The sequence below is a fragment of the Daucus carota genome, chromosome 7 (genome assembly GCF_001625215.2).
Source record: "Daucus carota subsp. sativus chromosome 7, DH1 v3.0, whole genome shotgun sequence".
Lineage (NCBI taxonomy): Eukaryota > Viridiplantae > Streptophyta > Magnoliopsida > Apiales > Apiaceae > Daucus > Daucus carota.
The window spans coordinates 10,975,960-11,120,138 of record NC_030387.2 but is presented as its reverse complement, the minus strand read 5'-3'; the positions used below and the strand labels follow the sequence as shown (position 1 = coordinate 11,120,138).

Genomic DNA, 144,179 nt, shown 5'->3' with positions numbered 1-144,179 from the left:
TTACACTAATTCGATTCTTACTAAAATGCTAATGAACACTTTTTCTCTTTACGGATTCGGATACGGATAATATCCGCTTTTTCTCGGATACGAAAAATAACCGCTTTTTCTCGGATACGGTGGCGGATTTTTCAGACGGATTCGGATTTTTCGGATTTTTTTGACAGCCCTATCTTAAAAATCAAATACAATATCAGCTATATTTTCCATCACTTCTCGTCCAGTGTTCTTCACAACGTTTTTCCTGCATTTAAGAAAGTTCACATTTGTTGTTAATCACTTTCTCCTTTTCCGTTAACATGTTTGTTTCGATATTATATTAGTTCACAGTTTATTCCTGATTAATTGATTTAACAATTAAATCCTTCGAGATAAATATTTTGATTTTAAATATAAAACATATATTTATTTAAATGAGATAAACTTTCATTATATATTATTGTTATGTGGTATAGAGTCCAGGATTATTTCACCAAATTATCACTTACATATTTATACATTTACCTGAGGAATGTAGGTGAAATAAACTTCTACTTCAAAGAAAATCTTTTCAGATCTTAATAGGACTGTCTCTAATTTTTTCTGCAATAAAGAATTAGTGTCAAATATCTTATAATTATTTGTATCTAGAAAAATTAATGTATACTATTATTAAATAAGTGTGGCATGTGTTACCAGCGGACCAAGCGGTGTGATTTTTGATGATTCAGTTAAACGGATTGATCGGTTTATCACAAAGGCTTGTAATTAGAAATGAAGATTCATGAATAATACTAAAAAATAAAGTATTATCATTTTGTCTCCATTAAGTGCACAATTTCACATAGTTAAATTAAAATATAAACTTTAGTTTAAAAAAATTGCATAAACTTGAATCAATTGAAGAGTAGTGTCAAAATTTATTTAAAAACTGCTTCAACAATAGTTCAAAAGGAATGAAAATAATAAAAAATGCAGCCGTCTGATAAACTAAAAGAGTAAAAGTTGTAAACAACAATCCGACAAATATAAATTAAAACAAATAATATATTTATATAGATATAAATATTATACATATATATAATATCAAATATATATGTGTGTGTGTGTGTGTGTCTATATATATATATATATATATATATATATATATATATATATATATATATATATGTCAACATTCCAGAGAGGGACTCCCTATATGGAGTTACATAGTGCGCCACTATAAATCATCAATTTTATTATAAATTCTGTATAGGATACATATAATACGTGATTCTAATATAGAATACTATAAAATAAATCTATTTTAAGTAATTTAACACTTAAAATTTGATTAAAAAAAGTGTATTTTCGAAACTGATTCTACAACAGAATAATTCTGGATGATTATTATTCTGTTATAGAATCATGTTGAGATATTGTATAATTTTAGATGATCTTTGGAATTAAAAAAATTGTATAACTTCGTTTTCGGTTTAATAATCAAAATTTGCAATTATATTTCACAAAAAATATAATAAAAAATATATTATTAATATGTTTATAATAGTGTGCTACGTAACTCCATATAAGAGGGTATGCTATGGAGTGCTACCCATACATATAAATATATATATGTATATATATATATATATATATATATATATATATATATATATATGGTTCGGTTTTATAACGGGTTGGTTTCATATAAAACCAAAATCAACCCACAAATCACGGTTTTTTAAATTAGTCAAACTGAAACCGTAAATCTCATTTTGATTTCGATCAGGTTAATATCAGATTGATTTACGCGGATTTTGCGGTTTATGCCCGGTATCAAAGATTCATTGAGATCATACTTAATCAACCACAATTAATTTTAATCTATCTACATTAGGCCTGACAATTTGACACGTAACACGCTAACACGAAACGAAACGACACGAAAAAAATGGATACGGGTTTTGATTTTCGATACACGAAACACGAAAGTACACGAACACGAAATTACACGATAGATTTCGTGTCGGATATGGGTTTTCATTTGGGGTACACGAAATACACGAAAGTACACGAAATATTTGTAGATTATATTTATTATATATATGTAATGATATATTAAATATATAATTGAGTATAAAGTATATATTTATATGTATGTGTGGATATATATTGTAGATACATTAACAAATTTATAAAGAATTGTATACAAGTATAATATATATCATTCACATTAATAAATTTATAAAGGAAAATATATATTAAATCTCTTTTTTGATTAAAAAATATATTAATATTTTTATATATAATATACACGAAAAGTACACGAAATATACACGAAACGATTCGAAACGGATACGGGTTTCAAATTAGGTACACGAAATTAATAACGGACGAATACGGGTTTCACCTTCGAGTACACGAAACACGAAAATACACGAAACGAAAGTATACGAAACGAAACGATTGCCACCTCTAATCTACATACATCCAGTAAACTATCACTGACACAACTGATCTGAGTCATGAATTCATGATGTCTGCTTTTACATAGATATGAATGCCGCGTGTCATTTCCTACATGCATTCTCTTTCTTTACCGAAGTAGTGACATAGCCCACTCGCAAAAACCAAAAAAAAAAAGTTACAATAATACAGTAGCAACAATACAAGTGTTGTGTAGCTTAAATTATACTCCCTCTGTACCCTTTGTTTGTTTACATTGCGGGATGGGGGCTCGGCACGCATTCTAATACTCTCGTAAAATGTATCTGGATATATTATTTTGAACTTTTTTTTTCTTCTCAATAATAATTTGATGTTTAAATTTTTATACAAAAAAGTACTCCCTCCGTCCCCCTGAGTTGTATACATTGGGGGACGGGGACGCGACACGGACTTTAATGCTCCCGTAAAGTATAGTTCTATAACTTATTTTTAAGATTTTTCTTTTCTGAATAAAAGTATGAATGTTCTATTTTTATTCAGAAAAAGAAAATTTTAAAAATAAGTTACAGAACTATATTTTATAAGAGCATTGAAGTGCGTGTCGAGCAGTGAAAAAGAAACGTATACTATTAAATGGGACAGAGGGAGTAACATTTTAAAAATAAGTTATAGTATTATGTTTTATATACGCCTTAAAATTCGTGTCGAGCAGTGCGAAAAAACCGTAAAGAAATGAGAGGTAGAGGGAATAATAAATTTATTTATTTTCTTTTTTCAATTTAAAATAACACCAAACATTACTCGAAAATCCAAAACACACCCACTACACGACTCTTTTCTTACAGTTGGACGTAAATTATTCTTCTGAATTTTAGCTCTGTTTAGGTACATAAACTCTAGATGTATGTTGGAGTTGTGTAATATGCTGTGTCACTCACACGCTTGGGATGTGGCCTTAATTTTTGTGAGTTACTTGTACTTTATTTGTTTGTTCAACTGCTAATTCGGCTTCATGATTAAACAATCATTTCTCAGTTGATTATTGTTGTGTAAGTATATTATATATAGACACACAGAACACAGCTTATTTGTGTTTATTAGTTCATTTTTATAGAGTTTAAGTAGTTTCTTTGGAGTTCTTCTACTGGGGAAGGTGTTTCTGCAAAAGGGTCATCTTTGATCAATATAATTCAGAGTGAAAATGGGTTCTTCTGGGCTTTGAGGCATTTTAAGATGGATCTGGAAGGTGGGCCTCAGTTGAATCTTGCTAAGGTATGATGAATATTTGTTAGCTTGCGTTTTTATGTTTTTTCAAGAAAGCCCATGTGATTTTCTTGATTTTTGGTTATGTGTATGTGTATGTTGCAGAAAGAATCATGGAGGACTGTACTTATATTGGCTTATCAGAGTTTGGGTGTTGTATATGGGGATTTGAGTACTTCCCCTTTGTATGTATACAAGAGTACATTTGACGAGGACATTGAACATTCAGAATCCAATGAAGAGATTTATGGAGTGTTGTCTTTTGTGTTTTGGACTCTTACATTAGTTCCTCTGCTTAAATATGTGTTTATTGTACTTAGAGCTGATGATAATGGTGAAGGAGGGACGTTTGCTCTGTATTCATTGCTGTGTAGACATGCCAGGGTGAGTTCATTGCCTAATTGTCAGTTGGCAGACGAGGATTTATCATCTTACAAGAAAGAACCCTCTGTCCCTGACCTGAATGACTCGAATAAAATTGGGTCAAGACTTAAGTCTACTTTGGAGAGGTATAAGGTTTTGCAGAGATTTTTGCTTGTATTAGCTTTGGTGGGAGCTTGTATGGTGATTGGTGATGGAATTCTCACACCTGCTCTTTCTGGTATGTAATTGAGTTTTATTATTGTTTTAATTTTTTTGTATATTGTGTTTTTTTGGACTTTTGGTGTTTGTTAGATACTAAACTGGTTAACTACTTGTGACCAAATTTCTGTAGTATTTTCTGCTGTGTCCGGCGTGGAGTTGGCTATGTCCAAAGAACATCACAAATGTAAGTTTCTTTGTCTTTTAAATACAAGTAACATGCATCTGATTTCCACCATTGTGTTTATTTTGTTGTTGGTACTTCCGGCAAAAAGTATATTCTCATTTTTAAACTTTGTGAAGTTTTTAATTAGATGATAATTTCTTTCAACATATTAATAGTACTAACGAAGGTCTAGCACAAAGAGATGTGCTTGCTGCATCATAAATCACTTGCCATTAACTACCTTAATTTATAGGGTAAGTGTTGCGATGATGGTGCGATCAGTGAGTAGAATACATATAGGAATGTGTTGTTAAACCCAATGCTTTCTATATGCTCTAACCACTTTTTTGCTAGTGGTATCATATATGGATTTCCGTATCTCCATGGTACAATGCAGTGGATTTCTGAATGTTAACAAACTTGTATTTAGAACTCAGTAATCTGGCAGGCAGTGGGTTTCGCGGAGTCGACAGATTGCTGTTTTGGTACCTAAAGGTCACTCTTGTCAACTCACACCCTTATCCCCCCATTAAACCATTCTTCTCAACTTTATGCAAATTATTGTTCATCTAACAATAGTACTATAAATCTTGAATTGGAGATTAGATACTGGACCTACATATTACTAAGTCATAATATTAATATTGACTTTTGTTTAATGAGCTTTACCAAGTCATATATGATACAGAGATACAGATTGCCACTAGAGTGGACCAAATAGAGTATAGACGAAAGGATTCTTTTGTTTTGTTACGTATTACTCCATAAACTTAACCCTAATATACCAAGTCGTAACTTTTGTTACAAATAGATCACTGACTTCTTCTGTTATACAAGCTTCACCAAGTAATATACTTAGAGATGCAATTCACAATTTGAGTGGACCATATAGACGAATGGCTTCATTTAGTTCTTTTAAATATAACTCCATAACTTCAGTCTCTTATATAATGAATGTTAAAAAGAATAAATTTTTATATATCTTGTTGAGTAAGAAGAACAATCCTTTGAAATTTTCTCTTGAAGCATGGTTTCATGTTTACAAGGTAGTGCTAATCAATGTATATTCTCTCAGCCATCTTAAATGCTGTACCTGAATAAGTGTTTTATTGCAGATGTAGAACTTCCAGTTGCATGTGTCATTTTGATTTGCTTGTTTGCCCTTCAACATTATGGCACCAACCGGGTGGGATTCTTGTTTGCACCTGTTGTCATTACATGGCTTTTGTGCATCAGTACTATTGGTTTATATAACATCATTCACTGGAATCCCCATATCTACAAAGCGCTCTCTCCACATTACATGTATGTATTTCTGAAAAAAACTCAAGGAGGAGGATGGATGTCCTTAGGAGGGATCTTGTTGTGCATAACAGGCAGGTGCACTATTATGCGTTGTTCATTAGTTCTGATTTTAGCACATGCCTATTGGTCTTTACTTATTTATTATTGCTGCACTCTTTCAGGTTCAGAAGCTATGTTTGCTGACTTGGGGCACTTCTCACAATTGTCGATACAGGTATCAATTTTGGTCTCACTTTATGTAGTTTCGTTTCAACTTCCTATAATCCATCTAGTATATAAATCCTTAAAGCAAATTACATTATCCCGATTTCAATGATGAAATAGTACCTATATACCAATTTCATATGTAAATCCTACTTTACTTCTGGTGGTGATTGGCCATAACAAATATTACTCACTTGATGCACCATAGTTATTTAACTTCTCGTAATAGGTTTCCGTGACGATTTCATATGAAGCAACAGGCTTTTCACATGATTTTCGAATTTGCAGATTGCTTTCACAACTGTCGTTTATCCTTCTTTGATCCTTGCATATATGGGCCAAGCTGCTTATCTCTCTCAGCATCATGTAATGGAAAATGACTATCGTATTGGATTTTACGTTTCTGTTCCTGGTAGGTTATTACCGACTTGTTTTCTATGTTGAAGCATGAAAAAAAAGGTTAACTCATTACTTACCACACAAAAAAATTGTTATTCAGAGAAGTTGAGATGGCCAGTATTGGTGATTGCCATACTTGCTGCTGTAGTTGGAAGCCAAGCAATTATTACTGGAACATTTTCGATTATTAAACAATGCTCTTCACTTGGATGCTTTCCTAGAGTCAAAATAATTCACACTTCCTCGAAGATTCATGGCCAGATTTACATACCTGAGGTCAACTGGATTTTAATGATCTTATGCTTGGCAGTTTTAATTGGTTTCAGAGACACAAAACGCCTGGGTAACGCTTCAGGTGTGACAGTAAGAAAATCATTGTTTCAGTGGCGCATAAATGATTTGCTACTCTTCAGAAATGAAAGATGGTCAATTCAGAAATTTCTTAATATTTGTGTCACATATACCGGTTTTTATAATCAATCCTGAAGTGGTACTCTTTTTCTTTTGATCGTCTGAGTGCAGGTTTGGCTGTCATTACTGTCATGCTGGTGACAACCTGCTTAATGTCGCTAGTTATTGTGTTGTGCTGGCACCGGAGCGTATTTCTGGCAATTTGCTTTGTAGTCTTCTTTGGAACAATTGAAGCCCTGTACTTCTCTGCTTCTCTCATCAAATTTCTCGAAGGAGCTTGGGTTCCTATTGCCCTTGCACTTATTTTCATGATAATCATGTATGTGTGGCATTTCGGTACCGTCAAAAAGTACGAGTTTGATTTCCAAAACAAGGTCTCTGTTGACTGGTTGCTCAGCTTGAGTCCTAGCCTTGGTATAGTGCGAGTCCGTGGCATTGGTCTTATTCACACAGAACTTGTGTCGGGAATCCCAGCAATTTTCTCCCATTTTGTCACCAACCTTCCAGCCTTCCACCAGGTTCTTATTTTCCTGTGCGTGAAGTCTGTCCCAGTGCCACATGTTAATCATGAAGAAAGGTTTCTGGTGGGACATATAGGCCCGAAACAGTATAGGATATACAGATGCATTGTGAGATATGGTTATCGTGATGCTCACAAGGATGATGTAGCATTTGAGAATGATCTTGTATGTAGTATAGCTGAATTCATAAGGACTAGAAAGAAAGAATCCAACGGGGTGAATGGTAACCTGGCAAACAATGATGAGAAAATGTCGGTCGTTGGAACACCTTCAACTCATTTAGACGGTGTACAAATGTGCGAGGACAATCTTGACGAGCCGAAAATAGTTAGCACATCACAGCATGTCGATCTAGTGTCAGCAAAGTTGATGAAGCCTCGAAAAAGGGTAAGATTTGTGGTACCAGAGAACCCGAAAATCGAAAGGGAGACAGAAGAGGAATTGCAAGACCTGATGGAAGCTAGAGAAGCGGGGGTGGCGTATATTCTCGGGCACTCGTATGTGAAAGCAAAGCAAGGATCCAGCTTCATGAAAAAGCTTGTAATAAACTTTGGTTATGAGTTTCTGAGAAGAAACTCTAGAGGACCTACTCTTGCATTAAGTATACCTCAAGCATCTACGTTAGAAGTTGGAATGGTGTATCATATATAATGTTGAATATGAGATGATACAATAATGTATTATTGCATGTTCACTTTTTGGAACTTCAGTATTATGAATATAGATCAAAAGCATTACCACTGTAACTATTTTAGCAACTTAGTTTCCAGTATATATACTTCTGACATTTCATCTATATATTTGGAATAAGTCGAGCATTCATATATTTAATAAGATTTGAAATCTCAAATTTTCTAATACGTAATATACAAGATTCGATCGGTCCCAGGTTAACATAAGGGGTTGAATACGTCAATATCAAATTCGTCAATTTAATTTGATTTTCGGAATATTCGTTTTGTTCGTCCTTAGTCATACTTAAATACCAAGTTCGGAGTAATTATCGAATCGATATTAACCTCGAGGTGCTATATCCAACACGTAAGTCGGCTCAAGAAAACGACACACGAATTACAGACTCGCTCAACTAAACTATTGATCTATCTTGCTAAGCTTGGGCAAGTGTTTGTGAGTTGTAACGCACAATACCTGTGTGTTATTTATAGACTTTCATGTTTAACTATAGTTAGTTGGCACGTATGTCTTTAAGTCTTCTTCACTGGGAGTATCAACATACATTTCCCTGGCGTCAAGGATGGGTTAGTGTATGCTTTTGGCTGTCATATACATTACTGGTATTGGAGCCATATGATCTTGCCTTTGACATAATTTTATCATCTATACATAGGAGATATATGTTTGACGCCATGTGTTTTTGACTTGGTGCCGGAGGAAGTTTGCACCTGACACCTCTTACAACTCAGACACTGCGAGGGATGTCAGGTCCTTAGGACTTGGCCAGATCTTCACTTGTGTGAGGCGCTAGGTCCATCTACCTTAGCCAATTTCTACCATTCTTCATCTCGCACCCTTATCCATAAATATATACATTCTTCTAGAGATGTTCAAAAAATCCGAAATCTCAAATCCGATTTGATCCGATCTGGAAAAAAATCTGAAAAATCCGATCCGAAAAAAACCCGGTCTGGCCCGGCCCGGCCCGAGGGCCTAAAACAGGCCTAATATTTTCAAAAAAACCCGGATAAAATCCGGATTTTTGAAAAATCCGGGCTTTTTATAACTAAACCGGGCCTAGTATTTTTGGAAAAGCCCGGCCCGGCCCGGCCCGATTTTTAAAAAAGCCCGGCCCGATCTGGTTTGAAAAAAATCCGGATTTTTTTGGCCCGGTCTGGATCTGGCCCGAACAGATCTTTTGTGCATCTCTACATTCTTCTGGCGCCAGGTACTATTACTTTGTTAATTTTCTAAATAATAAGCACTTAATCCCACATATGTATATATAGGCTCATGATCAAATAGAAACCACTTTTAAAATAAAAACTAGAAACCAATACAAGTTAGTGATATCCTCAGTACAATTTAGTGATATTCTCTTTACGATTTAGTGATATGTGTTGCACGAATTAGTGAAAACTTGCGGAAACTGCCCAGAATTTCTGAATCTGTTCTAGTTGCCGATTCAGGTGGTGGTTGCGGTGGTGGAGATAATGGAGGTGAAGGTGGAGATGGAGGTGGTGGACATGGAAGGAGCCTTTAGCTTTGTCCGGCAGATTTTTGGCAAAGATCTGGAATTTAAATCGACATTAAGCTAGATATACGGTATTGTAGGTGAGGAAGACCGAGGTGGAGGTGAGGACGAAGGTGCAGGTGGAGGTGGAGGTGGGGGTGGAATGGAAGGGGCGGTGGAGGTCGGAGGGGGGTTGGATTTGGTGGTGATATAAATAATGGAGGCCGACATGGAGGTGGTGGCTATGGAGGTGGAGAGAGTAGCAGAGACTTGGCAGGGGTGGTAGGGTGAAGCTGCCGGAAGTGGGGTGGAGGGTTGGTGGGTTGGAGAAGAAGAAGGAGAAAGTGGGGTTGTTTGAGAATTTAGTGATATTCTCTTAGAAATTTAGTGATAGTTTCTAGTTTCTAGAATAAGGAGGTTTCTATTGGAGTAAAACTCTGTATATATAAATACATATAACTAAATACAGTATTTTCATGATGTTTTTTGATTTGTCTCTTGAATAAAAGCTGTCAATCCCTGCAATATTCTGAAAACTTAATTTGACGTGGACCAATTGACCAGATTAATTCTTTGTTCGATAAATACGATAAACAGTTCAACACGTGTTGACGTTTAGTGCACTGGTCTGATTCACAAACGACTAACACTCATTCTAAACTTCACATTGTCCTTGATAAATATCTTGATCATTCTATTCCGGGTTAAACATGCTTCAAATACTAATTATGAATAATCAGTGTGAGGACACTAGAATCCACCGGCACTTAATACTGAAACCGTAGACAACTTTTGATTCCTGAAACATTTTAAACTTTATTATTCACTCAGGCCTGAACATATTAATGAAGTTCTTCCTGTGACATGTGATGATGTGAATGATCAGGTTTGCTTGGTTGTCTGATTCTGTATCCACCTGATCTACATTCTGTAGATTCATGTGTAATAATTATTTATTATTTCATGTCTTGATTATAGTGTTGAGTTATCGCTATTGCAAGTTACGTTATATTATACTTTACAGATTCAAATGTGTAATATACACATTCATACAAGATTAATCTCTATGAGATTCTAACTAACTCATTTTTGAGAGAATACTCATAACCTGATTGTATTGCAAAAATGATCTCAAATTCTGTGCATCACATATACTTCTATATATATACATGGAACTTCCTCCTTTAACTAACCTAACAGAATTATTAAATGTAATGACTAACATACCCTCATTCTGTTATATAATTACTTATTATGTACATTCCTCTATCTTGATAGATGACTTAATCCCAATACCCCCGTCAAATTGCATGGGGAGAACAAGTTCAACACACCCAATTTTCCAAATATGTACCGAAGACGATTAGCTAATAAGGCTTTAGTCAGAAGGTCAGCTAATTGCAGAAGATTTGAAATGTATGATGGAAGAACAGAACCAGTGCGAACCACATCACAGATAAAGTGGTAGTCAAGTTCTATATGCTTCATACGTTCATGTAGTATGAGATTCTATGCTAACTAGGGATGTGCACGGGGGCAATTCGGGATCGAGGAATACTATCCCTCCCTCCCCCGATCTCCGAATTCGATACCGATCATTGAACCCATCCCGAACCCCGAACGGGGATTTTTCCTCCCCAATTCCTACCCCGAACGGGGAGCGTGGATCCCCATGGGGTTTTGGGGATTTCTTTAATAAATAAATTATAATAAATTCCCTGAATCACTGACCCGAAGAGGGCGAGGATCAGATTGGAGTTGAGCGCGGGGTGAATGCCCATCCTTAATGCTAAATGGATAGCAGAATTTTTATCACATAGTGGAGAAATTGGCTTCCTGATTGGAATTTTTAGTTTATGTAAGAGATTACATATCCACGTTTGACGTTCCCTCACAGATGGCATTTTCCATAGATCGATACTTAGCTTCAGCTGAAGATCGAGCCACAATATTTTAACGTTTGCATTTCTAGGAGATTAAATATTTACCAAGTAAAACACAATATCAGGAACTGGATCACCGAGTTAATGGACAAGATGCCCAATCTGCATCACAGAATATTTGCAAATCAAGTGTGTTGTCTTCACAGAGGATGAGACCTTGGCCTGGTGCATTCTTGATACACCGAAGAAGTTTAAGAACTACTTTCCAACGAATGTCAGTAGGACAAGCCATAAACTGACTTAGAATATGAACTAAGTATGATATATCAGGTCGTGTAATGGTAAGTTAAATGACTTGCCCCATAATTCTTATATAATGTGTGCATCAGCCAATGGGATACCAGTTGTAGCTATTAAATGATGCCGAGCTTCCATAGTACTAGAACTAGGTGTTGCACTAAGTAATCAAGTGGATGAAAGGAGGTTTAAAGCATACTTTTGTGATAAAGATAGATTCCAAAGTTAGATCTTGAAATATCAATGCCCAGAAAGTAATTAACATGCCTTAAATCTTAAGTTGAAACTTACATGAGATGACATCGTTGACTTGAGAAATCTGAGTTGTACTAGATCCTGTTAAGATTATATCATCAATATACATGAGAAAAATTGTGATGTGAGAGTATGTATGAAAATGAAAGAGGGAAGTGGTCACTTTTAGATTGGATAAATCCAAACTTTAAGACAACATGAGAGAATTTAGTGAACCACTCTCGAGGAGCCTTCCGCAATCCGTATAAAGACTTTATTAGTTTACACTGGTTTAGCATTAGTCCTAGTAAAGTGAAAATGATCTAGCACACCTAGAGGGAGATCAACAATATACAGTTTTTCATGTAGTTCACTATGAAGAAATGAATTATTAATATCTAACTGATTGACATGCAAGTTCTGAACAACAACTAAAGATAAAATTAATCGAACTGTGGTCATTTTTGCCATTGGTGCGAAGGTCTGAAAATAATCAAGACCAGGAGTTTTTGTGAATCCCTTTGCAACCAAGCACGCTTTATACCGATCAAGAGTCCCATCAGATTTGTATTTGACTTCAAAAGCCATTTGAAACCAACTGTTGACTTACCATGTGGAAGAGAAGTGATTGGCTAGGTATTATTAGCTTCTAAAGCATTTAGTTCCAGTTGCGTTGCTTTCCACCAAAGTGGATCTTAGATAGCTTGATGAAAAACTTGAGTTCTGGAATAGCAGTGTTGTTTGCTTTGAAGGATTGATACTTATGAGTGAATCTAGAGAACTTATCAATAAATGTAATGGTAGCAGCTATAGGATGAGTACATGTGTTGTTGACCTCGGAATATTTAACCTGAGCAGGGAGACCTACATAATCAGCATAGTTAGTTGGTAGTGTTCTGGTTCTTGTAGGTTTGGTAGGTCTGGTAGGCTTTGGAGGTGAAGGGACTGACAGAGATGATGGAGCAATTGTTGGACGACAAAATATACATATATCAATTTCTATAACTATAAAAGTTTCAAAAGAAATTAATTAATAGATGAAATATTAGTAATTTAATTAAATAATATATTAAGAAAATGACCATTTTTATATTTTTTGTAAATCTTGCCACATCATATTAACAGTCGTTGTTTTGGTCTTATATATATATGAATCTATTAAGTGAATATTATTTTTATATATCTATCACATATATCCGACTCGTGTATATGTTATTAGGTATTATTTTTAATTCTATGCATATAGATGGCTCTTTTGAAAAAATCATTTTACTTAGACATATTTTGTCAATAAATGCAATCAATTTTATATTTGTACTTTAGTTATGAGATTTTGAATATATAATATTATATCTAGATCTACATATATAATCAAATTCTAAGATAATATTCAGCAATAGTCGTCTGGCTACACGATAAGTGAATTTCACCTATTTTGGTGATATGTATTATTCTCGAACATATCCATTCAAGATCAACCATCTACATGATGTGTATCAACCTCATGTACTATTTGCGCAACCGTGTCTTTGTAAGACATCGTTGTCTCAAACTGGGACAAAACAAAATTTTCATTCAATTTTTTTAAGGAAACGTGAGCCTCTAAAATTTAATTTTATGATACATAACGATGATAGTGCATTAAATCATATTTTAAGCCATCAGATTCATTCATAAGTATTTTGATACATTAATCTATATAAATATGATTATTTAATACCACGATCCTAAATTGTATACTCATATATTATAAATTTATTTTTTATTTGTTAATTATAAATAATTTAAGCAGTTATGTAAATATTGTGTCATCTTTTTCTTACAATAAGTTGACTTATAAAAAAGTACTAATACAATAATGATCCCGTAAATATTACTTTCTGATACACATATAAGAGTAGCACATAGAGGCATCATATCTGTCTACAAATATTTTTATTATATTATTATTCTAGCACTGATATGTGATAACTTATTTTTTAATTCAATTTTAGCAATAAATTAATAAACAATCTAACAACTATATAAATTTATTACAGTCTGAAATCGAAAAATTCATATTTTATATATATCTTTAAAAAACCTAAAGCATGTTGTTTTAGAAATGTTTTTTGATTCTTAATCAAATCATTTTTATGGTACCGAAATTGTTTCTAAATAGAGAAATTAGTCTGCATATCATATATAAATTTATATCATTGGATGATATATTTTACAGTAATAAATAAAAAATAAAATCATTATTAAAAAATTATAGGAATTAAGTCTCTATAATAAAACATCAAAATTTTTTTATTTACGCGATACATACATATTATGTAAATGATATTAAAACATTAATGACAAGTTGATAAAAATGGAAGTTAACGGCGCACTCATTGTTCGATTCTATTAAACTACAACTTTTTCACAAATATTAAACATGAGGATAAATTTCTCTTTCAATTAAATAAAATTTCTCATGATATTATTTGATAAATTTGTCCAATGCTGGGCTATTATTATACGAATGATATTAAAACATAAATGACAAGTTTGTGCAATAGCAAGAAAAATGTGAGTGTACTTAGTTTCGGTTCCTGTCAGTCTTTTTATGATAATAAAATGTCTCATGATTTTATTTGCTCAACATGAAACTTGTTTTTTTAATTCAATTTTAGCAATAAATTAATAAACAATCTAACAACTATATAAATTTATTACAGTCTGATATCGAAAAATTCATATTTTATATATATCTTTAAAAAACCTAAAGCATGTTGTTTTAGAAATGTTTTTTGATTCTTAATCAAATCACTTTTATGGTACCGAAATTGTTTCTAAATAGAGAAATTAGTCTGCATATCATATATAAATTTATATCATTGGATGATATATTTTACAGTAATAAATAAAAAATAAAATCATTATCAAAAATTGATAGTAATTAAGTCTCTATAATAAAACATCAAAATTTTTTTATTTACGCGATACATACATATTATGTAAATGATATTAAAACATTAATGACAAGTTGATAAAAATGGAAGTTAACGGCGCACTCATTGTTCGATTCTATTAAACTACAACTTTTTCACAAATATTAAACATGAGGATAAATTTCTCTTTCAATTAAATAAAATTTCTCATGATATTATTTGATAAATTTGTCCAATGCTGGGCTATTATTATGCGAATGATATTAAAACATAAATGACAAGTTTGTGCAATAGCAAGAAAAATGTGAGTGTACTTAGTTTCGGTTCCTGCCAGTCTTTTTATGATAATAAAATGTCTCATGATTTTATTTGCTCAACATGACCCATGTTGGGTTATTATTAATAGAATAGAAGATTAAACACATTTAATCGAGATATAATATTATGTTTTAAACTATAAATTCAAGAATTTAAATTATTTTGCTCATAAGGAAGATTATTCCATTAGTAGAAAGAAATCGAAGATACAATATCCGGAACAAAACCATTTCCTTCATTCAAAAAATTACATCACCTTACCAAAAATAAGCAAGTACTCCGAAAAATTAGACAAAATCACCTTGAATTCCTGAAAAGATAATCTACCAAAAAAGACCTCGTTAAAATCCTATAAGAGTAAAATCATACGGGGAAAACTTAAGGTCGGAAAGAGTGCCTTCTGAAAAGAAATACAACATTTACAAATAGACTAAAGATAAACTATTATCTTCGGATAACTATATGAAATCTCTTTTATCAAAATTGTAGCTATATCTCATTCAAAAATCCCTTTCGAAAATCTCTTTCAAACAGCCTGATAAATAAGATCAAACAAAATTAAAGGAACATGAGTCAATATATAAAATGTATACATATTGTATAAAATAAGGAAAATATATTCGTGGATAAAGTGATATTGAATATTTGTTTGCATATGTTTAATTAAATAAAAACAACACAAAATCTAATCAAGAGAAATTTTTTATTGAGATACTAAAAAAATACATAATAAATAATAATTTTAAAATAAAGACATAAAAAGCCAACAATAAAATATATATCATCAATCGGGTCAGTCATAAATTATACGAATAAAGCCTTCAGTTAAGACACAATTAATTATCTTGTTCTCAATTCTCCGCCGGCACGATGGCTCCACTACACCACCGGAAAATCATACCGAAACAAATCTACTCATCTCCCACATCTCCGTCATATAAACATCTGCCATGATATATATATTTATTTATTTTTGATATTTCTCGTAGCCCATACTAACTACCCGAAACAGTCACGATATTGCCGCCTACTCGACAAGAACTACTACCACCGCCTCCTTCCTTGGACCATCCTTCTCTCTCCCTTCACTCTCCTAGCTAGCCGCCGTAGCTAGCCATTCAAATTTCGCGCCTTGTAGCATTTCCTCCCCTGCAACCACTCATCCTTACCAATCCACACCACTCTTGATGTTCTCATTCCTAGTCTCGACGACAAATCATCGATGTTCTTCAACCCCTCGCCGCCTAAAAATTAACGTAACCATCTATTTGAAAGCTTCATCTGCAATCATATCATGAGAGATACTTCTCACTTCAGTTACCGTCAACTCAACCGACACCATTGTGTCACCCCGAGTTGAGTGTCTGATTAGTGAAAAGTGTTTTTTAAGTTTCAAAGAGAGATCAAGAACTGAAATCGAGTGGAAAAGTGAAAAGAAAAAGAGAAAAAGATTTTAAAAAAAATCAGAGTTCGCCACTTTTGATCTCAAATAAATTTAAGATAATGGCAATGCTGGATACCCAAATTATTTTCCCAAAAATATTTTCAAATAAGTGATGTCTTAATTTAGGTTGATTATATAATATATTGGTAAGGTTAATGTAACTGAAGGGGGATGATTTTTATTTAATGCCTCGATATCCAATAGAAAAAAGACAAGTGAAATTTGAAAAAAAAATGAGATTTTTTTTTGATACTCGGCCTTTTTCTCAAGAAAAGTATTAGATATTATAAATTTTGTTTCCAATTTTTTTTTCAAATTTTAGTTGTCTCAAGAATTTAAGCCTTGTTAGTCCCAGCATACCCAAACACAATACTTTATTTTAATTATATATAATTTTGATTAAAATCATGAAAAGTTATCATTTTAAAAAAGGAAAATTAAAGATACATGAATTTTTGAAATTTTATTGTCAAGGTCCTGAACTGAAAATTTCACTTTTCGGATCACTTTATAACTTTTCTTTTTATTTGATCTAAATCCTTCCGTCAAGAAGATTTTAGCGGCGTTATAATCAGAAACTAATGTTTTTTATGTTCATAAGGATCAAAGCAATTTTGAAGGTGTTAGTAATATCCAAACTCAAAGTTTAAGTAGTCAAAATAAAACTTGAATCATTAGCTTCACTCATATAACACCAATTTTCACAAACTAGGTCCAATTCAAAAATTCATAAATTTAGTTTCTAAATTCGATCAAGAACCCTAAATTTATGATCCAATTTAAAGTTTTTTTTAATTAAACCTAGTTTGTGAAAATTAGTGTCAAATAAGTTTTGCTAGTGATTCAAACTTCATTTTGACTACTTAAATCTTAAGTTTGGATATTACTAACACCTTTAATATTGCTTTCATTCGTATGAACACCAAAAATTCAGGGACCTATACAATAAAACACCTTTAATATTTAATTCAGGGACCTTTAATTATAACGCCGTTCGTATCAAAAAATGAAATCTTTAATTTAGGGACCTATACAATAAAGCATCAATAGTTCATGGATCTGTAATTTAATTTCTCCTTCTAAAAATATTCGAGAATTCAAATTTTATCTAGACTACTTCCTCCGACCCACCCAATTATATACATTGGGTGTGGACACAGACACCAAGAAAAAGTTTTTTTTTTTTTTTTTTGCCAGAACACCAAGAAAAAGTTTAAAAATGAGTAAATTTAGATAAAAAGTGAGTAAAGTGATGTGATCCATTTATAATTAATAATAGATTTGAGATAATGGAGGAAGATAGTGAGTGTTAATAGTGTTTATATTGTCAGAGAATAGAGATAGTGGAAGAGTGTAGTAGGTATAATAGTGTTTATAATTATTAAAACTTACTATTTTTGAGTATGGGGTTAAATATCAAAGTGGTCACGAAGTGGAGGTTATATATCACTTCACTCACCGATCTTAACAGGGTATCTTTCGAATTATTAAAGTCACAATAAGTGTCATACAAGTAACTCTAAATATGAGTTCAAGCAGTAAAAATATTATTTATAGAGTTTTACTCATTATTCTTGAATGTTACCAAAACCAAGTAAAAAATTATAACTTCCTGGCATTAGTTGCTCTTACCTTATACAGTGTCCCTGCATTATGGTGATATATCTGCAGTTTGTTTTGTAAAGGTCAATGGCAAGAATTTAAGTATTCACTAGTTCATGCCTTCACAGCGGCCAGTAATGAGCTGCAACGCGGTTATATACATATAATATATCAGTAATATTCGATGTGTCCCAAGAACTTATGTCTTACTTGTTCAGCATGTCTGGTCGCTTTGTTGGAAATTTGTGTTATGCGATTACATCTTAATCCTCTTAATTTTTGATGGAACTCTTTGTTGTTATGCCTACTATTGGAAAATCAGTTCACATTTGTGGTCTGCTGGTTTGAACTGAAAAGATCTTACTCTTTGTTTTGCTTCACCTATATTTATGTATTGGTTTTGTGTAACTACCATGATTATGACCATATCTACAGCTCTGTTCTCTTATGGCTTACTTTCCGGACTTTCCCGCTCTTCGGATGCCTTACTTCAATTAAGTTGTAAATGATCATTAAAGTGTTTTGATAAAATGTGCAGTATGAATATACAAGATTGCAGAGAAGCGTTTGTATTGATGTAAAATCTAACTATTACAGAGAGAAAATTGTAACTTGAACAAGAAACTTGAGAACTAACTAACTGTTAGGTCCAATCAGACGTAGAAGGGGGGGGGGTTGAATACGTCTTACCAATTTCTTCGATTTAATTTAATTGCGGATAATTCTATTTCAGTCCATGTTAAATCAATCGTAAATAAATAACTCCAGCAAGTCGGGGAATATTCTTGTATTAGAAATAATCCTCGGGTGCTACGAATTCCAACACAAGTGTCGGCTGCAGAGACTACAATCACTCTATTACAAACTCTCGATAAAAACGATATTCTAATTTAACTCTCGAGAATGTGTATAGTGTGTGCACTTACAAAGTGTGTAGTTTTCAAATGAAAACATCAACCTCTATTTATAGGCTTTCAAACAACTAACCATGGTTAACGAGTTCGTCCTGTACGACCTGAGTTCGTCCTGGACGAGTTAAATTGTCCAGAAATAAACTAACTCAAATGTATACAAGAGATGGCGCCAGTTCTATATACACACATATATATATACCAAAGTTGCGCTTGAACATGTATATATGTGTATATATAGAAAGTCAAAGGTTGCGAGTCAATTGTTGCGCCTCAAGTACTGCCACAGTGGTTTTTGTACTTGGAGAAATCTTCAGGAAGTTGCGCTTCGACTCAAGGTAAGAGTGAGGCGCAAACTTTGACTTTGAGTCAAAGGTTGCGCTCACAAGAACCTCTCCCGTGTCCCTGTAGCTTGTGACTTAGAAAATATTGAGCAACTGAAAGTTGCGCTTTGACTTTCCAGTCAATAGTTGCGCTAGAGAGAGACAGTGTATGCACAGTATGTACTTAGAGAAAATTCTAAGTGTGTAAAGACTGTGGAGGCGCAAACTTTGACTTGGTCAAAGTTTGCGCTCCAACTCGGTTGGTGCCTCCCCTGTATGTGTACTTAGACAAATTCTTGGCTCTCATTCTTGCATCACTTATTAAATATATATATATATATATATATATATACATATATATATAGAATTAATTGTGTTTAATTAATTACTTGAATTATTTATGTTCAAGTAATTCACAATTAATATATATATATATATATATACATATATTAATAAGTTCTTAGGCAATATTCTGGAGCAGCTTGATTGACTTGATCAATTAATTCGTTGATCGAATCCACTGAATACTTTCGTACGTCCTGACGTCCTGTGCACTGGTCTGGTTCACGAACGACTCGAACTGAAATAATTCTTTGAATCCTTTGCTTGATAATATACTTGATCAGTCATTCCGGGTTAGGTGTTGCTTCGATAAATTTGATTATAAATAATCAAATTAAATATACTGGAATCTTCTGGTCTTTGATACTTGATCTTCAGGCAATCTTGATAGCAGAAACATATTGTTCTTTATTCTTCACTGAGGCTTGAACATGTTAATGAACTTCTTCCAGTGGACGGATGCTCGTCTCAGATATCTTGATTGTCTTTGTCTGTTCGTATCGAATCTCCAACCTGTAGATTCCTGTATAATACTTACGTATTGTTTCCTGTCTTTTGTTGTATTGAGTTATCGTAATTACATTTACGTTACATTATGCTTTACAATCTCCCCCTATTTGATTGTTAGAGTTCGACAAGCAAATCCTTTAAGAGGATAACTCAACTGACACAAAGAAAAAGCATACTAATTTAAACAGGAAATAATACTAAGTACAGTCTGGATTATATCTTACAATTTCCAGAAATCAAAAGTAAATACAAGCAGCCATTGTTCCTCTAGCCTGAACTAATCTCTCCTTTGTTTCTTGGCTCTTGCATTAATCAGCTTTTGCTCTGCTCTCTTCTCTTTGCAGCTTCCTCCTCTTTCTTCTGAGTGAGCTTGTTTTCAATCTCTTCAATCCTTGCAGTTATAGTACTCAGTGCCACTTGCTCCAGTGTATTCTCAGGTGGAGGTTGCTCTAGATTTTTCTTCATCTTCTCTAAGGTTTGGACATGAACCATCTTCTTTAACTTCCTAAAAGTGACATTCAGCTCCATTCCTTCAATTTTCATGATGATTCTTGATGGATGAGCACGAACCCTTGAAGTGTTGTGGACAGTCTCTACAGCTTTCCTTATCTCCAGAAGATCAATCAAATCTTTGAGCACACTCTTGTCTTCTTTTACAACTGATAACTTAACAGCAGCAACTGCACGAATAATTCTTTTGGAAGAGAATTTTCCAATTTCTGTAAGTGGTATAGCAGTGGCCTTAGAGTCTTTCTTCTTTTTGAATATCACAGATGTAGGATTGTAAGTGACAACAGGAGCTTTTGGATTTTCAGGAACTTGAGGGCTAAGTGGAGGCAGTGGATATGGTGGTTGACGATTGATGGCTGATAAGTCTAAGTCTCTCAGAGCAGCAAAGTTCAGACGATAAGCATATAGCAATTCAGCAGTTAGTCTTCCCTTGCTTGTCCTTGAGCACTTTTCCCTGACTTGAGCTTCCAGATATTTCAGTATACGAGGATTGTAAGTTGACAATGCTTCATCAGTGAGTCCAATACTCTGAATCATACCATCCTTGAAATACTTGATAACTGAAGGCTTGTCATGAATTTCTAGTCCAATATCAGTGATCCACTCTTCCACCATATCTCTGAAAACTTCATTGTGCTTCTTCCCTGTAGAGATGACCTTATTCCTTACCACAAACAACTCAGTCAGAGAGAGATCTCTGAGAAACTGACTTGAAACATGTTTGGGTCCATGGCCTTCTTTCTGCAGTTCAAATGATATGTTGACCATCCATCCTCTCCTTGGAAGAACAACAACTGACACAGTAGAAATGATATCATTTAACACCTCGTGATAATCATGTAAATCTTTGTAGTTGTTCCTGAAGGAGTCAAAGATATCTTTTACTTCGTCATCATCATTGTCTTGAGTGACCTCTGGAAAATCAAACACAGATCTAGCAGTGTCCCATTCATCTCCTTCTTTGTGTAAATTGGCAAGTCTCCTTTCCCTTCGAATCCGTCTTTGGTTTTCTAACTTCTCCCTTGCTCTCCTTTGCTCAGCAAAATCCCTAGAAACATCAGCAATATCTTGTGGATTTGCAATTTCAAATTCTTCAGGAGGGAAGATGTCATTGTGATATGCAAGTTCATCAGCAAAGACTTCATTGTCTGGGATTTCTCCTTCTTCCAGATCATCATTCTCAGCACCAACCATCCTTATTACTCTGTCATCCACAAACTCAGGGATGTATTCATCATGACTGTAACTGAATTGATGTTTAAGAGCAGAATCAATCAGTTCTTCAGACACCCCTGTGATCACCCTTTTTCCCTTTGCTTTTTCTGCTGCTCTCTCCCCCTCAGTTGAGTAATCCTCTCTGGAAGGTTGAGATGCCAGCAACTTAGCTTCGAGAGCAGCCAACCTTTGCTCCATTGTAGATTTGATCTCCACTAACTCCTCCCGTAGAACAAGATTCTCAGCTTCAAGATGTTGAACTTTGAATTTCAGTGCTTCAAATTCTGTCACAGATACAGTTGGAATAGTAGATTCAAGTGTAGGTTGGGCTGTTGGGTTCTCACTTGTTCGTTCTGCAGGTGTTTCTCTCATTTCACTCAAAACTAGAACACTCAGTGGGTCAGAGGGTTTCTGTATAACAGGTTCCGTAAGTGTTTCCCTCTCACTTAAAGAAGTTCCAGCATCTTTGGATGTACCTGCAAGTGAAATCTTCTTAGCCTCTTCTAGAGAGGTCACAGAAGGTGCAATGAAGGTTCGTGAGCCTTCGTCCTCAGTTTCCTCGTCAGATGAATCTGAGTCATAAGAAACAAGTTGCCAACTACTCGAAGGTAGTGAGTCCTTTGTTGGATCCTGAGTTGGAATCTCAGGGTGGGTAGACACAGGGCTCGAAGGATGTGATCCTTGAATAGGCGAAGCACCTTGGTTTCCCACAACTGCCTTTGACGGCGAATGACTTTGTGACAAGTCCTCTATAACTGGCACACTTCCTGAAATGAAGGGCTCAGAAACAGATTTCCGTTCACCTTCGAGAGGTGAAGAGTCCCTTAAGGGATCTGGGAATGTTCCTCCCAGGGGGGTAGACAAGGATGAAGAATTTGGCAATTCATCGAAGTTTCCCCCAGAAGCCTGTGAAGGCACTTGACCCTGAATAGGATCAGAAACAACAGTGTCTATCCCTGACATGGACGACAAAGTGTTAGCAACCGTCAATTCTTCCATTGTGTGTGTAACCTCACTGTGCATTGGAGTATCATGTGGCTGAGGTGGTGAAGAAATAGACACATCTGCAGTTGTCTCAGGTTCTATTCTCCTTTCCTGACTAGGATACAGAGCTGCAGTTTCAGAAACGATCTCCTTTTGTGGTGCACTTAAGGCACTTTCTCCCTCTCTCAGAAATAATAAGTGGTTGGCTGAGGGGTTGAGAAGTTTCTGCTTCAAGTACTTGTGAAGTGGTGCCTTGGTTATGAACTTGGGGGATTTCAAATTCATTGGCACTTGTGAGAGGTGGTGAAAGCTGATTGGAATCCAAAAGATTCTGAATCCAATCAGGTGCACTAAATGATAAGTTGTCAGAATCAGAAGGGATACCTGACTGTAGCAGTGGATTGTAAGTGTTAGAGAAAAGCTCATCAACATCCACCATCACATCATTAGAAGGTGCAGCTGCAGTGGTTTGAGCAGGGCTATCCACTTCATCCTCAGAATCAGTGGAATTATCCTGCAAAGAATCCTCTCCTTCAGATTGAGCATTGTTGTCTGAGGATGTTTCAGCATCTTCCACTATCACTTCTTCTTCCATTTGAGAAGTTTGAGCCTCAGGAACATTGGCTTGACTAAGTGGCTCAGTGACTTCTTCAGCTTGTCCTTCAGGAACCTCCTCTTCAGGAACTACCGGATCAGCAAGATTCTGAATATGTGGTGGAGGCAAGTTCTGGTTGTTTAAAAATTCTTGCATTGCCTCCGGAAGGACCACATCCTCATTGTTGGTGTAGTTCTGATGGTTTTCCAGCATAGAGATCACCCTTGTAGTCATGAAAGAGCATATGACATTGTCTATATTAGGATAAACAGCTCTTTCAGCAGGAGTCAGCAGTTGGTTCAGCACTATCTGGAAGAACCGAGGATAGAGAAGTACATTCCTGTTCTTTCTTAAAGAGTCCTGAAAAGCTCCCATGATTAGATGTCCCAGATTTATCCTTGTATTCTGTGCTATGGCAATCCCAATTTCTTGGTTGAAAGTAGTGATTCCATGGAACCCTCCAGTCTTTGGGGCAAATACATGAGATATGGAATTAAAGAAGAAATTCCATTCTCGAGGTAAATGCTTGACGTACATCTTTCCTGGAAGATCACCAGTGGGCTCCCTCTGGCAGTGAATAGCGAAGAAGAAGTTTATTCTTTCAGCCCTGTCTGGAACAGCTTCAAAGTCTTCTGTTGGAAGTTGCAGAGCAGTGTTCAGGGTGTTCTCAGTAATTGACAATGTTCGTCCCTGAATTTGACAAGTAAGACCAAGTACCTGTCCTGCGTTCACAACAGAAATAGAAGACAAGAAATCTCGTAGAAGAGATTTGTTAAGATAAACAGATTCGGTCATAGCAAATCTAGCATACGAGAATTCAGACATATATCGAACCCAGCGTCGATAATTCGCTTGCGTAATTAAATTATTATTTTCAACAATTGTGAAATTTGTTTTCGGAATCTCAAAATTTGCAGCCATTTTTAATTAGAATTAAAAATGATTATAAATTTCGTTTCACGAATAAACACGAACAAATATCCACTTATGTTTACGAAAATAATTAATTAATTACGCTCCGAAAAACCCTAATTCCAAGAATTTCAGATTTTGATGAAATTAAAGTATGTTGTACTCCTTGAAATTCTAAGAATAATGGTATCGGTCTCGCAAATTATTGATGCCAAAAACACGTATGAATTAGTCCAAGAATTCGAAAAGGTTCGAAAAACCCTCTCGAAAAATCGTAATGGATCGTTAAAAGATTTGTATGTATGTAAAGCTCTTAACGAGGGGGTCTCAAATCTGGTCTCAGATCAGTAAATGGACAGAGTTTTGTTTGTGTTTTGGAGATTTAAAAATCTCGAGTTCGTGTGTTTGAATGGCAGTGGAGAGGTTTTGAACGTGTGTATATGTTTGTGTGTATATGGGGATGAAAGAAAAGAAAAATCTACAAGTCCAGTACATATACACTGATACAGATGGGGCGCAACTTGGTTAATTACCAAGTTGCCCCTTATGCTGTACACAGAGTGTGTAGAGGGCGCTAGAATTGAAATGACGATGTTGCCCTCCATAGTACACACTATGGAGGCGCAACTTAGGGGGACTTAGTCAATTCTAAGTCGAATGGAACACACATATATACCCATACACGCCCGAGGCGCAAAATTTGACCAAGTCAAATGTTGCGCTAGGGTGATCATTCAGTGCCGCAAAGGAACTTGGACGGAGAAAAAAAATTGACTCCTTTATACATATACATACAGTATTGACACAGGGCGCAACTTTTGACTTAGTCAAACGTTGCGCCTGAGATCAATGAACATATGAATACGTACTTGGAAGTTTTCTGGCACAATTTTCACCCAAATAACCATATCAATTTATCAAATATATTTTGATTAAATTCAAAATAATTTAACAAGTTGATATCATAATTAAATTAAATAAATTTTAACTAAATTACAATTTAGTTAATAAATATTTAATAATTATGCTGCAAATATTTTAATTAAGATCTAATTAATGAAAAACTTAAAATAATTTGAATTGCTTCAAATCCATTAATCAAATATAATTAAAAAATGAATTAAGTAAATACTAATATTCATTAATTGAATATAAGCACTTAAATAATTCAAGAAAATTAATTCTAAATATCTAGCACTTAGCAATTAATCACATAATCACATAAGATCATGTAAATCATATAAATCATGGCAAATAATTAAAACTAATTATCAGATTAATATGTAAAATACTGGATGCACTTAGTAAATTCACAAGTCCTGAAAATATGTACATTTTAAAACTTGTGAACTTACGAACAAATTGTAGTTATTTCTTGTCTAATTAATTAGACATATTTAACATCCCAAGTTCACCAACCAGTCTAGAGAAAGTGGATTCGTCTAGTGGTTTATTGAAGATGTCTGCAATTTGTTGATCAGTAGGTACGAAGTGTAACTCTACTGTTCCATTCATGACATGCTCGCGAAGGAAATGATACCTGATATCAATGTGCTTTGTCCTGGTGTGTTGAACAGGATTGTTGGCAATGGCAATGGCACTCGTGTTATCACACAGAATCGGAATTTTATCCAACATAAGTCCATAATCTTGTAGTTGATTCCTCATCCACAAGATTTGAGCACAACAACTCCCAGCAGCTATGTATTCAGCTTCAGCTGTAGACGTAGACACGGAGTGTTGCTTCTTGCTATAACATGACACCAACCTTCGTCCAAGAAACTGACAGCTTCCTGAAGTACTTTTCCTATCAATCTTACATCCTGCAAAGTCAGAATCTGTATAGCCAATTAGATCAAAACCTGTATCTTTAGGGTACCAAATCCCTAGATTGGGGGTTCCCTTAAGATACCTAAAAATACGCTTAACAGCTATAAGATGAGACTCTTTAGGATCAGCCTGGAATCTAGCACATAAACAAGTTGCGAACATGATATCTGGTCTACTACCAGTTAAGTACAAGAGTGAGCCAATCATACCTCGATACTTCGTGATGTCAACTGACTTACCAGATTTGTCCTGATCAAGTTTGACAGCAGTTGGCATAGGGGTTTTGGCAGTAGATGCTTCTTCCATTCCATATTTCTTCAGAAGATCCTTGATGTATTTAGATTGGCAGATAAAAATACCGTCAGGCTTCTGAATGACTTGAAGTCCTAGGAAGAAGGATAATTCTCCCATCATGCTCATCTCATACCTGCTCTGCATCAGCTTAGCAAATCTCTCGCATAAAAGATCATTAGTAGAACCAAATATAATGTCGTCGACATATACTTGTACAAGAATTATATTATCCTTATGCTTTTTATGGAAAAGAGTTTTATCGATGATACCTCTGGTGAAACCATTTTCAAGTAAGAACTTGGAAAGAGTGTCATACCAGGTTCGAGGGGCTTGCTTTAGACCATAGAGAGCTTTGAAGAGAAAGTATACGAAGTCTTCAAATTCTTTGTCTTCAAACCCAGGGGGTTGTTCAACATAGACTTCCTCTTCTAGATCACCATTCAGGAAATCACTTTTCACATCCATCTGATATACTTTGAAGTTGGAGTGTGCAGCAAATGCTAAGAACATCCTGATTGCTTCAAGCCTAGCAACTGGAGCATAGGTTTCATCATAATCAATTCCTTCTTCTTGCGAATAACCCTTTGCAACCAGTCTTGCCTTATTCCTCGTAACAATACCATCTTCATCCAGTTTATTTCTAAAAACCCATCTAGTGCCAACTATAGATTTTCCTTTAGGTCTTGGCACCAGCTTCCAAACTTTCTGCCTTTCGAATTGATTGAGTTCTTCCTGCATTGCAGATACCCAATTTGGATCATTTAGAGCCTCTTCAACTTTCTTTGGTTCTGTCTAAGACAAGAATCCAGCAAAGTTGCATTCATTCTGAGTTGCTCTTCTAGTCTGCACTCCTGTGTCTGGATCACCAATGATTTGTTCAACAGGATGGTCTCTACTCCATATGGCAGATTCAATCTTGATGATTCACCAAAATCATAGCCGTGTTGAGTGTGATGACTAGTAGATCCACTTTGACTTACTCCCCCTGAGCTGATGTAAATTCTATTTGATGATCCTCCACTTTGACCACTGTGACCATGATGATCATTTGTATTGTTGCCAATACTTCCACCAGATGGTTCAGGATCAGCATTTCCTTCATTTGTATTAGGTTCCCTTATATCAGCTTCAGGTTGATCTTCTCCTAAATAGATGTCTTCTAAATTCTCAAACTCCAGAGAATCAGATTCATTTTCCTTTTGGAGACTTAGGAGTTTGGTATCATCAAATCTTACATTGATGCTTTCAATCAGCTTGTCGTCATTAATCAGATAAACCCTGTAGGCCTTAGACTCCAAAGAATAACCCAGAAATATGCCTTCTTCAGCTTTGGCATCAAACTTTCCCAGATGCTCTTCTTTTAACACAAAGCATTTTGCACCAAACACATGAAAGTAACTTAGTGATGGTTTTCTGTTGGCCATTACTTCATAAGGAGTCTTATCCAAATCTTTGTTAATCAGGGTACGATTTTGAGTGTAACAAGCAGTACTCACAGCTTCAGCCCAGAAATAGATTGGAAGTCTTGATTGACTAATCATTGTCCTTGCTGCTTCAATCAAGGTTCTGTTCTTCCTTTCTACGACACCATTTTGTTGTGGAGTCCTTGGAGCTGAATACTGACGAGAGATGCCCTTATCAGTACAGAAGTCATTAAGAACAGCATTGTGAAATTCTGTTCCATTATCTGATCTGATTGCCCTTACTGGCAGATTTGCTTCCTTTTCAATCTTCTTTATATGATCAATGATGACGAGTGCTGCTTCATCCTTTGAATGTAAGAATAATACCCATGTGTATTTTGAGTAGTCATCGACGATCACAAGAGCATATCTTTTCCTTGATATTGAGGGAATGTTGACTGGTCCAAACAGATCCATATGAATCAGTTGAAGGGGTGAACCAATGTCAGTCATGCCTTTGCTCCTGTGTGATGCTTTCTTTGACTTCCCTTTTTCACATGCATCACAGAGTCCTTCTTGACAGAATTCTTTCTGTGGCAGTCCTCTCACAAGTTCTCTTTTGACTAAAGAGTTCATAGTCTTAAAGTTCAAGTGTGAGAGCTTCCGATGCCATAACCAACTATCATCAGCAGAGGCCTTGCTGTAAAAGCACTTGACCTCCCCTTTACTTGCTGAATCTATGTCGGCTATAAACAAACTTGATTTTCTTACACCACGGAGTGTAAGATCCTTGTTCTTCCGGTTCTGGATCAAGCAAACTTCCTTTTGAAAGATTACGTCGTATCCTTTGTCACAGAACTGACTGATACTCAGTAGGTTGTGCTTGAGTCCTTCTACCAGAGAGATGTCTTCTATGATGACATTTCCAACTTTCAGCTTACCATATCCCGTTGTAAATCCTTTGCTGTCATCTCCAAAGATTACAATTGGGCCGGTTCTCATCACCACATCTGTGAGCAGGGACTTTTCTCCAGTCATGTGTCTTGAACAACCACTATCAAGAACCCACACAACTTTACTTCTCCTTCCTGTGCCCTGCATTCACAAAAGGATTAAACTTTCTTTGGTACCCAGACGTTCTTGGGTCCAGGTGGTTTAGTAGAAACAGGATTATCAACAGAAACTGGTTTAACATGTGCTTGTTCAGGGGTGACTGGACTCTTCTCCTTTTTAGTCTTAGCAGAGGTGCTTTTAGACTTGGAGTTGGGAGTTTCCTTCTTCTTAGAAGGACTAGCAGTCTTTGCCACAGGGGCAACCGAAGGTGCAGGCATATTCATATTCATGGCAGATGGTGCAGAAAAAGATGCATTCAACATGGTAAAACATGCAGACATCATATTCATAGCACATAGCATGCAACCTACTCTACCACATGGCAAATGAACAGCATTCATGTTAACAGTATTAGGCATGCTAGAAACAGAATTATCTACTTTAATCACTTTACATGCATGAGTAAGATGATTAGTAGAATTGCAATTATTACAAACCTTTCTAGCACTAGAATTCCTAGAGTTGGTGTTCTTAGGATCTAACTTGCCATTCCTGTTGTTCTTCTTTTTGTTGGAACTAGTACTTCCTAATCCAGTTTTATCTGAGTCATCTCCGACTTAGGAATTAGAAGGTACATCATGTGATTCCTGTTTTACTTGAGGCTTAACAACTTCCTCATTTTTCAACTCTTCCTTGATGACAAGGTCTTCTTCTATCAGAAGTTCTGTTTGTGCCTTTCTAAAGATAGGGGTCTTGATGTTCTTTAGAATTTTAGGTACATTTGTTCCTTCAGGAGCATTCTCAGTTCCTACTGAAACAAATATGCCTTCATTCTCTTTTCTCTTCTTTCTTTTAGCACTTTCCAAAGAACTATAGTCAAGGCCAATAGCAATCTTCTTATCAACCCTTTGACTACCCAAGATCTCTTTCTGTAGAAAAGCAGAGTTCTGATAGGCCCTAAGCTTAGTTTCTAGGTCAGCTATCTGAGACCTAAGGGACTTTTCAACTTCTGCACTACACTTCTCCTTATTCTCTAGATATTCAATTCTATCTTTAAGGTTAGTGTTCATGAGTTTCTCTAAAGCTAATTCGTCTACACGTTCTTCAAGTTTAGCTATCTTTAGAGAAAGACTACAGTTATCTGATTCTGAAGCTAATAAACTAGTGTGCAAGTTATACATTTCTTGACCTAGTTCATTTATAGTCTTTTTATAATCAGTAGTAGTCATGTCATCAACAGAAATTTCAGGAGATACCTGAGATGGAGATTCCTCGACAGTGTCAGCCATTAATGCAAATGCATAATTGCTCTGGACAGGTTCATCATCAGAATCCGTGTCATCCCAGCTTTTTCCCTCAGCAATGTAAGCCCTTCCTTTATGCTTGGCCACCATTGCTTCCAACTTAGCTTTTAGCTTCTCATTCTCTTTCTTCAGATCCTCATAAGAATTCTTCTTATGATCATATGAGTTGCTTCTTTCTCTGACAGGAGCCGCTTTGGGTTTCCTGCACTCTGTTGCAAAGTGCCCTAAGTCATTGCAGTTGTAGCATCTGACCTTGCTCTTGTCATACATGTTTGGTTTGTAACTGCCAGTACTCTTTGACCCTGACCCTGAGTATCCTCCTTTACCCTGAAACTTGTTCCCTGAAGCTTTCTTGTACCGGGGGTTCTTCCTGAACTTGATATGCTTGAACCTTGCAGCCATATAAGCCATTGACTTATCTTCTAGCTGCTTCAGCTCTTCCTGAGTGTAGAACTCATCCTCCGGTTCTCCAGAAACTTCATCAATTTCAGCTACTACAATCTCAGTATTGGTAGAAGGATAGTCAGCTTTGATGGATGAACAATCACTCTGAGCAACAGTGTGATCATTGATACCATATTCAACTAATTGTTGATAACCAAAGTATAGTTGATCAGCAAAAAGTGCAGTGGTCTTCTGTAAGGCCATACTTTTGGATTCTGTTGATCCACCACCATATATGATCTTTCTTTGTTCAAGTTCCATCTCAAACGTCTTCAGTTTTCCAAACAGCTTTTCCAAAGTCATAGTTCTGAAGTCGCTTCTTTCCCGGATGGTTTCTGTCTTTACAACTAGATGGGGTGGCATCACAAATGAGAACTTTCTGTTAATCTCTTTCTGTGGATAAGTCTTTCCATGCAGGGTGAGTTCATTCAACAACAACATGAACCTTTCATAGATTTGAGAAATGTTATCTCCAGGTATTGCCTGAAATGCTTCATATCTGGCAATTAGCATATCGTATCTATTTTCCCTGACTTCTTCAGATCCCTCCATCAAAGCCTCTATAGTATCCCACATCTGCTTTGAAGTTTTCAGACTTAGTATCAGATGTGTCATAGTCTTGGTCATTGATTCAACAATTATGAGTTGCAGATTATGGTCATGTGCAATATATTCCTTATCAGTCTCAGTGTATTCCCTTTTCTCTTTGGGAACAGACTTCTGTGGAATACGAACACCATTTTCAACAGATTCAGGAATAATCTTCATAGGCACAAATAGACCATTTTCTAGAATCCCAATGTACATGGGATTAGCAACTCTGATGGACAGCAACATCTTCATCTTCCAGTTGTTGTAGTCATCTTTGTCAAATGGAGGTACTTTGATTCCTAACTTGTGTGTCGACATTGTTATCAGATAAAATTACGATTGTACGGACAGCTAGCTTTTCAGATTGGTTACGGATCTCAGATCTGTATATCGATCAGCGTGGCTCTGATACCAATTGTTAGGTCCAATCAGACGTAGAAGGGGGGGTTGAATACGTCTTACCAATTTCTTCGATTTAATTTAATTGCGGATAATTCTGTTTCAGTCCATGTTAAATCAATCGTAAATAAATAACTCCAGCAAGTCGGGGAATATTCTTGTATTAGAAATAATCCTCGGGTGATACAAATTCCAACACAAGTGTCGGCTGCAGAGACTACAATCACTCTATTACAAACTCTCGATAAAAACGATATAACTCTCGAGAATGTGTATAGTGTGTGCACTTACAAAGTGTGTAGTTGTTTTCAAATGAAAACATCAACCTCTATTTATAGGCTTTCCAACAACTAACCATGGTTAACGACTTCGTCCTGGACGACTTGAGTTCGTCCCGGACGAGTTAAATTGTCTAGAAATAAACTAACTCAAATGTATACAAGAGATGGCGCCAGTTCTATATACACACATATATATATACCAAAGATGCGCTTGAACATGTATATATGTGTATATATAGAAAGTCAAAGGTTGCGAGTCAATTGTTGCGCCTCAAGTACTGCCACAGTGGTTTTTGTACTTGGAGAAATCTTCAGGAAGTTGCGCTTTGACTCAAGGTAAGAGTGAGGCGCAAACTTTGACTTTGAGTCAAAGGTTGCGCTCACAAGAACCTCTCCGTGTCCCTGTAGCTTGTGACTTAGAAAATATTGAGCAACTGAAAGTTGCGCTTTGACTTTCCAGTCAATAGTTGCGCTAGAGAGAGACAGTGTATGCACAGTATGTACTTAGAGAAAATTCTAAGTGTGTAAAGACTGTGGAGGCGCAAACTTTGACTTGGTCAAAGTTTGCGCTCCAACTCGGTTGGTGCCTCCCCTGTATGTGTACTTAGACAAATTCTTGGCTCTCATTCTTGCATCACTTATTAAATATATATATACATATATATATATAGAATTAATTGTGTTTAATTAATTACTTGAATTATTTATGTTCAAGTAATTCACAATTAATATATATATATATATATACATATATTAATAAGTTCTTAGGCAATATTCTGGAGCAGCTTGATTGACTTGATCAATTAATTCGTTGATCGAATCCACTGAATACTTTCGTACGTCCTGACGTCCTGTGCACTGGTCTGGTTCACGAACGACTCGAACTGAAATAATTCTTTGAATCCTTTGCTTGATAATATACTTGATCAGTCATTCCGGGTTAGGTGTTGCTTCGATAAATTTGATTATAAATAATCAAATTAAATATACTGGAATCTTCTGGTCTTTGATACTTGATCTTCAGGCAATCTTGATAGCAGAAACATATTGTTCTTTATTCTTCACTGAGGCTTGAACATGTTAATGAACTTCTTCCAGTGGACGGATGCTCGTCTCAAATATCTTGATTGTCTTTGTCTGTTCGTATCGAATCTCCAACCTGTAGATTCCTGTATAATACTTACGTATTGTTTCCTGTCTTTTGTTGTGTTGAGTTATCGTAATTATATTTACGTTACATTATGCTTTACACTAACTGCTATGAGAGTGGTGGTATGTGTATATATACAGAGAACCACTAACTAACTTCTATACTTACATCACCTAATGTTATATGTATCTGTATAATATCTAACTAATTGTGACAATGCAGCATTTGGTGTGTTAGTGAATAATGTGGATAAGTCGACTAGCTCAGCTGCACTACTCTGCCTTGTGCTCGAGCTGTATAATGCATGATGTTGCTGTGGTATATTCTCATTAGCCCCCCTCAAGTTGGAAGTGGATGATGCTGAGGAATACACTCCCAACTTGGACAGAAGATTATCAAACTGATGTGCATGGAGGATCTTTGTGAAAACATCTACTAGCTGATGAGTAGTAGGCAAATAGGTAAGTTGTAATAGACCTTTTAAAACCTTGTCACGTGTAAAATGACAATCTATTTCTATATGCTTTGTACGCTCGTGAAAAATAGGATTTTTTGCTATAGTTATAGCAGACTAATTGTCGCAATGTAATGTAACAGGTTTGAGATCAAAAACACCGAGCTCTTGTAACAATCGTACTGTTCATATGACATCTGCAGCAGCTGATGCCATTGCCCTGTACTCACTTTCTGATGATGAAAGAGACACAGTGCATTGTTTCTTAGATTTCCATGGAACAGGAGATGATCCGAATAAAAGTACATAGCCAGCGATGGAACGACGGGTATCCGGGCAAGAAGCCCAGTCACTATCAGAACAGGCATGTAAAGTAAGTGAGTCAAAGGCTTTGAGAAGAATGCCTTGGTGTGAGGAGTGAGCTATGTAACTTGTGCAAGGGCATCTAAGTGTGGTGCATGTGGAGAATGCATGAATTGACTTAACACTTGAACTGAATAATTCAAATCAGGGCGAGTATGAGTCAAATAGTTCAATTTGCCAACTAAAGAGCGATACAATTCAGGGTTAGACAACAGTGGACCAGATGAGGAATCAATTTTGAGATGTTGTGGCATAGGAGTTACAACATGCTTTGTGATGTCAAAAGGTAAATCTTGAAGTAACTCTTTTGTAAACTTGGATTGTGTAAGAGTAATACCTTCATCAACGTAATCCACCTCTAAGCCAAGAAAGTGATGTAGGCGACCTAAATTATTGATACTAAAAGTCTCATGTAAATGAGCTTTAATATATTGAATTGTTGTAAGATCAGTACCAGTGACGATAATGTCATCGACATAGACATCCATGATGGTAATGTGATGATCAGTTTTCTTTAAGAAGAGGCTGTGGTAATTCTTAGATTGAGTGAAGCCTTGTGCAAGTAACTCATGTAGCAATTTGTCAAATCATTCCCTCGAGGCTTGCTTGAGGCCGTATAGTGATTTTTTGAGACGACACACCAGATTCTGTGGATTAGCCGTGCCTTCCAACACAGTCATATACACTTATTCTGATAAATTTCCATGTAAAAACGCGTTGTTTACATCTAGCTGGAAAATGGACCACCTTCTACTAGCAGCAATAGCAAGTAAGCAACGAATGGTGTTCATTTTTACAACAAGCGAGAAAGTTTCCTCGTAGTCAACTCCATACTATTGATTATAGCCTTTGGCAACTAGACGTGTCTTGCAACGTTCAAGAGATCCATCAGCTCATAATTTTACTTTAAAGACCCACTTGTGACCTATAGCTTTCTCGCCTTTAGGAAGTTGGACTAGATCCCAGGTCTTGTTTTTGATCAAAGCATCGATTTCTTTGTCCATTGCCTATTTCCATAGAGGATGTAAAACAACTTCTGCATAATTCTTGGGTTCAAAATTGTGTTCAAGATGTGAAAGAAAAGCTACGTGATGAGTAAAGGCAGTGTGACATTGAAAATCTTTAAGGTAATCAGGTGGTTTCTTGAGTCTGGTAGAGGTTCTGATGTTAACAGTGGGAGGTGGCTGATGAGTTGTTGTCTCAGTAAAAGAATCTGTGGTAGAAGGTGTAATAGAAGAGTGTGTGGATGACTGTTGTTGATCATTTTCAAAATGAGGAACAACAGGTTCAGAGGAAGTGGTAAGTGGAACATGAGATGAGGCTTCATATAGTTCAGAATAAAAATCTGACTGTGGCTGAGTAACAGTTGGAAGTTAAATGGGGTGTGAAGAATAGAAATGTGGATCTTTTATAATATTATGAAAAGTAAAATGTAGTTCATGAAAAACTACATCTCATGAGACAGAGAGTTTTTGGGAGAAGATATCCAGAACTTTAAAACCCTTTTGAGTAAGAGGGTAGCCAACGAAAACACAGGGTTTGGCTCTAGGATCCAATTTGAATCTGTCAAATTTGACAATAGTTGTGTAGCATAGACAACCAAATGGTTTAAGCAAATCATAGTCTAGATCCTCATTATGCAGCATGTTATATGGAGTAGCATGATGAAGACTAGAGAGAGGCATTCTATTGATTAAATATGATGCACAAAGTATGCACTCTCCCAAATATTGGTCAGGAATTCTGGACTGAAACAGTAAGGATCTTGTTGTCTCTTGGAGGTGTCTGTGTTTCCTTTCTACAACCTCATTTTGTTGGGGTATGTAGGCACAACTAGTCTGGTGAAGGACTCCTTTTCCATGAAAAAATTGTTTTAATCTGCTATTACAAAGCTCAGCTGCATTGTCTGTTCTTACACATAAAACAGTGCCCTTAAATTGATTTTCAACATACACAATAAAGTTTTCAAGAACAGTAGGGCCATCTGATTTATACTTAATATGATGAACCCAAGTGAAACGACTAAAATCATCAACAATAGTCACAAATTGAGTACAACCAGATTGTGTCTTTACCTTGTAAGGTCCACATAGATCCACATGTAGCATTTGTAAAGTAGCAGTACTTTTGATAGAGCTATGATTAAAAAGAAACCTTGTTTGCCTAGACAAAGGACATACTTGACAAATAGAGTCTGTTACAATATTTGAGATCACAATAAATTTTAGGCTGAATATACTTCAACTGAGAACAAGGCAGGTGGCCTAGTCTTAGATGCCAGAGATGTGCACTTGAGGCATGTGTAGCAGTAAAACAAAGTTTAGGAGCAAGCTTGGATTCCACAGTATAAAGACCATTTCTCAGCCTACCAAGAAGAGTTGACTGTCCTCTCTGAAAATGGTCCTGTAAGAAGCAAGATTCATTGTTGAAAGTAATATGACACTTCAGATCTTTACACAATTTGTGTATATATATTAGTCAGAACTTAAAATCGGGTACATGCAGAACATCATGCAAAATGATGTTATTTCCCAAATCAATAGTGCCTATGTGTGAGGCATTAATCTGAGTGCCATCAGGAATAGTTATGCAATTATCTGAGCCAATAATATCACTATATTTGACAAAATTGTCCAGTGTAGGTGATATATGGTCTGTAGCTCCACTATTAAACAACCAATTGGAATCAGTAAAAGATAATAAACAACTTTTACTTGCTGGATGAGCATGAATGTTATCAGGTGCATCAGAAGGAGTGGGAGTGGCAACTTTATGATTGGACTTGAGAGATTACAAGTGTATGATACTGATCATCAGTCATGACATTGGGGGTGTCATTAGTTTCCCCAGCAGAAGTGACAGTAGCTGCAATTTTTCAGTCTTTAGCTTGAAAACTTGGAGGATATCCCTAATTTTAAAGCACCTATCCACACTGTGGCCTGGTACTTTACAATGAGTACAGTGGTAGTTGGACCCTGCTTTGGACTTTTTATTTCCAAAATTTTGATTGTTAGGATTGCCAGCATTGAATCCAGAGCTTTGTCCAATGATAGAAAACTGATTCCTGTCGTTATTGACATATGAATTCCTTTTGTCAGCCAAGAAAATCATACTATCAGGATGACTCGATGATATTTCTTTGTGATTTTCTTCTTGTGTGATCATTCTGTAAGCCTGAACTACAGTTGGTGTAGGAGACATCAACATAATGTGCCCTCTGACAACTGAATATTGATCATTCAATTTCATGATAGATTGCAGAAGTCTACGTTCTTGAGTTTTCTTCTGCACTTTCAGACTCAAATCACAGGTGCATTGGTTGCATTTGCACTGAAGAGTTGGATCTACATCATCCAATTTGTCCCAAATTGCCTTTATAGCAGTGTAAAACTCAGAAATACTTTGTTTGCCCTGAGATGGATCAGCTAGTTTTTGCTCTAGAGGTAGGAAGCGATGCCAAAGACAAAGTCTTAAGGGGTTGCAACCCTAGTCACAAGGCCTATCTAGTTTTCTGTTCAAGGTCACAAGTTACGGATTTCCTCTTTACCTGGATACAAGGTTAAGTGGCGGGTTTATGTGTATGAATTATCTAACCAGAATACAGAACATAATACAGAAAAAGCATACAAGGCAGATAAGTGGGAATAAAAGCAGTTATATAATAGAGGAGCAGGCGGGAAATTCCTCCCCACACCAACAGGGGGAGGCCCTAAAAATATCAACATCTTGCGAGGCATTCGGAGGTGCCCGCGCCCTCATCCAAATTGTTAAAAATTCATGACGCAGAGTGCCAAGCAACATTCATGGTTAAGAAACAGGGAGGTAGAAGGAGCAATCAGGGGACAATAGGGGTAGAGGAGGATTTTTGGACTTCATCGGCGATTTAAGGAATTGGGGAAATAACATCCTGAAGAGGGGCTTCGGGCAAGGCATCAGTAGGGGCCACCACATCAGCACCCTTAGTGGGAACCTCATATGAGGTCTTCTTGCTCTTCTCCCACTACTAGAAAATCAGCCACACCCTCTGGGATATCCGCAGAAATCCCCTCGTTCCCGGCTTCAACCTTCTCAGAATTGATTGCGTCTTCAATCTTCGCGTCCCCTAAGGCAGCAGCTGCATCAGGGCCCAGCCTAGCGCTGTTGTTGTCGGGGTAGAAGCAGTAGGCAGACTTCACGCATTCTTTAACCCCCGCGGCAACCCCGGCCTCGAAAATGGTGGCCTCCCGCTGTTTTATCCCCGCCTTTATGGAGGCGGCGGCATCCTAGAGCTCCTTCACCTGGCCTTTAAGCCTCTTCACCAGCTTCCCAAGGTCATCAGCCTCCTCCTCGAGAGAGCGCCTCACCAGCCCCTCCTTCCTTCTCTCCTCTTGGACCCTGGCCTCCGCCTCTTTAAACTCCTGGTTGGCTTTTCGTAAGGCGTCCCTGTCCTTGACGGCGGTGGCCAGGTTGCTCTTCGCCTGCTTCTGGTCGTCCCGTAGCCCTTCATCTATCCTGGCATTGTCGGCTACCTACTCGGAGATTTTGAGGCCAGGGAAATCCTATCCCGTTCCAGAATGAGCGCTTCGGGGATCTGGTCGTTGATTAGTCGGTGGAAGAGCTGAGTTTTCTGGGAGGAGGAGGAAGCTAGAGAATTGCGCGCCAGAGCCAACTTGGGCTTCTTACTGGAGCGGGCCTCGGCAGGGGTTCCCGCCTCAACGGCCTTAGAGGAGTCCCGCTTGCGGCTGCCCGAGGATGTCCTCTTTTGCTTAAGGGAAGGAGTGGGCAGCTGGGAGATAAGCTTGGCGGCAGCGGGAGCCTGGGAGCCGGAGGCCTCCCTAAAGAGGTCCTCGTATTTTGTTGATCTTTTGACGAACGTGGGGATGTTGGAGGCAAAATCTGCAAGACACAAAAAAACAGTTAGAAAACAACATATTTACTGGCAGGGATAAAAAGGAATGCGAGTACAGGCAACATAAATAACATAAAATATATAAGGCTCGCATCATGGAAGAAAAATAATCCTAAAATCACGAGGGATGTAACCCGGGCTTCCTGTCACCTCAACACCTGCACCCCCCTCATCAACGGGGGATGCATCCACAACAGTGGTGGAAAAACCGAGCCTCTCCAGGTTATCTGGAATGATCAGGCTGGAGCCATCACCCAGCTTTGTGGATAGCCCCAGCACATGCTTCGCCCTTTCAAGGGACTCTCCCGCTAGCGGGGTCTGCAGCGGCATGTCTACAACAAGCGAAAAATATAAGGGAAACTACACAGGAAACCTAAAGTCAAAACTGACGGTGGATAAGGAAAGGAACTACCTTACTAGGGGAGAGATTGAAGGCCTTCTGGTAGACGGGGCAATCGTAGCAATATAAAAAGAGGTTTTGCCAGTCTAACATCGACTGCCGGTTGCCCTTAAAACCCTTCTTATGGTGGGTATTCCAGGCAATCAGGTAGAAGAACCCTGGAGTCCTCCCAATAAGCTTTAGCTGGTAGAACCAGCCTAACTCCAGGGCCGACATCCTCACCCCATGATGGATGTCATAGAGAAAGTAAAGGCAGACCGCCATACGATAGGATTTGGGGGTGAGCTGCATAGGGCAGAAGCCATAGAAGTCTAGGATCTCCATGATGAAAGGATGAAGGCGACGAGACAGCCCCAACCTGAAGAATTGGGAGGACAGCACGGGGCTGGGGCAACTAGTCCCCGGTTTGAGGTTATCAAAGCAGTGGCATCTCTCCCCAAGTTGCGGGATAACAAGGGTGCAGCCAGGGTTGCAGGACTCTAGAAGTGACTGCAACTTGACAGGAGTCATAATGGAGTCCAGATTCTCACAAGCGAAGAATACAGCTGGGGGTTCCACCAACTTAACGGAAGCCTCGGCTTCTCGTTCAAACCCTTCTGGGTTCCCCTCAGAGGTAGCCGTAATGTCTACCTGGGGTTCCAAGGGATCTTCCATCTTGCTGGACTCAAAGGTAGTCCAGTTTAACTCCTTCACCGGCTGGCTACGCCGGGAGCGGGTTCTTGAGCTAACCTCTAAGCTTGGCTGCACGGGGTGAGGGTCCAGGCTAGAAGAAGACCCCGTGTCGATCACGATGATTAGAGCCTTGCTGGTGGCTGATTGGGAAGAGTGGGAAGACATAGATCCTTGAGACATCTACAAGAGAAAATGAAGGGGTCAACAAAAAGCGCGACAGGGGATGACTAGATAGAGGCTAGAAAGAAATCAAAAAGAACGGGAATCTGTAACGGGCAGGGTGTAAGCTCGAAGGATCACGACTACAGAGTGAGCGTGAAGAGGGGCTTCAGGTGAAGCCCTAGGGTATGAAGGGACATCCTCCCTCATTAAAGGATAACTAGGGTTGCAGGAGGCGGTTCGTATTCTCTGCCTAGCAGCGGGAAGCCTAACGAGATGCCTATGGCTGAAGGCTCGTCTTCAGGTTTGTCCACGACAACAACAAGAGTCAAACAACAATTCTAGCCTTCAAACTAATCGATTATCACACATAAATCGCATAACAGTTTGATCAAAGCAAGTAAAAACACAATGGGGGTTTCGATCGTAAGAAAGGGGTTTTCCCCTAAATGTTGAATTGGGAACCTAGGGCTTGTCGCCTAGGGTTACGACTAGGGCTTTAGATCGACATCGCTCCACAACAAGGTCGGGAGTGATAGGGCCGGCCACGGGATGTACGGTGCGTGACAAGGGCGTATAGTGGTGAATGGTGTGTGCATTTACAACCGAGTGTGTGTTCTAGATAATGGGGAGCATGCAAAGCTAATTAACATTTAGATTCACTTTAAAAGTCTCAGGCGAGTCTTTGTGAGTGTGTGCACGCATGCCGAGGTGAACGTTTACATAAACATATAAGAAAAAAGCAAGGAGCACATAGACACATGGCGACAAGCATGGATTCATCTAGCTTAAACTGAAAACAGAGATTAAAAGAGAGAATGGGTGTACCTTTGGTCGGAAGTAGGAAAAAGCCGGAGAGAATGTTGGTAAAGGAGAGCAGCTAGCGCCTAGGGTGCTTCGGGTGCGAGAAGAGCATAAGTGAAGAGTTTGAGAGTTAAAGAAAAATCGAAACATGACTTTATGTGTGTGAATATATATAGTAGTGGTGAGTGGGGGAAATCCCCGCCACGTGGCGTGCTGGGATTGGCAAGGCATGAGAAGGGGTTCAGATGAGGCGCGGCTTCTGGAGGTAAAGCTGGACAGTTGAAGAGGGGGAGTTCAGTTGGGACTCTACAACTATCCCACCTAATTAGGGGTTTAGTTGAATTCAAATTAATTTGAATTTCAGTTAAACGAAAATTATGGGATCAGTCTTATCTTTAAGCGCTAAGGAGTGTCCTGGAAGTTGTAGGGGACTGCATTGGATTAATGAAAACTCGATCGAAAAACTGAAAATTTTTATGGAATTATTTTATTGGAGGATTTCACAAGTTGTTGAAAAAATAAAAAATCTTTTGTTAATTTAATTATTATGTGGGTAGTGTTTTAAATACTTCTTATTTCTTACACCGGGGGCGCCCACTTAAGCTTAGAAATATTTTATGGCTAACCCCTGGCATAATTTAAAGGCTTGTAGGAGAATAGGAAGGGGGAACTGTTGATAGGTGCCTCTCGCATTTCATACTTCAAGGAACGAGGGTAGTTGTTGTGCCATAAAATCTCCCTGGGCTTATTTTATAGGCCATTGTATTATCTGGGCTTTTTTTTTGGGCTTATTGGGATCATGTGACAAAGGATATCGGACTTCACCATGGTTGGATGAACCATGGAAGGCATGCAAGAAAGCTTATGGCTTGTAGTTAAGGTGCAATGGAGGCTGCCATCAGGATAGTGTTGCACCTGAAAGCTCTTTAGGGGTTGCCTCTGCTAGGGGTTACCGCTGATTGCACCCCGGGTTGTAGTTAGGGGATGCAGCTGGCAGGCCTACCTCCGCCTGGGCTGAATGGCAGGCAGACTCCAAGCATGACTCATCTTCCTTGTTTCTAGGAGGACGAATTGGAGATGGATTTGGAGTATTCTAGCTGACCTTTATCCGCATATTAAAGGATAATCATGCTTATTTTGGAGAAAATTACAACATATATACACATCTCATGCATATACTTGAATAAACATTGAAGATGAAGGCTTCAAGTGACCTATCTGGAGTGGGATTCCGCTAGATAACCATTAAAGAGGGCTGATTTATCCTAAACTAGAGGGGATAAGAGCTTATCTTTTCACGATACTTATCAAGAACTACATGGGCTTGATCCCTATAAATAGGGTATGTAGGCACCTTGCAAAGGGGATTCAGATTCACAAGTTCTACACTCTAAAGAGAGGCACGTGTAACCTTCGTGACGCATTTTCCGAGCAGTTGCAGGACGGAATTCTGTTATTCCGGCCTCGTTGTTCGAATCTTTGCAAGCTCAGCCCCAAACACACTTGTTTTTCCATATTTTATGTTAACGGTAGCCCCGATTAGCTAGCCGTGATTTACGCTCTTGTAACAAATATCCCTATTACTGTGACATGTAATTCTGGGGTGTTGTATCAATTCCTCTCACAACAATTTGATATGTAAAATCATTTTGATTTGGGGATAACTTAATTAAACAAAAATTTAAAAAAAATATCATCAAAAAGTAAATCTAGTCTATTTTAATATGTAACTTTCAATTTTCTAAGATAATATATAAATATTTTTTAATAGTTGATCAAAAATTAGTCAATTTGACTTCTCGAAAAGCAAAAAGGACATGTAAATTGGGACTGAGGGAGTATTTTAAAGGAAGTTAATGGAGAGGGTGCGTATCGTTATTGAAATGTATAGACAGGAGGTGCAAGTTGAGTTTCCCAAAATATGGATACAATATCGTTAAAAACGATAATTAGGGCGCGCGATATGCAATTACTATCTTATTATAACAAATTGAAAATATGGTTGGTGTTAGAAGAGATTATTATGTATATTTTTTAATTTTTGACAAGCACACTCAGGTTTTTCAGTTGTGTTTGAAGTCTGGTGAGGCAACAAACAGAAAACGCACTGGTCATTGTTTCCGGCCCGGTCCGGCCCGAAGTTTCTTCCACGTAGATCCCCTATTTCACCCCTTCCTCTAATTCACACACTATACTCACACTTTTGGATCCGATCGGAGCTCCAAAACGGACGCCATCATGAATCCTTTCTCCTCCGGCACGCGTTTGAGGTCTGCGCAACTTCAATTTCTTTAATTAATTATATGTAATTTGAATTTTCTGTTTTTTTTGTTAATTAATAATTAATTGCAGTGATTTAACTGCGATATTCATTTATATGTAGAATCAGTTAATTTTGCTGTGATATAAACTGTAACCGTACATTATTCATATTCGTATTTAGTTCATATAGCTGTGATGTTTAGTTTTCGACTTGCGTGTATGTTATTGATCGAAAAATAGTTAGTTAACTAGTGAAGATTGCGGAAATTCAGAAGTTACAAAAGGAAGAAATGATTCATGAATATATTGACTTTTGTTACCTGTGGAAATGCAAGTGATGATATTATCGTTCAGAGTCGTGTGCTTACATATTGTAGTTTCGTGATGAGAATAGTGTGTCAAGTGAGGATATTATCATTCAGAGTCGTGTGCTTATTTATTGTAGTTTCGTGATAAGAATAGTGTGACTAGTGCATATTAGTTTTTTGTTTGCGTGATATTGGTATTTAGGTGATTTAGCTGTGATGTTTAGTTTGCGTGTATGTTATTGATTGAGAAATAGGTAGTTGCTTAATGAGGAATGAAGAAAATCAGAAGTTATGAATGGAAGAAAAATATATGAATACTTTGACTCGTGTCATGTGCGAAAATGCAAGTGAAGATATTATTGTTCAGGGTCTGTGCTTACATATTTTTGTTTCGAAATGAGAAAATTGTGACTCGTTTCATGTGCTGAGGTGTAAGTGAGGTGTTATGATTTATGGTCTTGTACTCATGTGCTTGTGTACAACGCAGGGACATGATTAGATCTATACGAGCTTGCAAAACTGCTGCAGAAGAACGTGCTGTTGTACGAAAGGAGTGTGCTTCTATTCGTGCTGCTGTTAGTGATAACGATAATGATTATAGGCATCGAAATATGGCAAAGCTTATGTTTATTCACATGCTTGGTTATCCTACCCATTTCGGTCAAATGGAGTGCTTAAAGTTGATAGCGGCTCCTGGATTTCCCGAGAAAAGGATAGGATATCTTGGGCTTATGTTATTGCTCGATGAAAGACAGGAAGTTCTAATGCTAGTTACTAACTCATTAAAGCAGTATCCTACTTTAATATCATTCATCTTTTATACATATGCATTATATACTTCTATGTTTTCCTGTGTTAAAAGTTGGAACACTTAATAAGAGCATATTTTCTATATTCATCATAGATGGCGTGTAAAATCAAAGCTGTATATTTTATATAGAGACCTTAACATTAGGACAGAGATCTTAACCACACAAACCAGTATATCGTAGGGCTTGCACTCTGTGCTTTGGGAAACATTTCTTCTGCAGAGATGGCTCGAGATCTCGCGCCTGAAGTAGAAAGATTGCTTCAATTTCGTGATCCAAATATCCGTAAGAAAGTAAGGTTACTTACTTACTTCGTATATATATGGATGATGAATTTACTCCCCTGAGGCTGAGGATTGTATGAAGAGGTTTCTTTATATATATAGAAGTACCTTCGTTATAAATATGTTATTCAGGCACTAATTTTGGATATTTTGTTTTTTGTAATGATGTGGATAATACAAATATCTTGTTCTATGGTTTGGTTAGTATTCAATATCTTCAAATCATATGGCAATTTGAAGAAATTCTGCTCTATCTATGCTATGGAATAATAACATAAAGGGAATTTTGAGGTTTGGCAGGGATATATATTCCTTTTTGCCATCAAAGAGTACTAGATAAATAATATATATATGATTAAAGAAGTTTATATTGATAACTAGAGATATAAACTTTAGTACATTCAGAGGATAAAGTCTACCTAATCAAAGAAAGAGTGGAAATTAGCATCTTACTGAATGTACTTTTAGCCGATTTATTTGAATTCCAGGCTGTCATTTCTCTTTCTTACAAAAATTAGTTCACATACACATCTCACATAAACGTAGGTGTTGATAATTTCTCAAAATTATGAATATATATATATATATGCGCGCGCGCGCGTGTGTACAACTATACATGCCAAGGTCAAAGTAGGAACCGCTCACTTAATGAGGAAGCCGGGGAACATAATCTCAAACTCCTCAATTTCTCTGACCCAGATGTTTTAAGAATAGGAGCTGATATTTAGTTCAGGTTTGAAGGTCAATGTGAACAATGTTAGTGATGATTTAAAGACAATTAAGCAAGGCTCTAAAGATCCCAAGTAAATACATAATAGAGAACATACTACATAACATATGTTTAAGGACATAGTAGAGAACGTAGTACAGAACATACTATATTAGTATATTACCGACGTATTAATACTTAGATGATTCTCGGGGTTTCCCATAGATAGAACTGGACCCATATATTACTTGCATTTTCTGAAGCACTTTGATACCACTGACAGCACCTAATGCCAGAGTTATCTTTATCTTATATGTAGGCAGCATTGTGCTCCATAAGGATTATAAAGAAAGTTCCTGATTTGGCAGAAAACTTTGTAAATACTGCTGCTTCCCTACTTAAAGAAAAGCACCATGGTGTTTTGTTAACTGGGATCCAACTTTGTACGGATCTGTGTAATGTTAGTACTGAAGCATTGGAGTATTTCAGGAAGGTATATTTGTACTTGAAAATTCCCTGTCCATTGATTGTGTATGAAATTATTTGCATGCTAATAATTAAGTACCCAGTAACAATAAGTGAAGACGCCATCACGCTTCAAGACACCTCCGTATTTGTGCAATTATGCTTATATACTATTGTGGCTTCTAGATATTTTTGGGCAATATGCTTTAGTTTGATTTAAAGTAGTTCTGAGTGATAACTTTATTAGTTTATTTTGGCTTATATAGCATGTATTTTGAAGTTATTTTGAATATTGTTTTGAATTTCTATGTGTCCCTTTTGCTCTGCTTTTAGAAATGTACAGAGGGTTTGGTCAGAGTTCTGAAAGATGTTGTGAACAGTCCATATGCACCTGAATATGACATTTCTGGGATCGCAGACCCCTTTCTTCATATAAGATTGCTTAGGCTTTTGCGTGTCTTGGGCCACGGAGACGCTGATGCTAGTGATTGCATGAATGACATTCTTGCTCAGGTATGCTAATTTTTCATATAATTTTGTTGATACATCTAGTTGGTCCTGGGAAAACGTTTAATATCATTTGCTAGTGTTTTGATGGTGCACTGGTTTTTTTTTTTTGGGAATTAATTTTATATTCTCTGCTTTCTCTAGATTGTGTGATCTTTAAAGTATTTAAACCGTAAGTATGCTGTATCTAACAGCTAGTTACTTTAATGACTTGATCAGAGGTAGTTCTCTCATTGAATAGATCACATAAGATAATGAAGTTTTGTTCTATTAGCTTGGTATGTTAGAAGGATGGAGCAGTCTTACCACCAGGGTGTCTCCTTAGAGGGTTTCTCCTTAGTGATCCACCCATGTCCTCTAGTGCGAAGTCGAGGGTTCACTCCATCTCGCCCTAAATTGCATTAAAATAATCTTAAAATGTTGTTTTTTAATTTCTGAGAAAAAGAAGTGACAGTCTTATCTTCTAAGAAGGAAACAGTTTTATTTCTATGCAGAGAGCCAAGGATACTTATTTTATTGTCGTCATGCTAGTATTAGAGAGCTTTATGGTCATTGGTGGTGATTGGCAGAATTTTTAAGCACTTACAAATGGTCTAGAACAAAAATCTTAACCCAATAAATGATTGAATTTACCAATGCCTGTGGCTCACATAATTGAGGTTTTTACTCTCAGCCTTGTGTTTGACCACGAGTTCAAATATTCTCCCTGGTTCTCTCCTCCTAGGAATTGAAAATTCCCCTCAACAATATAACCATATGGCTTCAGCCCGCCCCTCTTTATTTTTAAATTGTAGGGACTTGATCAGTTCCATATGACTTTGTACACGGTCAACAATATAAAAGACAAGGATTAGTTGAGTGGTAAGAAGCTGCTCTTGTAAGGGACCGAGAATGTTTTAAGTAGATTTGGGCTTCAAATTCTCTAGATACACCTTTCATCGATAAAAGATAGCTACTAGCATATATGACTTGATCTGCTTATTTATAGATACTGGACATTATCCTCATTTTTTGAGAATGCACTTATTTTATATTCTAAGCATAACTCATATATCTGAATTCTATAGAGGTTCCGTTTTTTCATGCAAATATTTCATGCATGGAAAAGATGGAAGCAGTTTGTATATCTAACGAGAGAAAAGTTTTATGGCACCACTATATACTTGGAGACTTTAGAGACCACAAATGTCTAGAAAGCAAAACATGTTTTATAGAACAATATGTTTTACAATGTGCTGCAAACAGATATGTCTCCAAGAAGTTTAATTTAATATTGGTATCTATATAACCGAACTTTATCTCATAATACATTTTTTAATCAGTGTCTTTTCTGCAATGTACTATCTTATTTTCATCAGTTGGCATCAAATTGAAAATATATTATGTATATTGTATCCCATAAGTGACACTGATAAAACTGGCATAATGGTAGCGTTTATTGTGTACTTACTACAACCTTGTACTTTGTGTCTCATGCTACTGCATTTAGGTGGCGACAAAGACCGAATCAAACAAAAATGCAGGGAATGCCATATTATACGAATGTGTTGAAACTATTATGGGCATCGAAGACAGTAGTGGATTAAGAGTACTAGCTATTAACATTTTGGGGAGATTTTTGTCAAACCGTGACAACAATATCAGGTAAATTTTTTTTGTCTCTGTTTGAGTTTTATGTGTCAAGGGCGAGATCTACTTTAACATGCTTTAATATTTCTTGTAGAGTGATGAATATCTACATGCATAATGTCACATCCTAATGATCCCTCGTTTTTTTTATCTCGTTATCAAACATTTTGGCTATCATACCAGCACCTGCAATATGATTTAATTATTGGGACCCCTTTCCCCCACAATTGCTTTTTAATACAAGAAACCACTTTATATCATGTGAATGCGATGATATGATGATGATTCTATGTTACAAATATTGGTGCTTTGTATTATACTAGCGTATGACCCGTGTTGTGGCGTGAGTTTGAGTAAATATTTTGAATTCATTATTTGTTAGAAATATAATGTTTTCTTATTTGATTTTATTATCATTGTTTTAATATACTTATTTAAATCATTGTTGTTTAGATATTGAACTTTTTATGTATGAATGTTTTATCTTAAATTTCGATTTTTACTACAGCAATTATTTTCAAATACATGTCATGATATGAATTTATAATATAATTATATGTTTTATATTAGTAAAATCATTATGTTTTATGATTTTCAAAGCGATGGAAAAAAATATTCAACACCAATTAGTCTTTAACAAAATTAAAATTTTTAACTCGTAATGTTTTAGACGTCTAATAGGTAATTGTTACTGATAACGCTAGTTGGACTTAGGAATGGTACTTGTTTCGATAGTTGTTTGGCAAATTAATATAGAAATTTAACAGAGCTTTCAAGTTAAATAACTTAAATTCAAAACTAATTTGTTATAAATTTTCTTTGACAATGGGGGTGTTTGGATATAAGAAGTATTGACTTCTTTTATGGAGAAGCCCACTCTAGAAGCTGAAGTCCTGTTTGGAGAAAAAAGCCGGAGCTTTTTTGTGGACAAAAAAGCCGGAAGTGAGAAGTTCAGTTTTCTTACTTCTTTTTCCTGCTTCTCACATCTCACTTTCTCATCATCACTAACTAACAGACAAATCTAATCAGTGCATACTCCCTTGCCGCGACTTTTCTTCCCCTTCCTGTGACTCTATAGCATTTTAAATTCTGAAATAAACAAAAAAAACACTTAATCAATATATCGACTCGACGCACCTAAAAAAAAATTAAAAGAAATATCTGTTATATTATTTTATAGTTTAATTTCTTACCAAATTTTATCAATTATCACTAAAAAAAACTTTATAAAAAATATCTTATAATACTAAACACCACACGAACTTATAAGTAAAACTATCCAAACACTAAAAAAAATTGTAAGTATAAGTTACCAAACACTTTAACAACTTAAAAGTTTCACTTCTACTCCACTTTTTTAGTTTAAGCAAGAAGTCACTTCTTTTAAACTTGTCCAAACGGCCCCAATATCTTATGTTTCGGTCTTTTTACTATAATTAATATAGACTCCTTATTTATTTAAATTATATTCTTAAACATTCTTAAACATGATTGTAACATTATACAGTTGATTCATAACTTAAATTGTTTGAGTTCTAAAACTTAAAACGAATGGTTTTGTTGGCGATGTAATTCTATTGGTGGTATAATCGTTACATTACGAAATCCTAGCAAATTTAGAAGTCTAACGGAGCTTTTAAGTTAAATAACTTCAATTTAAAACTAACTTGTTATCAATTTCTTTTGACTATCTCGGGTTTCGATCCTTTTATTATATGCTGCCACATGGACAATTGTTCTCGTCATAGTAGTAGTCGTGACTTCGACTTTATTGTCGTGGAGTTTGTGTTTGTCATGGCAGTGTCACCACCACTTTTTTTGTCTTTATCACAATATTGTGCAGGACATGAGTTTGAATTAAATTTTGTATTAATATGAATTTGGCTAGTAATAATATTAATTATGAACTTTTATTTATTTAAATTTTGGAACATGATAGGAATTTTATAAAGTTGCTTCCTAAACGAATAGTTTTGTTGGCGATGTAATTCCGTTGGTGGTATAATCCTTACATTACAAAATCCTAACCAATAATGAAGTTTTTTTATGGTAGTATAATAATAATCATTATTAAATAAAAACTATTATATGATGATAATCAAAATTTGGTATTTAGTACTTCTGATGTTCCACTGAAACGGGGTTTCGCTTATTAATATAGGGTATAGATGACCTACATGGTTGCAAGTATATAATGTTTATAATAAATCAGATAGATTCGATTTTGTAACTAATGCATTTCTTGGTTACCTACCTTTCACCACTTCATTCATTTATTATGATTTATGAATAAAAAAACCTTCTTTCCCTGATTAGGTGAGGAATGAAACTTTGTATTTAGCCTTGCCTACTTAATTTTTTAAATACAGTAATCTGCTTGATATATACCTGACTAGTGACTACTAAATACACCTTTTCTCTTTTTATTTACTTATGTACCCCAGGAAATCTGCTTAATGTTAATTGACATGTTCTGCCAAATTTTTACTACTTGATTTGATGGCAATGTGTCGTCATGATTATCTTCTGTACCTATATTGTTCTCTTAACTTTTAGACCTAAAACTTTACAATTGATGTCAGATATGTCGCTCTGAACATGCTGATGAGAGCTATTGCTGTTGATTCTCAAGCGGTTCAAAGACATCGAGCAACTATACTGGAATGTGTAAAGGTACCATCTGATCCATTTCACTTGTGGAAAGATACACACACACACATACATACATACACATATATATATATATATAGAATCCTACTTCAATACAAACCAAATTAACCTACAAACTAAAAACCTAATTTTTAATCACTATTTTTAACACCAGAAATCACTATTTTATACATCACATATCACTATTTTGTATATAACATATCTCATTAATATAATTATATACATACATATATATACAACGTATATGACCATCATCTTCACCCGAACCGTAATAATGACCTCTTACCACCATTACCAGCTGTTTCTATAACTTGCCACCATTGTATACCATCACCAATAGTCACATACACTTTTCAATTTTCATCATAACTTACCAAAACTAGCGACTACTTACAACCATCATACACCTTCTGTTACGGCTTGTTACTGTCAAGAACTTTCCTACAACTGAAATCGATCATTTATAATCGATAACTAATAGTTTCTTAGGTAAGTAGATTTCCCAATTTTGTATAAAAAATACCGTTGTTTATATACCGTATAAAACAGTGAATAATGCAGGATAAATTAGTGGTTCCTGTGGTTATAAATAATAGTTGGGAAACTGGTTTTTAATTTGTATTTAACAGTTGGTTTTTATTTGATCACTAGCCTATACTTATATATATATATATATATATATATATATATATATATATATATATATATATATATATATATATATATATAAATATAAACCTTAAATACAAACCAAGAGAAACTAGGCCTCTATGACATCACCGACCCATACATGTCATCACCCACCTGGTGCCCACTCCCGACCCCACTCAATCCACCTCGGGCCCACTAGAGCCTCACTAGGGCTCCATACAAGCTCAAGAGCCAATAACTGGCCCCACCCCCGCCCAGTAGGCCCCACCTAGGCCTTGCCAAGGCGGCCCCAAAGGGGTCCAGACAAGCTCAAGAGCCAATACCTGGCCCCACCCCCACCCAGTAGGCCCCACCTAGGCCTTGCAAGGCCTAAATCAGGGTCCATCCTCGGGGCCCACAAACCTCCCCATCCTCTTAAAAGCATTGGTATGTATTTAAGTTTGTATTTAGTACTTTGTACTAGAGTAAGACTCTATATATATTATTTTTGATGTCTTGCTTGAATATTACTTTGGCATGATTAAGCATGCTTGCAGTCAATATGTACATCTCTTAAGAGCTGAAATTGAGTTGTGAACTTCAGAACTTAAATGTAATTTACAGGCTAGAAAAATATAACTGAATAAAAAACTGCACAATACTGAAATTTGATTTAACAAAAGGCTTGCTTCCATCAAGTCTTTTTTTTTTTTTTTTTTGTCTCTTGAATCTTATTATTGAACAAGTTTCTTAACTATTTTTTATTCTATTTTGTTTTCTTCCATAATAGTCGTGATATTTAATATTGTTTTTTTAACGTAAGTTCATATTATCCTTGTAAGATACTTTTGTGGAGCTCAATGTCTTGCCTTTGTAGGTTGTACACCCATACATACTCAAAATTTTTGTTCACTTTTTCTAGGATTCAGATGCCTCAATACGTAAAAAGGCCCTTGAGCTTGTCTGTCTGCTAGTAAATGAAAACAATGTAACGTCTCTGTCAAAGGAGCTTATTGATTATCTGGAAGTAAGTGATCAGGAGTTTAAGGGTGATCTCACCTCGAAAATCTGCTCTATTGTCGAAAAGTAAGTGTATATATGTATATAATCTTTCCGGTAATATTATGAACTCATTTGTATGTGGTGTGTGTTTATGTATGTGTTCATCTAATGTTTGCATACAGGGCCTAAAATTTTAAACATAAGCAATATTACATGGCATGATGTTTAGGGTTTATGTCTGGCCCTTAGATTTAGACATATCGTTTCCAGTTACTTATTACTGTTCTGTTTGTAACTCTTGGTTGATATTCCCCTGGTCATGGCTAAAGCAGTACTTCCATTTTTTGGGTACTATTTGGAATATCAACTTATGTTTATTGTTAAAAGAAATCTAGTAGAAGACTATACATGACAACTAGTTGTATAAATCATCCTAATAGCAGAAGACTATACATTTACCAATTGTGTACCTAAAAATAATTTGGCAGTAGAACAGTAGGTTTATGTTTTTCTTTATCATACAAGGCTCACTTCCACAGCAGCATACGATAAATGTTTTAGGACCTCTAGCATTTACCATATTAAAATAAATATATAATATTCTTGATACTATGTCAACTTATTCATCCTTCTCCTCAACTTATTGTCTTGTAGGTTTTCACCAGAGAAAATTTGGTACATCGATCAGATGCTCAAGGTTCTTTCTCTGGTAAGTATGATTTCTAACCCTCAGGTGTTGTGCTTTTGCTTTTGCCTATAGCTTAAACGTACCCTCTATTAAAATATTTAACCTGCCTATTCCACTGAAGGTCCTCTTTCTTTTGGTTTTCTCTCTTTTGCTTTTACATTAGTCAAGACTCAAGATTAGTTATTCTCTTCTTTTTTGTCATGCCTGGAATTTTTTCTAGGCTTATTGTTGCAGATATGAATCACTTTTTTGTGACATTCCTTAAATAGTGTTTTTGGTTTTTGCTTTTCAATAAAATTGGCTGCTTAACTTGAGAACTTTATTGGAACAAAATATCTGTACCACCTTAAAACTGCAGCTGCATTATCTGAATTTACAATATTGTATAAACCAAATTATGCGCTTAAGCACTCTGTTGTGATACAAATTCATATTACTGTTTGGCGCTGATGTGAATACTAGTTGACAAGCTGTTAGATGCTTTCTAGATCTCATTTTTACAATTTTATGATAGGTCGGCTTTTTTATATATATATCTTCTTATGGTTTGCCGTGGGTATTGAAAGTAATCGAGCCCAGTGCTTCTATTGTATGACCGATTAAACATCTGTAGACTTCTTACTATTATTATATTTCTGTTGCTGATATCCTTCAATAATATCATCATTATTCAATGTCTTATAATTAGAACCCGGATATCTTTAGTTGCGTTTGCATGTTTCTGTTGATAGTTGTTGGTATTGCTCTCTCCTTTGTATGTTACAACTAGATGCCAACTGTACCTGAAGCAGTTTCCCCCCCCTCTAAATTGTATCATGCACTTCCAATAAATTTTTTTGAGAAAAATGTATTGTTACGCTTGTGATTGTGCATTTTCTTCCTTAGAAGTACTAATCTTAAGGCTATGCTCTTCCATAGGCCAGTAATTATGTAAAAGATGACGTATGGCATGCCCTTATTGTTGTAATTAGCAATGCTTCTAATCTCCATGGATATACAGTAAGGTCGCTATACAGAGCAGTTCAACTGTCAGGTGAAGAGGTAAACACGTTAAAACCTGAAGTTTTATTTTTTTGAATAACTATGGGTGTAGTGTGATTTTGATTTTTATATAATGCAAATATTTTTTCCTTTCATTAGGAGATCCTTGTTCGTGTGGCTGTATGGTGCATAGGTGAATATGGTGAGATGTTGGTGAATGGTATGGGGATGCTTGAAAAAGAGGAACCAATTACTGTAAGTTATTACTTTCCTATACTGATTTCTGTAACTTTTGTTAATCCTTGCACAATAATAGCATTAATGAGCAATAATTTCTATTTCATGCTCTATGAAACTAGTATGTGATGAAATGAAGTTACAAATGTGTGTCGTGTAGCCTTTTGGAAATTGAGCTCTAGATAGCGCAGGTCAGGACTCAGGAAGTAAAACTAATTCACTTCTGTTTATTTCATTATACTCGTTAAACTATGTCATCACTTCTCTTGCAAAATTTTATTCAGCAATCTCTGTGGCGATAACTCTCAATATCTTGAATTGGTTACTTGGCTTTTAATCATCCAGCTGTAAAATTTCCCATTTTAAAGATTATAAAAATAATTGGAAAATTGAATAAAAAACAATATGAAATTTTTTACTATCATCGCAGTTTGTCAAAGTAATAGCAAGCGTCTCCTTTTAGTGAGTGTTGGCTCCATAAATATTGGACAATGCATTAGATACTATAATTTACTCTATGCAGGGGAAATCGGTTACAATATAACATGCAATATTGTAACTTCCAGTAGTTTGCAAGCTCGGTTAATGGTTTTAAAGTAAGCTCTTTTAGGTAGGGAGTTCTTATATGTATTGTAACGTGAGTTAGCATCTGCTAAAGGAAATATTATTCTTAAATATGAAATTATGAGTCGTTTGTTTTTTCTGTTTTGGCCTTGTTTCCTAAACTGGGGATGATAATTTATGCAAGAGGAGTAGACACTCATCTCCCATTATCTCTCAAGTTAGTATCATACTTTTCCAGTAGAAAGATAAATCCTGGAACAGGAGAGTTGTTCCCCTGTTTGCCATGAATATTATTTTAATTTTGTAAGGTTATAGTTTCACATATATTGTAGTCTATGTTAATGCAAATGAACAGTTCCTGACAACTTCTGGTGTTCTGAATAGGTAACGGAGTGTGATGCCATAGATGTGATAGAGACAACCTATAAGCAATATACCGCAGATCTAACTACTCGGGCAATGTGTTTGGTTGCTCTGCTGAAGCTATCTTGTCGTTTCCCATTGTCCTCACAGTATGTTGATGTCATACCTGTGCTGCATAAAACCTTTCATTACCTCTACTTAATATGTAATATTGTAATGCCAGCTCTGTGACTAAAATGGTGCAAACTCTTGTAACATTATGTCTGCAGCCTGCATGTGTTGAATATTTCCTTCATATTCACTTTTGGAACTCTATGCATATGAGCAATTGAACACTATAGTGCATATTCTTTGCAATTTGACCTTTGGTTTGATTTTGATCTTTGCATTTCCAATCAAACATTTTCTGTTAAATGTAGGAGAATACAGGACATAATTGCTCAAAATAAAGGAAGCGTGTTACTTGAACTGCAGCAGCGTTGCATTGAGTTTGATTCTATCCTTCAGAAACATCAGAATATAAGGTACATATATAATTTAGAAGATGAAAAATTTGTCTTTAATATGTATATGCTTTCATCTGATGATGAATTAGTTACCTGAAATACCTTGCGCACAAGTCAAAGCTAATAATTGGTGAAATTTTACCAACCAGTACTCAAGTTCTTGGTAATTTATGGCTTATTTGTAGTGTATTACATATTTAAATTTATTTACAATCTGGTCGAAACGTAATAATTTTTCTATGCTCACATCTAGATTTCTAATTGGTTCAGAATTACTTGAACTATCTTGCAGATTCGGGGTTGTATTCAATATTTCAGTTTAACTTTGAATTTTTTTCTTTTCCTACTATTCGCACTTGGACCATCTCAAAGTCTCCAAGCCATAACTCCAAAGCAGTATTACATTACACTATTTTGGTGTAGAAGTTATGCTATTTCCAGGACCAAACTCCAATCCATTTACACTTGCAAATATTATTCCATGAGTTTCTTATATATGTACCGTTTGCATCAGCAATAGCTATAATAAACATATAATTTAAATAAATAATTGTTATATAAAATAGATATGAAGTTAATATAAATTTGAGGCGTTCACCTAATTACCTCGATTTGAGGAAGAACGGCCCCAAATACTAAAATCAGAATTTTTTGCCCTACATATACCTTCCAGATAGGCAAATATGCATATTACCTTCATTAAGCAGTTGTGCGTTTAGAATTTCTCAACTTCTATTCATGTTTCATGTGTGGGGAGTGGCTTGACCATCCATACTCTTTATGTATATCTAAAGCACAACCACCCATTCTTCAAATAATTCGTGCACCCACTTGGCTACTTCACTTACACACACACATGCACACACAAGATCTCCCTTCATCTCTCTATATGTTATATATCTCTATCTCTGAGCAAACTTGACAGAAACAAGAATAGTAGTTAGCATGTTGGAAATACTAAAACAGAGGGCTAAAAGTGGTTTCTTTATACAACCAAAACATAAGTCTTGTTATTATACTAATCTCTCACCTTCTTCTTTATACTCCATCTCCCTTCTGTATTCACAACACCACAAAACTCTTCCCCAAATGAGAAATAAACATAATTAGAATATGAAAAAGCCGTTTTTGAGATTAAATTGGAGAAAAAATGCACATGAATCGCAACAAAATTACAGTATTATTAACTCAAAAAACAAAGTCATCTGTATACACACATTTTATTAATGCATATAAAGCAGTTGGGCCTCATAAAATTTAGGAAGCATGAGTGTGGGTATGGGGAATTCAGCAAATTAAAAAATATGGGGATCTGTGTGCGGGGGGATTCGGCAAATATTAACATATTAAAAATATATATTACGTATGTATTTCAAGAGTCACATTTGTATTTAAATCAAATAATCAAATAAATAAGACATTATCCTTAACAATTTATATTATAACTATTTTATAACATAATTATTGCATTATAAAGTAATTTAGTGATAAAGTATTCAACTAATTACAAAATTAATTATTAACAAGAATCCCCAAGAATCCCCGACAATCGAGTGCGCGGTGCGGCAGTGAGTGAAGAATTTCTGCTTTCTAGTATAGAATACTTAACCTGTACAGAAAACTTTTACTGTCCACACATATTTGATAGGTAAGTAGGGCCAACAATTGGGCCGAATGGTATCTAGGAATCATCTTTCTAAAATAGTTAAATAAGGCTTTCACCCTTTAGATTTCACATATATAAATATTTGTTAGGGTAGTTACCTGATTTATATATGTGCTGCAACACAAGCAGAAGCAGCGTAGGTAAGAATAGTAGATCTTGATATATAAAGAAACTGATTGAGTCGAGAATATCAAGATATTTTTGTATTAAAATATGCATACCTAAGCATTAACTTAAATCTATTGTAATATTGTAACACTTGTTAGTACGAAGAAATAATTAAATTCAAGAATTTTACTTGACTGTAAACTTTAAAGTGGAAAGGTTCTAAAAGTAGTTTTCAGTATAAATTTAAAAGAGTTTCAAATAATTTGTAGTAATTGAATTAGCTAGTCATAGATCTAATTACTGAATAGAAATCACTGAGACCAGTTTCTTAGGATGTAAAAATAATATATATGTTTTAATCAGTAGTTACAAGAGTATATATGTAATATTGGGGTAAAAGTTGCAACAAATGAATAGCAGGTATTGACCTCTTTTTATCATAGTTCAAGAGAAAAATGATCGTAAAAAGAGCATTTAAAAAATTGGTCCATTTTAGCACTTGGCAGTACTGAGTTTTTCCTTTTCCCCAAATTCTCAGTTTAAAACATCCATTAAACGTGTGCCCTTAATACTCTTATCCTCAGTGTTAGCATTCACACATATGAGTGATGCATTTTCATTAACATTCATATTTGTTATGTTTGTCCATTCCTTACAGAACTTAGATCAAACATCAGTTTACTGTCTCCAGTAGTAAAAAACGTGACGAGGAATTGAATTTTGGTGAGCAAGATGTCAAATACCACTGAAACAAATTACCACATATATTAACCTAGCGGATACTGCACTCCTCTTGGTAATAAGAGGTAGAGGGTTCAAACTCTAGGGGAGGAAGGATATGAGTCTATTTAAACACATTTACAAACTGGCATACATAACTAATTTATTAGCTCTATACTGAGAGAGCGAAAATGGGCCAAGTGTCTTTATATTGCTACTTTGGACATCAACTCCAATTTTTTGTGCTAATTCGGTTGTTTTTTTCCATGAAAAGTGTTACAACAAATTTGTTTTTATACTTTATAGCTTATAACCCGTGCAATGCATAGTTGACTTATAATATATGTTTTTTTTATTGTTATGTTTTAATATCTAACTAGCATAAAAGCCCGTGCGAGGCACAGGTCTATCATTTATATAATATAATTTTTATGTTATTTATTTCATTTTGGAACTTTTATAATATATTTTTTAGTATTAAATTTTTAAATATTATTTTTAAAAGTAACTAATAATATTTATAGTCCATTATTGACATAGTGTTAAACTTCCATTAAACTCGGACCGACACAATATAATCTGTTTATGAATAGCTTATACTATAGATCAGTCTAGAGAATTGATTAAACATAAATAATTTATTGTATTTGTAAATATAAAATTTATATGCATCGTATATTTATCTACGACTCATGAAATCAATGGATGATTGAACTTGATTTAATATGGTCGTGTAATATTTCCATAGAGTATATGGAACATTGAGGGACATACTTATATATAGAATAAAGTCAGTAAGATATTTAGATATTCATGATATTTGTTTTATAACTCTCTCGCTGTAATTTGTCTATACTTATTCTTAAGTACTTATACTTAATCATATGCATATTAATATATCTTATTTATCATTGTGTTTTACTAACATTCGATCAATTATCAGTTGGATAATATATCGATCATCGTTCGGTCGAACATTCGTTACTTGGTATTAACCATTGATTAGAGGGAACTTTATCTGCATTTAGCAAAACAATAAAATTTTTAACAATTTATACTATGATTATTATTATTTTTTTTCATTTATTAGATTTAGTGTTCTAAAATTTGAGCAACTCGATAGATGACTCAGACCATAATATGAGTTAATTTTACATTACTAACTCGATTGTGAGTCTAACTTGGGTCAATCTTTTAATAAAATGAGATGAGATTTTAGTTTAACGATTATAATTATAGAGTTTAACTAAGCGATTAATGAAATGTAAGTTGATCTCACATAAATAATTTTATAAACTAATTTATTAATAGCATATAATTTTTTTTATTTAGATGAATTAATTAAAGAAAATTTTGTAAGCGGGAGTCATTAAGAAGTGACAAGTGTAGTTAATATGTGTATTTATTTTATAGATGCATCAATTAATGACAGTTAATATTTTATATGTACTAAATGAAGTAAAAAATGGCACTTTCGTAATTATATCTTAAATAGGGTTAAAATCGATATTTCACGTGCAATATTTTGACAACTTTTGCCCTTGGTTGCAATTTAATATATATAAGTAGATTTTATTTGGGAGATGCATTTATGTTGGAATAATATGCGTCTTTTTAATAATATAGATTTTTAAATAAATTATAAACGTATATGGGTTGATAAATTTTTATTAGATAAGTTAAATAAGTATTCGTTGGGCCCGAGAAATATATTTAAACATGTTTTAGTTATAACAAAAAAGTACCCATTATAACATGTTATAATTTAACAAGGCCTATAAATAGGCCACTTACTGACCGACCAAAACTTTTAATGTTTCGCCTTTAATAGTATTGTTAGATATTCACACTAATACAGTGTCAGTTTTTTTGTCCGATTGAATTCAGTTTTGCACCCACTGTTGTAACACTTACAACATTTTGGAGATATGGTGTTCCATTGAGTTCATCTTAGTGTCTTGTAGAACTGCTTGTTACAGTTAGTGCTTAAGCAAACATCTGAATTATTATACTGGCGCTGAATATGTTTAGGTCTGCTCTCTGTGAAAGGATGCCGGTTCTTGATGAATCAACTTACAGTGTAAGAAAGGCTGGTTCTTTACCAGCAGCAGTTTCGACTTCGCAAGGTGCTGTACTTGATCTTTCTAATGGAGTAGGCAAACCCTCTGCCGCTCCACTAGTTGACTTGCTAGATTTGAGTTCAGACGAAATTCCAGTCCCAAATTCTTCTGGCAGTGATTTTCTTCACGATCTTCTTGGAGTTGATTTGTCTATTGGTTCAACACAAACAGGTTAACTTCCAATTTGATTTGGCTTATTTAGCTCTATCAGTTTTTCTAGAAGTTGGCATAGTTAGTCAAATTTTGTTGGTTTCACATAACATCACCAAGTGGCTTTTATAATATTGCTATCACGGGGTGAGCAGAGCACGAGATGCTAAAATCGATATGTCAGTCTCATGTAGCTAATTTGTTTATCTTCGTGAAGTAAACTTAGTCACTCAAGAGGCCCGCTATTATAACCATAATATAATTTATAAACAGCAGTGCATTAAACTAAAATGTTGCCCTTCTATGTCAAAAGATACTGTTTCAACCATTGATTCACACAAAAGATACCAAAATCTCTCATGAATGAGTTGAAGTTGGTACTTCCTACACTAGTTGGAGGCTTGGAGCCGTTAGCAAATTTGAGTTCTCTGGTAAATGCTTCAATGTTGTCTGGCATACTGGTAGTACGCATAGTAGTTGTTTTAGCTTGTTGGATGCATTTATTTGTATATGCTAAATAAGAAAACTTTTATCATGAAGATGAATGCTTGTTCAGTTTGTTATACATGCATTGATTTCGAACCATGTATCAATTTTCAAATCTCAGGTACGAATCAAGTTCAGAAATCTGGCGCTGATGTACTAATGGATCTTTTATCAATTGGGACACTTCCATCTCAGAGTAGTTTATCTTCTGTTGATGGTTTATCCTCTGATAAAGATAACAGTACATCTATAGGTGCATTAGAGAACCTTTCATCACATACAACCCCTTCAGTTCAAGCCTCATCTGTATCTGGTGGTTTTGCTATGATGGATCTGTTGGATGCATTGCCGCCCTCTGAGAAAAAGCTTGGTAGTCTCATCATTACTTCTTCATATATTATTTTTTGCTCTGTAATTGGATATTAAAATATTACTACCTTTTATCGTAATAAACAGAAGACAGTGGCCCTACTTATCCTTCAGTAGTTGCATATGAAAGCAGTTCATTGAAAATTACTTTCAACTTTTCAAAGCAACCCGGAAATGTACAGACAACACTTGTTGAAGCAAATTTTGTAAACAAGTCATCTAACGTGTTTACGGATTTCGTTTTCCTAGCCGCGGTCCCCAAGGTAACAAACATTTTGAGCCACTTCAGATTCCATTGTTCTTTATTACAAAGATTGTATGTTGACTTACTAGACTTTTCGTATATAATATTTTTATCTTGTTAGTCATTCCTTGCACTGCATACTTTGGGAGGATGTATTTGCAAACCATATCTTCAAAAAAATTATTTCTTCGGCAACCTCATGTAATGTTGGATTGTTTGTTTAGGATGTACCTATCTTAATATAATACATTATAGTTTTGTTAGAATATAAAATATGTTCAAGCAACAATCTAGTTTTGTTTATAAATACAGCTTGTTCTAGGATACAGTGTACTGCATAACTGGTAACAGGGAAATGTTTTTTTTTATATATGCCAAGTTAGACACAGATTGAAATTGAAGTACCACACTTCTTAAAATATGAATGTTGACAAATATTTATATAATCCACAGTTTCTTCAGCTGCACTTGGACCCAGCAAGTAATAATGTTCTTCCTGCGAGTGGGAATGGGTCTATCACACAAAAGTTACGGGTTGTCAACAGCCAACATGGCAAGGTATGTAATTTCTTGTAGATGTCCGTAGGAACACTCTGTTTTAATATTATGTTCACATTTTTTAGAAATTGATGTTGTGAGAAGTTTAGTTGACGAGTAGTGACCCCACCCCATTTCTTTAGCATTTTAATGCTTTCTTGCCCTCCTCTTCACAGTATGTAAATTGTTTTTTTCAATAAATATGGCCCAGTGGTTGATGGCTGAATGAAACAAAATGAATTGAATGAACCACTATCTCTCTTTAAGATTGTTTACATAGTTTTTGAACATCTGGACGAATCACTTCTAAAAAGAAGGGTCCATCGTCCCGAAGTCCATTTACCATCTTTTCGCCCGTGTTGTGTATCTCTAGTTCTCTTCATCAGTTTTTGCGTCTTTGATTAAATTTAGCATCTCTATTATAGTTTGCCATTTTTTAATTAAAGCCCTCATATTTTTTTCGTCATATATTATTTGTAATAATAAATGAGCTTAATACTCGAGAGTATAAAACTAGTTTGCAAGTTGATCTTTATTATATGAGGACTTTTTAATTGATAACTTTTGTCATATAACTAATTTATTTAGTCATGTGCAATATCTACAAGTCTAACCATATTTGTGAAAATTGAGAATCAAAATTAATTGGTTGAGATATCTATTAATCTTATCGAATAATTGTAGATTAGGAATAGATTAAATTAATCTTAATATTAAATAATATTTAATATCCTATCCTTGTTTATAGTAAAAAAATATGATTCGCAATGATGAACTGGAATTAAAAATTGAAACAGTAAAATATTCTATTTGAATTAAATAGGGATTTTTAACACCGGCTATAATAATAAATATTGGTAATGGCAGGTTAATAGATTAGAAGAATTCAAAATTATTTAACAAAAGCCATTATTCGTTCAGAATTCATATTTATTACTCATTCAAAATTTTAAATATTCATAAAATCTTTTTCAGATCATGACTTTCTAATGGCAGGGTAATAGATTAGAAGAATTCAAATTTAAATAACAAAAGACATTATTCGGTCAGAATTCATATTTATTACTCATTTCATAAAATCTTTTTCAGATCATGACTTTTAACCTTTGCCCTGCCTACTTCTGTGTGTGGTTTTATTTAACGATTTTTGTTTTATCTATTTCAGAAATCTCTTGTTATGCGAATTCGAATAGCTTACAAGGTGAATGATGAAGATGTGAAGGAGGAAGGGCAAATTAGCAACTTCCCTCCAGGATTGTGAGCGGAAATGGTGTGTGAAAGCAAGATGCATGACCTTTTTCTGTTAAACTGTAAGAGTGGCTTGTTGGTGTTTGTTTTATGTTTGTAGTGTTTAGGAATTTTTTTCCACTCATTGGTAAAATCGTTTGGGCAAGTTTCTGTAGAGATTTTGAGTTGGTTGACAGTTGGGATCCATCAGAGGTTTTTTCGGCTAAGATCATTAGAAGTTCTCTTCCCTTCCTAAGAAGGTGTTTTGTACATGATAAAAGATAAACGAAATATGCATTTGTGGAGCAAATATTGCCAATCAAGGTATGTAGTAGAAAGTATAGAGTTTGCCTTGCAGATGAACCCATATATTATTAGATTGGTATTTGAGATCTATCCGTATGATTTCAATTGTCTGCAGAAGTTGTCAATATCCGATATTCAAGACTGAAATAGTTTAAATGTGGAATTGAAACATAAGTTTCAACTTCTGATGCCAGTGAATCTTGGAAGAATTTAATCAAGAATAAATCACTATGAATCAAATTCCCCATTTTATATCTTCAAAGATACTGTTCATCACCCCCTAATGAGAGTTTGTTCTGTTGAAACTGTGTTGAATATATGAAAATTTGTTTTTCCCAGGTGTCAGATGTGTGCTGCTCCATAATTTTCCGAGGAATTTGTTTAAACTCCAGTTCTAAGTCCCCCTAGTTAAGCGCAAGGAGATTCTACCAGAAATTTGTGCATCCAGGCGTCTTAGAATTATGATTTTATCAAAGTTTTTTACACCTAACGGATATATATATATCACTCAAAAATGAATATATATACAAAATTTTGTAAAATTTACTTATTAAAAATAAATTATTTACTATAATAAATTATATAATTTAAAATTGCTTAAATTTTATATCCGTTTATGATATAAAGATATGTATATAATACCACACAAAAATATAATATACTCAATATTTTTGTACGTATTGTATTTATCCGTACAGTTCAATTTATAAATAATTATTGAAAAACTGAATTTTAAGGATGCTCGGTAGAGCAATGAGGTGCTTTGTACAATTCCATTCATAAAAAACTACTCCCTCCGTCCCTTTTTATCTGTCCATTTTGGGAAAAAAAACACATACCAAGGAATAATTGATTGTATAAACTTTTTTATTAAATACCTCTAATTAATATCTTGAAAATGGTGGAATACCCCTACTTTTATGTCTTGAAAACATGAATTCAACCAAGTTTTAAATAAGTCAAGCCTTGAAAATTGAAATTATAGAGATATATTTGAAAAACTATCATTAAATTAGTTTTGAAAGTATAAATGGACAGATAAATAGGGACAAATTTTTACTTCCAAAGTGGACAGATAAATAGGGACGGAGGGAGTATTTGAAAAAGGAAAAGGAACGTGAAAGATGGTCGGTAGAGCAATTATGTGTCAGGTAGATCTTCCCGTCAAGAAAATAGCAGAAACTACGATCATTTCATGTTAGCATAAAAAAAATAATTTTAAAAAAAATAATAAAGCTCCTCAGATTTTTAGTATGAGAATAATCCAAGCGATGGGTTTATCTTTTTATTGTCTAGGATAATTGGACCGGATTGTAACCATTATTTTCGCTCAATTTTTGAGATTATTTTTCTATCTAAATTATTGTTTAGATTTAATATTTTTCCCATGCCAATTTATCTCTCAACAAACATTTATTTTTTATTTAAATTTATTAATTATCCGCCTGAATTTATCTATCAATTTTGGATAAAAAGGCTCCTATAAAGTATAGTTTGATAACATTTTTTTAATTTAATTTTTGAATAAAAATTTTAAAATTAAACTTTACGAAGGAATTTTTTAAAAAAAATATATTATAGAATTATAATTCATAAAAGTGTCAAAATGTGTGCCAAAAAGTAACATAAAGAACATGTTATGTTAATAGAAATTACATATCCACATAATTGATAAAAGTTATAAAATATATGTTAATAGAAATTACATCTCGTAAAATTTACTCCATCGGTCTCATCCAATGTTTAAATTTTGGTTGAGCACAAAGATTAAGAAATTAAGTATTCCTTCTGGTCCTAATTCTAAGTCTTTTGATTATTTGCACGTAATTTTAGGTGCTTTGATTATACAATAAAAATTAATATATATGTAATTGTTTTGTTTGAATAAGATATAACATAAAAATTTATGCTTATTATGGTTACTTCTCTACTGGATGCACTTTCTACGAAACCTGTCTTCTTCATACTTGATTCTGTCATTCAATGTTTTATCTAACCAGTTTGTATCATTTTTTTATAACAATTGAGGATCTCTCAACTAAGGTGGAGAATGTTCTATGATTTTAAAGGGGAGAACGTTCTGGGGCAAATGTTCTATGATCTAAGGCATCACCCAGGGGAGTGCAAAATCACATAGGGGAGCCCATAGAAAGAGTATGTTCATGTTCTAATCTATCATCTAAAGGGGAACCTATGAGGGAGAAGATTAAGGGAGAATTACATGTTAGATCTTGGAAGGTGATTGCAAGGTCTTAAAGGAGATTGAAAGGCAATCTAGAAGAAGTAGCTGTCTGATGAAAAATGGAGACCGGTACAATGTTATATGCATTACCAGAAATCATCTACTATGTACACCTTAAATGTTTTATGTTTCTTTTATCAATTAGGATTGTTTCCTAATAGGTTGAGTTGGTATTAATGTTTATTGAGTCATATAGAGTTGTTAGTTGAGTTATCCTCATCTGAATTTGGGTGTTAGAACAAGTCCGATGGGGGAGTTAAAGTGGGTACTATTGCTGTAATATAGCACCCAAAGAAAAAATGCAACTCCAATGAAATGCTATATTTAGATGCAAAATAGCAAAATGCTATACATGGTGCTAAATATAGAACCAAGTATAGATGTTGCTATATTTGCCACCTAACCATGCAAGTGGCAAAATGGAGGGAAAAGCAAGGTTATTATTTTCATATAAATTTTTTATTAATTTTATCAATAAATGCATGTTGTGAAGCTGCACAGTGAACCTACTGGCGAACCTGATAAATGGTTCTTTCATTGAATATTGTACAAATGCAAAATTAGCAATTTAATATATTATAAAATTTATTCATACTGAATTAATGTCTTTGCTGCCTGTACATTAACATTCACATTGATGGTTCAACTATATGAAATTCAATATTCAACAACCCTGCTTCTACACCTTTCCTCCAACGACTCTATATAAACTTGCTTCTATAAATTAATATGCAAGATAATTTTTTAGTTTGAAAAAACAATGTCTTCATCAGCAAGAGGAAAGTCTTTTAGCTCTAAGAAAGACGAAGCAATTTGTAGAGCATTCTTAAGCATTACTGAAGATCTGATCATTGGCAACTCTCAATCATGTAGTCATTTTTGGACTCGAGTATTGCAAGAATATAAAAGTAAAACAAATGATAGTCTAAGAACAGAATCAAGCATGAAATCTCGATGACTAATAATTCAAAAGAGTTGCAACAAGTTTCGTGATTGTTTGCGAAGTGTCCAAGAGCTGCATCAAAATGGAATTACTCATCAAAACGAGGTTAGAAATTTCTTATTCTTTTTAACTTGTTAATAATATATTAGTAACTATTACTTACTCTTTTATGCAATTTATAGTATGATTTGGCAAAGCAAATGTATTTTGATGATACTGGAAAGTATTTTCTGTGGAATGGATGGTTGTTGGGCCATATTGGAACAATCTATTAAGTGGAAAGATATCGCTCTAAGTGCTAGTAAAGTGGAAGTTCATGAAGAAGCTGAGATTCCGAAGACTTATGAGTCCCCAGAAGCTGAAATCACACCTTCAAGCGGAGGTAGTGATAGTGTTTTCTCACCAAGAAAAAGGCCTCTTGGGACAAAATTAGCTAAACGTAATAAGGCCAAGAGCAAAGTAGAAGAAATTCACAATGCAAGACACCTTGATTTACTAGAGGCATGATCAACAAAAGGATGGTTGATAACCAAGCTAGAAAGATTGAATTGGAAGAGAGGAGCAGTGCCGGTGATCAACCGGTGCAGTCAGCCCAACTGCACAGGGCCCAAAAATTTTAGGGGCCCCCAAGTAGTCCATGCCTGCTTATATATATTAGACAAATTAGAGATTAGTTTTTCGAAAAATAAAAGCCACGCACAGAAATAGACGGGACAACAATAGAACTCTTGACTAAAAGGGCCCAAAATTTATATAGTGACATTATTTCGATAGTGTATATATTGATTTTTTAATAGAAGGGCCCAAAATTTAAGTTTAGCACATGGCCTATTCTTTGATTGAGCCAGGCCTGGAGAAGAGGACTATCTCTCTTGAAAGACAAACTACACATGCGAGGAAAAAGAGACACAAAGAAAAGATTTAGAGATGGAGGAAAGAATTATGGGGATGGATATGTCTACCATACAAGACCCGGAGATGAAGGCCTATTATCAACATAAACGAGCATCAATTTTGGCAAAATGAAGCAATGCTACTTCTACAGCTTATTTTACTGATTTATCAGAATATTAGTGTTATATGTTATTGTCCAACTAAGTTATTCAGCTTTTAGCTTCATGTTGTTTAATGAATAGGCCAACTAGTAAATTTGTATTCAAACAAGGAAGTAGTAGTAAAATCTAATTGCCAGGAAATCCACGATTTTCGGCCACACGCAAAAGTCTTGTAACATCAGCTTCGTTTGGAGCTCTCAAATACTCAGATTTAAAGATCTTTACAACTCCTCTACAAATTTTTTTGAATGCTTCTATAGCCGTACTCTTCCCCATTTTGACATACTCATCCACACTATCGGCCGGCGTTCCATATGTAAGCATCCTTAATGATGCAGTCATCTTTTGCACCCCTGATAGACCAGTAGCACCAGTGGCATCAAGCTTTAAAACGAAATAATTATCATAAATCTTGAAGTTGGGTCAAGATCTTTTCAAATAAAGGTTTCGCCATCCGAAATCGTTGACGAATTTTTTTTCGTAAACAAAGGATAAGGAGAGAAATAATCCATATGGATTCTCTCATTGGCGGCTACCCTATCACGATGGATGAAAGATCGCCTATGTATTGAACCAAGAGGCCCTTCTTCACTAGTTTGCATGTGTGTATAGCTACTGAGAGTTATCATCTGAATCATGACATTCTCTTCTTCATCAGAAAAGTTTCCACCAAAATCTCCTCCATTCACTCTTTTTTTTAAGTCGCTCATATTTTGAAATGAAAGGTTGTTAGGTCCAAAGTATCGTAGAAGGGGGGGTTGAATACGATACTCACTACAATTTAAAAATTCTTTCGAATCTTGCGGATAAATAAATTACAGTCCTGTAATGGGTTTCGTGTTCCGGATATTTATTGGGTCGGCTTATGAGGATATGAAAATATTAAACCAACACACAATATTTTCCAAGGTATATCTGTATATTGATAAATACCTCGAAGGTGCTATAAATCCAAACCCGAAGGTTGGCTGCAGAGACTACAATACACTCTATACACAAACGCCTATCAAAACAGATTTTTCTGTCTAAGCTCTCGTATGTGTGTAGTGTGTGCACTTTACAAAGTGTGTAATGTGGGTAGTTGTAGTTGTGTGTTCAAAATGAAACACAAAGCCTCTATTTATAGACTTGGGATTCAACACTCAGCTGGTGCTTGTTCTTGGCGCAACTAAGCTTTCCACCAATCAGAAAGCTTCAAATCTTCCTCGTCCTGGCGCCAACCATGTCAACTTGCGCCACCTTTCTAACTTGTTCCTTCCTTGCGCCATTAATCAAATCAAATGAATTGATTTAAGTTAATACATATATTTGGCTTGCTTGCGCTAGAAAGGGAGAGCTGGCATTCTTCCTTGCGCTTGCCCTTTTTCCTCCTGAAATAACTTGCGCCACTTTAAACAAATAGATCAATAAAGCATGGATGATTTCTGGCGCAAGGAGAAGTTCTGTGGGGCCAGGAAACCCTCCTTGCGCCTCCACATTCCTGAGTTGCGCTGATAAGTGGTATTTATACACACTTATAGGCCTTCATTTCCACTTAAATTGGTTGGTTGTACTTGAGTGTTTAGTGTCTTTTGATGTGTTTTTATTGTTTTTCTGTGCAGGTCACGAGTTGAGGTGATGAAGTGATTTTCTATCATTTTAGGTTGTTTTTGGTGCCTTATTTGCAAGAATGGAGAATTGTGGATTCATCGCGTCTTGGGATTTTGTGGGTATATCTTCTACAAACCCTCACGAGAGCACACTCGTCCACTAGAGCTATCTAGGGGTTTAAAGGGCTTGTTGCATGTGCTAAATGCAACCGTGATCACCTACGGAAGTGGTACTAGAGTGAGGAAGGACATGCACGCGAGAACGAGCTGAAAACGAAGAATCAGGGCTGCCAGGGCAGACAGTAGCGCGCCCGCGCTACTTGTTAGCGCGCCCGCGCTACCTACTGTTGCCACTAGCGCGCCTGCGCTAGTTTAGCGCGGCCGCGCCCAGCAGAGTTGTTCCGGGCTGATTTTTGGAGCTTTTCTGATGGATTTTAGCAGCGGTCAAGGCCCGGTTGACTTGGTCAATGCACTTTATAATTTCTCGTGTGTAAAACCCTAGCCTCCAAGTAGTTTTAGTAGAGAGAACAATATCATAGTTTAGTTTAATCATTCAAGCACATTATCAGTTTTGTATTGGATCGTTCTTCGCGAGGAAGTGACAGTTTCGAGCGAGATCGTGAACATCAAATCTGTAACGTTGTGTTCTTTATTATTAATTCAAGTATTTTTATTCCGTTTAATTCTCGTAGTTTATTTATCATGTTTTCACTAGAACCCATGATGTCGATTAGTTCGATTATGAACTAACCGCCTTCATGGGATTCTAATGGATTTATCGATGTAGTCTAGTAACGAATATTAATTACTTGATTTTGCGAGGTACGTTGATTTCTTTGCATGAGCCGTGCTTATTCTTCTTAGAAGCGTAGCTAACTTCTAAGTTGTTTGTTAATTCTTTCTGAAGCGAGAGTGGATGATGGAATTTAGAACTATGCCATGTAAACATAGGATTATGTGAATGAAACATAATTTGTGGTAGACTTGAACTATTTTTATCACCCTGTGTAATCACGATAGACGACTTGTTATCAAACCCCTCTGCTTACACTACCGCTATAGAGATATAGGGTCTGAGCTTTGTTGGTGTCCATGAGATTTCTATCTTAATTGTGGATTTTGATTGGTATGATATGTGTGCAACGAGAGTTGGCATGTATTACTTTCGTGTTGTCTGATTAGGATCAACAGTCGCATGATTATCAATAATTTCAATTCTAGATGAATTCGATAATGAAGTTAGAATCCCATGTGTTTTCCTATTCTGAATTTGATTAGTAAATTTAGTCATTAGTATAAAAGAAACCATCCTTGTTAATTGTCTTGGCAGTGAAGATTGATCATACATTGTTGCATAGGTGCGTATTCTTAATTCACCAGTCTCTGTGGGAACGAACAAATATATTACTTGTGATCACGTGCGCTTGCGTGTAGATTTTTGCGAACAAGTTTTTGGCGCCGCTGCCGGGGACTCGGTGTTAATTAATTAGTTTATGTACTTGTCATCAGTGTGCATTAAAATTCACTGACTAGGATTCTATTCTCTTCTCACTTTTCTTCTTTTCTTTATTTCAGGTACTTGAGTCGCGTTTATGCAAACACATTCTAAAGCTCATAAGGAAGCAATGGATTCATCTTCTTCTTCTGATTCTGAAACAAGGGATTATGCTAGGACAGCAGTTGGTGAGGCGTCACGTGAATTTTCTCGGTTGAAAATCGATGATAATAAGGCTGACACAATTGAGCCAGCGATATCAGCCAGTGGTATTCGAATCAAGCCATCAATCATTCTCAAGCTGCAGGATACTATTCAATTTGGGGGATCTGTTCTTGAGGACCCAAACCTGCATCTAAGGAATTTCGAGAAATTCATTATTGCATTGGATTTCAATATCGGACCTAAGGATCTGGTGAAGCTGAGACTCTTTCCATTCACGCTACGTGATGTAGCACGATCGTGGTTTATCTCTCTCTCGGCAAGCACTACTAATAGCTGGAACAAATTGGAGAAAATATTCTGCACAAGGTTTTATCCTCTAATTAAGGTATCAGCTATCAAAAACACCGAAAGTAAATTCTCTCCATTCTCAGGAGAATATCTTTGTCTAGCTTGGGACCGGTTCAAGAAGATTCTCGAAAATCTTAATGAAGATGACATGCCTCCTGGAATGGCAATTCATTATTTCTACAGGGGTCTTAATGGTCAATGTAGAGCAGTGTTAGACGTGGCAGCTGGAGGAAATCTGTGGAGCAAGAGCTTCGATGATGCTTACGAACTGATAGAGAACCTGGCTGCGGCTGAGCACAGAGACCTAAAGTGGAAAATTCCAAAAGAGGAAGAATCAGAGGATGATGAAGCGGTCGAAGTCACTCAGGAAATTCAGATGACTAATTGGCACAGAATTAGAGCTCACTCAGACTCAAATTCTAATGCATGTGGAGACACTTGTCCTCTACTCTCTACCAATGCGAGTAACCAATCTGTAATTCAATCACCTGCTGATTCAACATTGAATGAAGCACAGTACCGAAGGATAATCAGGCGTATTGACGCGGTGGAAGAACGAATTGGTCGCTTTGCTGATATATTAACGGACTCTCTTGCTGAAGCATTCTTAGCACTAGATGTTAATGTTACTTGGGATTCGTTTGGTTATGGAACGAGGTATCCTCCACAGGATACTTCTTCGGAATCGGATTAATTCTGGACTTCACGTCGAGCTAACGACGTTAAACAAGCGCTTCGTGGGAGGCAACCCGCGCATTGGAACCTTTTTGTACCGTTGTAAACCTCAAAAACACAAAAATCGAGAAATTTTGGCCCCGGGTGTCAGACACTAGCGCGCCCGCGCTAAAGTGAACAGCGCGCCCGCGCTACACTTAGCGCGGCCGCGCTACGGACTGCCCAGGAGTCCGAATTTTCTCCCAAAAATATTTTCTTTTCGTTTTTAAAAGCCCACAATCCTAATTTTGCATGCCTAGCCCGAAATATATCCTCTATAACCCTAACTCAGCTCTCATATCCTTATATAAACACAAAACCCATCTCCAATTCCTATTATAATTCTATAAACCCTACATATATATATACACATCCATACACATAACCACCATCAAATCTCTCAAACCCACTACACACAAACCTCTTGCAACTCTAAATCTCTATCAATGGCACCCAAAAGAGCTCGAAGATCACAAGGACCAAGCACCCAAGCCCCTACATCTAGCGATTCTTCCTCGATGGGTGAGGTTGAATTCACTTCCGATAGTGCACGAACCGAGTTTCAACGGCTTATGAATAAGTCGATAGTTAAGGAGAGGGGATTCTTACCCACGGCGGAAGATGGTGAGCTTTTGAACATGATTCAAGAACGGGGTTGGGAGTCTTTTTGCGAGGCTCCGGAGGCGGTTCCATTGGCAATTATTCGAGAGTTTTATGCTAATGCCAAGGAGAATCGCGATGGATTCATGGTGGTGCGGGGAATCCGTGTGGATTATAGTGCGGAGGCGATCCGTAGAGTGATTGGGGGGCGTGCCAAGCGCCGTAATGAAGAAGATTGGGTTGTTGAGAGGATTGGGCGTGCCAAACGCCGGTTTGATGATGATCCGGTTGATCTTGAGCGGTTGGTGTATGATATGTGTGTGCCGGACACGACTTGGAAGATGACTGCACCTCCTTTGCCGGCACATGTTTCTTTTCCAGCAGCCGCTTTGAACCGGTATGCGAAGGCGTGGAACGCCTTCATCTGTGCTAACATCATGCCATCTTCACATGGGCATGAGGTGACAGTGGATAGAGCTATTCTGCTCTTTGGGATTGTCTCGGGCAAGTATATTGATCTGGGACATGTTATTCATCAGGGGATCCTGAGGTTCTTACAGGGAGGAACCACTGGTGCCATTCCATATGGCACAATTGTTACGAAGCTCTGTCGATCAAGCGGTGTTCGTTGGCCAGCCAACGAGCAATTACAGTTGCCGGCAGCACCTATAGATCATTCGGCGATCAGTCGGATGACGGAGTGGGATGGAGGAGTTCCCCACCCTCGAGGCCTCGGGTACATATATGATGAGATGCCAGGGGGACGTCCAGCATTCATTAGGAGGGAGCAGACTAGAGCTTCTGGAGCTGGTACTTCTCAGACGGAGAGGAGCTCCGAACCGATGGGAGATGTTCATTATCGCCGACTAGCGAGACGGATGGACACCATGCATGACATCCACCAGAGGTTTGCGTTTGACTTGACACAGGCTCTAGGTAGTGCTTTCCAGGCACAGGGGGTCACAGTTCAGTGGCCAGTATTCGGAGCAGGGATGCAGTATCCTCCACCTAATTCACCTCCAGCAGAGGAGGGGGAGGACTCGGACTCCGAGTAGGTATGTGGGTGCTCTAGCCTTTTTATCACTTTCAATGGGGACATTGAAAATTTTAAGTTTGGGGGTGGTAATCTAAGGAAGAGCATATTATTATAATGTAGTTTATTATTGCATGTGTTAGTTAGTTCATGTAGTTCACGTTTATTTTATTTTGCTTTGATTATTTCTCACGTTTTTTTTTATTATTTCTCATGTTTCTTTCTATTTTTTTTATTGTACATGTTTAGTGGTAATTGTCGTAGTTAGTATCACGAGCATTTGCATGAATTATGAAGTTAAGCCAGTTCAATTGCCTATGATGAGTTATGTGCGTAGTTCTTGATTAGTAGTTTCAATTGCAATGCTAGGTTAGTACTTGGAAATTGCTTGTGTTGGAATTTGTAATTCACATATGTTCTTGAGATAGGATTTAGACGAAATTCCATGAATTCTAGGATTGAATTGAGCATCCTTCAACTTAGGTCTGTAAATCTTAAGTTTGGGGGAACTGAGGAGTAGATATACCTTTCTTAAAAAAAAAAAAAAAAGAAAAAAAAAAGAGAAAAAAAATAGTAGTAAATAAATTCACTAAAAAAATAAGTGGTAGAATTAACTAGGTTGAGCTCATTAGTACTCGAGTAATTAAGTCTGAGGGGACTTTGTGCCTAACAACCTAAAGCCCTTCGTGGTTTGGGATTGTTGACCCAACGCTCGCTACATGGGTACTAGTGCATAAATCTTTAGGGATCTCAACCATTGCACGGTTAAATAAACCACTAGAATAGAGTGAATGATTGGTGTGTGAAGTCTTGTGGTGTTCGTAACGCATTTACACTGCGAAGCGCTCTGACCTTAGACCGAGCAATTAATCACCAATAAAAAGAAAAAAAAATTTTATATAGTGAATAAAATAGAAGGGTGTGAACATTCTTTGGGACCTTGGCTTTTAGTAGGACTTGAGTGACGGGGTGTTAGTTTTAAACTTTTATGATTCTTGATGGGGATTCTGTGGGAGTAGTAGTTTTTGTCTTGTCTCAATATAAGAGCATGCTTGCACACATTGGCACTCCACACTTGTAAATAGAAGAGTAATTGACTTAGTAGCGAGAGAGATGAAATTCGAGAACATTAGCACAATCTGAGGTATTATAATTGGCAAGGCAATTACTTCATAGTTCACTCATTCATCACGTAGTTGCATTCATGCATCGCATTGTATTATTGTATAGTGTCGTTGACGCTTGAGGACAAGCATCAGTTTAAGTTTGGGGGTGTGATAAGTGGTATTTATACACACTTATAGGCCTTCATTTCCACTTAAATTGGTTGGTTGTACTTGAGTGTTTAGTGTCTTTTGATGTGTTTTTATTGTTTTTCTGTGCAGGTCACGAGTTGAGGTGATGAAGTGATTTTCTATCATTTTAGGTTGTTTTTGGTGCCTTATTTGCAAGAATGGAGAATTGTGGATTCATCGCGTCTTGGGATTTTGTGGGTATATCTTCTACAAACCCTCACGAGAGCACACTCGTCCACTAGAGCTATCTAGGGGTTTAAAGGGCTTGTTGCATGTGCTAAATGCAACCGTGATCACCTACGGAAGTGGTACTAGAGCGAGGAAGGACATGCACGCGAGAACGAGCTGAAAACGAAGAATCAGGGCTGCCAGGGCAGACAGTAGCGCACCCGCGCTACTTGTTAGCGCGCCCGCGCTACCTACTGTTGCCACTAGCGCGCCTGCGCTAGTTTAGCGCGGCCGCGCCCAGCAGAGTTGTTCCGGGCTGATTTTTGGAGCTTTTCTGATGGATTTTAGCAGCGGTCAAGGCCCGGTTGACTTGGTCAATGCACTTTATAATTTCTCGTGTGTAAAACCCTAGCCTCCAAGTAGTTTTAGTAGAGAGAACAATATCATAGTTTAGTTTAATCATTCAAGCACATTATCAGTTTTGTATTGGATCGTTCTTCGCGAGGAAGTGACAGTTCGAGCGAGATCGTGAACATCAAATCTGTAACGTTGTGTTCTTTATTATTAATTCAAGTATTTTTATTCCGTTTAATTCTCGTAGTTTATTTATCATGTTTTCACTAGAACCCATGATGTCGATTAGTTCGATTATGAACTAACCGCCTTCATGGGATTCTAATGGATTTATCGATGTAGTCTAGTAACGAATATTAATTACTTGATTTTGCGACGTACGTTGATTTCTTTGCATGAGCCGTGCTTATTCTTCTTAGAAGCGTAGCTAACTTCTAAGTTGTTTGTTAATTCTTTCTGAAGCGAGAGTGGATGATTGAATTTAGAACTATGCCATGTAAACATAGGATTATGTGAATGAAACATAATTTGTGGTAGACTTGAACTATTTTTATCACCCTGTGTAATCACGATAGACGACTTGTTATCAAACCCCTCTGCTTACACTACCGCTATAGAGATATAGGGTCTGAGCTTTGTTGGTGTCCATGAGATTTCTATCTTAATTGTGGATTTTGATTGGTATGATATGTGTGCAACGAGAGTTGGCATGTATTACTTTCGTGTTGTCTGATTAGGATCAACAGTCGCATGATTATCAATAATTTCAATTCTAGATGAATTCGATAATGAAGTTAGAATCCCATGTGTTTTCCTATTCTGAATTTGATTAGTAAATTTAGTCATTAGTATAAAAGAAACCATCCTTGTTAATTGTCTTGGCAGTGAAGATTGATCATACATTGTTGCATAGGTGCGTATTCTTAATTCACCAGTCTCTGTGGGAACGAACAAATATATTACTTGTGATAACGTGCGCTTGCGTGTAGATTTTTGCGAACATGCGCCAACTTAAACTCCTCCTGGTTCCATTTATTTTGTTCCTTATCTACCTGTTGCTTGCCCTAGCTCTTTTTCCAAACCCTAGACACATGACATCATGTGTCCATGCAAACCCTAGTTTGTAGTAGACACATGACATCACCCTAACACGCATGCCATATAATATATAATATAATATATTATGTTGTGTTTGTATTAATAAATAAAAGTATATATAAATATATACACATATATATTATTTATAAGAACATATAATAATATATGTACATATATTTAAATATATTCTCATATATTCAAATATATATAATATATAATTATATGTAAATACAAATACAAATATATAAATATATATAGAGATATATAGTTATTTTCAAATATAAATATAAATATGAATATATATAAAGAAAAGTATATATAAATATATATATATAATATTTATATAAACATATAGTAATATATATATATATATATATATATACACACATATATTTAAATATATTCTCATATATCTAAATATATATAATATACATATAATCATATGTAAATATAAATATAAATATATATATATAGAGAGATATATATAACTCTTTTTATATATAAATATAGATATATTTATGTACATAATATAATATATATATATACACACTTGAATATATAAATGTTTATGTAATATATAATTGCATATACTATATACATATATATTTATTTAAATATATATACATATAAATATACATATACATATGTTTAAAAACATATATACATATATATTATATTTAATTAAATATACATATATACATATATATAAATATATTTTGTACATATACAAATATATAAGTGCACACATATATAAGATAGGTATGGCTTTCTGTGGCAGCTTGACCTATGGCAGTTGTGTAGTAAGCTTTGGCATAGCTTGCGGAGGCTAGGTATTTCGCTTGGCTTGGCACACATGACTTGCAATTGACCGAATCAATTCTTCTATTGATAAATACTTTGCATAACTCCGTACGTGTTGACGCTTAGTGCACTGGTCTGGTTCACAAGCGACTAACACTGAAGTCAAACATTATACCGTCTTTGTCAGTAAACATTGATCAGTCATACCAGAACTAAATTTTGCTTCGGAGTGTTGATTATAAAATAATCAACCAAGATATATAGAAATATCTTGATTCAGGGGTTGCACTGAAATCGTTCGAGTACTTGGACAACATCTTCATTGCTTCCAGAATCTTGAATACATCAATCTTTATTCTTCACTAAGGCATGAACATATTAATGAACTTCTTCCAGTGAACTTATTCCTTCAAGACTGTAGATGGCTTCTTCAACCTTTGTCTTCGTATCTTCCGATTTCGATGCAGGCGTAGTGTTATTTACTTGTCCTGTTCTATTGTTGAGTTATCATCCCTATGTAACAGATAGGGTTGTCTTTACATGTAGACTTACAATCTCCCCCTATTTGTTTGTTAATCATAACAAGCAAATCCTCTGGAGGATAACTCAACTAACACTAGAAAAAGTAACGTCCTGGACTAGTAAATAATGCTACAATGTTTCTGGATCATATAATACATTTCCATATTTCATGAATAGAAATAACAGATGTGCATATCACCTTTATTTCTCTGGTTCTTGCTTACCTGCCAGATAATCCTCATAGTCTGTCTTGAAGAGAATTCAAAACATTCCATTATGCAAAGAACAATCAGCAGCTTCTTTAAATTCTTCAGCGGTGATGAATAAGTTCCTGTGTACCACTTTCTGAAGAATAATTGTATCACCATGATTCCTCAAAATTAAAGAAACAAGTCTTTGCTTATGCTTCTCCTCCTGACAAAGATAGTGGTGAACCAATACCACTACTTCCTAGGAATCATACCACGTACCACCTGAATAAGAATACAATATAGTGGTGAGGTGTACATGAGTTGTTATTACTTCTCCACCCATTACCTTGATCAGGTACCCCTGGTGATAAGTAGCAATCTCTCCTTAGATGAAAGATCAATCCTCCTCCTTAGTTGAAAGATGAATCTCCCTCTCCATATTACACAGCTAAAGAGTAGTTTACTCCCCCTTAGTTGTAGACAACAGAAGAAAGCTAACTTACTTTTTCTTCCCCCTTTCATATATTCTCCCCCTTTCATATATTCTCCCCCTTAGTTGTGGAATCCTCCGAGGATATGTGGTATCAAATATGGTCAAGGAACGTGTATAATACTTCCTGTACCAAAAGATAATCTCCTCATGGAGAACTAAACAACGCTAAAGCTGGGGTCGAAGAAAGAGTTCAGAAGAAGGGTTTACTTTGATTGGGTTGGTCCCTATGCTGAAAGAATAGGTTCCAAACGGAAAAGTAATGAGTAAAATCTGACAACCGTGTCCCTTTGGTGTTACCAAATGATAAAACTTCCCGATATTTTTAGGTCGCAATACCAATTGTTAGATCCCTGGTAAGGTTTCGATAACATCTTCAACATGGCTCCAACGGCAGTCATTCGAACATTTCAGTGAAAGTATCCACTTTGTCTTTAGGTATAAATTTGGTAATCAGTGGTTATCTCACCAAACGTTCTGCAGGTGTATCACTCGACACTCAAATTTCTCTCGGTTTTTGGATAAGGGTGTCACTCACGAGTTCTGTAAGTGTATCCCTCCACACAAATACTGAGCTTCCAAAATGCTGAGTACCTGCAAGAAAATCACCTTAGCCACCCTTAAAGGGGGTCACCGGTGGTGCAATGGGAGTTCGTAATTCCCAGTCCCTGCAGACTCATCAGATAAATCCGAATCATGGTCCACAAGTTGCCAACCACTAAGTGGCTTATCCACTTAAGGATCCAGAGTTGTTTGCTCCGGGAGGTTAGACAAATGCTTAATTATGGCAAAGGCCTAAGTCCTCCTCAATGTCTGTGAAGACACTTGATTCAAGAGAATCATCAACCATAAGTTCACACCATGAAATGGAATGAACCGTAGTTGCTTCCGTCAATTCTTTCAACAACTTGTGAGCTTTCAATACCAATTATTATATGTACCTCACAAGTGTTTCACTCTTCTCAAAATCCTATGTGTTTGCACTCACTCATGCTCACATATTTCTCATTCTGATGTCTCACTAGTTCTTCTCAGAATCGCACCAAGTGTTTAACTCTCAGTGTTTGGCTCACAGTGTTTCTCTCAGCACTCAAAGTATGGTCTTCTGTACCTGCATAAGAAAATCACCATAGCCCCTTCAAGAGAGGTCACTGGCGGTGCGATGGGGTTTCGTAAATCCCCGATCCTCAACTGACTCATCAATAAATTGACTCATAGTCAGAGAGTTGCCGATCTCCTATAAATAGGGAATCCATTCCCATTGGATCCAGATCTGTTCTTATCTGGGGAGGGAGACGAGAATCCTGAAGATTTGGCAATTGAGATCCTCGTTTCCTCCTTACACCTGTAAAGGCATCAACCATCTTATTTACCGTAAAATGGTAAATGAAGAAGTTGCTTCTGGAACAAAACCTTTAACATTACTGTGCACTCTCTTGTATTGTGTCCATAAGATTTTCTGTTTAGGCTCTTCATCAGAGTGATTACTGATGATGTGCTTGACTCAATACAAGATGCTCTGGCTGACGAGCGAATTTCAATGGACTCATCCTATTGAGAGAATTATTCCAGAGACTGTTTTATTGCCTTTTCAGCTCTATATTCTTTTGAGAAAATACAGATGAGCAACAGTTACCTCAAGTTCAAAAACACCTTTTCTTTTTGAGAGGTAGAGCTGTGGGTACACTATCCCTCACATCCTTATTTGTTGCAACGAGTACAGTTTCTCCCTCATCGACTTTTAGTCTAATAAGTTATTCCTTATCACTCCAGGGGGAAAGTTGGGATGTGTTCTGAATTTGGTTTTATAGTCTGGGATAAAGATTGTTGGTTTTCAACCTTATGACTATCTAGGAAAGCCAAGAGGCTGATTAAGTTCCGAAGAATAGAAAGAGATATACATGCATTTTATGATTTTTAATGAAAGCAATTGCATTTAATCTTTTTAGGAAAAATGAATCAGTTGTGATTGTAAAAATGATTTTCATAAAGAATGACAATCACAACCGATGAAAGAATCAAAGTTTTCCATCAAAAACTGGTTTGAGTACGAGAGTCTGAATCTATGCATAAAAGGTTTAAATGAACTTGTCTTTTGAAAAAGACACAGACTCCTGTTTCTCACTATAATTTAAAAGGAAACAAGAAAATTTATGCGCTACAGTGTATAAAGCACTCACCACAATAATTAGTGAAAAGGCCTCATACTAGCACATCGTCAAAACAGACGCTGCAAGTGACAAAGATCACCAAGTACACAAATACAAGATAATCAATGTCTCGTCCTATGACGCTACATGTATAGATGCAAAATATTCTAAGAAATATTTATGAAATAGAGTAGTGGACACCAATTGTTGAAATCAATTGATAAGAAAATTTCTTTGAAGAAACTCACCACTCCAGAACATAAATATGAGACAAAATAAAGATTTTGGTTGTCTCCCTTGTACTCAGAATATTAAACACCTAAAATATATTAGCACCAGTGGTTTTAAGAAATATGCAACAATATTTCACCAGTGCCAATACATCACAATCAATTCACAAATAAAACATCAATAAAGCATCAAAAATAGATACCAATTAAATATTTCAAAAATGAATTAATCATGCTTCTATTATTCTATCAAAGTCAATCATGAAACAAATAAGCATATAATTGTGGATCACAATTTAACTAAGATAAAATAATAATTACCTACGCAATATCATATAATTATCAGATCAGCATATAACAACTAAAATCATGACAATCATACAAAGATATTCGCAAGCCCGAGGGAAAGTTGAGGAAAAGTTCACAAGTCCTTATACATGTAAGCATTAAGTACAAGTAAACTTACACAACTCCTCGCAGAAAATATTAACACTTAATATTAGTGATCTACATATAAGCATGCAAAAATATCACTAACACTAAAAGTATCACACCTATATGCAGTTAGACATGAAATAAATTACCAATTAATAAATCATCAAATATCTAACACAAATAGCTATGCTTCAAGTATATATACTAATATAAATGAATTCAGCCTAGAGAGAATCTAAGTAACTCCACAAATACTAGTATATCATGACTAAATTCTAACTAGATTCTAACCACATACGAATTACTGATACAAGTCATAAGTCTAGAAACAAATAAGTCATGCTACAGATTATATACCAATATAAATGAATTCAACCTAGAAAATAATCCTAAGTATGTTCACAAATACAGATATATCACGACTAGATTATGACAAAGTTCTCTACTAGATACCAATTGTTGAAGAGGTATAGATCAAGAAAAATAACATAATTAAGTCATGCTTCATGTCATCCCTAATTATTTAAATCATGAACAAATAAGTCACTTAATTGTCATGCAACACAATTTAAATAATTGAAATAACAAACACTCATGCTAAACCATATAATCACCATCTAAGCATGCAAGGCAATAAACATGGAAATCACATAGAATAGCAAAAAGCACGAGGTACTGGATTTTAAATAAATTCACAAGTCCTATGTATAGACAATTTAATAATCATGAATTCATTCAAGAAATACGATAAACATGCTCATGAAAGAAGTAATACCTTATGTCAACGAGCACTAGATCGAGCAGTAGGTCCTTAGGTTCCAATAGCAAGATCCTTAGGTTCCAGGGAGTAGAGAGTGCTTCACAGAGTTGCTGGAAATGGAGTTATTTTCTTGTTCTTGGCATCTTCTTATTATAACAAGAAATCAACCTCCTTCCACGAATGACAGCTTCATGAGAGAATAAATCCTCTGTCTTTCTGAAAATTTGTAAAACAATATCTCTATAGTTGTACAGGTTAAGCACGGTATCTTTAAGGTACCATTCCAATAGATTAGGCAATCCCCAAAAATAACTATAAACCTCTTAACAACTAATTGGATAGGTTCTCCAAAATCCACTCAGAACCATGAACATTGACATAAAGAAAATATAACATGCGATCATTTTGCAGTTAAGTAAAGTGATGAGTTGAATACCTCTAATACTTGACATTTCAGTTGATGTACCTTTCTTGTACTGATCAAGTTCAATGGTTGTTGGCTTAAGTCTTGGCAGGTCTAGAATCTTCCAAAATGCGCATATTCAAAAGATCCTTGACTTTCTTTTATTGCCATCATTCTTTAGACTAGCTAGTAGACCATAAAGAATTGCAACTTTCCAACAAACTCATCATGTCACTAATCTGCATTCACTTAGCAAATATCATGTTCGTGATGATCATCAGGTGTTGGATAGTAACTCATAGAGAGCTAGTGAAGAAAGAGATATACAAATTCCGTTGGATCTGCAATTACAAAGTCCTCGAAATTGTATGAATCTTCATCTTCTAGCTCATTGTAATATCCTGAACCAGAGTCTCGTCAATGGTGCTTTAGTTCAATCATGAAGGTTGTTGAGTCCCCTAAGATGTAGAGTCCTGAACTTGAAGATTCTATTTCCATTATCATCTGCATAACCTTCTCCTTTGAAGTAACTCTAAGCAACCAGATTTGGCTTGTTCCTCGTAACAGAGCCAAAATTATCCAGTTGGAATCTAAATACCCGACAAGTACTAAGTAATGAATTGTCATTAGGTCAGGGTATTGTTCGGTGAAATCTACACGCAAGCGCACGTGATCACAAGTAATATATTAAGTTCGATCCCACAGAGACTGGTGAATTAAGAATATGCACCTATGCAACAATGTATGATCAATTATCACTGCTAAGACAATTAACAAGGATTGGTTTCTTTTATACTAATAACTAAATTTACTAATCAAATTCAGAATAGGAAAACACATGGGATTCTAACTTCATTATCGAATTCATCTAGAATTGAAATTACTGATTAACATGCAACTGTTGATCCTAATCAGACAACACGAAAGTAATACATGCCAACTCTCGTTGCACACATATCATACCAATCAAAATCCGCAATTAAGACAGAAATCTCATGGACACCAACAAAGCTCAGACCCTATATCTCTATAGCGGTAGTGTAAGAAGAGAGGTTTAAATAACAAGTCATCTATCGTGATTACACAGGGTGATAAAAATAGTTCAAGTCTATCACAAATTATGCTTCATTCACATAATCCTATGTTTACATGGCAAAGTTCTAAATTCAATCATCCACTCTCGCTTCAGAAAGAATTAACAAACAACTTAGAAGTTAGCTACGCTCCTAAGAAGATTAAGCACGGCTCATGCAAAGAAATCAACGTACGTCACAAAATCAATCAAACAATCTCGTTACTAAACTACATCGATAAATCCATTAGAATCCCATGAAGGCGGTTAGTTCATAATCGAACTAATCGACATCATGGGTTCTAGTGAAAACATGATAGATAAAAGACAAGAATTAAATGGAATAAAAATGCTTGAATTAATAATAAAGATCACACGTTATAGATTTGAAGTTCACGATCTCGCTCGAAACTGTCACTTCCTCGCGAAGAACGATCTAATACAAACTGATAATGTGCTTGATTACAAAAGAAAACTAACTATATTGTTCTCTTCTACTCAAACTACTTCTATGAGGCTAGGGTTTTACACACGAGAAATAAAAATACATTGACCAAGTCAACCGGGCCTCGACCGCTGCGAAAATCCACTAAAAAGCTGTAAAAATCGGCCCGGGGAAGTTCTGCTGGGCGCGGCCGCGCTAACTTAGCGCAGGCGCGCTAGTTGCAGCAGTTAGTAGCGCGGGCGCGCTAACAAGTAGCGCGGGCGCGCTACTGTCTGTGATGACAGCCCCGTTTCTTCGTTTCTCGCTCGTTCTCGCGTGCATGTCCTTCCTCGCTTCTAGTACCACTTCCGTAGGTGATCACGGTTGCATTTAGCACATGCAACAAGCCCTTTAAACCCCTAGATAGCTCTAGTGGACGAGTGTGCTCTCGTGAGGGTTTGTAGAAGATATACCCACAAAATCCCAAGTCGCGGTGAATCCACAATCCTCTATTCTTGCAAATAATGCACCAAAACCAACCTAAAATGATAGAAAATCACTTCATCGCCTCAACTCGTGACCTGCACAGAAAAACAATAAAAACACATCAAAAGACACTAAACACTTAAGTACAACCAACCAATTTAAGTGGAAATGAAGGCCTATAAGTGTGTATAAATACCACTTATCACACCCCCAAACTTAAACTGATGCTTGTCCTCAAGCGTCAACGACACTATACAATAATACAATGCAATGCATGAATGCAACTACGTGATGAATGAGTGAACCATGAAGTAATTGCCTTGCCAATTATAATACCTCAGATTGTGCTAATGTTCTCGAGTTTCATCTCTCTCGCTACTAAGTCAATTACTCTTCTATTTACAAGTGTGGAGTGCCAGTGTGTGCAAGCATGCTCTTTTATTGAGACAAGACAAAAACTACTACTCCCACAGAATCCCAATCAAGAATCGTAGAAGTTTAGAACTAACACCCCGTCACTCAAGTCCAACTAAAAGCTAAGGTCCCAAAGAATATCCATACCCTTCTATTTTATTCCCTATATATTTTTTTCTTTTTCTATTGGTGATTAATTGCTCGGTCTAAGGTCAGAGCGCTTCGCAGTGTAAATGCGTTACGAACACCACAAGACTTCACACACCAATTATTCACTTTATTCTAGTGGTTTATTTAACCGTGCAATGGTTGAGATCCCTAAAGATTTATGCACTAGTACCCATGTAGCGAGCGTTGGGTCAACAATCCCAAACCACGAAGGGCTTTAGGTTGTTAGGCACAAAGTCCCCTCAGACTTAATTACTCGAGTACTAATGAGCTCAACCTAGTTAATTCTACCACTTATTTTTTCTAGTGAATTTATTTACTACTATTTTTTTTTTCTTTTTTTTTTTTTTTTTTTTTTTTTAGAAAGGTATATCTACTCCTCAGTTCCCCCAAACTTAAGATTTACAGACCTAAGCTGAAGGGTGCTCAATTCAATCCTAGAATTCATGGAATTTCGTCTAAATCCTATCTCAAGAACATATGTGAATTACAATTTCCAACACAAGCAATTTTCAAGTACTAACCTAGCATTGCAATTGAAACTACTAATCAAGAACTACGCACATAACTCATCATAGGCAATTGATCTGGCTTAACTTCATAATTCATGCAAATGCTCGTGATACTAACTACGACAATTACCACTAAACATGTAAAATAAAAAAAATTGAGAAAAATAGAAAAAAACGTGAGAAATAATCAAAACAAAATAAAAAAAACGTGAACTACATGAACTAACTAACACATGCAATAATAAACTACATAATAATATGCTCTTCCTTAGATTACCACCCCCAAACTTAAAATTTTCAAAGTCCCCATTGAAAGTGATAAAAAGGCTAGAGCGAACACGTACCTAATCGGAGTCCTCCCCCTCCTCTGCCGGAGGTGAATCAGGTGGAGGATACTGCATCCCTGCTCCGAATACTGGCCACTGAACTGTGACCCCCTGTGCCTGGAAAGCACTACCTAGAGCCTGTGTCAAGTCAAAAGCAAACCTCTGGTGGATGTCATGCATGGTATCCATCCGTCTCGCTAGGCGGCGATAATGAGCATCTCCCATCGGTTCGGAGCTCCTCTCCGTCTGTGAAGTACCAGCTCCAGAAGCTCTAGGCTGCTCCCTCCTCACAAATGCTGGACGTCCCCCTGGCACCTCATCATATATGTACCCGAGGCCTCGAGGGTGGGGAACTCCTCCATCCCACTCCGTCATCCGACTGATCGCCGAATGATCAATAGGTGTTCCCGGCAACTGTAGTTGCTCGTTGGCTGGCCAACGAACACCGCTTGATCGACAGAGCTTCGTAACAATTGTGCTATATGGAATGGCACCAGTGGTTCCTCCCCGTAAGAACCTCAGCATCCCCTGATGAATAACATGTCCCAGATCAATATACTTGCCTGAGACAATCCCAAAGAGCAGAATCGCTCTATCCACTGTCACCTCATGCCCATGAGAAGATGGCATGATGTTAGCACAGATGAAGGCATTCCACGCCTTCGCATACCGGTTCAAAGCGGCTGCAGGAAAAGAAACATGTGCCGGCAAAGGAGGTGCAGTCATCTTCCAATGCGTGTCCGGTACACACATGTCATACACCAACCGCTCAAGATCAATCGGATCATCATCAAACCGGCGTTTGGCACGCCCAATCCTCTCAACAACCCAATCTTCTTCATTACGGCGCTTGGCACGCCCCCCAATCACCCTACGGATCGCCTCCGCACTATAATCAACTCGGATTCCCCGCACCACCGTGAATCCATCGCGATTCTCCTTGGCATTAGCATAAAACTCTCGAATAATAGCCAAGGGAACCGCCTCCGGAGCCTCGCAAAAAGACTCCCAACCCCGCTCTTGAACCATGTTCAAAAGCTCACCATCTTCCGCCGTGGGTAAGAATCCCCTCTCCTTGACTAACGACTTATTCATAAGCCGTTGAAACTCGGTTCGTGCTCCATCGGAAGTGAACTCAACCTCACCCATCGAGGAAGAATCGCTAGATGTAGGGGCTTGGGTGCTTGTTCCTTGTGATCTTCGGGCTCTTTTGGGTGCCATTGGTAGAGATTTAGAGTTGCAAGAGATTTGTGTGTAGTGGGTTTGAGAGATTGGATGAAGGTTGTGTGTATGGATGTGTATATATAATTAGGGTTTAAAGAATTATAATGGGATTTGGAGATGGGTTTTGTGTTTATATAAGGATTGGAGAGCTGAGTCAGGGTTTAATAAGATGTATTTCGGGCTAGGCATGCAAAATTAGGATTGTGGGCTTTTAAAAACGAAAAGAAAATATTTTTGGGAGAAAAATCGCCTGGCTCGGCAGTCAGTAGCGCGGCCGCGCTAAGTGTAGCGCGGGCGCGCTGTGCAACTTAGCGCGGGCGCGCTGACACTAGCGCGGGCGCGCTAGTGTCTGACACCCGGGGGCTGAATTTTTCGATTTTTGTGTTTTTGAGGTTTACAATGGTACAATGTGGTTCCAATGCGTGGGTTGCCTCCCACGAAGCGCTTGTTTAACGTCGTTAGCTCGACGTGAAGTCCAGAATTAATCCGATTCTGATTGAAGAATCGTGGTTTGTACCTCACGATTCACATTTCCGCCAAAGTAAGGTTACAACCGTTGACCATTAACTTTAAATGATTCATCCGGTGATTTGGCATAGATTTCTACTGCACCATGGGGAAATACCGTCTTGACTGTAAATGGTCCCGACCAGCGTGATTTGAGTTTCCCTGGAAATAGCTTCAACCGAGAGTTATACAGTAGAACCAATTGACCAACCACAAACGATTTTTGTATCAGCCGCTGATCATGCAATCTTTTCACCTTTTCTTTGTAGAGTTTGTTATTTTCATAAGCACGGAGGCGAAACTCTTCCAACTCATTGAGTTGAATCATGCGTTTTTCTCCAGCTAACTGTAAGTCGAAATTCAACTTCTTTAGTGCCCAATAAGCTTTATGTTCCAACTCTACTGGTAAGTGACAAGCTTTCCCAAACACTAGCTGAAATGGAGAAGTACCTAACGGTGTTTTGTAAGCTGTTCGATAAGCCCAAGCAGCCTCATCTAATCGTAAGGACCAATCTTTTCTAGAAGGGTTAACCACCTTTTCTAATATGCGTTTGATCTCTCTGTTAGACACTTCAGCTTGACCATTCGTTTGAGGATGATAAGCAGTAGCAACCCGGTGATTGATATTATACCTCGTCATCAAGGTTGTGAATTTCCGATTGCAGAAATGAGAGCCTTCATCACTGATAATGACCCTAGGGACTCCGAAACGGGTAAAGATTTGTTTTTGAAGAAATTGCAAGACCACCTTAGCATCATTTGTAGGTAAAGCTTTTACCTCCACCCATTTAGACACATAATCCACTGCCAATAGAATATACTGGTTGTTGCAAGATGAAACGAACGGTCCCATGAAGTCGATACCCCAAACATCAAATATTTCGACTTCCAAGAGCATTTTAAGAGGCATTTCATTCCTCCTAGAGATATTACCTGTACGTTGACATCGATCGCAACCCAACACATACTGATGAGCATCTTTAAATAGAGTTGGCCAGTAAAAACCTGCTTGAAGTACCCTCTTTGCTGTTTTCTCTCCGCTGTAATGGCCCCCATAACCAGTGGAATGGCACTCGCGCAAAACTCCCTCAACTTCATTATTGGGAATACATCGTCTGAGAATTTGATCGACTCCTTGTTTAAACAGAAAGGGTTCATCCCAAATAGGGATGGCAGTTTTACCCGACCCGATGGATACCCGACCCGTTCCGACCCGATTGGGTCTACCCGAACCCGATTTTTTTGGATCTGGATCTGGATCTGGGTCTTATTTTTAGACCCGAAAGAGTTTGGATCTGGATCTGGATCTCAGGTATTCCGAACCGAGACCCGACCCGAAACCCGAAACCCGATTTAAACCCGATCCGAACCCGAAACCCGATAAAAACCCGATGCAAATATTATATATATATATATATATATATATATATATATATATATATATATATATATGTATATGTATTATGTTTAATGTAAAGTATATATATTGAAATACTATGAATTATAAGGTATATATGAATATTAACATTTTACTTAATTTTATATGCCCAATATAGAATTTATATTCATTTCATTAATATTTTTCTCAATTATTGTGCATTCAAAAATGTAAATATAATAAAAATATAAAATATAAATGATAAGTTGAATGATTGTATACAATTAAGTTACATGTTTCACGTGTTTATTATACTAAACGATACTTGTAAAAACCTTTTTTATATTCCTAAATTTAAAAAAATTAATCATCACAATTTTTTTATAGATTTATAATTTTTTTTTAAGACCCGAATTAGACCCGGACCCGAACCGAAACCCGAAAAAACCCGATGGATCGGATCTGGATCTTCATTTTCCAGACCCGGACCCGGACCCGAACCGACCCGAAATATAATGGATCGGGTCTGGATCTCAAGAAACCCGACCCGACCCGACCCGTTGCCATCCCTAATCCCAAATATACCATTTCACATCGTGAAGGAATTTCTTGCGTTGAGCATAAGAGAATTCTGGAGGAATGATCTTACTCACCAGATAATTTACAATGTCAGCAAACCATGGCTCTTCTGCCTCAACTTCAAACAACTGTTCATCTGGGAAGAATTCATTGATTAGTGTGTTGTCGGTGGTTTGTTTGCTGTGATCTTCCAGTCGGGATAAATGATCAGCTACCTGATTTTCTGTGCCCTTCCGATCTTTAATTTCCACATCAAATTCTTGGAGTAATAGAACCCAGCGAATTAGTCTTGGTTTAGAATCCTTCTTTGAGATGAGATACCGAATGGCTGCATGATCAGTGTATACCACTACCTTTGTTCCAAGAAGATAAGACCTGAACTTCTCAAAGCTAAAGACAATAGCTAGAAGTTCTTTTTCAGTAGTAGTGTAGTTCAATTGTGCATCATTTAATGTTTTGCTGGCATAATAGATAACATGAAACACATTACTTGTACGCTGGCCCAGTACCGCTCCTACAGCATAATCGCTGGCATCACACATTAATTCAAATGGTTTACTCCAATCAGGTGCAGTAATGATAGGTGTTGATGTCAACTTCTTTTTCAAAATTTCAAATGCTTCCAAGCACTTTTCATCAAATTTGAATGGGATGTCTTTCTCTAGCAGATTGCAAAGAGGTTTAGAAATTTTTGAGAAGTCCTTGATGAACCTTCGATAGAAACCTGCATGACCAAGGAAGCTTCGGATGCATTTAACCGAGAGTGGTGGAGGTAGATTTTTAATTATTTCCACCTTCGCTTTATCAACTTCCAGTCCGTTGGCAGATACCTTATGTCCCAAAATGATTCCTTCTTGCACCATAAAATGGCATTTTTCCCAATTGAGAATCAGATTAGTTTCCACACAGCGCTCAAGAACCATTCTCAGATTCGTGAGGCATTCGTCATAAGATGTTCCAAATACAGAAAAGTCGTCCATGAATACCTCCACATTGATGCCGATCATCTCTGAGAATATTGCCATCATGCACCTTTGAAACGTGGCTGGTGCACCACATAAGCCAAAAGGTACTCTTCGGAATGCGAAAGTACCATAAGGGCATGTAAAGGTTGTCTTTTCTTGATCCTCCGGAGAAATAGCAATCTGATTATAGCCAGAATACCCATCTAACAGACAATAGAACTCATGGCCAGCCAACCTGTCAAGCATCTGATCAATAAAAGGCAGAGGGAAGTGATCCTTTCTTGTAGCTTTATTCAGCTTTCTGTAGTCCATGCAAATCCTCCAACCGGTGACAGTTCGAGTTGAGATGAGTTCCCCTTTTTCGTTGGCTACTACTGTCATGCCTCCTTTCTTAGGCACACATTGTACTGGGCTCACCCATGAGCTGTCAGAAATTGGATATATGATACCTGCATCGAGCCATTTAAGAATCTCTTTCTTTACAACCTCCTTCATGATAGGATTTAATCTTCTTTGTTGTTCCACTGAAGGTTTGCTTCCTTCTTCAAGAAGAATTTTGTGTTGACAATATGATGGACTGATTCCCTTGATATCAGCTATAGTCCACCCAATTGCTGTTTTGAATTCCCTTAGCACCCTCAAAAGTTTTTCCTCTTCCTCACCTGACAAGTTAGCGGCAATAATAACAGGAAGAGTAGAATGTTCACCAAGAAAGGCATACCTCAAGTGATCCGGTAGCGGTTTAAGTTCAAGTTTAGGTGCTTCGATCACTGATGGTTGTAGTGGTTTGTGATCTTCCTTTAATTCTTTCAAGCCAAGAGATTCGACAGGTGGTTCAAAATTCCTTCGCCAAGGTGATGAGTTAAGATGATGGATTTCTTCCAATTCTTCTTCACTGTCCAATTCCTCATCATTGGTAAGGATTGCTTCCAATGCATCATTCTGTAAAACCCGCTGGCTATTAGCTTCTGCCGTAGTATCAAGTACATCCATACTGAAACAAGATTCCTCATCAGTTGGTAATTTCATTGCATTGAATACGTTGAACGTGACCGTCTGATCTTGTATTTTCATTGTAAGTTCCCCTTTTTGTACATCGATCAAGGTTTGTCCGGTGGCTAAAAAGGGTCTGCCCAAGATGATAGGAATTCTTTTGTCTTCTTCAAAATCAAGAATCACAAAGTCGGCTGGGAATATTAATTTATCAACCTTGACCAGCACATCTTCAATTATACCCCTCGGATATGTGATCGAACGATCAGCTAGCTGCAAAGACATGTTTGTCGGCTTGAGCTCTGGCAGGCCAAGTTGTGTGAAGATCGATAGAGGCATCAGGTTGATGCTAGCTCCCAAATCGCACAGACACTTATCAAAAGAGAACTTCCCAATAGTGCAAGGGATAGTAAAGCTTCCCGGGTCTTTCAGCTTAGGTGGTAATTTCTGTTGAAGCACAGCACTACATTCCTCTGTTAAAGCCACTGTCTCTAACTCTTCGAGCTTTAGCTTTTTCGAAAGAATACCCTTCATGAATTTGGCGTAGCTAGGCATTTGCTCGAGTGCTTCAGCAAACGGAATGTTGATGTGAAGCTTTTTAAATACTTCTAGGAATTTACCAAATTGTTTATCCAGCTGCTGTTTTTTTAACCTCCTAGGAAATGGAGGTGGTGGATATACTGGTTTTGACATCGGAGCAGCTGCAGGACTAGCCTTATCCTTTTCAACAGTAGTGTTGATGCCAATTGTGTTCGAAGGAAGTTCTGTTGGAATTTCTTGCGGTTCATCACCTTGATCTTGTACTGATGTTGAGGTAGACCCTGTTGTAGTTTTTCCCGATCTCAGCGTAATGGATTGGACTTGCTCTTTAGGGTCCCTCTTACCTGGTACCTCTGTATCACTAGGGAGATTCCCCTGTGGTCTGCTTAATAAAGCGTTAGCCAACTGACCGACTTGTGTCTCCAAGGCTTTTAAAGTTACTGCCTGACTCTTGTACATGAGTCTTAGCTCTTCCATGTCAGACCTTTCGTTATTTGTTTGCCCATGATTCTGAAATCCCGGAGGGTGATATGGCTGTTTAGGTGCATACTGTTGTGAAGTCCCAGCCTGACTATACTGTTTAGGTCCCTGTTGGAATCCTTGTTGAGGCTGATTATAACCCTGATTATTACTCCAGCTGAAATTCGGATGATTTCGGTTGTTAGGGTGGTAAGTAGCTGGAGCAGGCTGTTGACCTCTCTGAAAGTTGCTCACAAATTGTGCTGATTCACTAGAAATGGCACACTGATCAGTAGCATGAGTACCAGCACATAATTCGCAAATAGAGATTGGCTGTTGAATTCCTTGGTGAGCCAAAGAATCGACTTTCATCGTGAGAGCCTTAAGTTGAGCTGCTATAGCTGTAGACGTATCAAGATCAAGAATTCCGGCTACCTTTCCTTGAGTAAGTCTTTGAGTAGGGTTCTGATATTCATTAGCAGCCATCATTTCAATAAGATCATAAGCTTCTTCATAACTCTTAGCCCATAGCGCACCTCCAGAAGCAGCATCAAGCATAGGTCTGGATTGAGGTCCCAGACCATTATAGAAACTGTTTATTTGCATCCAATCCGGCATGCCATGATGGGGACACTTCCTTAGCATCTCCTTATATCGCTCCCAGGCTTCACAGAATGTTTCTCCTGATTGTTGAGAAAATTGAGATAGAGCATTTCGTAGTGCAGCAGTCTTTGCCATGGGGAAGAATTTAGTGAGAAATTTCTGAGCTAGATCTTCCCATGTAGTAATCGAACCAGATGGTAAAGAATGTAACCATCCCTTAGCCTTATCTCTCAGTGAAAATGGGAAAAGCCTTAGCTTCACAGCTTCATCAGAGACATCATTGAATTTGAAAGTGTCACAGATCTCTATAAAATTCCGTATATGCATATTGGGGTCTTCAGTAGGAGAACCCCCATACTGTACCGAGTTCTGGACCATTTGAATAGTTCCTGGTTTGATTTCAAAGGCTTTGGCTGCGATTGCAGGCCTGACGATGCTTGATTGGATATCATCGATCTTTGGCATAGAGAAATCCTTTAATGCCTTACTGTCTGGTTGTGCTTCAGGTTCTGTCATTGTTTCAGAATCAGAAGAAGAAGATGAAGATGAATCAATTGCTTTTCTTTTACGGGTTTGAGAACGTGTTTGCATAAACGCGATCCAAGTACCTGAAATAAAGAAAAGAAGAAAAGTGAGAAGAGAATAGAATCCTAGTCAGTGAATTTTAATGCACACTGATGACAAGTACATAAACTAATTAATTAACACCGAGTCCCCGGCAGCGGCGCCAAAAACTTGTTCGGTGAAATCTACACGCAAGCGCACGTGATCACAAGTAATATATTAAGTTCGATCCCACAGAGACTGGTGAATTAAGAATATGCACCTATGCAACAATGTATGATCAATTATCACTGCTAAGACAATTAACAAGGATTGGTTTCTTTTATACTAATAACTAAATTTACTAATCAAATTCAGAATAGGAAAACACATGGGATTCTAACTTCATTATCGAATTCATCTAGAATTGAAATTACTGATTAACATGCAACTGTTGATCCTAATCAGACAACACGAAAGTAATACATGCCAACTCTCGTTGCACACATATCATACCAATCAAAATCCGCAATTAAGACAGAAATCTCATGGACACCAACAAAGCTCAGACCCTATATCTCTATAGCGGTAGTGTAAGCAGAGAGGTTTAAATAACAAGTCATCTATCGTGATTACACAGGGTGATAAAAATAGTTCAAGTCTATCACAAATTATGCTTCATTCACATAATCCTATGTTTACATGGCAAAGTTCTAAATTCAATCATCCACTCTCGCTTCAGAAAGAATTAACAAACAACTTAGAAGTTAGCTACGCTCCTAAGAAGATTAAGCACGGCTCATGCAAAGAAATCAACGTACGTCACAAAATCAATCAAACAATCTCGTTACTAAACTACATCGATAAATCCATTAGAATCCCATGAAGGCGGTTAGTTCATAATCGAACTAATCGACATCATGGGTTCTAGTGAAAACATGATAGATAAAAGACAAGAATTAAATGGAATAAAAATGCTTGAATTAATAATAAAGATCACACGTTACAGATTTGAAGTTCACGATCTCGCTCGAAACTGTCACTTCCTCGCGAAGAACGATCTAATACAAACTGATAATGTGCTTGATTACAAAAGAAAACTAACTATATTGTTCTCTTCTACTCAAACTACTTCTATGAGGCTAGGGTTTTACACACGAGAAATAAAAATACATTGACCAAGTCAACCGGGCCTCGACCGCTGCGAAAATCCACTAAAAAGCTGTAAAAATCGGCCCGGGGAAGTTCTGCTGGGCGCGGCCGCGCTAACTTAGCGCAGGCGCGCTAGTTGCAGCAGTTAGTAGCGCGGGCGCGCTAACAAGTAGCGCGGGCGCGCTACTGTCTGTGATGACAGCCCCGTTTCTTCGTTTCTCGCTCGTTCTCGCGTGCATGTCCTTCCTCGCTTCTAGTACCACTTCCGTAGGTGATCACGGTTGCATTTAGCACATGCAACAAGCCCTTTAAACCCCTAGATAGCTCTAGTGGACGAGTGTGCTCTCGTGAGGGTTTGTAGAAGATATACCCACAAAATCCCAAGTCGCGGTGAATCCACAATCCTCTATTCTTGCAAATAATGCACCAAAACCAACCTAAAATGATAGAAAATCACTTCATCGCCTCAACTCGTGACCTGCACAGAAAAACAATAAAAACACATCAAAAGACACTAAACACTTAAGTACAACCAACCAATTTAAGTGGAAATGAAGGCCTATAAGTGTGTATAAATACCACTTATCAGGTATCAGAATCCGCACACTCTGCTTTCAAATTGATTGAGATCATCTTGTTGTGCAATCACTCAATCTGGATCCCTTTAAGAGCTTCTGAATCTTCCTCAAGTTTCACTTCAGATTGAAACCTAAAGAAACAACATTCTTTGACAATAGCTCTCCTAGTCTTCACTTCACCATTAGGAACATTTAAGAACTAGAACCCGGGAATGATATTGAATCCAAACCTTTTGTCTAAGTAGATACGTTCTTGATATGTCCCGTTCATCTTCAATGTGGTGTTGAGTTTGACTAGTGGATCCACCAAATGCTCCCCCTAAGCTGTTGGTGGGATCTCCTTAATAATCCTTATCCTTGCAAAGAGATTCTTCTTGGATCTGAATCATTATAATACAAATAATATCACCTTTAACAGCTTGGAGCAAAGTGTCGTTCAATGTCCTGTCTAGACTTACAATCACCTTCTGTTGATTAATCACAATCACCCTGTAGACTGTAGACTCCATAGAGTAGCCGAGGAAAGTATTCTTTGAGATTCAAATGCAAGACTTGCAAAGATGCTCACATTAATTTTGAGATGAAGCATTTTCCTCCAAACACATACCAAAAGATAGTGTTTGCTTCTGATTGGCCACTAACAAGAATGGTGCCTTTCTGGATTTATCAACAATCAGGGTTCATCTTGATCAACCTCTATTTGTGATGTCTTGTCCTTCGAACACATACGAACAACACGAAAGAATCTAGAGTAGTTAATGATCATCGCAAAAAGATATCTAGCTTTGTTTGCAGACATGACATTAGCTGATCCGTAGAAATCCATACGTATCATCTGAAGCGGCTCAGTAATGTTGATCATATCTTTGCTTCTGTGCAATGTTCTTTCGACTTTCCTATTTTGACATAACTCATATCCTTCATCCAATTTTAATTCCAGACGAGGTAGTCCTCTCACCAATTCTCTTCTTACTAATAAAAAGAGCTCCTTGTTTTGACATACAAGTTTGAGAGCTTCAAGTGCCATAACTAATACTCATCTGATGAAGCTTCACTATCAAAACAGCTCACTCCATCTTCAGTTGAAGTTCCATATTAGCTACGAGTAAAATTCACATCCTTCCTGATTTAAGATAAAACACTATTCCATGAACTGACATAATGTCCTTTGTCAGAGAATCGTCTGATACTAGGAATGTGTGTTTTGACTTCTTGCAAGAAAGATGTGCTTCCATGATGACATTCCAGGAAAACAGGCAAGTCCTGCAAGAGAATCTTTGTTGTCATCTTTCAAAGATTATTGACGGAACTGCTCACATGATCACATTTACTAACAGGGTACTTTTTGTGAATCATATGATTTCAGCTACTCAGCAAACAGAGTACACCAAAAATCATATGGAACATATGTAACCTGCAATCACAAATGGAAAGAGTTCTATGGTCCCCAATCATAAATGGGTCCGGATGGATTAGAGATTTTTCTTTAACAGTGGTAACAACAGAAGCAACCTTAACATGCTAATTCTTATTTAGACATTGCCCTAATGTGATTCTCAAACATGCTTTTCTAAAATCAATGCAAGTACAAAGACATGCATTCATGACATGAAAATAAGCAGACATGATGTTGAATACACATGGCAAACAATCAAGGATAAGACAAGAGCAAGATAGACAGTTATGCAGTTCAGAAGATTCAGTACTCTCTACTTAAACCAGTTAACATAAGTGCAACAGGTAGCAAGTAGAATTACATATATATTCAATAATCTTCGAAAAGCATATGGATCTGATTCCAATCTGTTGTTTTATGGCATTATACTATCTCTATTACCTAAGTCAGTTTTAGATCTAACATGAAGTTCTAAAAGTTCTACTAACACAAGGTAGACATTCCATCATAGAACAAAATAAAATCCTTAACAAACAATTCAGATTAGATAAGCAAATCTAATTGTACTAGGGAATCTGAAAGTAAGTGTTTTAACAAAGTTATACATGCTAGGATCATAACCCCTAAAACTAAGAGTTGTTTTGGAAAGGAAAGCTTCTAATCTCACCATTGCAAATAATCAAATCCTAAATATTCATACACATATTAAGAATCTGCTAAAGACACATGCACAAGATTATCATCAATCCTAGTTACCAGAACAGCGATCTAGCATACTAGTTCAACATTATCTATTGTGATGCTATCATGCTTGTGCTTGTGTGTTAAACAATTCTACTCGAAGATTTATAACATGCTTTGAATATAAAGAAATTAAATAAGTATTGCATAATTAGAAAGAATTTGTACCTGAGATGTGCGAGTTGAGTCATCTTCAGAGAATTCTAGGATAGCCAGATAACCATAATCATCCTTCTCATCAGCAATTGATCCATCTCACACCTTTCCTAAAATAGCATAAGAACTTGTTGTGATGCTTCTTTCAAAACATCCACTTGACAAGCCCCATCATCCTTGTTTGTCGAGGCTTCAATATATATAGCAACCCTTCTTTGCTAAAGATACCAATCAATATTGTGTGTACTAACCAACTCAGTTTTCAAACAACCTGTCGAACTGAACCCCGAAGAGTCTCCACTTGAAACCAATGGATTCCATCTGAATCTGACATGACTAAACCTCTCAGACAGTGTTATGCTAATCCTTGAAGTTCTGTCCTCACATTCTTCAAAAGTGTTAACTTTCGTCGACTTGAGCTTCCTCAAATTCAGCAGTTACAAACATTTTTGTTCAATCCTAAGGTTCTGATGTAAATGCACGAAACTGATTTGATGCAGTAGTAACTCGATAAATATCCATAAACCTCCACAGTTCTCTGTCTTTGGTTCAGTTGATTCTGGATGGATTTAGCATTGATACAATTCATTGTGTAATTGTATATCCCTGAATCACTGAGTTAGATTGAACTCCCTTGAAGATTCATCCGTAAAAACTTCTCTTTTCCTAATACCAGTGGTGCCATTCAAAGTTGACATTCCGAGCCCTGGAAAGATGCTTCACTGCATATGCAGCAAATTCCCATCCTGATCTGGTAATCTGATAATCAAGTCGGAGTAATTACTCAGATCAAGGCCTGAAGTACCTTCTTCAAAATCCACTGTTAGTAGTACCAAATTAGTCTTCAATAGAATCTTTATCGAATCACAATCATCTTTGTCAAACATAGAAAACCGCTTCTAATAATCCTTTGAGTAAATCAATTGGATTGGGTCATCAATGTACTTCCATTACCGGTTCTGAGAATCTGGTATTTGAAAGCCCGGTGTTTGTCTTGTAATTTGTCAGCATGATCTGTCTCAACTAAATGTCAATCTGATTTGTCTTGGAGTAGAATAATTAAAAAGGTTACGGGACACTTGATTATTTAAACTAAGTTCAAATTATAAAGAAAATAAATTTAGAAATAAGTTTTTAAAAGAAGAAAGAAAATAAAGTATAAAATAAACTTAGTTAAATCTATAAAGTAAATTTAATTATATTTAGAAAATAAATTCAAATAAATTCATAATAAACTGAATAAGTTTAGAACAAATTTATTTCAAATTCATTTAGTAAATATATTCAAATTTATTAGATAAATTTAATTTTTGAAAATATTCAAGTGTCTCGTCTCCAATTAAATCATAGCTTCCAGAACAAACTAAATTGAACCCTTGAACTTGAACTTATATCCATAATCAGTTAAATCCTCTTAAATTTATATTCTGAATTTTAACTTAAATTTAAATCATAAACTATACAAATTTAAATAATAAATTTATAAAAAGTTTATGATAAACTTAATAAAGTCTAAGAGTAAACTTTGCAAGTCTAAGATAAATTTAAACAAATTTATTAAATGAATTTGGTAAAGTTTATAAAGTAAATTTAATTAAGTTTATAAAATAAATTTAATTAATTCATAATAAACTCAATTAACAAGTTTAAAATAAATTAAGTAAAATTTATAAAATAAACTTATTAAAATTTAAAGTATAAATTTATAAGTCCCGGTCCAAAGTTCAGTATCCAACAGATAATCCTTGCTTAGGCCTACGGACAAATTCAGCAACACAAACCGGAAGAACATTTCCCCTAATCAAATATCAAAAGCTAGGTTCTTGATTTTCCGTACGATTAGGATCCTGATTTGTATATCAATCAGCCTGCTCTGATACCAATTGTTAGGTCCAAAGTATCGTAGAAGGGGGGGTTGAATACGATATTCACTACAATTTAAAAATTCTTTCGAATCTTGCGGATAAATAAATTACAGTCCTGTAATGGGTTTCGTGTTCCGGATATTTATTGGGTCGGCTTCTGAGGATATGGAAATATTAAACCAACACACAATATTTTCCAAGGTATATCTGTATATTGATAAATACCTCGAAGGTGCTATAAATCCAAACCCGAAGGTTGGCTGCAGAGACTACAATACACTCTACACACAAACGCCTATCAAAACAGATTTTTCTGTCTAAGCTCTCGTATGTGTGTAGTGTGTGCACTTTACAAAGTGTGTAATGTGGGTAGTTGTAGTTGTGTGTTCAAAATGAAACACAAAGCCTCTCTTTATAGACTTGGGATTCAACACTCAGCTGGTGCTTGTTCTTGGCGCAACTAAGCTTTCCACCAATCAGAAAGCTTCAAATCTTCCTCGTCCCGGCGCCAACCATGTCAACTTGCGCCACCTTTCTAACTTGTTCCTTCCTTGCGCCATTAATCAAATCAAATGAATTGATTTAAGTTAATACATATATTTGGCTTGCTTGCGCTAGAAAGGGAGAGCTGGCATTCTTCCTTGCGCTTGCCCTTTTTCCTCCTGAAATAACTTGCGCCACTTTAAACAAATAGATCAACAAAGCATGGATGATTTCTGGTGCAAGGAGAAGTTCTGTGGGGCCAGGAAACCCTCCTTGCGCCTCCACATTCCTGAGTTGCGCCAACTTAAACTCCTCCTGGTTCCATTTATTTTGTTCCTTATCTACCTGTTGCTTGCCCTAGCTCTTTTTCCAAACCCTAGACACATGACATCATGTGTCCATGCAAACCCTAGTTTGTAGTAGACACATGACATCACCCTAACACGCATGCCATATAATATATAATATAATATATTATGTTGTGTTTGTATTAATAAAAGTATATATAAATATATACACATATATATTATTTATAAGAACATATAATAATATATGTACATATATTTAAATATATTCTCATATATTCAAATATATATAATATATAATTATATGTAAATACTAATACAAATAAATAAATATATATAGAGATATATAGTTATTTTCAAATATAAATATAAATATGAATATATATAAAGAAAAGTATATATAAATATATATATAATATTTATATAAACATATAGTAATATATATATATACACACACATATATTTAAATATATTCTCATATATCTAAATATATATAATATACATATAATCATATGTAAATATAAATATAAATATATATATAGAGATATATATAACTCTTTTTATATATAAATATAGATATATATATGTACATAATATAATATATATATATACACACTTGAATATATAAATGTTTATGTAATATATAATTGCATATACTATATACATATATATTTATTTAAATATATATACATATAAATATACATATACATATGTTTAAAAACATATATACATATATATTATATATATTATATTTAATTACATATACATATATACATATATATATAAATATATTTTGTACATATACAAATATAAAAGTGCACACATATATAAGATAGGTCACTTCCTGATATGGCTTTCTGTGGCAGCTTGACCTATGGCAGTTGTGTAGTTAGCTTTGGCATAGCTTGCGGAGGCTAGGTATTTCGCTTGGCTTGGCACACATGACTTGCAATTGACCGAATCAATTCTTCTATTGATAAATACTTTGCATAACTCCGTACGTGTTGACGCTTAGTGCACTGGTCTGGTTCACAAGCGACTAACCCTGAAGTCAAACATTATACCGTCTTTGTCAGTAAACATTGATCAGTCATACCAGAACTAAATTTTGCTTCGGAGTGTTGATTATAAAATAATCAACCAAGATATATAGAAATATCTTGATTCAGGGGTTGCATTGAAATCTTTCGAGTACTTGGACAACATCTTCATTGCTTCCAGAATCTTGAATACTTCAATCTTTATTCTTCACTGAGGCATGAACATATTAATGAACTTCTTCCAGTGAACTTATTCCTTCAAGACTGTAGATGGCTTCTTCAACCTTTGTCTTCGTATCTTCCGATTTCGATGCAGGCGTAGTGTTATTTACTTGTCCTGTTCTATTGTTGAGTTATCATCCCTATGTAACAGATAGGGTTGTCTTTACATGTAGACTTACAAAGGTACAAGAGAAATGAAAGATGTTTTGAGAATAAAAAATGTTGAAATAGAGTTTAAAGGTTCAATTGGAAAAGGTAGGTGATAATTATAGTTATGTGTATTTGTAGGAGGGTAGTTGAAAGTTAGTTAAATATACATCTAATTGGTTCTATTTTGAATCTACCCATGGGGCTATATCTATTTTAACTCCAAAAATCACTTTTTGGTTTCAAATTAAAGCAATAGCTATACACATTTTAGCATCACCGTTGGACTTGCTTTTAGTGGTTAACAAACAAATAGGGGGAGATTGCAAGCCTTATTGCAAGGTATATATTATATATTATATATATAATATATAATTATATGTAAATACAAATACAAATATATAAATATATATAGAGATATATATAGTTATTTTCAAATATAAATATAAATATGAATATATATAAAGAAAAGTATATATAAATATATATATATATAATATTTATATAAACATATAGTAATATATATATATATACACACATATATTTAAATATATTCTCATATATCTAAATATATATAATATACATATAATCATATGTGAATATAAATATAAATATATATATATATATAGAGATATATATAACTCTTTTTATATATAAATATAGATATATTTATGTACATAATATAATATATATATACACACTTGAATATATAAATGTTTATGTAATATATAATTGCATATACTATATACATATATATTTATTTAAATATATATACATATAAATATACATATACATATGTTTAAAAACATATATACATATATATTATATATATTATATTTAATTAAATATACATATATACATATATATAAATATATTTTGTACATATACAAATATATAAGTGCACACATATATAAGATAGGTCACTTCCTGATATGGCTTTTTGTGGCAGCTTGACCTATGGCAGTTGTGTAGTAAGCTTTGGCATAGCTTGCGGAGGCTAGGTATTTCGCTTGGCTTGGCACACATGACTTGCAATTGACCGAATCAATTCTTCTATTGATGAATACTTTGCATAACTCCGTACGTGTTGACGCTTAGTGCACTGGTCTGGTTTACAAGCGACTAACCCTGAAGTCAAACATTATACCGTCTTTGTCAGTAAACATTGATCAGTCATACCAGAACTAAATTTTTCTTCGGAGTGTTGATTATAAAATAATCAACCAAGATATATAGAAATATCTTGATTCAGGGGTTGCACTGAAATCTTTCGAGTACTTGGACAACATCTTCATTGCTTCCAGAATCTTGAATACTTCAATCTTTATTCTTCACTGAGGCATGAACATATTAATGAACTTCTTCAGTGAACTTATTCCTTCAAGACTGTAGATGGCTTCTTCAACCTTTGTCTTCGTATCTTCCGATTTCGATGCAGGCGTAGTGTTATTTACTTGTCTTGTTCTATTGTTGAGTTATCATCCCTATGTAACAGATAGGGTTGTCTTTACATGTAGACTTACAAAGGTACAAGAGAAATGAAAGATGTTTTGAGAATAAAAAATGTTGAAATAGAGTTTAAGGTTCAATTGGAAAAGGTAGGTGATAATTATAGTTATGTGTATTTGTAGGAGGGTAGTTGAAAGTTAGTTAAATATACATCTAATTGGTTCTATTTTGAATCTACCCATGGGGCTATGAGTTCTATTTTAACTCCAAAAATCACTTTTTGGTTTCAAATTAAAGCAATAGCTATACACATTTTAGCATCACCATTGGACTTGCTTTTAGTGGTTAACAAACAAATAGGGGGAGATTGAAAAGCCTTATTGCAAGGTATATATCTAAATCTATTTGTACAACCAGTGATAACTCAACTTGTGTCAGATGACCTGTCAACTTGTAACTCAACCTGGATTAATCTCTTATAAGATATGATAGTAGATAGTACATTTTTTAGCTGGAATCAGATCAAGAAAGTAAAGTGGATACAAGAATCAAAATTTCAGAAGAATTCCAAGATATCAGCTACAAGCCACTAGAAGAAGTTCATTATGTTCAAGCCTCAGTGTCAAATAAATTTTGTAGCAATTGAAGGAGTTCAGAAGGTACGAAGATTAAAGTATTTATTTCATCAGAGATTCCATATGTGTACTGAAATGAAGATGAACTAGAAGACATATATTCGAAGACCAGACCACAACTCAAATGTTTAATTGATGGAGAATATTCAATTTAGTTAGGCATAGATGAACCATGTGTCAGCTATTTATATTGAATATTTAACATCAAAGGAAGGCGGTTGTTCAAGCCGAGTGATGATCAAGACGAAGGTTCAAGACATTTTCTTTTTGGAATATAGACTTTTTAATTAATATTTGTTAAATAATTAATCTCTATTAATTTATTTAGTTGTTAAATTAATTTAATTGGAATTAATTTGATAATTAAGTTTGTTAATAAGTTGATTGATTTAGAATTAATTTATAAAAAGAAAGCAAAAGAAAGAAGGATAAAAGGAAGGACGATAAGGAGACCGCAGCTCAGACCTGTCTAGCTATGGGAAAAAGAATTATCATCAATGCAATGGAAAATGATATATTCTTAAAGTTGGAAACTCGGTTGGAATTGATTTGTAATTTTCAAAGCAAAAGGGTTCCGGTTCTAGACCCACAAGAGACTGAATCTTAGACCTGTCTGACTATGAGAAATAAAATTATCACCAACGCAATGAAGAGTGATATAGCCTTAAAGCTGGAACCCTGGATGAAATTGATTTATTATTTGCAAGGCAAAAGGAGTTCAGTTCCAGACCCTCTAGAGACCGCAGCTTGGACCGTAAGGATTTATTTATATTATAAATATTTTAATTAATTAGAAAATAATATTTATAAATGTCTAATTATATTATATATTTATTTATATAATTTTTAAATTAAATTAAGTATTTATTAATTAAAGATTATAATATGTGCGGGATAAAAAGCATTTCTAAAGAGCTGGCTATAATAAGACGAAATAGAGAAAAGGATGAAATTTAATAAACTTTCATATGGTATGAGCGTGTATTGAATTGTCTTATCGAGAATTATTTCGATAAGGCAATCAATTAAATTGTCTTCGCTATTAAAGATTGTCTTGAAAGCTTTGTTCAATTGTCTTGCCGCTTGGTTGTGTACGTCAATCTAAATGATTGTCTTACTAGTAAGTAATTGTCGTAGCAGCCACTTATTTGTCTTAGCAAGGATTGTCTTGCAAGACAATTGTTTAGTTTGTCTTGTTAGTTCATTTGTTTGTCTATAAATAGGCATGTGCACCTCTTTTGTAACATGTTCAACTTCAGTTCACTGAAATCAATTTGTATCAATTGTTCAAGTGCTCTCACTTGCTTAGTGTCTTATTCACAGTTTTCTTTGCTTGTTCAAATGACTGTTTTAATCATTACATTAGAATACTGTACTTCATGTCAAATTTATTCTAAATTTTGTGCCAACATTTAAACTAAACCCTAATTAATTTAATAACGACTTTCAAGTCTAAATAATTTTTTACTTGAACCTTTTTTATTTAATTAATTAAAATCTGATTATCCAGTTATATCCAAATCAGATTCATTTCCGCGGTAATTTTGTGTGATTATATTGAACCCCCCCTTCTACAATCACATCGGGACCTAACACTCTTCTTTATTTTTTGGGTATTGAGTTTAACACATGTGCCTGATGATATTATTTTGTCACAAAATAAATTTACTCAAGAGCTTCTGGATGAGTTTGGTCCTTCAAATTCTACACCAGTTGTTGCTCCATCGGATCTTAACGCTAAACTTCTTCATGGGGAAGGGGATCCTTTACCAGACCTTGGACAGTATAGGAAACTAGCTGGTGAATTGAATTTTTTCACTAAAACAAGGTTTGATCTTTATTTCCCTATACAACATCTCAGTCAATTCATTAGAATGCTGCTTTACATGTTCTTACATACTTAAAAGTGCACAAGGTCTATTCTTTAATAATTCCCCATTTTAATCTATTGAAGGATATGATGATGCAAAATGAGCTGCTTGCCCCCATACCAGCAAACCTGTTAGTGGTTTTGTGATACTATTTGGTGATAGCATTGTCTCCTGGAAATTGAAAAAGTAGTACACAGTTTCATTATCCTCGGCAGAAGTAGAATATAAATCTCTTCGACGCATTAATGCAGAATTAGCCTTGTTGTCAAGGTTGTTATCTAAATTAAGTGTTTCACACATTCTTCATATTTCTATCAAGTGTGATAAGCAGGCTGCCATTTATATGGCCAAGAATTCAGTATATCATGAACGAACGGAGCATATTGATATTGATTGCCATTTTATCCGAGAGAAGCTCAGTTCTGGACTCATTTCTTTAAGCTATGTACCTACTAAAGTACAACTTATCGATGTGTTTACAAAACCTCTTACTGGTTTGTAGCACTACACAGTGGCAGAACCAGGACTAAGATTCAGGAGGGTCTGAAATATTTTGTTATCGACACTTGCAAAAATAGCTTTCTCAATATATATATAATCATACTATCATTCAGTCATGCATCCCTCATCCTATTACCCTGATAAGTCTTAATTGTTTTCATAACAGAAAAAACTCTCTCAACAGCAGCAGTGGCAACGAGTAAAACCAGCTAACTCAATCGGAAGAAAAACTAAAAGATAAGCAGTATGTCTATGTGTCTTACCCATTTTATTACCAAAACGTTGAAGTCCAGAGATATATTTTCTCACATCATAGATAAAATTTTCAAACTAATTTGACAACAACTCCAGGTCTAGTAAAGAGAAATCTTCTCGACAAAATTGTGCAAGGCGGACAAATTTTGAGTTATTAAAACTTGAAAATAAATTCCTAGGATCCAAAGAGCCAATACAAAATAGTAGCTTTGTGTTTCCTTCTCTAAAACGGTTATCCATCTCTTGGAAAATAATATCAATAACTTGTTAAATAAAAAGATTAGTAAACAAGTTTTTATAGCAGTGAACATCTTCTAGAAATATCCTCATTCTTCTTCCCTTAATAGTTGTAATTTAATCTTCATACTTCGAATCAATGTCATAGCATTTATAATATTTTGAGTTCTTTATTGTAAAACTACTGGCAAATCATTAATATTTGTCAAGTTAACTTTCATCAAATGCAACATAAAGACAAATTTAAATGTCTTTATTTTATCAAGTAAGTCTTTAAAAATATCTTTCAATTCTTGATTGTTAAGCTATTATTTTTTTTATATGTTTTAATATTACTTTTACAAAATAAGTCCCCCACATTTATAATTCAGCGGGTTAAAAAAATTATATTAACATCACTAATTCTGCGGGGGCTAAAAAAAAAATCTACACTGGTTTTTGAAGTTAGGGGTAGCATCCCTAGCCCCTCTGATTCTGCCACTGGCACTATATTATTCTTGCAGTTGGTTGTAAATCCTCCACCCTCCAACTTGAGGGGGGCTGTTGGGGGTATTACTTGAATATTAATTTATTAAGTCATATTTAGTTTAGAGTAAGGGGCCGTTTGGTTGGGGGTAATTAACAATGAGAAAGGGAAACAATCAGTTTCATTTCCTTTGTTGTTGTTTGTTTTATAAAAATCGTCATTCCCTTTTCCCTCTTTTAGTTTTAGGTTTACCTCAAATCCCTCATAATCCATTCCCCACCCTGCCCTAGGTATTTCTTTTCCCTATCCTGATTCTTATTTTATTTTCATTTATAATTAATTATTTCAGATGTCATTAACATTAAAAGTAATATGTAAAATATTTTTGAAAATCAAAAATAAATTTTAATTTAATTTTTATACATTAAAAATAATTATAATATAAAAAATTAATAATAATTTTAAATAATAAAACGTATCAAATTATGAAATATAAATGAACTATATTATTATAAACGTAAATATATTTGAATCTTTCAAAATTAAAATATTTGAAAATCAAATATAGAGATAATCATATAATTTTTTATTCTGTTTTAGGATCAAAACCAAACAGATAATACAATTCAGCATCATTCCATTCCTTTCCTTTTTTTCATTTCTCTTTCTGGATTCCATTCTGTTTCCCTTAGTCGAATCAAATGGCCCCTAGTGTGTTAGTCAGAGCATTAGTTAGTTGATGTAACTACTTTTCTCGCCTAAAACTTATAACTATTATAAATGACTCCCCACAATGAAACATTGCAGGGAACTCTGAAACGTTTCACCTCCCCGAACTATCCTTCCATTACTTTAGCTTTAGTTAACATTTTTACTTTCATTTAAATTTTAATTTATTTTCTTTCATTTTAAATATACGATTATTTTCATTGATTCAAGATATATATATTAAATTACAATTTAAAGATTATTATTGTGGGGTCGCAATATTTCATTGCAGGGAGTCTTTTTTTCAACCGTAGGATCACAGCAATTGGTGGATATGATTTGGTGGCTGAAAATCGATCCTTGGTGGATATGATTTGGTGGCTGAAAATCGATCCTTATCCACCGGTGGCTGTGGACCGATTTCCATTATAAATAGTTTACACTTGTATAGTTTTACTCAGCTTGTATCAAACACTTTAGTAGTACAGAATGAACTACTCCCTTCGTCCCAATTTAAGTCCTAATTTATTTGTCCTATTTGACTTTTTGTGATCAAATGGATCAAATTTTGACCGATAATTAGTAATTATTTTTATATGATGCTGAAAATTGAAAAAATACATTTTAAAGTAGATTAGATGTAGATTCTAATAATATGTTTTTTTTATAATTTTTGAAATTATTTAATATATATAAAAATTACAATCAAAATTTGGTCAATTTGATAACAAAAAATCAAACAAGACAAATAAATTGGACGGAGAGAGCAGTTTTCTGTTTTCTTTCTCAGAGGGTCAGAGTTGCTTCGTTCTGTTAATTTCACAACATTGACAAAAATGCCATATAAAACTCTTCTTTTGCTTGCATGTTTATGAAAATTATAAATCATTGAATGATTGAATGTTTACTTTGGCAGCGTTGTGACTGTTAAATCTCAAATAAGACATGTGATGAGTGCGAATTAAATTGTCACTGCTGCAACTACTCTTCGAGTTTCGACTGCCATTTCTGTTTCTTGTTGTACCAAGTTTCAATTCGACTACACATCATCTACAAGCCACCTGATTACTCCTCATCATCTGTCCACTCTAATATATACACACAACTACATTATTGTAGTTTTATTGTACTCTTACTGTAACCAGAATCTTGTTCTCTGCAGCTATATAAGCATGTCCAAATTTTCTTCGTAATGACAAAACAAAACCATTAACCATCATAAACATGTATATCTTTTCATTGTATCGCGTGTCGGGATAGTTTGCGCGCATCTCAACTAATCCTATAGAATGACCTTCAAAACATTTCACCGTCATGGCCATCAATTTAAATCCGTACCTTTCTCGCAAGGAATCAAACCTGAAATGGTGCGCCTACTCACAAGACACATTTATAAACATGTTGCACAGTAAAAAAAAAAATGTTTTGTCAGGTGACAGTTATCGAACGATATATGATCCAGTTGGTTACGTGACAATAATGACTTGCGACGAATTTTATAGGTGTACGAGGAAATGGTTTGGAATATTCCTTAGACGCGGAAGTGTAATTAGCGGTGATAAATCGCAATGGAATCAAAATCATTGACAAGTGCTCCAAATCTATCGATTATGAGCACACAGTGCATTATCTTGGGATATTGCTGTTTATTAGCTAGCTAGCAATAGTGTCTCCTTCTGCAGTCTGTTTGATTCCGTAGTAAAAACCGAGACAAGTATGGGATACACTATTCTCAAGATGCTCAACATGGGACATTATCCTCCATCTGCACTTTGGTTGGAATTAAGGTCACCAAACATGTTTTAAGGTGCTTCCAAACTTTCACCTACTCCAGCCACTATTGTTGAATTATACCTACTGCATTGTGGTTTGTGCCTTGTATTTCAATTTCTAATGACATGTTATCCGTACTTATTATCCCCCGAAAATCATGTTAACAGTACTTTTATATCAAAAGACTAGTTACTTAACATGGTATTAGAGCTATCGAGTCTGAGGCTCAAGTCCTCCCTCCTGCAATTATTTAATTCAGTTATATGTCTGATTCCGTCTTGACAAGCACATATAATAGACCACAACCAATATTTACTAGCTAGACACCCGAACCAAATTATAGTCCATTCCACCCATTTGAAGAGCTATCAGTTCTTGATATGACAAGATACAAAACATGGGTTCTAAAAACTCTGAAGCTCTAGCCTCCTACCCAATGCTATCATTTTTTGTCATCAGCCTATTTTTTTCGGTTGCCCCCTCCCTACTCGAAACTTGTACTGCAACAAGTCCCCCCTCCCCAGCCCAAGCCTAGTGAAGTAAACATAGCTATAAGAGGACTCATCACTATCTAGATTATTAGTACATGAGAGAAAAGAAGCATCATGAAAGTGTATATTACATTGTTGCTATAGGTTAAAAGATACAAATGTTCCAAGATTTTTGCAGAGTAGAGATGGACCATCTGAAATATACAGTTTAGATCTCGAATTTATTAGCCACTTCTTGAGCTACCTACTTTTATGAATCGGTGGTACTGGCCTCTCTGCGGCATATACATATCTTCGAATCTTTAATTTTAGATATGTTGTAAATTCTTTTGCCTCTTCGAGGAATCGATATCTGCGCAAGTCCATATACTCAATCATGATGTACCTCTGAGATGTATATATACCAGAAATGTATGAATATGGTCTACTAGTAGATCATCCTCATCAATTGCAGATTGTACATTCGATATTTCTAGCAAATTTTCGATGTCCAGTGGCAGAAGAAAATTGAGACCATAAATTTTAGTAGACCGAATTATCGTGCATTGGCGAAGAGAGCGAGAGGCTACGTGCTCTCAATATATCTCTCGTGCATTCACCAAGACTCGAATATAAAAAAGGCTATGAGAACTGCGTTTTACATGCGATATTGCTAAGTTTTCGCTACAAAAGGGAAGGATTGAAGAAAACATTTATTATTAACACAAAAACTAATGATACTGGAGTACAGATGATCATAATTAAGAACGTACACACAGTGCATAATCGATAATATTCGAAGCTAAATTAATTAGTATCCACTGCTAGGCATGCTCGTCGTTACATTCAAATCGTGATGGTAACTGCTGAAATTTTCATGCTGTCGATACGATGCCATTGAACTGCTACTCTCTCCCATATCCTTGTTATACTTGTTCTCATCGTCCTCATAATTATCATCATTATCGACGTTTATCTCTTCTTTGGTCACTTTTTCGTTACCATGACCACCCATAAACTCCATCGCCATTCTATTATTCGACGACATAAACTGTGCATGAGCCTCCGCTTGAGCTTGAGCCTGAGCTTCAGAATACGCGGACATGAGTTGTGGTGATGAACCCGAAGGCACAACAGATGGGAGCTTGGAAAGAAGTGCTTCAAGGCTGCTCATCGAAGGAGTTATGCAAAGAGGATGGTTCATAAAATGGTGGTAGAAGTCCGGGGGATGTGCTGAGTTGCCGCCTTGATGTAACTGCCACGCCTGATCTGGAGTCGAGCTGCCTCCATAACCAGGATGATCTAATTTGTACGGATAAGAAGATGAGGAAGGGTGCGGTAGTAGTACTCCGGGAATGCTCTCAATATAGCTCAGCTTCTTCCTCAGCAACACAACATAGCTCAAGTCCTCGATAACCTTGTGAGTGGATCCTAATTGAATAACACCTTCTCTAACCGCAATCAAGGCTATCGTCTACAAAAATATGTAAATTACAAGACCAATTATCATATACATCGTAAATGTTTCTGAATGAATAAGACAGTCATTAACACTGTAAGTACATTTATCCACCTTGATACCAGACTGGAACTGAGCCTCCCAAGTCCTAGGTTGCTGTTGAATAAACATCACAAATCAGCTGAATGATTCAGACATTTAATTAAGCTATTAATTGTTTAGCTAGCTTACTGAATCAGCTGAATTATTCCATGCAGACAAGAAGTTAATCTCTTGTTCATTCGGTTCCTTGTAAATCCACTTGTGACTATGATCCGCAGCAACTTTTCCAATCAACCTACAAATATATATAGTCACCAGCCTCTATCAACAAATAAATCATACTCCATGTACAAAATCACAAAATTTTTACATAAAATATTACCCTTCACCGTAATTATAGATTTCATGCGACATCTTAAAGAACAGGTCCGGTTGCAGACCTTGGTACGGGCGATAAACATGGTTACCGTAATCACTTGGACACTCACTAGGCTCTATCTCTGCAGTGGAGGCCTCAAAATTGCAGAAACCATCTTCCCAAACCAATATCCTGACAAGCAACTAATTAGCATCACAAGAATAAAGGCAATTATTTACGAGATTCGTTGGGGCTAAAATATCAGTAGTTGAGCTCTTGTCCCCCTTGCAGGAGATCAGGGGTTCGACTCCTAGCGTTTGCGTGTATAATCAATTAGCAAAAAAAATTTGTAGTAGTTCATAGCTTGATCTCAGTTACAAATCATATATAAAAAGTAGAAAAGTAAAATAAGCAGATATTGTAGCTACCAGTTCCTCCTGTTTCCTCTTGACCTATCATAAGCTCCTCCTTGGCTATCCCATCTATCCACAACAAATTTGAAAACACAGAAAACAAATTAATTAGTAAACTTTTACATATACATAAACTGCCGCATGCATTTACTACACTATTATATATAAAAAAAAGGATAAAAATACATAAACTAAACTGCTACATGCATTCACTACAAGAAATACGGTGAAATATGAACTGACACGAAACCGACACGAAAATTATAAGAAACAGTGACATTACTTGGGAGGAGGATAGTTTCTGGGCAAGATCCTCCAGAAAACAGCATAAACCCATTGGGAGGTTTCATGATTACAAAGACTTCTCAAGGTGTGTTGAAGGAGATGAGTGACAGCTAATTGGCTGAGTTGTTCTTCCATTAATTAATGTAATGAATTCACTGATCACTTTTGTCAATCTTTTTTAACTGTAGTTGGATCTTTAAGGAAGAAAAGTCCCAAGACCTCTTTCCTCTCTTTTTATAAGCCCACCAACAAGCTCAAGGGAATCACACATTTATTACATTACATAGATACACACAGTTATGTGTATCTATGTGTGTGTACTCTTGGCTCTCACAGTCAAGTGTGTGAGTGTGTGTTCAATTATCATCGTGCTTTTAATTTACCGATATGATTTCCTGAGCCCACTCTTTTTTCGTGCCCGGTTTTCAACAGTTCCTGTCTTTTTCTTTTTCTTCGTAAATGTGAAACTATGAATAAGGTCTGTGCTTATTCATGTCTTTTGGGTCTGTATATTCAGTGGCCAACCGGAATTTCACACTGTTAAATTTTGTTCATGAATATAAATCCTAGAAATCCAAGAAATTTGGTTCATGAACTTAGAGTAAAAATTGTAAATCCTAGAAATTCTAGAATGAGTATTAAACAGTCAATTAACGTCATGCTCCTCCGCATCCGCATCAAGAAATAAGATGTTCTGTCTTTTAATTAGCTACTCCTATAAAATATGGCTGAAAAATTATTCGCCGGCCCTTTTCTAAAAACCTTGTTGAGTGATCTCCAATTTCAAATTAGAAGCATCCAAGTTATGCATCTCTGCTATCCAAGTTAAACCCGCCTTCCCTGCTCTAAATTTTCTATGTGAATACGTACCAGAGTTAAGCGCTTGTTTGATTACAATAGAAAGTTAATTCTTATGTAATTTGAAATTATCATGGAAATTATAATAAACATGAAGTTAAAATTATGTTTGGTTGATAAATAAGTTTTAACTTTCTACAGTAGAGATGACTAACGATTTGAAGGTATTCAAAATTCCAAGAAAATTACTCTTTCCTAACTATAGTCAACCAAACAATTTCATCAAATACTACTTTCGAAGAATTTCTACTTCATATATATCTAGATGTCGAAAAAAAACACTAAACCATCACCCTAATCGTCGGCTTCCTATATAATTGTCCTGGATTATCTATAACGAAACTCAAACTTAATGGAGAATATCATCAGCTAGCGTCCGTGAGGGGTAGAGCAACGACAAATAATATATAAACACAAGTAGATGAGTATTAAAAAAATTCAACAGACATCATAATGAGTTACTACAATAAGTCCTGGTCTTTTATGGAGTATATTTTTGTAAAGACCCCATAAATAGGGCATATCTTTATAAATAATGTATCTCTTATCCCCTCAACCGCGCGTCTAGGCCTAGCTCATTTTTTTTTTCTATGTTTCTGACACAATACCACTCATTTCAGTCCCAGGTTATTTCCAGTGCAATTTATTACTTCTTGCTTGGCTGAAACCCTATTTAATTTTACTGCATATTTACACACTTCTCTGCTTAATCACTTCTGGTTTTAAACAGTATTGCCATGGTACTATGTATGAGGTCCCCATCAGATATTGCTCATGACACTCAATGAAATTATTATAATTTTATGATTGTTCTTTTGTTATGAATAATAATGTAGATTATGTGCATGTTTGGCAACTAGACTTCCGGCTTTTTTTTCTTAAGAATCCGACTCCTATTTTATGACCCATTTGTGTATAAAAAAACAGAAATAAAAAATCAAAATCACTTATAAGAAGCTGGGAATGATAGGTTTTGTTTCACGACCCTTCTTTCTCAAATCGTTTAATCGTCTTAATTTACTTCTCAGTTCTAATTTAAGAAGCATTTTTTTAAATTTATCCAAACAGCTTGTATATTTATATGATGGGAGTCGATCCTGTAAACATGGTAGGGTCGGGAGTTCTTATACAACTATCAATTTTTCAGCCGTTGGATCGTAAAATCAAAATTTATGCTCTGTTTGGATGACAAAAGAATTTTTTTTTATTTTTTTTTTAGAAGCACCTCTTCTTTCAGCAAGAAATTTGCGCTGACAAGGAAGGGGAGTATTCGACGGCTAGAAAATGTGGTAACTGTATAAGAACTCCCGGATTATTGATAGTCGGGGATGAGTTCCCTAGTATAATATAATGTGATCTATGATATGTGCATGTCAGGAGATGATGAATGCTTTAGCCAGCTCGGTTTGTTGACCAGTAACAAAGGTATAAAGTCACCCTGACCGACCCGATAGAAACAATTATTAGCTGCTGCAAATGGATGTACGTACGTATGAATATACAGCATGTACGTAAGGATTAAAATGTTTTTTGCTGTAACCATTTAGCTTTAAGCTTTTACTCCTTGGATCGACCTGTGGTCCATATTTTATACTCACCATGCATCTATATAAAAGGCAACCAGCTAGCAATCACATACCTACAATCTTATGGATTCCAACCCTACATCCACAGTAATTGTTGTTGAATTATGATACACTTGTAAGCGTGCGTGGAATAGGACTACACGTATTTGGACACTTGAGTCAAGGACATGTACAAATGTTTGTATATTCAAATACTCCCTCCGTTTTATAATATAATATAGGTTCATTTTTTTTAAAAAAATTATTTCAAAATACTTGTTCATTTTAACTTTAAATGTAAATTTAATTATATTTTCAAAAACAATTTATGAAATTATAAAAATGTCAAAATACGTATTAAAGTGTATGGTTAAGAACCTAGAGCCATTGAGGGACTACTAATAATGAAATCAGTCGGGTCCTTGGAAAGAAATACTCCCTCCGTCTCTAAATACTTTTCCTGTTTGTACTTTTCACGTTTGCCAACACACATTTTTAATCGTTAATATCTTTCATTTCGTAGTAGCATTAAAAATAAAAACTTCACTGTATTAAAGTACTCGTGAATACGAATCTAACAAGATCACTCATGACTATATTTAGTTTTATAGATTAGATGTAAATTAGTAATTTGTCTCATGTTATGAACAGTACCGACATCCCAAATAGGAAAAGAATAAAGAGACGGAGGGAGTACGCTAATCTTTAAGTAGGAAAATGTTGAAACTAAAATCCAACCTGATGTATAGAGGTGCAGGCAGGGTATATAAGCCGAAATAGGTTTAGGTGAAAAGATTAGGGAGGGTAATTAACCTAAACGAGCGTAGGTTAAAGAGGATGCATGATTGTGTATGTATGTACATGTGTGCATGAATGTACAGTAAGTGTACGTGTGGAAAGAAAGATGGTGACGACTAAAAGAAGGTAAATAGGTCTCATCAGTGGAATACCGTGCATTCCTGACTCCCAAGTAAAGATGACAGAAACACAGACAGAGGGTAACACTCTTGCTTTGACCGTTCATTAACAACACCTAGCCTAGTCTACCTACACCTTGTACCGCTTCCACTACTGTTCACTGCAGACCAATTTATTGACTTGTTGGATTTTTTAACCAAACTAAAAAAAATAGTAAATTTAAATAAAATGTTTACTATAATTATTGCACACAAAAGAAAGGAGGACCAGAAAGAATAAATATCTTGAACTATATTTAGATTTTTTTTATTCAAGACTTTAGGGGCAATACATATTTATAAATTAAATAATACAGATATATTATTATGTAAATATGATCAGTATATATAAAATATATTAGTATTTGCGTACAGCAAGGATCTAGGCACAATTATGCGTGAATACATATATACACTATAGTGTGTTAGCTGACTGGGTTAAAATCGACTTTTAGACCCTAATTTATATACACAGGGGGCTGGGCGTTTGCCGGATTTAAAAATCCGGCTTCCTGATTTATAAGTTTTTATAAGTTACAAGCGCTCTTTTGTATGTTCTAGTAAAAATTCAAGAATTTTTTATAAGAAGTTGAGAATAACTTTTGTTTCATGATTTTTATATATATTTTTTAAATACTTTAATCATTTATAAGTCTTAATTTACTTCTAACTTCGTACTTCAATTCTTTACCTTAAACAAGAAACATTTATTTTAAACTCATCCAAAAGATCACAGCGTCGAAATTTTAAATTTAAGAGATTTGGGTCCTCTACTTATGTTTTGTCACTTATATTTACCAAATCTTAACGTAAACAATTTGAATCATGTCTATATCGTATATTTCTAAATAATATTAATATATAGTTACAAATTTTATATTTAATCTTTGTACAACACATACATTATATTATCTTACATCCTTATATATAATAAACGCCAGGAAGATAATTTGATTGCATGCTCTTATTATTACAAAAACTTATCATCTGTTGGATCATATATAGAGTCTTTGTTCTAAAAGTTGTTGATTAATCGTGATTAATCTCCGATTCATGTTTTGTAACTGGCCGAACTGATTAAATATCCAAGTATTCCATTAATGATTCGATTAATCTCAAATCAATCTAATTAATCCTCGATCAATCCTTGTTTCATGAACTCACCGATTAAGTCTAATTCCCTTCTGTATAATACTGTTAAGAGTAGATAGCACTGGTAAATTAGAAAAAAGAAAATTTAATCTATCCTATAAACTAACATATACTTACATATTTACGATTTCTTTTCATAATCCAACATGAATTCTGCCTTTTATATACTCCATCTGTCCCTCTCATTTCTTTACAATTTTTTCACACTGTTCGACACGCATTTTAAGCCGCATATAAAACATAGTTCCATAACTTGTTTTTAAATTTTTCTTTTTTGTATAAAAATTTAAACATCTTTTATTCAGAAGAAAAAAAGTTCAAAATAATTTATCGAACTACGTTTTATGAGAGTATTAGAATGCGTGCCGAGCCCCCGTCCCCCAGTATAAACAAATGAGGGGGACGGAGGGAGTATGATTTTTTATAATTCAAACCAAATATTACTTGCCAATTTACTTCTAGAAGCATATAAATCTCACAGTTATAAAATTACTTTTATCTAATATACTCCCTCCGTTTCAAATTAGATGTCCACTTTAAAAAAATCACACAGTTTAAGAAAAGTGGTTGTTCACAAATTAATTGTATTAAATGATCAAAATATGTGGAGTGGGATTGATCTAGAAAATATAAATAAGAGATATGTGGAATAGAATTGACTTTGAAAATATACATCTGCATTGAAAGTTGATGTGGACAAATAATTTGAAACAAAAATTTTTCTTAAAAGTGGACATATAAATTGAAACGGAGGGAGTATTTTCTTAAACACAATAAATAAAAATAATATATGCACAATATAGATTTAATAAGCTGAATTTAATCTCCACATAATAAATAATTAACATCACAAAATTATATTAATCAAAACTTTTTAAAAATAAAATAATAACTAGACGGAAGTTCAACCTAACAAGTGTACCACCAAATCAAATTCAAACACATTTCCTAACCCAAAATAATTATGCCTTCTTGTAGCATATTTGTGTTCCCTTTATTAATCCAGAACTAGTTATGACTTAAAATCATATATAGAAAAATAAATCAATTACACATTTATAAATATAATCTAAGTAAAAGTTGGCGTCATATATATAGAATATCAATTTTTTAAAGAAATAGTAGTCAAAATACTATCGAAAAAGTTGATATTACATATAAAACCGCTATTGTAGTAGTGATTACCTCCCTATCATCATCTTTTTTTATTTGAAATTAGAATTTTAATATTTCTTTAATTCTTTGTAGTTTTTCTTCATGTTAGACATTGACATCCATTACTATCTCAATTATTTGTAGTTTGGCTTCTTCGAAAGCAGGGAATTCAGTAAGAAAACGCTATTCTCGATCAATTTTTCATAAGAGAAAAAGGGAGGAGAGAGAAAGAAAGAAAGGAGTCTGCAGAATTGCTATGAAATAAATAAATAGTGGTATATTTGTGGTGGGCATGAATATAATTAAGATCAAGGCAGTGTTAAATATACCAGAATGGCAAGTCTGGGGACAAAGTCTGAGGAAGTGATGTAAGCAGATGGAGAGTGTTGGATTTGTTATTAAATGGTCTTTGTATTTATTCAAGAATTGTGATGGTGGTGACATGGTAGTGATGGTTATATGCATTATGATATGTTTTTTATCACAATTAAACAGATTCATCTTTATCTATTGGTCTTATTCTCTTATAAATTTCTAAATAAAAACTTAAATGTGAACCGGTACTTTTAAAAGTACGTGGAGGTTTGTGAATTCTGATAATAGATCTCAGACGAGCTTTGACCAGGTTTAGATTCTAGACGGGGTCGGATCTTAATGGGAAATATGTGGTTATTAAGCTTGTTAAGAGCCTCTCGATTTCTGTGTGAGATCTTAGTGAGGCTCTAGTGGGTCTCACGTGGATTGAGTGGGGTCGGCAGTGGACCCAGATGGGTGATAATATCATGATGTGCCTGGCTAATTTCTCTTGATTCGTATTTAAACTTTATATTTGTTGATTTGTATTTGATCATTACCTCTAAATATATATGAATCTCAATCTCCGATACGTGAAATAAGAAGGTCATAGAGTCTTTTAGCATATATAAATTCGAATCTCCAATAAGTCGAGGAATCAGGGAGACTAGCACTGCGAGTTAGTGATGAATTCTCTAGAGAATAGAATTGATTCGAAGAGAAAGGGGTCGTACCGTATCAATTGCATGCATCGATGTATACAAGATATGTGTACATATTCATTGATTCTACTAGAGAATGGCAGTGGAGGAGAATCATAAGAGAGAAATGTTGATAATTTAATATGTATATATGTATGGTTTGGTGAAGATAACAAAATCATCAAGTGGGGATGTATTGCCCCATCCCTTTCATCCATTAAGAAAGTGGAATCTCTGACCTTCCCATCCTCCACAATCTCATCTCTTAAATGTCCCCTTGCATTATTATTTTATCTTAATTTCCTTCTCGCATAAATTATATAAAAATAATACATTAATATTATGTCCCTGTCGGAGAGATCATAATTTTTCCGTCATAACTAAACTATTTATGATGAATTCAGTGTTAAAAAGCCATCATAAATAAGTTGATACTTGCGGTGAGGATAGCTAGGTAGCTTGAATGGAGAAAATTAAGACACGCATGAAGTAGTATAAACTAATAAAAGATCGGGGAACAATGGAACATAAAAATATATTATGCAGACTACGAGGGAGGCAAAGCACAATCTTCTTCTTCTTCTTTCAGTTCCAGCATAATCTAATCATTACAACATGTATTTTTAAAGAGATTAATTTATAATTCTCATGATTGCATGGAATGTTTGATCTCTTATCTCATAAAGTATGTACTAATCTTTCCCAACATAATTTTCTTGTGTTTCGTATAATTATTGACGCATGTCATGGATTTAAAAATCGCCCGCTGATTGATTATTAAATTAATCGTTTAATCATCTTATAATTAGTCGTTATAAGGTGTTGCGTCGATTCAATTTCTAATACTCAACTAATCGTTTCATATTTTACTGAATATAATATAAAGGATTTAATAATACGATTATTACATTGTTTTTTCAATATATTTATGTTAATACTGATTCTCGATTACACAGTTACTCCCTCCGTCCCTATTTATCTGTCCACTTTGGAAGTAAAAATTTGTCCCTATTTATCTGTCCATTTATACTTTCAAAACTAATTTAATGATAGTTTTTCAAATATATTTCCATAATTTCAATTTTCAAGGCTTGACTTATTTAAAACTTGATTGAATTCATGTTTTCAAGATATAAAGTAGGGGTATTCCACCATTTTCAAGATATTAATTAGAGTTATTTAATGAAAAAGTTTATAGAATCAATTATTCATTGGTATGTGTTTTTTTTTCCAAAATGGACAGATAAAAAGGGACGGAGCGAGTAATTCCGATTTGTATGTCCATGGACTAAGTCTGGTACTGTTTTTCACAACACACGTATATTAGAAATAGAAAAAGAAAAAAGAATTTAAGTGTATGATGCCGGTCCAATCTTATGAATTTCAGTGTACCCTGGACTTGATAATCGAAGAGGGTAACTCCCATAAACAAATTGCATACTTTTGTCACCAGTTTCCGAGGTTCTGCGTATATGTGGCCTGTGACCATGGGGCCCTTGCAAAAACATAGTCCCTCGGTCACCCTGGTCATATACATTGGAGGACGGAAACGAGGACGCAAAAAAGACTTTATTGTTCCTGTAAAGAATGATTCTGTAATTTAATTTTAAATTTTTTTTTCTTAATAAAAGTTTGAATGTTATATTTTTATTTAAAAAAAGAAAATTCTAAAAATAAGTGATAGAATTATATTTTATAGGGTCATTGAAGTGCGTGTCGAGCGGTGAAAAAGAAACGTATAGAATTAAATGGGACATGGGAAGTATACAGTATACACAATATAAAGACAACTCGAGCAAAACCGAATCACAAATCGAAACCAAAACCATACGAACCTGCATAAAACCGTACCAAATAAAATCACATCAATTAAAAACCGAACCGAATAAAAACCGCATCAATAATATGCTTATGGTTTAGTTTCAAATATTTGAAAACCGAATACAAACCGAGCCGAACCACAATAATAATTATAATAAATACTCTCTCTGTTCTGCTGAATTGTTAACAATTTCTATATATGGATGTCCCAACCAATTATTAACATTCCCAAAATAGCAAATTTATATTAATATAAAATTATGAGTTGTACACTGCATTTACTTCTCCAACCTACTCTTTCATTCTAATTAGTAATTAATCCTTTTCCTAGTTAATCACTTTTTGTTAATATCTCCTCACTTACCCATGTGTTTTTTTTTTCTCTTTGTAATTCTCTTCACCGTACCACTTTTTCCATTCATATCTTCTTCTTCATTTCCATGGAGTCCAAAACATATATCGACTCACCGCCTATGGATCTAACACTTTTACTCATTGAAGATTATCTAGATATATTCAATATTATCGCAGACACTCCTGAAAAAAGATTTCGAGGAAGATGCAAGATGTGAGGTTATTTGCAAGGAAAAAATGGAAGAAATCGGAGTTGCGCAAACTTGATTTTCATGATCCAACTGGTCTTTTGCGAATTTACCTTCCTCGTTTTATCAATTGACTAATGGTAGGTCTTCTTCATTCAAAAGTATATTTAATAAAAGTTGCAATACACATATTTATACACATATTTATAGAGGTATGAGTTTAGTTTACGAAATGAAATTTAACTAAACCCATCTAAATTCTTGGTTGAGTAATGTTCATCCCAAAATATTTTTATGATTGAACATTAATCAAATATACACTGATTTTTCTTCATTCTTTTGTGTCATGCTTCCATTCTTCACTTCTTCAACTTGAATTTTGAACCTGCAGTTGTAAGGCTTCTTCCATTAAATATAGAGGAACAAATATGTGAGTCGGACGTTGTCCTAATCGTTGAAGCCTTTCCTTCCCCGTGTGTGGAAGTTTGTAGTTGTAGTTCTCTTTTTTCTCCATAATTTCATTCATGCAGTTCATAAGGGATAGCCAAACATAGTTCAGTGTTGTATGACTTACTTGTTAATAAGCTTGTTCCACTGCATCGACTAGCTCACCTATTATTTTTGGTGCTTTCTCATGTTGCAACTCTTGAATGATTCGAAAAAAATCCAAATCATTAATATTGAGGTCTGAACTATTTGGTGGTTGATTAATCAAGCTAATAACAAATCCATCAGATTGTGCCGCACTTATAAACTCAAGATCATTGTCACTTTTGTGTGGTTTGGCGTTATCTTGCTGGATAAATATGTGTCCATTACAATCCAGCGACCACTTAGCTTTAATAGCAGGGATAATCTTTTCAATTAAAAATTGTTTAATGACTATTTTATTGATGCTTTAGATGGGTTTGAGTTCTAAAACACCTTCAGCCTTGTTTTTGCTCGCTTTTTTTGCTGCGTCTAATGTAGTGAACGGAAAAAATTCCTATTTTTCCATCAAAAGTGCACACACCATCTTCATTGTATCTAAGCCTCGCGACTGCACTTATAAACAGGGCCGGGTAATAATGTTTTATTGCCCAGTTCGAAAACTAGAAATGATGCCCTCTGAACCTTTTGCAATAATAAAGTTCAATTTTTATATATAAAAAAACATTCCAAAAAAGAGTTATAATAACAATGTACACAAAAATTAAACATTAAATCTTCTATTGAAACAAATTCATTCTTCTAGCATATTTTTCGAGACAAAGTCGCTGATCAAATCTTCATATTGCACTTTCTCCAGCATATCATGCTCGATTGGTATTAATGTCAATCCATTTAACCTCTCCTGCAACATTGTAGAACGGAAGTAAGTTTTGAGTAACTTTAGCTTAGAAAAGCTTCTTTCTGTAGAAGCGACGGTCACAAGAATTGTCAAATATACGATAAGCCACATATGTGTTAGGGAAACAATCCAAATGCTCCAAAAATTGTAATATATCAACAGCTCCCAGTTTTTCATCTGGCAGAAAATTTTGAAGTAACTTTGACTCCACATACATATCATTTCCATCAACATTACATTTTTCACCATTTTAAAGAGTAGTTTCTAAATTAATACAAGAAGATTTTAACATCTTATCATCCAATGACCGTAATTTATTAGAAGTAAATAAAAAACAAAAAACACTTTCATACTCTTGTTATTGTTCGAACCTCCTAGTCAGCGAAAAAATTGCTTGATCAACAATATACAAGAAATAATTAATTCGAAAAGACTCTTCTGGATATTGTGAAACAATTGGCAAATGACTTGAATTCTCATCAAAATGCTTTTTCCTTCGAATCTCATGTCTTTGAGGAAACGTTGTATCAATACTTATCTCACACGCAATATCATTTGCAACATTAATGGCATTAGTAAAACCTGTTTCCCTATAACTCTCAAACAAGGAAACCAGTCCTTTTAACTTCTTAATAGCTAGATCAATAAGTACATCTTTTGATTGTAATTGCTTACTTACTAAATTAACCGCATATAAGATATCATACCAAATGATTATAGACACTAAAAACTCAAAATCGCCAATTTCATTGTTTGCTACAGATCTAGCTTCCCTTTTCATTTTTGAGTCATTATCACTTTCAGAGACTTGAAGCAAAGCTTCACGAACATCTAAAATCTGAAAATCGTGTCGCCTTTACACTATCAATACGACTCTCCCAACAAATGGATGACAATGATTTAAGAGTTAATCCCATTACATTGTCTTTTAAAATTTGCCATCTCTTGGTCGAATTTACAAATATTGTATAAATCCGTTGTATGACTCCAAAAAAATCTCTAGTTTTTCCACAAGTGTTGGCCATATCACATAAAGCTACATTAAGACTATCACAACCACATGGAGTATAAAATCTTGAGGATTAATATATAAGAGCTTTCTTTGTACTCCTTGATTTTTACCTTTCATGTTCGACCCATTGTCATAGCCTTGCCCTTGAATATTATCAATATCAAGATCAAGAATTTTGATTTCAGCTTATAAGACATTAAAAATTTCTTGGCCAGTGGTATCATTAACATCTAGAAATCCTAAAAATGATTCTTCAACGTTTACCGAATTTGTTGACACATCTACATATCTAAGTATTAAAGACATTTGTTCTTACTGACTAAAATCAGGGGTGCAATCAAGTAATACAGAAAAATATTTTGCATACTTCAACTTTCTAATAATTTCAGATTTAATCGCAGAAGAAAGTAAACCTATGAGTTCATTTTGGATGTTATGGCCAAGATAATGAAAATGAATACTATCATTTGTTATTCGATGAACATGCTCTTGCACAACCGGATAAAATTCTGGCAACATATCAACTAAACGCAGAAAATTTCCATTACTATTCTGATACAACTTTTCATTAGAACCCCGAAATGCCAAATTATGTTTTGCAATAAATTTAACAGTAGAAATAATTCTAAATAAAACTTTTTTCCAATGTTCTCGTTCTTTCTCAAGCTGCATTAGTATTTCTTTGTCAATGGTTTGCTTCTTTTTTAGTCTTAGTCGCGTATCATATCAGGTAGCCATATTCCTAACATGTTCCATGATAATTTCATGCTCTTTAATTCTACTGCCAAGATGTACCCAATCACTAAGACCCTCATTTCCTAGCTGACCTCTTGCATATCCCTTTTTAACTAGTTTGCAGCAAAAGCAAAATAATTTATCAAGTTCCTTAGAATACACGAGCCAATCCCTATCACACTACTCTCCATTCGACAAAATTCTAGTATAAAAAGTAGCAGAAAATCTTCTTGAAAATTTATCCTAAGGACCTTTTAGAACAGACAAGTCTCTTTAAGGACCATTTTCAAGTAAATATATCAATCATATTAGAATCTAAGGCATCCCAATTTCTTGGATCATATATAACAAGCGTGTAAAAGGCATCATTTTTTTCGACATCAGGGACAACAGTTTTAGCATCAATTTTAAAATTATCAGTTTGTTTAATATTAATATTATAAATATTAACATCAACATGATCATCAAGAATCTGATTTTCACAAAAAACTTGTGGTTCTTTCATAATAAATTTATCAAGAGCTCTTTCTTGCGATTTAACTAGTTCTTCAATCCTCTCTTTTTTTTTCTTACATTTCTCGAATCCTGAGTCATGCTTTCTAATTTTAGGAGTCATAATCTAAATGGCCAAGTTACACAATAAAAAAAACAACTAGCACGAATCAACAAAAAGAAACATAAATCAAAAATTCTAGAGCGGAGCGAAGGAACCTGGTAATGGTGGATTAGAGTCGTTTTAAGCGGAAACAATCTCGATCAGCTCTATTTGCTTCAGATGCTCAAATCTCAATCAACTCTATTTGCTTCGGGTCTCAAATCTCAATTAAACTAAATCTCCACCTGATGGACTTTAGAACGAAAAAGACAAAGAACTGAAATACTCAAACGTAAATAACAAGGGAGGGTTAGGGACCTTAGGATTTTATGCGCAACGCAAGAATGGTAAAAGTGTGATGGAATAATTAATACTTCAGAGAGTTTTCAGAGTTTTTATTAATTATTAGGTTGGATAGATATAATCTAGTTTTGTGTCTGTTTAGATTCAGACCCGTTAGAAATTTAATGTAGTAATATTTATATTTTTTGGATCTTGTTTTAGGCTTTTAAAATAATGTATTTGGGTTTTTAAAAGAGTTATTGGGTCTAAAACTATATATAGATTATAATAGGCTTAAAAAATTTGGGTCCCCTTTAGATTTGAGGCCCCGTGCAGATGCTCCACTTGCACACCCTTTTAACCGGCTCTGCTCATAAACTTGACCTTAGTTATAATGAAGCTCTTAGATTTGTATGTTCTATGTGGTTCTTCTTCACATGGTAGTAAATAAAATTTTTGTGCATGCCTAGTCATGTAAAACTATTTTTCATCCATGTGCACCACATTAAACATTCCCACATAGCTTGGACTTGTATGTCATGTTGAGTGTTTTATATGATTCAAGACAAACTTCACTCTATCTACCATATTTGAAGATGTCAAAAATAGTTTCAAAGCATTTGAATGAGATTTTATTTTGCCCTTCTGAACAAGCCTATGCACCATTGATTTTGATGCACCTAATTGACATGCAAGTGTTTAAATGTTGGTTCTAAGCTTGAGAGGTATTGCTTTTACCTTCTCCAAGTCTATCTCGATTTTTATGTTGGCACCTTTGTATCTTTAATCAACATCAGGTAGATTGCCTTCTTTGATTGACTTGAGGACTACTTTCTAGATTTTCCAAATTGTGATTCTGCTTACTCCATAATTAGACCTGACAAATCGTTCGTGTCGTGTTGAAACGTGTCGTGTACTTTCGTGTTTCGTGTACCTGGTAGGTAGACACGAACACGACACGAATTCAAAACGTGTACATGATCCTTGACACGGACACAACACGATTTAGAAATGGCCGGACACGACACGAACTGCAGTACACGAAATTTTTCCGTGTACTTATCATGTACACGAAAACGACACGATACGAATAGTACACGAATAAACGAAAACACGAATTATACACGAAATAAACATGAAACTGGTAACGAATTAGTACACGAAATTTTAAAATCTTACAAATATTGTTCAAATTCTAGCTTAAACATTAGCAAAGTACATAAATTAAAGGATAAATTAAGCCAGAGCAGGAGTAGTTTTTATCCAGCCTTCACTAAGAGCAAGAGCAGTTTGATTGCCATGGAGACTGCAGAGTGTAAATTAAAGCAATTGTTAGATAAGTTTATATATATTGCAAAAGTGCCAGTAAAAAAAAGCACTACCACATGTTACAGTTAAAGCATTTCAGTGTTTGCAACCCTGGGCAGTTGGCATAATTAAGTTCTTTGATGCATAATCGAAGCCTAAAAGATATTTTATATGCAACTTGCAATATTCATCTAGCCCTGATCACATAGTGCAAAGTAAAAGAGTAAGCCTAGCATAAAGATAATGTATCATTTAAAATATATTTATAACATTCTTGCTTCTAGTTATACTCCCGGCAATAACAGTAAAACTAAAAGATGCCAAAGACCCTGGGTGTAACTCTTTGTCATTAGTGCGACAATAGAGGTTGAAAGTATTCGGGGTTCCAAAATAAATGTATGTCAATATCCTTGTAAGGTGGTTTCAAGCAAGGACACATAACATGGTCTTACAATATAAAGGAACCATCAACTTTGTACTAGCACAACCAGGATTCAAAGAACCCCAGGCTTAATATACTTAAAAGAACGAGGAAGATCAGAAAAAATTAACTAGGAGGAATACACATCACATTACCTCAAGTAGGAGGAATACTGTCATTTGTAATTTCCACACTCGTGATATCTTGTGTCAGCATAAGGTAGGTTGAATCCCACCTTGTTGGCACATCTTGGCGCAAACCTTTTTTCTTTTCTAAAGCAACTTTTGCTATACATTCTTTAAATTTTTCCTTCCTACTTTGGGAACCTTTAATATACTTAACTGATTCCCTAATCTTAAGGACCGATGCATCCATATCTTTTAAACCCCGTTGCACAATCAAATTAAGAATGTGTGCACAACATCTAATATGAAAGAACTCTCTTTTAAAAATCAAAGCATTCCTCAAGTTTAACTGCGTTCTCAAAGTAGCAACAAATGCATCATTACTAAAAGCATTATCTAAGGTGACACTAAACAATTTAAACTCAAGGTTCCACTCACACAACAACTTATATATTTTATCAGATATACTCACTCCCGTGTGTGGTGATGGCATGTACGAAAAATTCAGCAATTTTTTGTGCAAAACCCAATCATCGGTTATGAAATGAGCAGTGATAGTGATATACCCATCAGTTGCAATAGAAGTCCACAAATCAGAAGTTATACATACCCTACTGCTACAACTTTTCAACATGCTCAACAACTTTCTTTTTTCAGATTTGTAATTCATTAATATATCACTTCTCAACGTAATTCTACTCATTAAGGCAGCCTTCGGATTTGCATATGAAAAAAGCCTCTCTAATACCCTCATATTCAACAAATGAAAGAGGCATATTGTGTCTTACCACGGCATCGGTTATCATATCTCTGAAAATCTTGGGATCGAACGCTCCATTATTCACTAACATAGATCCTTTAATTTGCTCCTGGAAAGCATCATCTGCCTAGTATCGGGAGTCTTCACACAAGTTTTTTGATGCTTTAACAAATTTCCAGTCCCGAATGATGAGTTATACGTGATTGTATAGCTACACTGCTTGCACTTGGCCGTATCAGACACACCTTCAGCACCTGCGAAGTAATCAAAAGTATCCCATACTTTTGACCATTTTCTCTTCCGACCCTTGCTCGCATCACTCCTGGCTTCACAGAGCATTCCGTTGTTGGTCCCGTGTCTTCATTCTCGTTTTTATCCGTCTCGTCTTCGCTCATAGATTCATATTGCTGTCACAAAAAGAAAACAATTAATTAAACAAAAATCGAGAGGAATCCATGATTCAAACAACATAAATGCTACAGAATCAAACAACTACGGGACTAGATCTAAAAACTATGAAACAAAATCTAACAATTACGAAATAAAATCAAAGACTCTAATAGCGATCTTACAAGATTATCGAGTTCGGAGTGTCACGATCGTCCTCCATTAGCTAAGAATCGATCTGCTTGATGAGATATGCGGTCGCCTCTTTTCTTCTCTCACGCTGTGAGTTGTAACCCTAAAATGAAATGTCTAGGAGGAGCGTGTGTAACTGTGGTCTGTGTATGAATTATGATGTATCGGGTTCGGGTATGTGGATATCGGGCCTATCGGGTAACGCTGTGAGTTTTAAGTTTTAGTATCATATTGTACAAGTACAAGTATTGATTTACAATTTATTTATATTTTAAATATTTTGAATATAAAAATTTATATTTGTTATAAAAATAATATATTAAATTATAAATTATATTATAATTTATTTATTTATTTCGTGTACCTCGTGTCGTGTCGCGTACCCGATAGGTAAACACAAAACCGACACGACTTCTCGGTCGTGTATATCGTGTCGTGTACCTTTTCGTGTCGTGTACTCAAAATGCGAACACAAACACTAAATTTTCATGCCGTTTTCGTGTCGTGTTTTCGTGTCGTATGAAAAATTGCCGAGTCTATCCATAATCCTTGGCTAGCTGATTGATTTCTCCACACTTAAGCTGATTTTTGTTGTAATTAAGAGACAAATGCTAAGAAATCTTTCTTTTTTCTGAATCCGTTAATTTTTTTTGTTTGACAGGTGCAACCCCTGAAGCTTTATGCATGGCACTACTCGAAGAAGAATCAAAGGCTTCTGTTTTCTTCCATTTTGATTGTATTTATAGCTAAAATATATGATTGTATTTTGATAGTGGGTTGAAAATACTAATGGAAAGATGTATTTATCTTAGCCAAATTTTTTAGAGGGAAATCAGAGGTAAACTAGGATTTCCAAACTTTTGATTTAGGCAGGACATCCTATTTAACTTTTTTAATCACCCACTATGCATTCTAATAACAGTATACAAACAGAAGATGATAGTAATCTATTACATATATAAATCCTGTTGCCTATTTAACCTGGAAAAGTCCACTTTGTCCCTCTACATTTCTTTTTATTACAGTCTTTTTGCCATTATACCTGTTGCTTTATACGGTTGTGTTATTTCCACCTTTTATCTTACACACGTGGCTCCTCCCCAGCCATGTTTTCTTACTCATCTTATCTTATCTCTACTCAAGATATGTACGGTGTTTTCAATTTTTGAATTCAAAGACTTTCAGAAGAACATCCAAACTCTTTTCATCACCTTGCCGCCTTCTTGTTTAGGGCGTTCAATATTTGCTGCGCCTTTGCGAGGACCCGATTAGTGCTGCTACAATTCGGACATAGATTTCTACATGGTATATTCTTCATCTTCTTACACATTACCTTTTAGGGTTTTTAATGTAGAGCTCGGATGTTGTTTTTCAGGAAACATCTACCGGATTGAACAATTGTTTTCCACGATATTATATGCCCGAGGATTCTATTCTCTCAAATGTCTGTAAGTTTTGTGCTGTGGGTCTCATTGAATGGTTTTACCTGTATTTGTGCAACATAATATTGTGTAGGCCACTTTTTTTGTAATTATGTTTCAATTTTAATTCGATTATAAAGCAAATGAATTTTGTTTCTATTTTGTCAGTTAATTATGATATTTCCATGATGAGAGTCCAGGACAAATCTGTTAAAAATAACCCGCAGTTAGTTGAAGGTAATATCCGATTGCATCGTTATATTTTGAGATAAAATGTGGATGTCCATGTAACACCTATGCCTTGAATTTTACGCTTTTGTGATGATACTCTTGGAAGAAATAATTTGATAGACACTAAACTGAATTCTCCTCCTCGATGTCATAATGTTTGTGGGTTTTCTTAATTTTGATATGTAATCCAATTTTCAGTTGTGTTGTAATAGATAAACATTTTTATCTGAAGGAGAATCATCTGTCTTTTCCAATGCATTTGAAGAAAAGGAGGAGAGCAGTTGAAGAACCTGTGACTTCAGAAAATAGGACTCCTCTTTTGTTTGATGTTTGTCAGTCCTTAACCTCCCTCCTCTATTTTTAGATATTTGTTCAGTTCATGTTTTTTATCTTGCCTCATTCATTTATTGTGTAATTTAAACTTATCTGTTTATTGTGTAATTAATACAATGTTTTGTTTTCTCCAAAACAAGTTAATTATGAAAAGTACATTATCATAATGTATGTTATCATCATGTATTTACAGAACACATGTATGCTATCATCATGTATTTACACAACACCTTTTATTAATGCTCTGGAAATGTGTGTATTAAAAATTCTATTCTCTTCAGCTGATTCTGTTATGCTGGACAAGGAGAACATTATCACCCCACAGGGATTACATGGAGGAATTCGACCCCTGATGAAACGTAGACCGTTGGCGGCTTTGAATGGTAAAAATAATCCTGCTCTTCTTTTTGCATCAACTTATTTGTATGTTGTCAGATAACTATTTTAATTTAACCACTGCATGCTCCTTTGCAAGATGTATCGGCAATAAATATAAACAAGAAGAAACAGATGTCCGAGGTCGGCAAGCCTCAACATTCTACTAACGTCGACATGGCTCCTATGAGGCAGTTTGTGCCGAACACTCCTTTGCGAGATGTATCCGCAAGGAATATTGTTAGGGATAAACTGATTAAAAATCAAAGCAATCACAGTACTCCCAACTCACATTCTGCTGGTACGACACACACCTATACATATATCATACATATCAATTTCAACTGAATGCTTTCACGGTATTACTTATGATGATACGATTCCATGAACAGAACTCCGAAAAAGTCGATTGAAGAATACGCTGAGAAAAGGGATGTCTGATGAAACTCCGAAATCCATTTTGTCTGATGTTTGTAAGTTGTTTATGTCCCTTCTACTTTGCGCACCCACCATTTCCCTCACAGTTTTGCTGCTGAATTCATGTATTTCATGTCTTCTGCAGTTAATTCCATTGGTAGCTCTTCTACCAATGGGGAAAAGACAGCGATGAAGAAGTGTTTTCAAAACACTCCCCAGATTCTGAATTTTGATGAACCTCCATTGCATGCGAATCCTTCTGATAACCTCGAGGAGGCTGGTATGTGTATATTTTGTAGTGATAATGTTGTTTCAGCATGCAACAGGGATGAAATAATTACAATCTCTATTATCGCAGAATATGCACGAATTCGTGGTATCGTTGATGAATCTCCTGATTTGTATGAGCATGATGGTAGGCTTGCTTAAATATTTAATGTTCACACCTCTACACTTCACCAGTACTAGGGTGTTCTTAGTTATCTAAGATCTGTTTTGTAAAATATATGCAGAAATTCCAGAAGCTGAAGACTGTTGGTATGCTGATAGACTGAAAAGATCCTCGAAAGGTTAGTGCCCAGTGTTTACATATCATTTCCAAGCACAGAAACTGTTGTCATTTTTAATTTTTTTTATACAAAGCTTTCCTTTTTGTTTGTGGTTCCTATTGAATATTGTAGCCTAGGACCTCCTACCGTTCAGTGCAGTAAATGTCATGCAGTTATGTGGAAAGTGGTGCGTGCTAACAAAAATGTCACCAAAGGGATCCCTCAATTTTCATTGTGTTGTGCTAGGGGCCTAATACAACTTCCATAGGAGAAGCCAACTCCCTCATACCAATGGCAGTTATACAATGACAAAAATATCGGTCTCAAATTGATGCTATTCGTATATATAATAGCTTATTCGCCTTAACCTCTACCGCTGGAAGAGTTGACCACTCCATAAATTGTGGTGGAGCTCCTTACATTTACAGACTCAACGGAATAAATCATCACCTCTTTGGTTCTCTCATAACAGATGATGTTTCTGATCCTAAGTTTTGCCAGCTCTACATTTATGACACCAGCAATGAGGTAGCGAAAAAATTGAAGTGAATTAATGTGAATGATGGTCAGGCTGTTCATGCTCAAATTATTGAGGGTTTAATTACCATGCTTGATGACACTAATGAGTTGGTTAAAGAGTTCAGATCACATCATGACCGGTTTGAACAAGATAAAGTTCAGGAACTTGAAATAACACTAAAGATATCGCGAGCCGAAAGTGGAAGGGAGAACCATGTAACGCCAGCGGATGATGTTGCAGGAATATTGGCAGGAGATCTTGAGGATAGTTCTCAGTACCGTGACATTGTTATTCATTCCAAAGAAAAGGGTCTCCAAAGAATAACTGAAATTCATCCTAAAATTACGGTGCTCCAATATCCTCTCTTATTTCCACATGGTGATGACGGCTTTCACATACATTTATCGTATGTCATAGGGGAGAAAAAAACAACAAGAAAAAGGGTATTGCTTACTCAGAAGGAGTAGTACTCATACAAGCTTTAGGTTCGCCTCAACGAAGGTACATTCCTGTCAAACTACTGCACTCATTTTACTATTTCTTCCCATGACATATGCAGTGTAGAAAAACTTTATGTTTGTTCAACTCCAGTTTCTTACTTTGTCTCTAGGTATGACCCCGCGTCTGGGTGGGCATCTATTTCAGCAGTATGTTGTCAATGCGTTCTCCACCATTGAACAAGCTCGGTTATGGTGGTTTCGTACTCATCAAACGACATTACGCAATGATCTATACAGATAGATTTGTGATTCTGTGCGAAATGGTAATACAGATGCATCTACTGTTGGCAAATGTATCATTCTTCCTGCAAGTTTTACTGGTTTGAGGAGGTATATGCAACAAAATTTTCAAGACGCGCTTGTTGTTTGTCGCTACATTGGCCATCCAGACATATTTCTAACCATGACCACCAATCCACTTTGGGATGAGATAAACGAGATGATGAAATTGCTGCCCCACTCTCTTCCACAAAATTCACCGGACATCATTGCAAGAGTCTTTAAACTCAATCTTGACCAATTAGTTGATGATATAAAGAATAAAGGTTTTTTTGGTTAATGTGTTGGAGGTACACGGCCTGCCACTTTTCATCTTTTAAATTGTAAATCTTTCTCTCTTTTTTTGAAGCCCTTCTTTTTCCTGTATTTACAGTGATGTACGTTGTAGAATTTCAAAAGCGAGGTCTTCCTCACGTGCATATGTTGGTATGCTTAAGTTCAGATGCAAAGAGAAATCTATAATCCAACGTAGACCACTATCTATCTACAGAAGTTCTTGATCCAATAGAAGATCCTGCAGGCTATGCAGCAGTCCAGTCCTTCATGATTTACGATCCTTGCGGTTCTGATAACCCGAAGTCGCCCTGCATGAAAGATTTCAAGTGTATAAGGCATTATCCAAAGAAGTAAGCATCTATATACCTTTGTAATTGTAGGAACAATCGGACCTTGGCCCTGCGTTTTATGATACTAATTAAAAGTTCGAACAGAATATTAACCTTAATCGCTACGGCACAAGCGATTCAAATCCACGACTTCTACTGTATTCCCTGATTCTCCTTGGACGAAGTGTGGCCTTCGATCTCCCAAGGTGTGCCTCTCCTTAAAGCTCCGAAAACCCAAAACCCTAGCTGTCTCCTTGAGAAAAACGTTTGCCTCTCTCAAACTCTAGGATGAATTCATTTTGGTGTATCTTTCAGCTTTAGGAGAACGAGAATATATATAGGCTACAGTAGGGATCATGGACCATTAGGTTAGGCCTTCCAATGACATTCCGGGCCAGGCCCAATGTCATTAAATATTAATTCTAACCACTAAAGAATTAATATTTGCACTACCTTTCCTAATTCCGTAAATTAATTATTTAATTCGGCTCCCATATTAATTGCTTATAAATTCCTCATGTTTAAGATATCGCATGTCCATTAATTAAATTAATTTCTGACAATTAATTTAATCAATATCTTTTATCCTTGATCATCCACTCAACCTTATAATTATGCAAGAACAAATCTGCCTGCAGGACTAAAGCATAATTATCTTTATGAGCTTTCAAGAGGACATCATCACCCGAATATATTTTTCAGACACGGTTTCCTTCTATAGTCAATATCCCACTCTGTATATAATGTCATTGCCCAATACATAAGTTCGTAATTTAAAATAAATTACTTAACTTATGAGTCAAGGCATGTGCATTAAATACAAGTGTCAATCACTATATCCGGATTAAGAACTTAAGCATTAATAACATCATAGAATCTTAGTTCTTTATTGTCAGAATTAAAGAAACAATTATTCTACTATTTTGATCCCGTTCAATATACACAAAGTATATAAGTATTATTCAATAGTCAAGATAAACTAATTCCAAATAACACTTCAGCCGTTCCAGTGGTTTGTCTAACACCACCTCGACTGTGAACCTTTATTATATTATATAAGGAGTCTGACAATCTAATCTTCTGCTATCCCATTTGATACTAGATTGTCTACAATATATAATATACAGACAATGTGAAAACATGCATTCAAGATTCTCAAATAATTGTTATATACTTCAAACGAATATTTCAGTATAACCCTAACAATCTCCCACTTATACTCAAGATGTTCTTTGAGTATATCAGTGTTTATTACAAGCAATCCACTACCAACTATAACAACTATGTGAGCAAGTATCTGACTCCTATCGCTTCCACGTGCTCCTGAAAAGCCTTAGCTAGTAAGCTCTTCGTGAAAGGATCTGCCCGGTTATTTTTTCGATGCTATATCAGCCACAATGATATCTCCTCGCTTAACGAACTGTCGTATGAGGTGATACTTACGCTCTATGTGTTTCGCTGCTTTTTGTGCCCGTGGTTCCTTGGTATTCGCCACAGCACCAATGTTATCACAATAAATCGTGATTTGCTGTGGCAGATTAGGAACCACATCCAAATCCAGCAGGAAGTTTCGGAACCATATAGCCTCTTTGGCTGCCTCAGAGGCTGCCACATATTCGGCTTCCATGGTTGAGTCTGCGATGCATTTCTGCTTCACACTCCTCCATATTACGGCTCCACCTCCCAAAGTAAAAACACATCCCGAGGTGGACTTCCTCTTATCCTTATCTGTTTGGAAATCCGAATCGGTATATCCCAGAGGCAATAAATCAGAGGACTTGTAAACCAACATATACTCCTTAGTCCTTCGCAGGTACTTGAGTATTGCTTTTACAGCACTCCAATGTTCCTTTCCTGAGTTTGACTGGTATCTGCTAACCATGCCCACGGCAAAGCAGATATCAGGCCTCGTACATAACATTGCATACATTAGGCTCCCACATGCCGAAGCATAAGGAACTGTCTTCATGTTCTCTATCTCCTTAGGTGTCGAAGGACACTGCCTCTTTGATAGAGTAACCCCATGTCTGAAGGGTAAATTACCCTTCTTGGAGTCCTGCATGTTAAAACGAGCTAATACGTCATCTATGTAGGGCTCCTGAGATAAAGCCAACATCCTTTTCTTGCGATCCCTTATAAGTTTGATCCCAAGGATGTATGCTGCTTCACCTAAGTCCTTCATTTCAAATTGTTTGAACAATCATGCCTTTATTGAAGACAACATCTTAACATTGTTTCCAATGAGTAAAATGTCATCAACATAAAGCACTAGAAAAACCACTGCATTTCCCTCACATCTCTTATACAAGCATGCTTCGCTTGGACATTGATCAAATCCATATGACCTGACTGCCTGATCAAAGCGAATGTTCCAATACCTAGAAGCTTGTTTAAGTCCATAAATAGACCTCTTCAGCTTACATACAAGATGCTCTTGGCCTTCTTTAATGAATCCCTCTGGTTGCTGCATATAGATGGTTTCCTCAAGATTTCCATTAAGGAAAGCTGTCTTGAAATCCATTTGCCAAATCTCATAATCGAGATGAGCTGCTATAGATAAAAGAATACGGATTGACTTAAGCATGACTACCGGTGAAAAGGTTTCCTCAGAATCGATACCTTCTTTCTGAGTATACCCTTACGCAACAAGTCTTGCTTTCCAGGCTTTCACCTTTTTGTCTGATCCCCTCTTTTTCTTGTAGACCCACTTACATCCAATAGGTTTTACACCTTTGGGTGGTTCCACGAGCTCCCAGACCTGATTAGAATACATTGATTCCATCTCAGAATCCATTGCCTTTTGCCAAAGACTTGCATCATTGTCTTGTATTGCCTCTTCATATGTTCGGGGATCATCATCATGTTCACCAGAGACCAAGTCCGAAGACTCTCCCAAAAACATGAATCTGTCGGGCTGTCGAACAACCCTCCCACTACGACGAGGAACTGGTGCGGTATTAGTGACCGGTTGCACAGTCTGCTGTGGTTGTTCTACTTGTACTACAGGTTCATTATTCGTCCCTCCCACTAGTTCCTCTAAAATGATACCACTCATGGGTTTGTGATTCATTATATAGTCTTCCCCTAAGAATCTTGCATTGGTGCTAACAGTGACATCCCGATCCTTAGGACTATAAAATAAATAATCTTTTGTTCCCATGGGGTAGCCTATAAACAGCTTTACTTCAGTACGAGATTCTAGCTTAGTCGCGTTCTTGTTCAGCACATGTGCTGGACAACCCCATATCCGAATATGTCTTAGACTCGGTTTGTCCCCGGTCCACAATTCTAAAGGGGTTTTAGGAACCGACTTAGAAGGTACTAAGTTCAGAAGATAAGCTGATGTCTCTAAGGCATGTCCCCAAAACGACTTGGGTAAATCCGAATAACTCATCATCGATCTAACACTCTCTAAAAGAGTCCGGTTCCTTCTCTCTGCTACACAGTTCTGCTGGGGTGTGCCTGGTGCGGTCAACTGGGATTCTATCCCATTCTCTGATAAATATTCCATGAATTCCCCAAGCAAGTATTCGCCACCACGATCAGATCGTAGTGAGTTGATACTTTTATTATGTCGCTTCTCCGTTTTAGCTTTGTACTCTTTGAACTTATCAAAGCACTCAGACTTACGGCGCAACAAATAAATGTACCCATATCTAGAATAATCGTCAATGAAAGTGACGAAATACTCTTAACCACCTCTTGTTTGGATATTCATAGGTCCACATAAATCAGAGTGAACCAATCCTAACACTTCTTTGGCTCTATTCCCCTTTGCCTTGAATGGCCTATTGGTCATTTTACCTTCCAAGCAGGATTTACAAACTGGAAATGGCTCCACTGCCAATGAACCTAAAGGCCCGTCTACTACAAGTCTTTGAATCCTCCTCAAGTTATTATGACCTAATCTCAAGTGCCAAAGATATGTTTGGTTCAAACTAGAAGGTTCCTTTCTTTTATTAGAGGTAGAAGATGTGTTGTTCAATACCCTATGTTGTAGTTGCAGTGTAGGTTGACTAGGATTAATTATATACAAATTGTCTTGCAATGTACCAGAACATATAATCCGTTTATTCATCATAATGGAAACATTACGATCCAAACAAACATTATAACCATCCATAGCAAGTTTAGAAACCGAAATCAAATTCCTTCTAAAAGAAGGTACATAAAGACAATTGTTCAAAACCAAAATCCTATCAGAACCAAAAGATAAATGAATAACTCCTACTGCAACTACTACTACTTTCGTTGCATCTCCCATGAACACGTAGATCTCACCATCTCTAAGCATTCTGGATTGCTGGAACCCCTGCATAGAGTTACAAACATGATCAGTGGCTCCAGTATCTACACACCAAGTGCTCGTAGATATAGCCGCTACAAATGTTTCTGTAACTAGAGAAAGAGACATACCAGTATTGTTTGTCTTCTTAGGAAGAGGACAATCCTGTTTCCAGTGACCCGACTGCTTGCACCGGTAGCACTTCCCCTTAGGCTTTTTCACACCATCTTGAACTCCCATTGCCTTCACAGCTTTCTGTGTCTGAGCCTTTTTCTTCTTCTTATTGCCTTTCGGCTTAGAGGAAGAACCTTTCTCAGCCACATTCACTTGAACACTCTGTCTAAACAATCCTTCAGCTGCCTGAAGTTCTGTCAGCAGTTCCGCAAGACTATATGATAAGTGGTATTTATACGCACTTATAGGCCTTCATTTCCACTTAAATTGGTTGGTTGTACTTAAGTGTTTAGTGTCTTTTAATGTGTTTTTATTGTTTTTCTGTGCAGGTCACGAGTTGAGGTGATGAAGTGATTTTCTATCATTTTAGGTTGGTTTTGGTGCATTATTTGCAAGAATAGAGAATTGTGGATTCATCGCGACTTAGGATTTTGTGGGTATATCTTCTACAAACCCTCACGAGAGCACACTCGTCCACTAGAGCTATCTAGGGGTTTAAAGGGCTTGTTGCATATGCTAAATGCAACCGTGATCACCTACGGAAGTGGTACTAGAGCGAGGAAGGACATGCACGCGAGAACGAGCGAGAAACGAAGAAACAGGGCCACCATGACAGACAGTAGCGCGCCCGCGCTACTTGTTAGCGCGCCCGCGCTACCTTCTGCTGTCACTAGCGCGCCTGCGCTAGTTTAGCGCGGCCGCGCCCAGCAGAAGTGCCCCGGGCCGATTTTTGGAGCTTTTCTGACGGATTTTCGCAGCGGTCGAGGCCCGGTTGACTTGGTCAATGTAATTTAATTTCTCGTGTGTAAAACCCTAGCCTGGTAGAAGTAGTTGAGTAGAGAACAATATCGTAGTTTCAGTTTTAATCATTCAAGCACATTATCAATTTGGATTAGATCGTTCTTCGCGAGGAAGTGACAGTTTCGAGCGAGATCGTGAACATCAAATCTGTAACGTGTGATCCTTAATATTAATTCAAGTATTTTTATTTCGTTTAATTCTTGTCTTTTATTTATCATGTTTTCATTGGAACCCATGATGTCGATTAGTTCGATTATGAACTAACCGCCTTCATGGGGTTCTAATGGATTTATCGATGTAGTCTAGTAACGAATATTAATTGCTTGATTTTGTGACGTACGTTGATTTCTTTGCATGAGCCGTGCTTATTTCTTCTTAGGAGCGTAGCTAACTTCTAAGTTGTTTGTTAATTCTTTCTGAAGCGAGAGTGGATGATTGAATTCAGAACTATGCCATGTAAACATAGGATTATGTGAATGAAACATAATTTGTGATAGACTTGAACTATTTTTATCACCCTGTGTAATCACGATAGACGACTAGCTATTAAACCTCTCTGCTTACACTACCGCTATAGAGATATAGGGTCTGAGCTTTGTTGGTGTCCATGAGATTTCTATCTTAATTGTGGATTTTGATTGGTATGATATGTGTGCAACGAGAGTTGGCATGTATTACTTTCGTGTTGTCTGATTAGGATCAACAGTCGCATGTTAATCAGTAATTTCAATTCTAGATGAATTCGATAATGAAGTTAGAATCCCATGTGTTTTCCTATTCTGAATTTGATTAGTAAATTTAGTTATTAGTATAAAAAAAAAACCCTTCCTTGTTAATTGTCTTGGCAGTGAAAATTACTCATACATTGTTGCATAGGTGCGTATTCTTAATTCACCAGTCTCTGTGGGAACGAACAAATATATTACTTGTGATCACGTGCGCTTGCGTGTAGATTTTTGTGAACAAGTTTTTGGCGCCGCTGCCGGGGACTCGGTGTTAATTAATTAGTTTATGTACTTGTCATCAGTGTGCATTAAAATTCACTGACTAGGATTCTATTCTCTTCTCACTTTTCTTCTTTTCTTTATTTCAGGTACTTGGATCGCGTTTATGCTCACACGTTCTAAAGCTCGTAAGGAAGCAATTGATTCATCTTCTACTTCTTCTTCTGATTCGGAAACAATGGACTATGCAAAGACAACAGTTGATGAGGCGTCACAGGAATTTTCTCGTTTGAATATAATTGATAATCAGACCGACACAATTGAGCCAGCTATATCAGCCAGAGGTATTCGAATCAAGCCATCAGCCATTCTCAGGTTGCAGGATACTATCCGATTTGGAGGGTCTGTTCTTGAGGACCCAAACCTGCATCTAAGGAACTTTGAGGAATTCTGTAATTCATTGGACTTCAATATCGGACCTAAGGATCTGGTGAAGCTGAGACTCTTTCCGTTCACGCTACGTGATGTAGCACGATCGTGGTTTCTATCTCTCTCGGCAAGCACTACTAATAGCTGGAACCAGTTGGAGAAAATATTCTGTACCAGGTTTTATCCTCTAATTAAAGTATCAGCTATCAGAAACACCGAAAGTAAATTCTCTCAATTCTCGGGAGAATATCTTTGTTTAGCTTGGGACCGGTTCAAGAAGATTCTCGCAAATCTCAATGAAGATGGCATGCCTCCTGGAATGGCAATTCATTATTTCTACAGGGGTCTTAATGATCAATGTAGAGCAGAGTTAGACGTGGCAGCTGGAGGAAACTTGTGGAGCAAAAGCTTCGAGGATGCTTACGAACTGATAGAGAACCTGGCTGCTGCTGAGCACAGAGACCTAAAGTGGAAAATTCCAAAAGAGGAAGAATCAGAAAATGATGAAGCGGTCGAAGTCACTCAGGAAATTCAGATGACTAACTGGCACAGAATTAGAGCTCACTCAAACTCAATTCCTAATGCATGTGGAGACACTTGTCCTCTACTTTCTAGCAGTGCGAGTAGCCAATCTGTAATTCAATCACCTGCTGATTCAACATTGAATGAAGTACAGTACCGAAGGATAATCAGGCGTATTGACGCGGTGGAAGAACGAATTGGTCGCTTTGCTGATATATTAACGGACTCTCTTGCTGAATCATTCCTGGCACTAGATGTAAATGTTACTTGGGATTCGTTTGGTTATGGAACGAGGTATCCTCCACAGGATACTTCATCGGAATCGGATTAATTCTGGACTTCACGTCGAGCTAACGACGTTAAACAAGCGCTTCGTGGGAGGCAACCCACGCATTGGAACCATTTTGTACCATTGTAAACCTCAAAAACACAAAAATCGAGAAATTTCAGCCCTGGATGTCAGACACTAGCGCGCCCGCGCTAGTGTCCAGCGCGCCCGCGCTAAAGTGAACAGCGCGCCCGCGCTACACTTAGCGCGGCCGCGCTACTGACTGTCCAGGATCTCGATTTTTCTCCCAAAAATATTTTCTTTTCGTTTTTAAAAGCCCACAATCCTAATTTTGCATGCCTAGCCCGAAATATATCCTCTATAACCCTAACTCAGCTCTCAAATCCCTATATAAACACAAAACCCATCTCCAATTCCTATTCTAATTCTATAAACCCTACATATATATTGAAAGGCATATGTTCAGCCTATTTGTAATTAAAGAGGTACCAACTCAACTCTGATAAGAAAGCAAGTTAAATAGCAAGTACTGTTGAAGGAATCCGTACGAAGAACGTCAAGTGATTTATTGAAATTATATGTCTGAAGAATTTCAGGATGCTGCTGCACACCACTGGAAGAAGTTCATTAATATGTTCAAGCCTCAGTGTACAAATAATCTTTTGTAGCACGTCCAGAAGTCCAGAAGGTATAAAGTTTTAATACTTTATTTATTCAAAAGATTCCATACTATTGTTTCTAATGAAGAAGAACTACGAAGACAAAGAATCGACGAACAAGCCACTTCTCAAATGTTTAATTGATAAAGGAAATTTAATTCAGCTAGATACAGATGAACCAGACAGTACATTTGTGTGTCAGCTACTCCAATTAAGTATTCTGCATCAACTACAAGTGGTCGTTCAATCAAGACAAAGATCGACAAAGTTTAATCCTGCCGGAAGTCTCTGTTGATGAAGATATACAATTTTATAAATATTTATTTAATTATCTCACTATTCTAAATAATTAAATTAGTTGTATAATTTATTTATTAAATTGATTCATCTTCGAATTAATTTAATTTATGAATTTATATAATTAATATAATTAAGTGAGTAATTATCTAATATTTGTTTAATTATTAAAACTGTTTTAATACATCAAATAGCTCGGTATGACATTATAAAAGAATGTCATACCGTGCTCTGCTACAAGGCTTTCTCTGATTTGTCTGAAAATTGCCATACCATGGCTGTTTGTGTGAGTAGATCATTCGGTATGACTTTATCTTGATAAGTCATACCGTTTGCTCTCAACAGACATAACCTGGCATGACATGGAATGTCATACCGTGTGTATGCTTCCTGACTTAGTCTGGTATGACTTTTAATAAAGTCATACCGTGTCATCCATTCAGGCATTGGCAGTTGTGTGTATGACTTGCGTTATTATGACATATAAATGTCATACCGAAATGTTCTACATGGCTTTGGAGGTGTAAGTCATACCGAATGACTTAGTGACCAAGTTTAAAATGTCATACCGTGCCTATGCAGTATGACATTGCTTAATTATGTCATTCCTTTCTTGTTTTAGGGCATGGCTTTGTGTAACAATGTCATATCTTCCTTTGTAATGTCATTCCTAAGCTTAAAAGTCATTCCTTTCAATGTCATACCTAGTTCAAAGTGCTTGCCTATAAATATGGCTTCACTTCTTCATTTCCAAGTGTTCAAGCATTGTAAAAGCTTTCAAGTTGTTTGTAACTTGCAATTGTTATATCCACAGTTTTCTGTGCTTTGATCACTCGATTGTTTTAATCACTAAGTTAGAATACATCCTGTCGAATTTATTCTACGAACTTTAGTGGACATTAAAACGAACCTTATTAATTATATAACGACTTAAAACATTGTTATATTAATTAATTAAAATCTGATTAACAAGTTTAATTCAAATCAGATTATTCCGCCGCGATTTTTAGTGACGATTGTATTCAACCCCCCCTTCTACAATCGTTTCAGGACCTAACAATTGGCATCAGAGCGAGGTTGATACCATTTTTCCGTATCAGATCCTATACACACTCTGTAACGTCCAAATATTTTTTATTCGAATTAATTTTATTCCAAAAATTAATTCTGATTTAAAATATTTTTCTTTCAAAAATCCAAATCTCATCCAAACACTATTCACTTCAAATCCTTAAACATGAGTACACAAAAGATCAGTAGCATCAAAATCCCACCGTTCAGCCAGGAACACTTTGGCCTATGGAAGAGGCACATGTTCCTATTCCTCCGCACTGCGAACAGAAAATACATCGGGATTTTGGACAAAGGTGTTACTACTCCGATGAAGGTCATATTAGCACACGAAGAGGATGGTGTGTTGATACCTCATCAGGTCATTCCGAAAGAACTTTCTGAGTACACCGATGAAGAGAGTGATCAGATGAACTTAGATGATGCATCTATGTGTAGAGTGATTTTTGCGAGGAACTTAGATGAACCTCAGGAACGGGGTTGGGAGTCTTTTTGCGAGGCTCCGGAGGCGGTTCCCTTGGCTAT

General features: G+C 35.8%; 4 protein-coding genes, 1 long non-coding RNA gene, 1 other non-coding gene and 1 pseudogene across 6 annotated transcripts; 3 read left to right on the top strand and 4 right to left on the bottom strand.

Moving 5' to 3' along the window:
- The first annotated feature begins 3,256 nt into the window (after positions 1-3,256).
- On the top strand, positions 3,257-8,006 carry LOC108196214 (potassium transporter 6). Its single transcript, XM_017363401.2, has 8 exons — positions 3,257-3,681; positions 3,778-4,273; positions 4,388-4,441; positions 5,536-5,796; positions 5,887-5,939; positions 6,218-6,341; positions 6,429-6,683; positions 6,851-8,006. The coding sequence occupies exons 1-8, from the start codon at positions 3,643-3,645 to the stop codon at positions 7,909-7,911; spliced, it is 2,343 nt and encodes a 780-aa protein (XP_017218890.1). The 5' UTR covers positions 3,257-3,642; the 3' UTR covers positions 7,912-8,006.
- Positions 8,007-42,905: 34,899 nt separating this feature from the next.
- Positions 42,906-63,570, top strand: LOC108196415 (AP-1 complex subunit gamma-2). Its single transcript, XM_017363684.2, has 18 exons — positions 42,906-43,205; positions 43,993-44,295; positions 44,466-44,607; positions 45,627-45,800; positions 46,106-46,285; positions 47,769-47,923; positions 50,491-50,581; positions 52,131-52,294; positions 52,865-52,919; positions 53,817-53,939; positions 54,039-54,134; positions 55,065-55,192; positions 55,463-55,567; positions 60,075-60,334; positions 60,921-61,169; positions 61,256-61,431; positions 61,866-61,970; positions 63,115-63,570. Exons 1-18 carry the CDS (start codon positions 43,174-43,176, stop codon positions 63,208-63,210), a joined length of 2,634 nt encoding a protein of 877 aa, XP_017219173.1. The 5' UTR covers positions 42,906-43,173; the 3' UTR covers positions 63,211-63,570.
- A 24,166-nt stretch (positions 63,571-87,736) lies between these two features.
- Positions 87,737-92,628, bottom strand: LOC135147891 (uncharacterized). The gene is made up of 4 exons (XM_064081927.1): positions 91,660-92,628; positions 90,494-91,008; positions 89,668-90,379; positions 87,737-88,576 (listed from the first exon to the last, which is right to left on the bottom strand). Exons 1-4 carry the CDS (start codon positions 92,626-92,628, stop codon positions 87,737-87,739), a joined length of 3,036 nt encoding a protein of 1,011 aa, XP_063937997.1.
- A 598-nt stretch (positions 92,629-93,226) lies between these two features.
- LOC135148171 (small nucleolar RNA R71) lies at positions 93,227-93,333 on the top strand. Its single transcript, XR_010286063.1, has one exon. It is a non-coding gene; the product is annotated as a small nucleolar RNA R71 (small nucleolar RNA).
- Positions 93,334-110,906: 17,573 nt separating this feature from the next.
- Positions 110,907-113,107, bottom strand: LOC108193904 (protein RICE SALT SENSITIVE 3). Its single transcript, XM_064080732.1, has 6 exons — positions 112,762-113,107; positions 112,494-112,547; positions 112,090-112,257; positions 111,897-112,002; positions 111,780-111,821; positions 110,907-111,680 (listed from the first exon to the last, which is right to left on the bottom strand). The coding sequence occupies exons 1-6, from the start codon at positions 112,896-112,898 to the stop codon at positions 111,018-111,020; spliced, it is 1,170 nt and encodes a 389-aa protein (XP_063936802.1). The 5' UTR covers positions 112,899-113,107; the 3' UTR covers positions 110,907-111,017.
- A 9,922-nt stretch (positions 113,108-123,029) lies between these two features.
- On the bottom strand, positions 123,030-125,500 carry LOC108194608 (uncharacterized; annotated as a pseudogene).
- Positions 125,501-126,865: 1,365 nt separating this feature from the next.
- On the bottom strand, positions 126,866-128,776 carry LOC135148061 (uncharacterized). Its single transcript, XR_010285933.1, has 2 exons — positions 128,621-128,776; positions 126,866-127,067 (listed from the first exon to the last, which is right to left on the bottom strand). It is a non-coding gene; the product is annotated as an uncharacterized LOC135148061 (long non-coding RNA).
- Between the last annotated feature and the right edge of the window lie 15,403 nt (positions 128,777-144,179).

Bases quoted from the DNA above. Each gene is read 5' to 3' on its own strand.
- LOC108196214 (XM_017363401.2), top strand. From the start codon at position 3,643: ATGGATCTGGAAGGTGGGCCTCAGTTGAATCTTGCTAAG. The intron at 4,442-5,535 runs GTAAGTTTCTTT...GTTTTATTGCAG, and splicing joins GTCCAAAGAACATCACAAAT to ATGTAGAACTTCCAGTTGCA. The intron at 6,684-6,850 runs GTGTGACAGTAA...GTCTGAGTGCAG, and splicing joins ACGCCTGGGTAACGCTTCAG to GTTTGGCTGTCATTACTGTC.
- LOC108196415 (XM_017363684.2), top strand. From the start codon at position 43,174: ATGAATCCTTTCTCCTCCGGCACGCGTTTGAG. The intron at 55,568-60,074 runs GTACATATATAA...GAATATGTTTAG, and splicing joins CAGAAACATCAGAATATAAG to GTCTGCTCTCTGTGAAAGGA. The intron at 61,170-61,255 runs GTAGTCTCATCA...CGTAATAAACAG, and splicing joins GCCCTCTGAGAAAAAGCTTG to AAGACAGTGGCCCTACTTAT.
- LOC135147891 (XM_064081927.1), bottom strand. From the start codon at position 92,628: ATGGAAGAGCTAAGACTCATGTACAAGAGTCAGGCAGTAACTTTAAAA. The intron at 91,009-91,659 runs GTATTCAATGCA...TGTGTGCCTAAG, and splicing joins ATCAGACGGTCACGTTCAAC to AAAGGAGGCATGACAGTAGT. The intron at 88,577-89,667 runs GTGAAATGGTAT...TTGGAAGTCGAA, and splicing joins GCAAGAAATTCCTTCACGAT to ATATTTGATGTTTGGGGTAT.
- LOC108193904 (XM_064080732.1), bottom strand. From the start codon at position 112,898: ATGGAAGAACAACTCAGCCAATTAGCTGTCACTCATCTCCTTCAACAC. The intron at 112,548-112,761 runs GTAATGTCACTG...TGTTGTGGATAG, and splicing joins AGAAACTATCCTCCTCCCAA to ATGGGATAGCCAAGGAGGAG. The intron at 112,003-112,089 runs GTAATATTTTAT...ATATATTTGTAG, and splicing joins ATCTATAATTACGGTGAAGG to GTTGATTGGAAAAGTTGCTG.